Source organism: Haliotis asinina, chromosome 12 (assembly GCF_037392515.1).
Source record: "Haliotis asinina isolate JCU_RB_2024 chromosome 12, JCU_Hal_asi_v2, whole genome shotgun sequence".
Taxonomy (NCBI): Eukaryota; Metazoa; Mollusca; class Gastropoda; order Lepetellida; family Haliotidae; genus Haliotis; species Haliotis asinina.
In genome coordinates, this window is record NC_090291.1 from 56,670,218 (window position 1) to 56,814,396 (window position 144,179).

General features: G+C 41.6%; 3 protein-coding genes and 1 pseudogene across 4 annotated transcripts; 1 reads left to right on the forward strand and 3 right to left on the reverse strand.

The window, feature by feature from the left end:
• Positions 1–19,416: 19,416 nt before the first annotated feature.
• On the forward strand, positions 19,417–32,068 carry LOC137258851 (cytochrome P450 3A29-like). Its single transcript, XM_067796547.1, has 14 exons — positions 19,417–19,490; positions 19,773–19,869; positions 20,188–20,240; positions 22,259–22,355; positions 23,076–23,204; positions 26,881–26,969; positions 27,156–27,307; positions 28,369–28,496; positions 29,075–29,141; positions 29,492–29,649; positions 30,141–30,229; positions 30,602–30,739; positions 31,075–31,225; positions 31,917–32,068. Exons 1-14 carry the CDS (start codon positions 19,417–19,419, stop codon positions 32,022–32,024), a joined length of 1,530 nt encoding a protein of 509 aa, XP_067652648.1. The 3' UTR covers positions 32,025–32,068.
• A 2,299-nt stretch (positions 32,069–34,367) lies between these two features.
• On the reverse strand, positions 34,368–85,025 carry LOC137258144 (uncharacterized). 2 transcript variants are annotated; one of them, XM_067795711.1, is made up of 20 exons: positions 84,899–85,025; positions 84,746–84,804; positions 83,117–83,221; positions 82,418–82,529; positions 81,972–82,090; positions 79,955–80,128; positions 71,374–71,547; positions 68,577–68,750; positions 64,102–64,275; positions 60,679–60,852; positions 60,388–60,561; positions 56,685–56,945; positions 56,143–56,355; positions 55,784–55,972; positions 36,988–37,431; positions 36,674–36,835; positions 36,194–36,355; positions 35,813–36,017; positions 35,235–35,413; positions 34,368–34,626 (listed from the first exon to the last, which is right to left on the reverse strand). In XM_067795711.1, coding segments are annotated over exons 1-20 (3,432 nt in total). In that variant the 5' UTR covers positions 84,901–85,025; the 3' UTR covers positions 34,368–34,450. The 2 variants fall into 2 exon arrangements, with proteins under 2 accessions (XP_067651812.1, XP_067651811.1); XM_067795710.1 differs by having other exon boundaries at positions 84,746–84,826; positions 84,899–85,018.
• Positions 85,026–91,727: 6,702 nt separating this feature from the next.
• On the reverse strand, positions 91,728–105,973 carry LOC137257861 (sushi, von Willebrand factor type A, EGF and pentraxin domain-containing protein 1-like). The gene is made up of 21 exons (XM_067795348.1): positions 105,709–105,973; positions 105,164–105,282; positions 104,585–104,635; positions 104,223–104,370; positions 102,423–102,550; positions 101,641–101,829; positions 101,175–101,348; positions 100,310–100,489; positions 99,775–99,948; positions 99,205–99,384; positions 98,063–98,242; positions 97,540–97,794; positions 96,727–96,945; positions 95,983–96,177; positions 95,393–95,872; positions 94,923–95,084; positions 94,371–94,532; positions 93,864–94,068; positions 92,952–93,139; positions 92,505–92,675; positions 91,728–91,816 (listed from the first exon to the last, which is right to left on the reverse strand). The coding sequence occupies exons 2-21, from the start codon at positions 105,237–105,239 to the stop codon at positions 91,803–91,805; spliced, it is 3,531 nt and encodes a 1,176-aa protein (XP_067651449.1). The 5' UTR covers positions 105,240–105,282; positions 105,709–105,973; the 3' UTR covers positions 91,728–91,802.
• Positions 105,974–112,924: 6,951 nt separating this feature from the next.
• On the reverse strand, positions 112,925–120,826 carry LOC137257587 (sodium- and chloride-dependent glycine transporter 1-like; annotated as a pseudogene).
• Positions 120,827–144,179: the final 23,353 nt, after the last annotated feature.

A 144,179-nucleotide genomic window follows, 5' to 3' on the forward strand; every position in this document is an offset into this window, starting at 1 on the left:
CACATCGGCAATATTGCAGCCATATCGTGACGAGAGCATTTAATGAGTAATTAGGATAATACAAATGAATTAATAGCACTTACATTGTAAAACCCTGTCGACGAAGGACAGTAAAACTAACTAGAATATCACAGAGTAGAATGTAAAACTAGTGAATAGACCTAAAACAATGCATCTATAGAGGACAGTACAATATAAAAATGAGCTATAGGTTGCCAACAACTGAAGGTAGATCACCATACTAGGGACCATGGGGACTTACAGTACATTTGCTTCCTGCATGGACCCTAGTTGGATTTACATCATCCCCTCAGCTGTTAGCAATTGTAGACAAATCTAGCCATAAACTAAAAACACACTTATTCTACGATTAAAAAGATGGAAAACTGAAATTTACTTCAAATGTTTTTGGACTTATGTACCCTCTCAGGAGGACAATAATTTTACGGTACTTCAACCCCCTTTGAGGGTACAGCCACGAACGATTTGAGTTTCTAATTTAATCTTCCAATTTTAAAATATTTATCTATTTACAGTTCAATTAACAAATCTAATTCCTTTAAAAATGCAATAATTAAATGAGGGCTAATATTGCTAAAAAGATCTTTCATAGTTTGTGAATTAAAATACTGATCCCTTGTGATGGAATACTCAACACAGTCAAGCAAGATATGCTTGACTGTGATTTTTTCATCACAAGGGATGCAGAATGGAGGATCCTCACCTTTCAAAAGGTATTCATGAGTATATCTCGTATGGCCAATACGACATCGCCTCATAATGACCTCCTCAAATCTGGACTGACAACCCAAGTGGGTATAACCAATATAAGGTTTTATTGCATGTAATTTATTTACACCCATTTGGGTGTCCCATCTCTTTTGCATCAGATCTCGGATATACGATCTAATTGTAGCTTTATAATCAGTGTATGGAATAAGAAGTGGTGTCACAGATTTGTTGAGTGCTGCCTTGGCAGCAAGATCAGCCATTGTGTTCCCGGAAATGCCTACGTGGCTGGGTAACCAACAAAAGACGATGTCGTATTGGCCAGTGGCAAGATCATTATGCAATTCAATAATTTCAATTAAAAGTGGATGTTTACATGAGAGGTTTTTAATAGCCTGAAGGCAAGAAAGTGAGTCTGAATAGATTATATACTGTTTATGTTTAGGGTGTCTTTCAATATATTTAAGAGCCGTGAGTATCGCGTTAGCTTCTGCAGTAAAAATAGAGCTGTTATCTGGAATTCTAGAAGATATTGTTCTGTTTCCTATGACAGTGGCACTAGCTACTGCACCACCGTCCTTGGAACCATCTGTAAATAAAGGTTTGTAATTGCTATATTTAGTTTTTAATTGATTATATTCTTGTTTGTATTGTAATTCATTAGTTTCTGATTTTTTATATGAAGTTAATGTTAGGTCAACTTGTGGCCTAACCAACTTCCAAGGAGGAGAAGAAAGAAGACGCGAGGGAGCTATGTTTTCCAGCTCAATGCCGGCTAAAGAAAGAAAGGGTTTAATTCTGTGCCCTAGAGGTGGAATAAGAGAAGACTGTTTGTTATATAAATCCTCATAAAGAGGGTTAAAGACACAATCAAATGCCGGGTCAGATTTGTTAGAGTATAGTTTTGTAGCATATTGTAAAGATAATTTTAAACGTCGCTGAGTGAGAGATGGCTCATCTGCCTCGACATAGAGACTGTCAACGGGAGAAGTTCGAAAAGATCCAAGACATAATCTTAGACCTTGATGATGGATAGAATCTAACATTTTCAGGCTGCTTTTACAGGCTCCACCATATACAACGGAACCGTAGTCAAGTTTGGAGCGAATGAGTGATCTGTATAAGTGAAGTAGGGTGGTTTGATCGCCTCCTCATTTTGAGTTGGAAACAACTTTTAACAAGTCGAGTGCCTTCAAACATTTAACCTTGAGGGATTTAATGTGCGGCAAGAACGTCAAGTGGGAGTCAAATATAAGACCCAGAAACTTGGCCTCCTTTACAACTTTAATAGGTGAGCCGTTTAGATACAGTTCAGGGTCCTTATGTGGTTTATATTTACGGCAGAAATGTATACAGTTAGTTTTAGACTTAGAAAATTTAAAGCCGTTTTCCAAACACCATTTATTTATCTTGTTTAGACACAACTGCATTTGCCGTTCAATAGTATGCATGTTTTTACCTCGACATGAAATGTTAAAATCATCCACAAAAAGTGATCCATCAATTGAATCATTTAAAACCTTGGATAAACTGTTTATCTTGATACTAAAAAGTGTTACAGACAACATGCTGCCTTGTGGAACACCCTGATCCTGATTATAATGATCAGACAGGGTAGAACCCACTCGAACTTGAAACTGCCTGTCTTGTAAAAATTGAGATATAAAAAGGGGCAAACGACCCCTTAAACCGAAGTCATGTAAGTCCTTTAAAATGATATGCTTCCAAGTTGTATCGTATGCTTCCTCGAGATCAAAGAAGATCGATACTGCATGTTGTTTATTTACCAGAGCATTTTTAACAAAGGATTCTAATCGTAGCAGATGATCAATTGTACTACGATGTTTCCTGAAACCACACTGAATATTTGTTATAAGATTATTGGTTTCAAGATACCATGTTAATCTATTGTTTACCATTCGTTCCATGGTTTTACAGACACAAATTGTTAAGGAGATTGGTCTGTAGTTAGACGGATCAGTATGATCCCGGCCAGGCTTTGGAATAGGCACTACAATTGCATTACGCCAGGAAGGTGGGAAATTACCTGAAGTCCAAATTTGATCAAAAATTTCTAAAAGGATTTCCAAACACGGTTCAGGCAAATGCTTCAGGAGCTGATAATGTATGTTATCAGCCCCTGTTGCTGTATCATGAGCTTGCTCAAGGGCAGTATGGAGCTCATGTAACGAAAATAATTCGTTATAATCTTCACCGTTGTCTGAGTTAAAATTAATCCTTTTCTGCTCTTGTTGTTTCTGATACTTTTGAAACTCAGGAGCATAATTAGATGATGAAGAATGTTTGGCAAGTGTTTCGCCAATTTTATTGGCTATGTCATCTTTATTAGTTAATACATTATCACCATCCTTTAGATGCTGAACAGTCGATTTATATCCTTTACCTTTTATCCTTTGGATCATGTTCCACACCTTTGAAATTGGCGTGCGAGAATTTATTTGGGAAATATAGTTCCGCCAAGACTGACGCTTATTCTGTTTAAACGCACGTCTAGCCTTGGCATTGAAGATTTTAACTCTGTTTAAATTATGGACCGTCGGATGTTTGCGAAAATATTTTTCAGCTTTCTTCCTACTCTTTCTGGCCTGTTTACACTCGTTATTAAACCATGGTTTGCGAATGTGTGGAGTTGCAGAGGACTGTGGAATTGCTCTGTCAGCTATTTTATTTAGAAGATCTGAAAACGACAGTATGGGATCTTGACTGTTCCTGAAAAGATCATGCTTCAAGTGTTCAACACACAGTGTTTCATATAATGACCAGTCAGCCCTGGCGAAGTTCCTTCTAGATACAGGTGGATCATCACCAGGATTGTTTGTTTTCAGAAGGGTGGGGAAGTGATCACTCCCACGTAGGTCATCATGGACCATCCATTCAAATTCAGTATACAAGTTTGAATCGGTAAGTGACAGATCCAGGGAAGAATATGTTCCCGTAGCTGGATGTAGATACGTGGCGGAATCGTTGTTGAAAATGCACAAATTATTGTCGGAAATAAATTCCTCAAGGATTTTACCTTTAGTATTAGTGTCGGCACTTCCCCAAAGCGGACTGTGTCCGTTAAGGTCACCCATGATGATAAATGGCTTTGGGAGTTGATCATACAGGTTTTGAAGATCCGACTGTCTGATATTAGAAGACGGAGGGATATACAAGCTGCACAGAGTCAATGCAATATGCAGGGTCAGTCGAACAGCTACAGCCTGAAGATTGGTAGTAAGTGGAACAGGGCTGTGTATTATACCCTGTCGCACTAAGATAGAAGCACCTCCTGTTGCTCTATCTCCTGGGGGAGAAAAGGAATGGTAATCACTGTGTTGTCTTAAAGTGAAGTTATCTGTAGATTTTAAATATGTCTCTTGGAGACATATGGCTGACGGCTGTAAATCTTGTATCAGCAATTGTACCTCACTGAAGTTATTTTTTAGTCCTCTGCAATTCCATTGCATTAATGTAGACAACTGAGTCATGGCGCCTCAATTGGTGATCTCTCTCGTGAATGTGAGGAGGATAAGCTTCTCCGCCTATCTTGTGAGGATGGAGTTACCTCCATAGCCAGAGGTCCAAATGAGTTTTCAAGAGGAACCTCTGGAACTGTGGGGACAACAGGTAGTTTATCCCTATTAATCTTTTTTCCTTTCTTCTTTTTAGATTTATCGATGGCTGGTTGCAAAACAGTCTTTTGAGATGATGACTCGGATTCAGTTTCATCAGTCTGAGAACCAGATGTAGAATGAATAACAGTGGCAGTAGGTATAGTGGCTGAAACTGAAGAGATAGGTGTTGCCGTCTTGACCCAAGACAAGTCAGTCTGAGATGCAGTAGAGGACACTACCACAGAGCAGTTCACTGCCGTAGCGTAGGTAATGTTTGAAGGAGTAGAGGTTTGATTTAGCATTTTTTTGGCATCCATGTATGAGACATTTTTCTCGCATTTAAGTTTCATAATCTGAGACTCACGCTGGAACACAGGGCACGATTTTGAAGAAGCGGGATGTGCACCATTACAGTTTGCACACTTGTAATCTTTCTTGCAGTCAGACCCGTCATGACTATCGCCACAACGATAACATACGACAGAGTTCCGGCAAGAATTTGAGCCATGTCCAAAATGCTGACATTTGTAACATCGCAGTGGACTTGGGATATACACATCCACTCCGATATTGAAATAACCTGCTTTGATAGATGTTAGAAGTGAAGAGCGGGAAAAGGTCAAGAGATAGGTGTTAGTTTTTGTAACAATGCCGTCTTTCTTAAAGGTGAACCGTTTCACTGCTGAAACTCCCTGATCTTGTAGCTCTAAAGCAATGTCCTCTTCAGACATATCAGCAAGGCAACGTGCCCTGTCACGAATAATGCCACGGCATGAGTTTAATGTTTTATGTATAGAAACACGAACCTCTACATTTGCAAATGTTTTGATGGATAACAAATTTAGAGACTGTTGTTTCCGTAAACATTCCACCAAAAGTGAGCCACTACGGAGACGAGTAACATTTTTCACCTCACCACAAATACCAGATATAGCCTTTAAAACGGCAAAAGGGTTGAGTTTGAGAGGAAGAAAATCCGCAGCTTCTATCACAAGAAACCGAGCCCATGAATCTATATTTTTCTGAATTTGCTCTGTGGGGTGATCTATTTCGTCAAGACGTCTTTTCTTTTCATGACGAGATGAACCAGCTTGTTGTTGAGCCATGATGAAAAGAAAATAATTCAGCATCCTTGCTCCCCACCCACCATGGAGTGTCAACAAGGACGGTGTCAAATAGCATCGGATATCCTAGATGCCGACACCAGGGATACAGGGATGCTATACTCTAGTGAGTAGGACACAAATAGCAACATTTGTATACCATATTAAATGCCAGGGTGGTTCTGCCCGTGACAAGAAATTGGACACATGTTGAATCTGGAGGTCAACGTCACCAGATTGGCCCATGAGCCACCGCCTTCTGGCACGGGACTCTAGGCAATGTAATTATATTACAGAGTAGAACACACAAACGTAAAGTTATCAATAATTTAAACATTACAAAAAAAAATGTCCAAGACCCAAATGATAATGTACTGTGCAAATATAATCACCATGCACAGGGCTTGGCGTGACCAGCCGATTGGTCGAACCGGGCCCATTCGACCACCCGTCTAGGTGAAGTCAGGGCCAAAGTGGTGTGTTAGGCAATAGCAACACGGTTCCAGGCCCCTATTGCCCTCAACCACCAGGATCCCCTCCTCCACCGACACAGGGCCGCAACCCACGGCTAACGGGTTGGTGGACCAAATATACCCCCGGGTCCACAACGGGGGTGTTGGCGAGCTCTTGGCGTTACCCAGCACCCACCACGAGGAGGTGGCTCGCCACGGGTGCCTTTAAATGCCAGAAATATGGACATGGCGTGAATACTTGCACATTGTCTGTTGTGTGTGCTCACTGTGGTGAGAAAACACACACAACAGAAGATTGTGACAGTGATTTCAAAAAATGCACCAACTGTTCAGGCAACCATTCATCTTCTTCGAAACAGTGTCCTATTTGGAAAGAACAAATGGAGATAAACAGAATAAAGTTTACTCAAAATATCTCCTTTTCTGAGGCAAAAAAAAAAAACTAGTTAAAAGGTCTGAAAGTTACGCTACAGTAGCAAAAACATCATCGGAGTCTACCTCAAAAATAACAAAATCATCCACAGGATGCCAAACTACCTTGACTTGGATAAATTGCGATTCTCCACAGCTTTTATACCCTGCTATGTCATCTCAGACTGAGGAATCACTTCCTAGTACATCAAAGTCGTCTTCTGATCACAAATCATCATCATCTCAGTCACACTCGAAATCTCAATCGACAGCGGATAATCAACAAACTGTGAAAGGTAAACCGAAGTCTAAGCCTGATGCTTCAAAACAACAAAGTGGCAGAGCTCCTAAAGGGTCACAAAATAAAATTCAGTTGTTTAATAGATATGGGTCTCTTGAAGACATGGACGTTTCTGAAAACGTCCATTCTAGGGCACATAGCTTGTCGCCCTCCAAAAGAGTGCGGGGTAGATCCCCAATAAATCCCCCCAAAAGATAGTTTATTCCAATAATGTTGTACAGTGGAACTGCAGAGGACTGAGGACTAATTTACATGAATTACAGCTATTAGTCCAGGATTTTACACCTTCAGCGATATGTCTCCAAGAGACATATTTAAAACAAACAGATACATTTAACCTTCGTCATTTTAATGCATATCATTGTTTTTCACCTCCGGGTGATAGGGCCACTGGCGGATCATCCATTCTAGTCAAGCATAACGTTATTCAAAGCCCTGTTTCACTTAATACTAATATGCAGGCTGTTGCTGTGAGAATTACTTTACATGTAGCGTTTACGCTATGCTCTCTCTATATTTCACCATCTTCAGCTTTTGCCAAAACTGATCTGCAAGCTCTATATGATCAGCTCCCGAAGCCCTGTATTATAATGGGAGATTTAAATGGGCACAACCCACTCTGGGGTAGTGTAAATACAAACACTAGAGGTAAATTGTTGGAGGACTTTTGTTCTGACAATGACTTATGTATTTATAATGATGGCTCCAACACATACTTACACCCTGGTACAGGGACTTATTCTGTTCTCGACTTGTCATTGACAAATTCCGAACTATTAAATGAATTTGAATGGTCAGTCCACAATGACCTGTGTGGAAGTGACCATTTTCCTACTATATTAAAAGCTGTAACTCCATCCGATGTTCCTCCATCATCAAGACGAAATTTTAAAAAGGCTAACTGGGCTTTGTATGAAACACTGTGTGCTGAAAAACTTAAACCTGAACTTTTTATTGACGTTCCTGATGCTATTAAATGCTTTTCTGATGAACGGAAGTCCATAGCTGATGAGTGTATACCAAAGTCCTCTGTAGTTCCACATATAAGAAAACCATGGTTCAACGATGAGTGCAAACAAGCTAGGAAGGCGAGGAAAAAAGCAGAACATTATTTCCGTCGCCATCCTATGGTCCATAATTTCAATAAATTTAAGATTTTAAATGCTAAAGCAAGGCGTACTTTTAAACAGAACAAACGCCAATCTTCGCAACATTATGTATCCAAAATAAATTCTCGGACACCCATGTCCAAGGTGTGGAACATGGTCCAGAAAATAAAAGGTAAAGGTACTAAATCTTCGGTCCATCATCTTAAACACGGAGATCAATTACTTACTGATAAATCAGATATTGCGAATAAACTGGGCGAAACTCTTGCTAAACATTCTTCCTCTTCTAATTATATACCTTAATTTCAGCAATATCAAAAACAACAAGAAAAGAAAACTATTAATTTCAATTCTGATAATGGGGAAGATTATAATGAAACGTTTTCTATTCATGAACTCCATACTGCTCTTGATCAAGCTCATGATACTGCTACTGGAGCTGATAACATACATTATCAACTCCTGAAGCACTTACCAGAATCCTGTTTAGAGACGATCTTATCAATATTTGATGATATTTGGACTTCCGGGAAATTTCCTTCTTCATGGCGTGATGCCATAGTAGTACCAATACCTAAACCTGGACGTGATCATACGGATCCGTCCAATTATCGACCTATTTCACTAACTAGCTGTGTTTGCAAGACCATGGAACGCATGATAAATAATCGACTTGTTTGGTACTTGGAAACAAATAATCTTATCACAGATATACAATGTGGTTTCCGTAAAAACAGAAGTACTGTCGATCACTTAGTGCGACTGGAATCATTTGTGAAAAACGCACTAATTAATAAACAACATGCTGTGTCTATATTTTTTTATCTTGAGAAGGCATATGACACAACCTGGAAATATGGCATACTGAGAGATTTACATGATTTCGGTTTGCGAGGTCGTTTGCCTGAATTCATTGCTAAATTTTTAAATAACAGGCAATTTCAAGTCCGTGTGGGTTCTACCATGTCTGATCATTATAATCAGGATCAGGGTGTTCCACAAGGCAGTATTTTGTCTGTCACTCTTTTTAGCTTCAAGATCAACAGTTTATCTAAAGTTTTAAACGATTTAATCGATGGATATTTATTTGTGGATGATTTTAATATTTCTTGCCACGGTAAGAATATGCATACTATTGAACGGCAACTGCAGCTGTGTTTAAACAAAATTGATAAATGGTGTCTTGAAAACGGTTTTAAATTTTCTAAATCAAAAACCAATTGTATACACTTCTGTCGTAAATACAAACCCCATAAAGAACCAGAGTTATTTCTCAGTGGTACCCCCATCAAAGTCGTCAAGGAGGCCAAGTTCTTGGGACTTATTTTCGACTCACATTTGACCTTTTTGCCACATATTAAATCCCTTAAAGCCAAATGCCTGAAGGCACTCGATTTATTAAAGGTTGTTTCAAATTCAAAATGGGGAGGGGATCAATCTACCCTTCTTCACTTATATAGATCACTGATCCGATCTAAACTTGATTACGGCTCCATCGTATATGGTGGCGCTTGTCAAAGCAACCTAAAACTACTTGATCCTGTTCACCACCAAGGCCTAAGACTTTGTCTTGGTTCTTTTAGAACCTCTCCTATCGACAGTCTATACGTCGAAGCTGATGAGCCTTCTCTCAACTTACGTCTTATTAAACTATCTTTACAATACATTACAAAATTAGCTTCTAATGAGTCTAACCCCGCATTTAATTGTGTTTTTAATCCTCTCTATGAGGATTTGTACAACAAAAAGTCTTCCCTTGTTCCGCCTCTTGGGCTCAGAATTAAGCCATTTCTTGCTGCTTCCAGCATTGAGCTGAACCATATAGCTCCTTCCCGTCTTCTTTCTTCTCCTCCTTGGCAGTTGGTTAGGCCACATGTTGACCTAACATTAACATCACTTAAAAAATCAGAAACGAATGAATTACAGTATAAACAAGAATATAATCAACTGAAACATAAATATAGCAATTATAAATCCTTATTTACAGATGGGTCCAAGGACGGTGGCGCAGTCGCTTGTGCCACTGTCACTGGATCCAGAACAATATCTTCTAGGTTACCAGATAATAGTTCTATTTTTACAGCTGAAGCTAACGCCATATTAACAGCTCTAAAATATATTCAAAGACACCCTAAACGTAAACAATATATAATCTATTCTGATTCTCTTTCTTGCCTTCAAGCTATTAGAAATGTATCATGTAAACATCCACTTTTAATTGAAATAATTGAATTGTATAATAACCTTGCTACTGGTCAGTACGACATCGTCTTCTGTTGGTTACCAAGTCACGTAGGCATTTCTGGTAACGCAATGGCTGATCTTGCTGCCAAGGCAGCACTCAACAAATCTGTGACACCACTTCTTATTCCTTACAGTGATTACAAAGCCACCATTAGATCTTATATCCGTGGTCTGATGCAGAAGAAGTGGGACACCCAAGTAGGTATCAATAAATTACATGAAATAAAACCGTATATTGGTTACACCTACTTGGGTTGTCAGTCCAGATTTGAAGAGGTTATTTTAAGACGATGTCGTATTGGCCATACTAGATATACCCATTCATACCTGTTGAAAGGTGAGGATCCTCCGTTTTGCATCCCTTGTGATGAGAGAACCACAGTCAAGCAAATCCTGCTTGACTGTGTTGAATTCTCCATCACAAGGGATCAGTATTTTACAGTTAAAACAATAAGGGATCTTTTTACCAGCGTTAGGTCTCATTTAATTATTGATTTTTTAAAAGAAATTGATTTTTTGGTTGAATTTTGAAATTATGTTGTGTAAATAGATGTATTTTAATTATTGGAAGTTTGGATTTGTAACTTGAATTGTTGGTGGCTGTACCCTCAAAGGGGGTTGAAGTATTGTAAAATTATTGTCCTCCTGAGAGGGTACGTAAGTCCAAAAACATTCACAGTAAATTTAAACTTTCCACTGTTCTTAGTCGTAGTATATCTGTATTTTTAATTTTTGGCTAGATATGTCTAAATTGCTAACAGCTGAGGGGATGATGTAAATCCGACTAGGCTCCATGCAGGTAGCAAAGGCACTGTAAGTCCCCATGGTCCCTAGTATGGTGATCTACCTTCAGTTGCTGGCAACCTATAGCCTGATTTTATACTGTATTGTCCGAATAGTAATATTAGTTTTAAACTTTCCACACTAGTTTTAATCTCATTTGTGATATTCTAGTTGTTTTACTGTCCTTCGCTGACAGGTTTTTATACAATACATGTATTTCATTTCAGTATTAAATGTTCTCGTCACGATATGGCTGAGACATTGCCGATGTGACGTTAAATACTAACTCACTCACTCAGCTGGAAACACCTTTCACTTCGATAATATTTTACAAGTACAATATGTTGGATTGCTAGCCTTTTGGACCCCATGCCTACTAAAAAGTGACTGTTTCCAAACCTATTCGACCTATTTTCGTGAAATTGTACATGCATCTCGGCAGATGTTTAGGCTATAGCAAAATGGGATTTGGAACACCGTTGGTGACGTCATTAGATCAATTATGATTTAATAAAACGTTGGACATTTTCGCCTTTTCCCGACTGACCCCATGCTCACTTTTAAGTCCATATCTGAAAAACTATGTTAACCAAATGTTGCATGCTTATCTGTAGTATTTATCTTTTGTCAAAGGACCAGGAAGGGCCTCACCCAAAACCACTATTGTCTATACCACTTCTGGCAAAATATAAATGTACTTTGAAAGTTTTGGGACTTACGTAACCCCACAGAGAACAATAATTTTCAATACTTTCACCCCCTGTGAGTATACAGCTACTAACAATCTAAGTTTCTATTTTAAAGAACCAGTAATAAGACAAATCACATCAATCAAAATTTATCAAGTGATTATATTTCTTTTAACAATTACTACTATTACTACTACTACTACTACTATTAAATAACAACTGCCAGTGTTAAAAAGATCCTTCATTGTATTAGCACTGAAATGTTTGTCCCCTGTGATGGAACAATCTACCCAGTCAAGCAGGACATGTTTGACAGCGTTTCCCTCATCACTTTTAACAGGCATTCATGTGTATCGACAATGCATATGGTCAATGAGGCATCGTCTTTAAATAATTTCATCAAATATGGTCCGGCAACCCAAATAGGTGACTGAGTGAGTTACGATTTTAAGTCACATCGGCAATATTGCAGCAATATCGTGATTACGAACAAGTGTGAGATTATATTAAGTATAGGTTAGTTTTAAATAGGACAGTAAAATACGCACAACTAAAAGGTAGCAGTTATGAACATAAAACTTGTATATATATCTAAAACAGTTTCATTGCTGAAGACAATACGATGTAAAAGCAGGCTATTGATAACTGTACTATTGACCATGGGAACTTGCAGTACTTCAGCTTATTGCTGGGACTCTAGCTGGATTTACATCCTTTCAGCCACTAGTGATTGTAATAAACTTTAGCCAAAATGGAAATAACAGAAAAATCCTTAAGTCGTAATTATTTTTGAAAGTGTTGGGACTTACGTATCTTCACACGAGGACAATAGGTTTACAATACTTTAATACAGCCCTGAATAATCTAAGTTGATCTAACTACCAGTTATAAAAAGTCAACATTTATCTATCTACATGCCATATCAAACTGTATGCAGCAATTATACATGTTTAAAAATACACAATGTTGCAGTGATAATTAATATTGTGTAAAAAATCTCTTGCTGATTTTACTTTGAAATACTTATCCCTAGTGATAAAAAAATCAGTACGGTCAAGCAGGACGTACTTGACAGAGGGGCAGTAGGAGCCTGGAACCGTGTTCTTATTGCCCAAAGCCGACTTTGACTTCACCTAGACAGAGAGTAGAATTGACCGGATTTTATCAATCGGCTAGTCACGCCATCCTCGGAGCATGGAAATGTTCATGTTAACAAAGTTTTGCTAAACTGTATGATGACATTGCATATTGTACGTATTCTATTCTCAGTATAATGTTTGACTAGAGTTCTTCAGTGGTGATGCTTTACAGCAAAATTACAAAACTAATTAATGTTTTTAATAGAAAAAAGAATAAAATATATATATTGGGCTCTTCTAAATCTGATAGTTTAATGCAAAACTGGTCGTCACACAATACTCTGGGAATGATTCATGAGGTCACATATTAAATAGAATTAATATTTCACTTGTAAAATCTCCCATCAGATGAAAGTGTTTGTTGCTTTTGTTATACTCGATGATGAACGACGTGAGCTGTCATGACTGAAAGCAGTTTAGAAAGATCTGTATTTCATCCGTTTTTTAACCATTTCCAAGACTGCACCTACTGGTTCGTAAAGTATATGTTATATTTCGGGTTGGTGCGATGATGGATTGTGTTTTTAGCAGATAATACCTACGACCTCTGAGATGACATTTGCATGACATCTGGAGAGCGCAATGTCGGTCTCAACATAATCCAACATAATCCAACATAATCCAACATAATCCAACATAATCCAACATAATCCAACATAATCCAGGAGCAAGCACAAGCTCTTCCTGCCATGCTTGTAACGCTTTGAGTGAGTGAGTGGGAGAGTGAGTGAGTGAGTTAATATTTAATGTCACATCGGCAATATTGCAGCCATATCGTGACGTTATAAAAATACAAATGAATAAATAGCACATACATTGTAAACCCCTGCCAACGAAGGGCAGTGAAACTAACTAGAACATCACAGAGTAGAATTTAAAACTAGTGAATAGACCTAAAACAATGTATCTATAGAGGACAGTACAATATAGAAATGAGCTATGGGTTGCCAACAACTGAAGGTAGATCACCATACTAAGGACCATTGGGGAGTTACATTACATCTGCTACCTACATGGACCCCAGCTGGATTTACATCATCCCTTCAGCTGTTAGCAGTTTAGACAAATCTAGCCATAAATTAAAAACATACTTATTCTACGATTAAAAAGCTGGAAAACTGAAATTTCCTTTAAATGTTTTTGGACTTAAGTATCCTCTCAGGAGGACAATTATTTTACGGTACTTCAACCCCCTTTGAGGGTACAGCCACTAACGATTTGAGTTACTAATTTAATCTTCCAAGTTTAAAATATTTATCTATTTACAGTTCAGTTAATAAATCTAATTCCTTTAAAATGCAATAATTAAATGAGGGCTAATATTGCAAAAAAGGTCCTTCATAGTTTGTCAATTACAATACTGAGCCCTTGTGATGGAATACTCAACACAGTCAAGCAAGACTCACAAGGGATGCAGAATGGAGGATCCTCAACTTTCAAAGGGTATTCATGAGTATATCTCGTATGGCCAATACGATATCGCCGCAAAATGACCTCGTCAAATCTGGACTGACAAGTGGGTATAACCAATATAAGGTTTTATTGCATGTAATTTATTTACACCCACTTGGGTGTCCCACTTCTTTTGTATCAGATCATGGATATACGGTCTAAGTGTAGTTTTATAATCAGAGTATTGAATAAGAAGTGGAGTCACAGATTTGTTGAGTGCTGTCTTGGCAGCAAGATCGGTCATTGTGTTGTCAGAAATGCCTACATGGCTTGGTAACCAACATAAGACGATGTCGTATTGGCCGGTAGCAATATTATTATACAATTCAGTTATTTCTATTAAAAGTGGATGTTCACATGACAGGTTTTTAATTGCCTGGAGGCAAGAAAGAGAATCGGAATACATAAAATACTGTTTATGTTTAGGGTGTCTTTAAATATATTTAAGAGCTGTTAGTATGGCGTTAGCTTCTGCTGTAAAAATTGAACTACTTTCTGGTAATCTAGAGGATATTGTTCTGGATCCAATGACAGTGGCACAAGCCACAGCGCCACCGTCCTTGGACCCATCTGTAAATAAGGATTTATAATTGCTATTTTTATGTTTCAATTGATTATATTCTTGTTTATATTGTAATTCATTCGTTTCTGATTTTTTAAATGTAGTTAATGTTAGGTCGACTTGTGGCCTAACCATCTGCCAAGGAGGGGAAGATAGAAGACGGGAGGGAGCTATGTTTTCCAGCTAAATGCCAGCCGAAGAAAGAAATGGTATAATTCTGTGCCCGAGGGGTGGAACAAGAGAAGACTTTTTGTTATACAAGTCCTCGTAGAGAGGATTGAAAACACAGTTATATGCAGGGTTAGATTCGTTAAAGTATAGCTTTGTTATATATTGTAAAGATATTTTTACACGGCATTGTGTAAGAGATGGTTCATCGGCTTCACCATATAGACTGTCAACAGGAGAGGACAAAGTCTTAGACCTTGATGATGAACAGAATCTAATAGTTTTAGATTGCTTTTGCAGGCTCCACCATACACGATGGAGCCATAATCAAGTTTAGAACGGACAAGTGATCGATATAGATGGAGGAGGGTAGCTTGATCACCTCCCTATTTAGAATTTGATAACACTTTCAACAAATCAAGTGCTTTCAGGCATTTAGTTTTCAGAGATTTAATATGAGGCAGAAACGTTAGGTGTGAGTCAAAAAGTAATCCCAAGAACTTGGCCTCCTTGACAACTTTAATGGGAGTGCCATCTAGAGATAGTTTAGGGCCTTTATGTGGTTTGTATTTACGACAAAAACGTATGCAATTAGTTTTCGATTTAGAGAATTTAAAGCCGTTTTCAAGACACCATTTATTTATTTTGTTTAAACACAACTGCAACTGCCGCTCAATTGTATGCATATTTTTACCACGACAAGAAATATTAAAATCATCCACAAATAACGAACCATCAATTGAATCATTTAAAACTTTTGATAAACATTGTATCTTTATATGAAAGAATGTAACAGACAAGATACTGCCTTGTGGGACACTCTGATCCTGATTGTAATGATCACACAGGGTACAACCCACGCGGACCTGGAATTGTCTATCATTTAAAAGGTTGGCTATGAATTGCGGCAAACGACCTCGCAAACCGAAGTCATGTAAGTCTCTTAAAATGCCATATTTCCAGGTTGTGTCATATGCTTTTTCAAGATCACAAAAGATAGACACAGCGTGTTGTTTTTTTAATCAGCGCTTTTTTCACAAATGATTCTAAACGTACTAAGTGATCGACAGTACTGCTGTTTTTACGGAAACCACACTGTATATCTGTTATTGGGTTATTGGTTTCCAAGTACCAAGCAAGTCGATTATTTATCGACACAGCTAGTTAATGAAATTGGCCTATACTTGGACGGATCCGAATGATCACGTCCAGGTTTAGGTATGGGTACTACTATAGCGTCACGCCATGAGGGAGGAAAGTTACCCGATGTCCAAACATCATCAAAGATATTTAGAAGAGTTTCTAGACAGGAGTGCGGCAAGTGCTTTAGAAGCTGATACTGTATGTTATCAACTCCTGCAGCAGTACCGTGAGCTTGGTCAAGAGCAGTATGGAGTTCATGAATAGAAAAAGTTTCATTATAATCTTCCACATTATCTGAATTAAAATTAATAGTTTTCTTTTCTTGTTGTTTCTGATATTGTTGAAACTTAGGCACATAATTAGAGGAGGAAGAGTGTTAAGCGAGAGTTTCACCCAGCTTATTTGCAATATCTGATTTATTGGTAAGTAATTGATCTCCATGTTTAAGATGATGGACACTAGGTGGAGTACCTTCACCTTTAATTTTCTGAACCATGTTCTGTATCTTGGACATAGGTGTCCGAGAATTTATCTTGGACACATAACTTTGCCAAGATTGGCGTTTATTCTGTTTAAAGGTACGCCACGCTTTAGCATTTACAATTTTTGAATCTATTTAAATTATGCACCATTGGATGGCGACGGACATATCGTTCAACCTTTTTCAGTTCCTTCCTAGCTTGTTTGCATTTGTCATTGAACCATGGTTTGCGTATATGAGGAACAGCACAGGACTTAGGGATACATTCATCAGCTATTATATTTAATTCTTCAGAGAAACATTTTATGGGATCAGGACTGTCCATGAAAATTGCAGGTTTTAATTTGATAAGACACAGAGTTTCATATAAAAGCCAGTTAGCTTTTTTAAAATTCCATCGTGATGACAGGAGAACATCAGATGGTGACACAGGTTTCAGAATTGTAGGAAAGTGGTCACTTCAACAGAGGTCATCGTAAACTGACCATGTGAATTCACTCAACAAAGCTGAAACTGCAACAGACAGATCTAGGGATGAATATGTACCTGTACCAGGATGCAAGTATGTTACTGAATCATCATTAAAGATGCACAGGTCGTTGTCAGCTTTGAAATCCTCAACCATTCTGTCTTTCTGATTTATATTTGAACTTCCCCATAAAGGATTATGTCCATTGAGATCGCCCGTGATGATAAAGGGCTTTGGAAGCTGGACACACAAGTTTTGAAGGTCAGGCTTCTGAATATTGGAAGACGGAGGAAGGTACAAGGAACAGAGTGTGAAGGTAATGTGTAGTGTGAGACGGACTGCTACAGCTTGCAAGTTAGTGTTAAGAGGAACAGGACTGTGAATGACGTCCTGTCGCACAAGAACAGAAGCGCCACCGGTAGCTTTGTCGCCCGGTGGTGACAAAGAATGAAAAGGACTTTAGCGTCTTATATCACCCTTATCTGTATGTTTAAGGTATGTCTCTTGTAAACAAACTGCTGATGGATGTAGATCTTGTGCTAATAACTGGAGTTCATTGAAATTATGCCGAAGTCCTCTGCAGTTCCACTGAATGATATGATTTGAGCTACTCATGGCAGTGCAAATGGAGATCGAGATCGAGATGGAGTTCCACTCGCCAGGTTAGGCAATGTAGGAGTGGTTTCCATGTGAAGAAGTTCAAAGGTGTTATGAACCTCAGAAGTTTTGATGGACGGTGGAACCTCCAAGTGTTGGAGGGACCTGTGTTTCTTCTTTGATTGTTTTTTTTTTTATTTTTCCTGTATGCGCAGTGCACAGAACTGTATGATTGTCCTTTTGAAAATTGGATGACGAAGCTTGTGACTGATGGACTTCTGTCTGAGAGGCTGATGTTGATGTTTGGGAGTCACTGTGATTAAGAAGATCAGAGTCCTCAAGGGTAAGATGTCCTTTAACCCATGAAATGTCGGTTTGACATGATACAGAAACTTTAGCTGAAGTTGGGGTCGAGACTGCGGCTGAATATGTTCTGGTTGAACAGGGAGACTGTGATGACACTAGTTTTTGGCTTCATTATGGGACACATTGTTAGTGCACTTGTATTTAAGAATTTGGGCTTAATGTACGAAACAGGGACATGAATTTGAGGAAGCAAGATGGACACCACTGCCGTTAGTACACATCAGAGACTCATTCGTGCACACTGAACTTTCATGAGCTCCACTGCATAGAGAACATGTAACATATAGATGACAGTTCTTGGCTCCATGACCGAACTTTTGGCAGTTATAACATCTGAGTGGGTTTGGGACATATACGTCCACTCCGATATTGAAGTATCCAGCTTTAACACATGTAGGGAGAGAGAAAACGTAAAAAGATAAGTGTGGGTCTTAATGATAGAATCATTTTCTTTTCTAGTGAAACGTTTCAGGGCCGTGACACCTTGATGTTTCATTTCAGTGACAATCTCGTCTTCACTCATGTCAGAGAGACAACGAGCGCGATCACGGACGATTCCACGTGCAGTAACCACCACTGGAACATTGGCAAATTGTTTGATGGATAAAAGGTTCACAGATTGCTGCTTTCTAGAACATTCAACAAGCAAAGATCCAGAACGGAGGCGAGTAACATTGTTAACCTCACCGCAACATCCATTAATAGTCTTAGAAATGGCGAATGGGTTCAATTTTATTGGAGTATGGTCCGCAGCTTCAATTACAATGAATTGAGCCCATGAATCTACAGTAGAGCTATGATCATCATTTGAGGAACTTGCATCTGAGTGACGTCTCTTGGAACCAGTGCGTTTTTGAGACATAGTGAAAAGGATTAGTTTGGCGCCCCTGCCCCCCACCCGCCATGGAGCGTCAACAAGGACGGTGTCAATAAGCACCGGGTATCCAAGATGCTGACACCAGGGATACAGGGGTGTTATACTCCGGAGAATATGACTTGAATAGCTGTATTTTGTCAACCAATTTGATGCCAGACTGGTCCGGACCTTGACAAGAAATTGAAGACATACATTATTCAGAGGTCAACATCACAAGATTGGCCCATGAGCCACCGCCTTCTGGCAAAAGACTCTAGGCAGTATAATTTATGCAATAGACGTCAAAAGTGCCAATATCCAATAACAAATACAATACAAAAATAGTCACCATGCGCAGGGCTTGGCGTGACCAGCCGATTGATAGAACCGGGCACATTCTACCGCCCGTCTAGGTGAAGTCAGGGCCAAAGTGGTGTGTTAGGCAATAGGAAGGCATAAATTGCAGGAGTTGTGTTTGGTTTGGGTTCTTATTTTGACTGGCCCACTGTGCACAGGAAAGCTGTCATCAAAACAACCTCACGTTATAACCTCGTAACCGCTATCTGGGAAATGCAGTAATGTCTAGGCGTGGCGCTCCTTGGACCTGTCAGTGTACCAAGGATGCACACGTGACTGCGTCATCGTCTCAAGTCTATATATAGCAGTCGCTGTTGGATATGAACACATGCGCGTTGTCGGCGTGATGACAGACCTTGTTCCTAGTATGGACATCCTACAATGGTCGGGGATACATCCTGCAGTCTGGTATGGAGCGGGCGTATGTTTGCTGATTTACCTGTGAGTATGTTCGTAAGGTAATAAATTATATGCTTTCCGAAAATGGATATTTGGTTCCCTTTCTTATTCTTCATATACAGTTCGTCTATGTGTTTTACCAGATTATTATAAAATGGTATTGACTGTGTCAGCTTTGAAGTACATGCCTTGACATGAACAGTAACACCTCTCGGCGAATATCTTGTTCATTTGATCTAAACATATTGCTGTGTATACTATGTGTTTAATAGATTATGTGAACTTTAGCTGAACCTGACACCAGGCTTGTCCCCTTTTCTGCAGGTACGGCAAATGGCGACTTCGGGCGCTTTCAAACGCTGGGATACCGGGACCCCCTCCGACTATATTCCTAGGAAACTTGAAACAAATGGCCAAACATGTAAACGATAGCTTGCGTTAACGTTAACCATGATTCCAGGTTGGATAAACTGCAGGATCCACTGAGACATTTACTTCTCGGGTTATGAACGTCTTTGTCAGTAGGAATGATGATTTTATCTGACAGGATTACATCTGCAGCGTTCACGTAGATTGGAAATGGTTGGATCCATCCATCCGTCGACTTCCCATGACATATATTTCTTATAACAGTGTAAATGTGTCCATGTCTTTTTAATGAGCATGATCGTATATATACCATATCAGATATTATATTACAGAAAGGATCTCTATATTAGTCATGCATCTACTTTGGCAGGGAATTGTCAACCGTCATCGCCGACACTTGAAAACGTACGGGAAGGTGTATGGGTAAGTCCCGCCATCCTTGTAAGCTGCATGCGTAGACAGCCGCGAGGCGCACTTGACACATAGACACTGGTTATGACGTCACTTTCGTGCTTGATGCTCCTTGATGTATAGTGAGTGAGTGAGTGAGTTTAGTTTTACACCTCTTTTTAGCAATGTTCCAGCAATATTATGGCGGGGGACACCAGCAAATGGACTTAACACATTGTACCCATGTGGGGAATCGAACCCGAACCTTCGGCGTGACGAGCGAACGCAGTAACCACTAGGCTATCCCACCGCCCTAGTGGTGCCATGAAGGCTACATGCACGTAATATACATGTGAATATCTCAATCATATGGCGACTGGAACAAGTTGATGTCACAAAGAACATTAAAACATATGTAATATCGCAATTTCCGAAACTGAATACTTCCCACTTCAGTTATAACGCATTCGGTTGAGCTCGTGTTATTGACCAAAACTATACCACTGTACTAGGGCCTTTGGGGACATACGGCACGTCAGCCTCCAGCATGAAGAATGTGAGCACCCGTGTTTTCCGCTGTTTTTGACAATGCTTCATTTCACTTAAACTCAACAAACAATGACATGTTGCTTAAAGTACCCATTAAGCACACAGAAAGTTTACCTTAGCGTATAAATGACCTGATCGCGTTTAGGTTTATATGTGACTATCAAGTTTGGTCAAAAATAGCACCAGGAACATATTTATCTGCTTCGGAATCCACGGTCACTGTACAGGTGACAGGTAAAACCCAAGAGGAAGATATAGACACATATGACGTCATGTCACGTGCAACCAGCTACTGATCATTAACTGCAGCGTCTACGTATACAAAATGTTTAATTTCAATTATGGATGCTGCGTTGTAGAATGATTTTATTCCAGTGAAAAAAACAATTGCATTGGTAAGGATCAGGATGCCTGCATTAGTAGGATTCAGCTGCCAGCTACAGGGAAATATTATCATGATACTTCAACCCCAATTAATCGCAATGGTATAATCTTATTAACTCTATGAACAAAAGTTAAAATGCAAGTATTCAAAAACATTTATTAATTTTATTTCTTTTGAAAAACCTGGATTCAAATTACTCTGTAATTTTAGAAGTCTTGTATGTATCCATGTGAGAGAACATTCTATACTCTTAAGCAAGTGTGTTTGAGTTCGATTTTCTTATCACCATGCATGGAGAATGGATCCTAATGATCACCTTTCATGAGTGTAAAGATTGTGGCCAGCCGATACCACCGCAGACCGGTCAACGTATTAAAGTGTAGACTGATCAGCTTTATAACGAATGAATTTTCAAACTGTTTTAACACATTCAGACATAATATATTATCTAACCTCACACATGAATGTCGCTTTCTGATTGGCTAAGCGCTATTCTATTATTTTCAATGTACCCCGCTTACAGGCGACATATTATTTTCAATGTACACCGCTGGGAATTCCGAACTCTTCTGGTGCTTCATGATAGTACTATTTTACCTCGAATAACATTGAATCACGCATCAAGCACGGAAATTACCGATGTTTTGCGATTGAAAATCTATGGAAGGGAGATAGCTCTAAATCTGTTTACCTTGTATCTGCAAAATGGCGATTCGTCTCGCATTCAACAGACTTGCTTCAACAGTTCAAAATTAAACTTCAGGTGTTCTGAAGATAAATACGTTGTTCACTGGTCGTGAGGGGACATGGGCTCATGTACCCCCTCGCGACCAGTGAACAACTTATATTGCATACATCAAATCTCCAATATCTGCATTGATACAAGGTTTACCATCAGAGTGAAGAAACACAGTCTCGACAAGGGCAACCTTGATATTGCCCATTGTGGAAATTGGAAATTTATAGATGAGACTTAGAGCTTTTTGTCACAGTGGTACAAATTGAGATAATGCCTTGGAATCTGGTGGTGATTTTGTCTCCAGTTGTAAGGACATTTGAAATTTTGCCACCATGCTTAGCTCAATCAGATGCTTAATATCTTTCCCTTTTGTTTCAGTCAGTACCTGGGTGCGCTACCACACATATTTGTACATGATTTGGATATTGTGAAGGAAGTCTTTCTTAAGAACTTCCACAATTTCATAAACAGGATGGTAAGCTTTTAAGAACAGTGCATTTATTTTACACATCGCTCTAGTACTTGTGACATCGGCGGCGAACTACACCGGCATGTATTATACGCTCACGGAAAACACACAGTTACAATGACAGATACATAGCTATACTGGTACAAAGGGACAGTAACACTGACAGAATATATATATATATATATATATATATATATATATATATATATATATATATATATATATATATATATATATATATATATATATATGATATATGTAGATCCAGCAGAGAGAGACAGACACAGACACAGGGTCTGTTAAAGGCAGGTAGATCCTACTGACAATCAAGCACACGAGGTCTCATAAGGGTAGATCCTAGTGACAGACACAAGGTCTGTCACGAAAAGGTACATCCAACTGACAGACAGACACACGGGGCTGTGAGGGACAGGTAGATCCAACTGACAGACAGACACACAGGGTCTGTGAGGGACAGATAGATCCAACTGACAGACAGATACACAGGGTATGTTCAGGACAGATAGTTCCTACAAATTTCTTAGTGTCATAGTGCAGCTATATATACCCTCTTCATGATCCATTTACGCTTGACAACGGTACACGAATCTGTACGAAACGGCGGTCTCGCGAATAAAAGGAGTTTGTTATCCATAAATCTTGTTCTGTATTGTACTTCCCAACTTCTGAAATGTCACTCAGAGGAGTTATATGTCATTGTTTCAGTCCCTGTTCCAATCGTTGAACATGAACCCTTACCCTGTAGATATGGCACTCCTCTTCGTCAGGGATGGCACTTGGTCTCGACTTCGTAAGATGACCACTCCTGCCTTCACTGGAGCCAAACTGAAACATGTAAGTACATCCTTGTGTTAGAGACGGCGTGTCACACGCTGTTCCTGGACGGTCACACAGGCCATAAGGATCAGCATACTGTATTAGTTGAAGTGGTAATACAATACTCAACGTCACAGGAAATAGTAGTTGCATGAATGCTACACATGAGCTTAAATCAAGCCCCGCCCCCGTAATGAATACTAAAATTACATGTTGTCATGCATGTCAGACTTGGGGTTCTTTGGACCGAAACTCTAAACATTCCTTTGGACCGAGGTGGTGCATGATTGCATATGTTGTACAATTAATATAATTTCACGATTATGCAATAATGACAGTGATCCGAGGCACTGACTCCGATCCCACTGTGTTGCATCACTAACACTTATCTTAAACGTTGTCCTTTACTTACACCCCTGACACAATTCCCCATAACCATAACGTGTTTGGACAGCTTACCTTTATAGGATGTTAAAAGAGTTTGGTATCCTATTTATTACCCATGTCCTAAAAAGTGAAAATATCGTTAAAATAAAGCAATTTTTGCTTTCCTATATAGAACCATGTAACGCGAATTAATACACCATATTGGTGATTGGAATGTCAACCGTTTCACTCCAGCAAAACGTACGCTGCGTAGAGGCAATGCATTTCCTATACGGCGCCTAATCACAAGAAAATAAAGGACTTAAGACAGAAACAAGTCGTAATCAAAATTTAATTCTTTTCAGTTGAGGATTTGTTTTCTAAAGCAATAATGTAATTCATCAAAACACTAAACGATATTGAAAAGTTTAATAAAGATGTTTGATATGTGTATTTTAGAGCACAAAACCAAAAATATAATGTATCGTGGTGCAGAGGTCTAAATGTGATGGATTGCTTTTAAAGATGTTATTTTATGTCAATGTTTATTTTTTTAGATGTTGTATGGGACAATTTCATAACCGAAAAAATGTACTTTTGTAAAGATTTTGATGTGAGCAAAAGCATCACCCACCACAGTCTTTTTACTCTCTTCATATGTGGTGAGGAAAAATTGGGATGGGTCACTCTTTTGCTCATGCTTTTCTATCACTCTGAAAATCAGAAAATGTAGGTTTGTAGAAGATATTGTAAAATATGTTAACTTGGGGTCTTCAAAGAGGAAAACTAACGACACTAAAAATATAAAACTGCAATTGGAGGTAACTTCAGCAATAAATTTAGTCCTTTATATGCTAAAATTATCGTCTTGTAAAATTTTGATAATCATGACGTGTCGGACAAAAAGGGCCTCTATCATACCTTGTCCTTTCAAATTTATTGATATGCGGCCAATGTCTGATTCAATGGTGTGTCTTTCTTGTTTGGTTTGGAAAGCTTTCAAGTCGAATCTTATTTTGTCTTTTTATTTGATCTCCTTTGCTTTGTGGACGCACGACCCAGTACACATCTTGTATTCGTTACTGTACACCAAAAGTTCCACAATGAATAATATGAATAGATGGCATCAGTTGGCCTTTTCTCGTGGTCATAGCTGCATCGAAGTCTTCGGTATCTCCGAACCAGGTTTAGACTGCTGGGGTGGTTAACAATATTTACTACCACTAACTGATTCCTGACTGTATCATGAACACGTGTATGTGTTTCACCAGCAAGTAGTCACTAGTCGTCATTTAACACCTTGGCTGAACAACATCACAGTGATGTGATCACCAGCATGAACACCGATCTAGTGAGTTTAGTTTTACGCCGCACTCAGCAATATTACAGCTATATGGCGGCGGTCTGTAAATAATCGAGTCTGGACCAGACAATCCAGTGATCAACAACATGAGCATCGATCTGCGAAAGTGGGAACCGATGACATGTGTCAACCAAGTCAGCAAGCCTGACCACCCGATCCCGTTAGTCGCCTCTTACGACAAGCATAGTCGCCTTTTATGGCAAGCGTGGGTTGCTGAGGGCCTATTCTACCCCGGGACCTTCACAGGTCGAGCACCGATCTACATAATGCGATAACATGTATCATCCAAGGTACGAGCCTGGCTAATAGATCCCGTTAGTCGCATCGTAGCCTCAACGTGCACGGATTGCTGAAGACCCGTTCTAACCTGGATCTTTACGGGTCCTCAAAGTATTTGCCATTATATAATTTTCAAGTTGTGTTGATGCCTTGAGTGCTGTATGGAAAAATAACATACTGAGCAAATGAATGACGCTATTTGAATATGTGTACGAAGGGCTTGATCGATTCTACCATAAATACAAAAACAGGCAGGTGCTTGAAAAATGGTTTGACCTAAGCCTTCCTTCTTGTCAACTTCAGAGGAGTGTTTATTGAGAACAGAGTTAATCCAAATCTATATGGTAAAGGGAGGTGTCTGATACTGAACCACGATCTGACAGAACAAGCATCTCTGGACGGTTTCTCGGTTATTCCCGAAACGATGAGAGTAACATTAGGCCCCCCTAAGTAATTGAAGGAATCATCGGCACAACTTCGATGTTCAGGTGTAAACAATCTCCAGGGGCATGACTTGTGACACTGTTCTGCAGTGGCAATCTTTTCCTAAAAACATAAGCTATTGCCCCGACAACACCTCATACCTAAACGCATTCAACACGGGTTGTCAAAGATGGATAGGCATAAAATTGTAATAGTGGGAACGAAAAACACAACTCACCGAGACGGGTGTTTCTTCCAACGACGCCATGTTTTGCTGCGTGAGTTTCCGCTCGCGACCGAAAAAAATCTCCGAAGATGGCCGATCGTGTTTCCAGTATTACCGACATTGCTTCCGATAGGGCCGATGTGTTTCCATTATTACCACTAAACTACCGATATCGCTGCAATTGTTTCGCGAGTGGGCTGCGTTTGTATCCATTTGAGATGCAATTCCTTCAAATTTGCTGTAATTCCTTCAACTACTTAGGGGGCCTGAACCTTTACCTCCACCGAATAGTGCTATGGTTATAGATGAGAGCTAATAGTCATCTGTGTTATGGATACCAAAATCGGATACCTGTGAAGAAATGGTATTCAGCAATCTATGCTTGACGGGCGAGCGAGCGACAGGATCGAGGTGGTCAGGCTCGCTGGCTTGGCTGACGCATATAATTGTATCCCAGTTGCTAATGTGAGTGCTTATGTTGTTGATCACCTCATTGTTTGGTCCAGACTTGACTATATACAGGCGGCAGCCATGTAGCTCGAATGTTGCCGATTGTTGCGTTATACAATAAAAAAAAACTTTGGATGAAACCAATTGTTTCTGAATGCTTTAACCTTAGAATTTCATTGAATGTGAAAAAAAACACATATCAGTTACCAAGGTTTATTACTCTCCCGTACAATATGCTGCAGTGTAATATTTTTACGACAATATTGCACTAGTCTAATACCGCAAGACGTGTGATGATTCACAGCTGCGACATCACAATACTAATGTTGCTGTTGAAATGATACTAGACCCCGCTTGATTCGCGGAAAGCTGAAAGCCCTCACAGTAGGCAGAATACTCGCAGTTTCTATCCATTTGCGTTGGAGACTAATAAACACAATTCTAAATTCGCTTCCGCAAAACACCATTTTTATTAAACTCGTGACATATTTAATATCCAACTCACTTTCGTTCGTTTGATACCAAATCATTCACCAGTTTAATAAAAGTGGTATTACACGGAAGGTCGTTTAATATGTACATTACAGATGTGTGGCCACATCAACACAGCATCAGAGTCGTTGGCCAGCAACCTAGTGGAGGCTGCCGAGCACACAGACGCCACATGTGTGAAAGAGTAGGTCATACCTTGATGATAAAATACGGACCAGAGAACACACTAGTATCTCTATTTTCTTTGTGAAAGTAATGTCTTGGGCCAGGTAACGTAGGCCATTTCTGGTAAAATGTATCTATCAAGTGTATAATTTTCAAATCCATATCAGTTTTTCCTGTTATACATATAACATCTGCAATGTTCCAGGTATTTCATTGCATTCGCCCTAGATACGATTGCCAGAACAGCCTTCGGAATAGAGTTAGATTCTCAGAAAGATCTTTCCGACCCATTTGTTGTGAATTCCACCAAGTTGTTCTCCGATGGATTCGTCAACAGTAAATGTTTGATGTTGTCTGGTGAGCAAAGGGATTTCAAAGTTAATCCATAAAGTTAAGTCACAAACCATCCAATGTTGAAGATGTTGGTCACCGTCAAGACTTCTACATTGACCGTCAATATGACAGAGCAACTATCATCTCACTGACAACCTTGTGCTTTACACATACGTACTGTATTCTTAAGGTTGAGGAAAGCAACTAGACTCAGCCGTACACGGTGTAACAAAATGACAAACAGTGAGTCAGAGTGCCAAATAACCTCTGGTCCGCCATCCCGTGGCCAGTAAAACTCCAGTGGGCTATTAAATCCACACTTACTGTCCTAATTGGGAAGTGAATCTTTATGGGGTCTGTTTCTGATTACAAAGGGGGTGGGGGAGGCTAGTCCGACCGCCTAGCGAAATTCGGAGGCTATTTTGTACAGTTTGCATTTGGTGGTTTTAAAACAACCTGCCTGTGGGTTGTTGAAAATGATTCATATCCCCCAAACTCTTCACTGCATGTTCGAAGAGGACGTTTAAAGTGCCCAAAAAGTTTCATTTACCTAAGAGCATAAATAACCTCATCACGTTTACGTTTTAATATAACTATCAAATTTTAGAGTGTTCCCAACAATCAGTGGCCTCGTGCTTGTTTATTCCTCAACCTTGTTAAACATTTTCTTTTTACTGCCTTATGTATATGTGTGTGTCCCCCTGTTACTCCCTTAACATTCATCTCATGAAGGACCCATGAAGGTCCGGGATAGAATAGGCCTTCAGCAACCCATGCTTATCATAACAAAGGCTCGTGACTTGGTTGACACATGTCATTGGTTCACGGTTGTTATGCTCATACTGTTGATCACTGGATTGTCTGTCCTCACTGGATTATTTATAGACCACCGCCATATAGCTCGAACAGTACGGCGTGAAACTCACACTCATCTCATGAATGCGTAAGCATGCGCTCTGCAAGGTCGTGGTGTTCACATTGAAGGAGTTGACGTCCATAAATCTTGATATTCTTAACATTAGAGAGTTCAGTGGTGTGCCAAGCTGAACCAATTCCACTCATTTGTATAGTTCATCTTCTGCCAGCAATGTTCCCTTCGCTGAAACGCCTACTGAAGCTGTGTGGGGTCTACACCTTCTCCAGCAGCGTGGTCAACTTCTACCGGGAGACTGCAGAACGCATCGTCGTACAGCGGAGGCGGCGTCCTGAAGAAGTAGGTCATGTTACTTACTGTTTAGAGGCTCTATGCTACACTTCTCTAAAATGAAGTAATGCATATACTCATCTCAATAATACTAACTATCAGTCCTCGGGAAAGCTACCATATGATATATTTTTTTAAAGAAAACAATTTCGGATTTACATTACAATATTAAATGTTCGAAAGAATTAATGCAAATTTGCATTATTTCGACTCTCGCTCCCTCTACCGACCGAACATTATTTCAAGCGAACCCTACAGAGTTTTGTCCATTTACGAATATCCTGTAACTCCTTTGGGCACAGAAACCAGTTCGGCAAACACAGACAACACTGCATGCGAATGTTTTCCATGTTCAGAACATGCAGTTGTTAACATTCCATATATGGCAAGTCGTAAGAGATAATAAGTCTTTTTCTTTGACATCGCTAGGAAGTTGACGTGAATGAATGTGCCCCAATATTTACAATGCAGGCCAAAATATTGTCGAATATGTGTGCCATTGTGCCTTTAGAGTACGTGTGTATGTTATAACTTCCGTGAGATGCAAGTCCTACAACACTAGACTAAAGCAAACATTCCCATTACAGAGAAAGACCGATTTCCTGCAACTTTTGATTGACGCTGAAGACAGTACGGCGGATAAAGGAGCTAAGTGTGAGTACAGAGACTTGATACTGCTTGATGTGGTGACAACACTCCATGAATATATCAGACTTATTCAAGTACACTTGCAGGTGCCTGATTTTGGTTTCAGTTTTACTTGACGTGATCATGAACGATGACACGAGAATATATCAACATTACCATCAAGTATAGTTATGGCAAGTGATTTAAACATCTTGCATATCTCCATTCTTCTTAGCACGTACCTTCAACTGCATGTGAAACAAGTACACTCTGCACGCAACTTTTCAAATTACACCCATCCCAATGCCATTAAACCCTTGGAGTCCCCAATTCCATATCTATCCACATACATGTATAGTGTCTGGTCTGTACTGAAGGCTTGTCGCCGGAGGAAATCTATGCTCAGTGTGTGCTCTTCTTCGGTGCCGGCTTCGAGACTGTCTCCACATCCCTCCAGTTCATGTCCTATGTTCTAGCGACTCATCCCACTGTGCAGAAAAAGCTGATCGAGGCCATCGACTCACAGATTGGTGATGTATGACGAATGTTATTATATACAAACAGTCACAGAGTTCTTTAATCTGATTGGCTGGAAAATTATCGAATGGTATTCGATTTCAGGAAATCGCAAGACGTTTCACTGCGCATTGATACCTGTACATATCGTACATATCAAATCATATTCTGACGTAAAGTCGAAATGACGTCGCAAATGAGCAGTTCCAAACGTTTCCATTTGTGAGAGACAGTTTATATATTCATATCATGCAGATTAATTTATGTAACGGGGAGAATATTTTACAGGTTAACATCAATTTGAGCAACGTTTCCTCACAAAGACTGAAATTGTGTTATCCTTAATTATCAGCGCAGACACTGGTAACATGTTTCATCCCGCGTTTATATTTTTCAACATTTCAATGTTTGAGTTACTCTAGATTAACAATATCTATGAGTATGGGTATTGGATGAATTCTCCAGATATATTCATACCAACATACTAACTTACTCATACCTGTGTTACAGGAAGAGCCGACCTATGACAACATACAGAGGATTGAGTACCTGGAACACTTCATCCGGGAGACTCTCCGCCTGTACCCGCCAGTACCACTGTAAGTTCTGTTTGCATATATACGTTAAAGACCAATCGGTCTGCATTGTCAACCGAGAAGGGTCCCTCAGAGACACGGCACCGTAGGTTCATGTTTAAGAATGAAATGGGAGAGCTGACCCACACTGATACTGCTACAATGACGCAGTCGGTCAACAAACCACACAGTCAACAGAGTCAGTCAACAAACCACACAATCTATCCTTATTTGTATTTTGCGTCCTTCATATGCTGTTTGCGAGCAAAGATGATCCACAAGCACGTCCTCCCACGCTCGCGGTCAGCTCCAAGTATGTTCCATGTTTCGCTCAAACGTGTTTGTAAATGCTGTTTCTGGTTGGAAATGTTCTTGTATATGACGTAATTATTTCAGGGCTGCCAGGGAAACAGCTAGCACGGTGGAAATCAAGGGTTACACCTTCCCTAAAGGCTCCGTGGTTGTTGCCCCGACACTGGAGATACACAGAGACCCGGAATACTTCGACCAACCAGATTCATTTATTCCTGAACGGTGGGCATGTTTAAAGTTGTTGGTTGGAGATATGGTTCATTATACAATTAATCATCCCTAGACATGTTGTCTGCATATACGGTTAATTAGTCATCCCAAGTTGCACCCTAAATTCCATTCTGTATAAAACGTCGGGAGTAAGTTTGCGTGGTTGCAGTGGAGGTGGTGATACTGGCGCCAACATCGAGAATGGGCATCGTATTAATCGTAGTGTAGAAATCTAGCATAGTAATGACCCCAAAGTGTTTCATTTCGTGGATTTAAAGACATACTGCGTCGAGGGCAAGCGAAAAACGCCTTCAACGTTTTTACATCAGTAACTGTTATTACTTCAGATGGAAAGAGACAGTTAATCCCATTTCCTGGCTTCCATTTGGCTACGGTCCCCGCCAGTGTATCGCAATGAGACTAGCCATGGTTGAGATGAAGATTGGGCTGATCCATGTCCTCAGGAGGGTGGAGTTTGTCAGACTGCCTGACACCCCTGTAAGTACTTGGACGGTCCGCCTGAGAGTTGTTGTCTTCTGTATGTTGCATCACTCTGTACTGGCAAGGGTAGATGAATAGAACACTAGATTCTCTCCAGACGTTCGCAAACCCTTTGAGCAAGGGGTTGTTGGTGCACTCAGTCCATAGCCCCCCAAACAAAGAAAAAATACGTAACATGTTTGTTGCTGGGATGAGATATTCAACAGACGTTAACGCATATATCACTCTCACGGACAAGTTCGGTGCTTTCCTCATTGAAACAAACGATAATTATAGTAACGTGAAGCATTAATTGGTATTTTTAAATCGTTAATCCATTTCATGAGCACATGACCACCATCCACGCCATCCCTGTCTAATAATGATAATGAGTTGACAGGAGAAGACTTGCAAGTCCTTCGGAAATCTGTCTCAGCATAGTAACAACACTTGCATATGGCCACAACACCTGTTTTTAGAAAACAACAAATGAGAAAAACATACACGAACTTCAAGTACCTCTTTTCTTTCACTGACAGTTCATTTAAGCATCTCAAGGGCTCAGATGTATAATATGACTGTTGGTATCTACTCTACATCCAGTGTCAAAGCAGTAGGCTTCTGTTCTAATCTTTTACGTATGACGTTGATGATGTGGTTAGGAATACATGTCAGGGAGACTCAGCCATCTTTGTACCTATTATCACAGGAAGTGATGGAATTCGACCCACAAGCTTATGGTCGGCTGGCTCCTGAGGAACCCATCAAGCTTAAGTTTAAATTACGGAGAGATCGCCCAAACAAGACTACGGTCTGATGGATTGCAGTGCATAAGTCACGGAGGTGCATGGGGATGTGCGCGGTGTGAAGCAGTTTGAATATGATTCGACTCGACAGTGACGGGACAGTGAGTCGACTTACTCAGAAAAACTAAAACTTCCAATAAAAGAATGTACACACAAATGTTTTGCTTAGTCTTTATCAATAAATTAGGTTCCATAATTAAATACAAACAATGATGTTCCAGCACGTCTCAAACACCAGAAACTGAGTGTATCTGTCAATACAAATGTATGCCATGTAAGGTTTGTAATGTGTTGTGGAATAGCGACACTGGAACTGATCGACACGGCGAGACGGCGCATTCTGTAACATGCTCTAGCATTTAGCATAAACATTTTCTTTGTCTAACTTTCATTTTACCTAACTGTCGTTTTTCTTGTGACAGTATTTTCTTGACCCAGTTCTGAGTTTCCTCCAATCCTTAATGCAACATTAATAATTCCCGTTTTTCTCATCGGCCGAATAATCCTAAAAACTGAGAGTTATGTCCAATGTCATCAGACCGCCCCACATGTCCAGTGTCATCAGACCGCCCCACATGTCCAATGTCATCAGACCGCCCCACATGTCCAATGTCATCAGACCGCCCCACATGTCCAATGTCATCAGACCGCCCCACATGTCCAGTGTCATCAGACCGCCCCACATGTCCAATGTCATCAGACCGCCCCACATGTCCAGTGTCATCAGACCGCCCCACATGTCCAGTGTCATCAGACCGCCCCACATGTCCAATGTCATCAGACCGCCCCACATGTCCAGTGTCATCAGACCGCCCCACATGTCCAATGTCATCAGACCGCCCCACATGTCCAATGTCATCAGACCGCCCCACATGTCCAGTGTCATCAGACCGCCCCACATGTCCAGTGTCATTAGACCGCCCCACATGTCCAGTGTCATCAGACCGCCCCACATGTCCAATGTCATCAGACCGCCCCACATGCCCAGTGTCATCAGACCGCCCCACATGTCCAATGTCATCAGACCGCCCCACATGTCCAATGTCATCAGACCGCCCCACACTGTCTTCGCAGACGAGACACCAAACAATTGTTGTGGTGGTTTTGAGGTCCACAGATGGCGAAGAGAAATTGTAATAAGAATTACAACAAATGAGAATCAAGAACACTATTCACATGATTTTTTCTTTATTAAGTTTTGTTTTTCCCCACCGACCGATCCGTGCTATGGTACCTGCGTGAAACACACACAAAAATGATCCCCTTGAAACATGCGGCGGAATATGCAGCAAGTGATGGTCAAAGGCAACAAATATATGAGGCGCTCGTAAAATCTGCTTACAGTATCAACGTTTCTGAAAGGTTACATGCCTCTCTCACCTCAGATCAAAACCATATGTTGTTACCCTGGATAAACAGTGTAGGCCTTCTTGAAGCAACAACAGTAGTATCAATGATGACACTATTCTTAACTGCTGTAATATGTTGTCGTTGCTGGCAGTGTGATAGCAGTAAATACTACTACTTTACATTAGGCATTTGCTTTGAAATCAATTATATATTTGAAAAGTTAGTAAATGTTATTATATAATTAGTAGCTGCATAATATTTATGTTTGTTGATTTCACGCTGAATCCTATTGACGTGTAACCTCGAATAGGCTTTTACATCTGGAAACCTATGTCTTAGGGTGATACAGCTTGTTCGAGGCCCTGTACATTCATAGTTTGTCGTTACCTGCTGTCTTGCTGCTTGTTGTCTTTCGACGACTTGACGACCACTATTACAACATCCAAAACACTTAAACCTAACGGCGATCACGTGTTCGTTACCTTTATCTTCTAATTTCAGTTGCCTTTTCTCTCATTTCCGTTTGAGCGAGCGAGTGAGTTAGGTTTTATGCCGCTTTTTCATGAGACATCTGAAAGGGACTTCAAACATTGCATCATGAGTGGAATCGAACCCAGGTCGTCGGCGTGGCGAGCGAACGCCTTAACCACTGAGTTAGCTCACCGCCCGTACTTCACCCCACAGAAATATCATTTCTCCGCATAATGATGCCGGTGTATTGTAGTTGCCGTCCATTATCTGACTAGCAGCGGCTGAAGCAACAGTTTCATTCCATCGACACCATAGCGTGTTTTTGAATCACTAATGTGTGCTGATGGTAGAAGCTCGCAAACAGTTGGTAGTACTTGCCTTACTGCAGTCGGTCAAGTATGTATGCGATCCTGGAAAGGACGTCGTCGCGTAACAAAGCCCCTTCTAGGATTCCATAGCGCACATTTGTGATCCTGTTTCCGCTGCACCAAAGTCACAACATTGAAACAACAAAAAACAGTCCACGAAACAAACAGAGTTGTAGGTGTTTATTCAATCTGGCATCTTCGGGAGCTGTAAAGACTTCATGATCAGTGTCACCACAGTTATATGGTCGTCACTGACGTCTACAGACGCTTGGAAAGATGACGTCCGTGTTTGAGTTATCATGATCTATAGAGTCAAGATCTAACTCTCGCGGAGTCTCGTCAATGCTACATGATCTGGCTAGACCTGGTATCAGATCGTCACGAATCACATAGTCGTGGAGGAGAACCCTTGACACGCTGACGTCTGGAAATTGCAATATATAATAGGAGTATAAGGAGTCTTATGGTGCTTTTAATAGGTGTCCTATGAGTTGTAGCATTGTGATTAGGGATACGCGGGGCGTTCAGGCGTCCGTCGTTATAGGGACATCAAAATGTTGCGCCAGAAAGACACAAAACCAAACCTCTGGCTCGATGGATAAACCCTAACGAGGGGCCCCGTATACCCTGAATTATAATGTTACAGCGACGTTATCCTACCCAATGTATAAATCTCAAATTATGTCAGTTTAACATTAAAACGAGCTGAAATTCTAGTATATATTTTTGTAACAGGATAAGCTGTAATGGTAATGCGTGGTCAAGAAACAACAATCTTGAGTACGGATTAAGAAAGAACACTCACTAGTCGGATAATCTAGAGAACGGTTAAGAAACAACACTCATTACTCGCTAATCTAGAGTACGGCTTCCTAGCATTTACTCATTTTTAGCTCTGGCGTGATTACCTCTCACAAACTAACTTTAAGCTTATAGGGAAACTTGAGTCGACACCCAACTAGTTAACGGACTATCTCTATCACTATCCTTTGTCTACTCTGACTGATAGTCCCGCCTCTGGTGGAAGGCTACCTTCTGCATCAGCCGCAATACGGAGTCGTGAGATTTTCGGAATGGAAACGTTGGATGCTGTCACTGTTAGGACATCGTCGCCGTTGATGTAGACGTGTGCAGTGGTTCCTGTAGACACTGTGATGACACAATGATTCCACGTTGACCGGAGCGTGAGCCCCGTCTTGCTGTAGACGTTGCTGGGTATGAAAATGTAGCATCAGTCAGATAGAAAATCAGTTCCGGCATTGTACTGGCGGAGTATTGTCATGGGCTCATCTCATGGTTTGACCTTACCGTTTTCTCTACGGTTTCAAAATGAAGGGACGTCAATGGCGTCATACTATAGGCCAAGAAAATGTCAGTCACAGATTCTTGAAGCTGTAGTGTAGGGGTGGTAGCTGCAGGTGTTTGAATGATCACATTGCATTGGTATCATTAGTCATGGGTGCAGGTCATCCACACTAGATACCTGCACGTCTAAATTATACCTTTTTAGATAAGAGCTACTGACAATGCTAGTAGGCTGAATGCTACCTTAGCTGAACTGTTTTACAAACAATACAGAAACCTAATGATATAAGATGCATTTAACTTACCCGTTAGAATAGAAACTGATTGTGCCGTTTGTTATTGATAAGGCCACGACCTGTTGAACAGCATCTGTTGACCATTGTCCGAGCATGACATCCCCTCGCACTGAACCATGCAGCCTGAACCACAGGGAGTACGTCCACTGGGTCAGATCCCGAGTGTGTTGTCTGAACATTGCTTTCCCGTGGCTGTTAATTGTTACGTCATATGCTGGGATATAAAAGAAAATCTAATATATGTGTGTCTCCCTCTCTGCCTCCCTGTTTGTGTTTTCATCTCTCTCTCTCTCTCTCTCTCACTCTCTCTCTCTCTCTCTCTCTCCGTATGTAACAATAGCTTTACTTTCATAGCTGGCTGTATTATCCATGCGCGTGTCTAGTCCTGACCTTGACAGTCCTGTACAGACACAGCGCCATCCTGTGAGGTGATGGTTCCGGGAGGGCACCTACGACAGGACGTGGAGCTGTGGTCAGGTTGGAAGGTACTGAGCGGGCATTGGAGGCAGGGAGACAGGCCGTTGTCCGAGTACTGGCCAGGGAGACAGCGAGCTGCAAGCCCCACAGCATTATTCGTACTATACACACAGCGATAGACACAGAACTACCACTTAGAATATTCAATACTCGTTGAAGAATCAACACGTGTGTCGGGATGTGATAGAGCCATAATGGTGAAGTAACAACACTTGCTTGTCATGAGACCGTTGACCTTGCTACTGATAGTAAATATATAAATATATAAATATATAATACAAATACCACGACACTTGCTTCGGTCGTACATCCTAGATTGCATTCGCAGTGAAAGAGAAATGTATACGTAGGGCTTTAAACGGAGCCACGAGGTCACGTTGCCCCCACACCTACTAGCGCACTCCATGTACGATGTTGCTCCCCAGGTAGACGTGGTATGACGTAGAGGACATGGCTGACACCATTGGGCGCTGTCCTTGTCCTGAAAGTATCCCACGGGACATGGAACACAGGTCTTGCTCAACGGCCTGACAACATACCCTGGTCCACAGCCGGCTGAAACAGAGTCCACTATGCATGTCTAGAAAACAGAGTTTTCATTATCCCCACACATCTCATTCTCAACTATCACTGCCGCATGTTTAAACATTTCAGGTCATATTTTAAAGAGTTAACATTGTAATATGCAGTCTGAGTTCTGTACTTACAGCATGTACCGTTGACTGCCCTCTGGCCACGGCGACATCTAGGCGATGGGTTCCCAAATGAGGTGAGCTGACTGTCCAACAACAGGTGATCAGTTCCAATAGCCAGCAATTTGGTTGACCCATTGAGTCCTTTCACAAACATGTCCTTGAACTTCATCAGTCCGGTTGTATTGGTATCATTACCTAGGAGCTTGTAGAGAAAGGTGAACTTGACCATGAATCGAACTGCTTGGCCAATGTCTCTTTTCGTTAACCGTGAACCGCATGTGACCTTGACATTATCAGCCTGACACGCCCGTACATCTTTACACATTTCCAGCCCGAACATAGATGCTTTGAGAGCGAGTATGAAGTTACGTCTCACTTGCTGGAGGTGCGACTGGACACACTGACCACGGTAGTAGAAGTTGCTGGTCATGCTGATGGCGTAGAAGGTGCTGGTGGCTGCAGGGAAAACAGCAGGTTGTTTTAAATGTAATCCTACTTCTTTTAAATGTTCCATATTCAAGTATACACCCACGCAGAGTATATCGCCTTTCCTCTCCTTGTAGCGGGAACTCAACAAACACTCATATAATGTACCGTCACCATAATTACCAGGACAACGTATTAATAACTGCTGGCCAGGACCTGTTTCCTTTTCGATCTCATAAAAAATTATATTGAATTATGTGCATTGTTACGAGTTTTCTGTAATTTGCATTATTACTGATTAAGCGATAGTTATTATTGGGCCACGATGTTTAGAGTTTTGAGTGATAGTTATTATGGGTCACATTTCGTGTCGCGGTAATAGTATTTTAGCGTCACGCCTGTTAAGGTAGCGCTTTAGAGTTGCCTTCCTTGCAACACTGTTCCATATGTGAGTGTGTGTTTTGACTGTTGGTATGTTGTTCCATACTTCGCTGGAATGCTGAAGAATCAGTGACTGTGTATTTAAAGGATGGTTATTGTTTTGACGGGACACACACAGACATACACTCGGAGTTCTACTGGAGTTGTGTCATCATTTGGCCTACCTACATCTGTCTGCCTCTTCGTCAGCGCTTGACCTACATTCAAGACCGCTCGCTGTGAAAAATTTAGGAGAACTGTGTCTGACAGAAAACCAAAACTTTGGTGAGTTGATGTTACACTTTTGACCCATTACTTTAGATTTGACTCAGCTGCATTTTACTAGAAACCTCTATTGTGATTCATCGTATCTTGCTCTTGTCTGATCGATACATGTTATTGAATATGTTAGACTTGTCCATGTTATAATTTGCTGGTTCAATAGGGGATTTCTTATGTCTTTATCTCTTATGCGATTATTCACCGTAACTACATATATTGTGAAGCAGACGCTAGCATTTGTGTTGAAATTCAATTGAAGAAACTGACAACTTCTATTATGTTTGGAAAAGGATAAATGCTGTACGTTCCAAACAATGCATGTGGGATCCACAAACATTCAGTTTGTAATGTGCCCTCTCGGATTATGACATGATGTTGTTCACTGTACGTCTCGCTCAGCCCACACTACGTCATGTGTAAGACTTTCTCTCTTTGTGTTTCATGTGACGATGTAAAGAACACTAACCATAGCTTGTGATGATATTTTTGAATGTTCCAGCGACTGCTTTCATTATCTTCTATTGAAATCCAATGTCGGCAACACCCCAAAAACTCTTGATGTGTTGTCAACAAAATCAGCTGCGTCTGTGGCGACACCCATGTTGGTAACACTTCCCAACAACAAGTAGCACTTTACATCTAGCATCAGCCATCGGCCTTCACAGGCCATATCACCTACTGCATTGTACACCGCAAAACAAATGTCACTCCCTTTTTTGTATGTGATAATCAGTTTAATTTAAGCATATGTAACTAACCTACTAAACAGCGTAGCATCGTCAGTACATGGAGTGGGTGAGACGGTTGATGTCGGCCATAGGAACTTGCGCCCAGACTCGCTGTCTACACCTGAGAGAGTTCAGCTGCAGTTGTCACCCTTTGTCGCCAATATTTGAACCTCCTCTGAATCTCTTCCCAGAAATGTTCTATCAGGTTTAAGTCTGGATTGAGGGCAAGCCATTGAGGAGTTTGTATGCCGTGAGAAAGCCTCTAGCTGTTCTGGCACTATGGGCATGCACGTTGTCCCGCTGGAAGACGAGGTTTCCATAACGACCAAAATGTGGCACGACGAAGGGTCCCTAAATGTAGCGGGCAGATGTTACACCATTTTCTCTACCAGGACCAATATTCTGGAACACCATAGGACCTAATTTGTGATTGAGAGCAATTGTATCCCATTCCATTTTGCTTAGACCTCCCCACTAGTCTCTTTCCAGGACATAATCATTTGCAAATCGCTCCCCGCGTCGTCGCCGCAATCTTACTCTGTCATCAGCCGTCGGAGAAGACTACAGTTCGCCATTCCCGGTGTCGCCAATTCTGATGATGTGTGGCCCACTGGAGACGAGAACGACGATGTCAAACAGTCAAGGATCGGACCTCGTTAAGGTCTGCGACATCTGACGTTTCTCTTCCTCAAACGCTTCCACACATATGTCGGCGCTGATTGGTCTCTGACGATTGCCAAAGGTTGACCGTGCAGTTTCCATAGCCCTAACGAAACGATTTTGCAGGTGATGACCGACAATCTGCCGATTTGCCTCAACATTGTCACGCGTCGGTTGTGCTTCCAGTGGCTGGGGCACGTTGCTGCAGGTGGTATATTGTTTGAACATGAGCAGAAATATTATTTGCAACACATCTTGCAGTCTGGCCAGTATTCAGTCTTCCTAAAGCTTGGTTTCTCTGTTCTATTGATAATCGTGGCAGGTCGCTACTGTCGAACAGTGAATTATTGCACGGTGTTCGGCGGCTCATCATATATGGATGACACCTTAGGCTGCACGTGCATTGTCATTTTGATGAAATACACACAACGCCTCGTCTAGCTAACATATAAACAGTGTAATAATACCCTACCAAAAACTTTTCCAGATCTGGCAAAATTTTAAGTAGGGTGGCGTTTCTGTTGCGGTTCAGTATATAACACCAAATCGAACACTGTCCGCTTGTGTTGAGCCTGTTATTGTGACAAAGGTAGTAGTATAGGTAATGAGAGTTCTGGACCACTTTTCAAAAACCCCCTCTAAAAAGCCTCATTTACTAAATGAGGCTTTGGTGGGACCCTTAGCTCTTGATACTATTACCCCTACTACAAAGCCACGCCATCACGTTTACCGTGACTTGGCAGGCGGTAACACTGTGTCGTACGGTACGATCAATAATTCTTCTCTTACAAATCCCCTACCCGGCCCACCCCTCAAGTAGTACAAGTTAGGTTCGTCGGCTTTTATATCCACTTTATCTATGTTGTAAGTTTTGACTGACCATATAGGATCGGTGGCTCGCTTACGGCTATCACCCTCGTGTTCCCCCGGCTGGTATAGATACCTCACTAATGCCCTATCTGGTATCTGTTTCTCCTTCCCACGCAATGGAGCGGCCGACTCTGCAACTATTGATTTTAGTTTGATAGCGTCTGCCGGTTTCTTACCGGTGAGACGGGTGACTTCATGGTTGATTGCCGACACCACCTCGGGTAACCTCGTGACCCATTCGGTCGATCGTTTTCCAGGGGTGGCCATCTCCCTAGCATACTGATGGCCGAACAAGCGCTCAGCCAAAGTCCTATTAAATCTCTCAACTATAGCTTGGCTGCGATGGGCTCCGGCCGTGCCACGCCTGACCTTTGTATCGTGTTTGGCTAGCAGTTGTGACACGGCACCCATGAACTCCCGTCCGGGGTCAACTTGCAGCTCTGTTGGCCACGTCAGCGGGCTGCGTTTGTATATACGTTCAAATCCTCTGGCTACCTGGGCCGAATCTTTCGTGGTCAAGGGTTCGGCTTCCTTGTAACGACTGGCTACGTCCACTACGGTTAAGGCATACTTGTACCTCTTATCGTGAGGTAGGAACAGTAGGTCTGCCTGGTGAATGCTATTAGGTATGTTAATACCGAACCTCCTTCTAGGTACGTAGCGTGGTGCAGGCAAATAGATCTGCCACAGGGCTTGTTTTTCAAGCCACGCTTTGGCTTCCTCCGGGGGTACTCGCGCTAGTTTAGCTAGCTTATCTACTGCGCTAGCTCCTTTCCAGTACCCACGCGGGCTGTAGTAAATAGACTCAAATTTTTTCATGTCCATACGCGTATGTGTTTATCCCATCAATAGCTATCCAACGTTTCGTATCCATAGGCGATAGGGACGTCTTGTTTATAGTCAGTCCGTATATCTTGTGCCCATCACTTCTAAGTGTGTTCATTTTATGTCTAAAGGTACGGGTCTTGAACAGGGCTTCCTTGAATCTGGCGTGTTTGATGTGTTGTTTCACCACATACTTCTTAACCCCCTTTGCCTTCCGGATCTCGCTATTGTCGGCTTTCAGTATGGAGTACATCTTAGGCCTCAAACCTATGTACTCGGCTATGGGCGTGCCAGCACACTCGTCCTTCATCTTACCTAGGACCTTTTTATTTACCGTACTGTGCATGGCATGGGTCTTAGGGTAGTCGCTGGTGTTGTATAAATCGATGTGTTTTTTCATGTCCTCGTACACGTCCTCGGTTCGAATCTCCATCAGCAGGGAATCCGTGTCAGTGTACAGCACTTCGCACCTGTCGCCGTACTGTTTCTTGAGCTCGTTGTAGTAAAAGTCGTACATCAGGTGTTTGGATAAATCGAGGATGCTCATCCCCACGTAAACAGGTCGGTTGAATTTTATGTGGCTTTTCTTCATGTGTAGGGCAGCCAGGTCGTCTGTGAATATCTTGCTACGGTTGAATGCCGGACTGGCTATCAATTTCCTGAGCTTGTCTTCCTCACTAGATCTAACCAGCTTCACGGTCACGCGTTTCCTCAGGTTCTCCATAGTCTTACCAAACACCGAGTTGTTCATGAGCTTGTAGAGATTTTTCTCGAAATCACTGGTGGCTTTTTTTCGTAGGTCTGTGTTCATTCTGATGTAGGGCTCCATCCATGGGCTCTGGTCAAACATGAGCACCCTGTGTATTTTGGTCAGTCTCATACCCAACGACAGGTACAGCTGTAGGTTGCGATAGTGAACGATGTACTTGGTCTTATTCATTAAGTTAGGCACGAGTTTTTCAACGTCTGTCACACGCCCACCTGACAAGTTATGTTGGTACTCAGACATCCAGTCTGGGTTAACCCTCATACGTTCGGGTGCAAGGGGGTAGCTGTTGTGCGATGTGTGTAATTCCTTTGGATACTCTAAGTCAACTTCGAGGATATACCCTTTGTTCGAATCTGGTGCAACCTCCATAACATCAACGTGGGGTACCCATTCGAATCCCCCTGTAGGTAGATACTGGCTCATGGCCCAGCCGTACAGGTTGTTTGCGTCGAGGTATAGAATGTGATTGGTTGGTTTGTTAGGATCGTAACCTTTCACGTATTGATTATTTGCTTTAGCGTATCGTTTGGATGCCATGGAAATCCCACCTCGCAAGCCTTTCTCAATGAATAGGTGCATGTCGTAATCTGTGAGCAATTCCAAATTAACTCCGGTCTTTCTAAGCAAGGCGTCCCACGACAGACCTGGGCTGGTGTAATACCATGCGGGGTCGAGTTTATACTGCTTTAAACAGGTCCGCCTGAACGTTTCAAACACGTCGGCTAACAGCAGTACATCTGTCCTCAAGTACAGGTCGTGATAATCGCCCAGGTTCTTACAACCCAGTTTATTCCATACGTTAATCGCGTGCGAGTAATCATCTCGTGAGACGGACGCCTCATTCAGCTTGCTATAAAAGCAGTCGATAGGAGGTAGTCTGGTCTCGGTGAACTTGACCCAACTATCCATGTACTCATAGGGGTACACACCCTTCCTCATAAGCAGGGGTCTAGTCTCGGCGTCTGTGTATCGATCGGTGATAGGGAAGGTATTGTTGGCCTTGACCAGACTGTCGAGTGACGACAGGAGGAATTGAAACGAGTCAATGAACCTAAGTCCGTTTAAGCTGAAGGAGATGTATCTCTCCATGTTGTTGGGGATGCACGATATATTACCATCGATTTTCGCGATGGCCTGCATGATCAAGTGTGAGTCGTACCCTCTCAAGTTGTGAAAGACAACGGGGATGTTTATTGTCTTAGGGTTGATTTTAAGCTTGAGGTTGCACGCGTTGTGAGCGGCGCCTCTATACTTACCAGTTATGTGGCAGTGATCTCTCACCGAATCACCGTTAAGCGGTGAGTCACACACGTGACAGTTAGTGCTACTAGCGTGAGCTAGCCTGTCGGCTCGGGTCATACGCATGGGGGCGATTCTATACAATGTATTCCTAATAATTTTTTCTTCCTCCTGCAAGCACTTTAGAAACCTTTCAGCCGCGTCAGGGCCCCTATACACTACCGGAGCTTTCGTTTCCCCGTCACAACGGACGACGATGTATCCAAAACCGCAGGCTATATGCTCTTGTGTCTTGTGGGTGAAACTCCCACTGGGGGATGATTCCCCTACCACTAAGGCTTCAAAGTCGGCGTATATAATATAAGGTACAGACATTTGGTTCTTGTGGTTACTGAATTTTAGGATATTTTCACCTTCCTTAGGCATTTCGACTCGTATGGCCGTCTGCCCCACACCTTGGCAATCATCCCGGTGGGATTCTAATAAATCAGCTCGACTGAAACCGTGTAGACATCGTACACAAAAGTGTTTTTCCCCATTGTGTTTCGACTGGTCGTGCAACAACCGGCTGAGATGTTTTATCCACGTGTAGTGATACTTTTCACCTAGTTGGATCATGAATATATTGATAACTTGGCAATCCTTCACCGTGCTGACCCTGTGTACTATTATTGTATTACCTTCGTGCCCAAAGACATTTATAGCCAGATTATTCTGTTTTTCTACTTTAGTGATCTGGGATATGGGGGTGGGTTCATCTATACCATCCCAATTAAGCCCATCATCTTGGGGATAGCTAGAAAGCCTATCTGAATGAGTGGCAGCTGGAAATAAGGCTGACCTGATAGATAACCTCAGGCAATCGTTTCCTCTATTCTTAACGTTTACTATGGCATGTTTGTTCCTATAGTAGGGAGGCAAGGCTAGGTATGACCCGCCTCTGAACGGCACGTATTTAGCTATGTCTAGATAGACGTTATCGATTTTATCTACAGCCCACCCGGACCCCATGTGCGTGTAGCGTTCTAGGTATTCTCGTATCTGCTGAAAACTATTATCGATTGATGCGTCAATGGTCTCTGTATGGGTGACGACCTCTTGTTGGCCTCGGAAGTAAGGTTGAAAATACTCAGTGACCCCTGTGGTGCCCTCCTTATCGAGCGACATTTTCACCGTGATCTGAAACTTGATACTTCCTAGGTTATTTAGTTCCTGGTTGACCTTATCAGCTATCAGAGGCTTGATATCTGTAATGTCTATATTTCTATCAACGTCCATGCGCCAACTTCCCAAATAGTTACCTACAGCGTGCTTAGTGCGCACGAACTGTAGGTCAATAGCTCTATTCTGTCGTAATAATTCTAAAAGCTGTGGTTTTCTCATACGGGAATACCCGCCTAAACCCAAATCGTGTGCCTCGGCTTTCAGTTGTTTTACAGTGGGACGTGCTACGGGGGCATGTGATAACAATGCGGTTAACCCGGCTCTCCCCAGGTGTGAATAACCCGTGTGTCCAAGCTGTTTTGCTTGAGCTTTTAATTGTTTTACCGTAGGAGGGACTTCTAAACCTAGTAATCTCAACAATGCTGGCTTCCGCATTCTAGAATACCCGATCACACCTCTCTGCTTTGCGACCCGCTTGAGCTCGCGCACAGTAGACATCGTGTTTACACCTAAGAGAACTAATGTCTAATTGGTTCACAGTAAGGGGAGGTAACTCTTAAGTGGCTATCTTGAGCAGTCGCCTACGTTCTTTTATGTAGTCTTTTTTATTCTCGTATATGAGTTGATGTCTGACTACGTTCGCTCCGTGAGCTTTACATAAACAGTAGTGCCCTTTAACCCCGATACCACACACAGAACACGTGTAGTTAGGACTTCCCATATGGAAACAACAGAACCCCTGATTCCTGCATTTCCTACCACAGGCCTCGGTCTTCCCCATAAGTATGTATTCGCATCGGTATGGAGCGGGTCTCATGTTTACTTATATAGGTATTTTAGTTTAATTGCTTAGCAACCAACGCAGTAGCTGCTATACCCAACACTATGAAGCCCAGTTCACGATTCATTTGTCCCTTGGATGGTGTGTAGTACTGAGCGAGTGTGGGTTTATTGAGCGGTTCCAATTGTTTACCAGTTAGTAGATAGTATTCTTTCATTGCTTCATCGACATCGTTGAATGTTTGAACGGCATGGTTTTCACGCGTGAGTTGTTCGTTAATAAAATCGATCCTCTGGAGGCGTTTTTTAGCGTACTCAGCCTGTGCCCTTTGTAATTTCTCAGTAGCGAGATCGTGTCGCTTCCTTTCTTCCTGTATTTCAGCCGCGTGATCATCTCGTAGTTTCGAGAAGAGGTAATTACTCCCGGAAAATGCCAGGGCATTCACTAACGCCCCACCGACCATCATAGCTATCGTGGCCATCCCTATATTTATTTCATTATATTATCAGGTATTATTCCTTGTTTTACTAGGATGTCTTTTGTGGCCATCGCCATACCAAGGTTCATTATGAGCATACCCATATCCTGCAGGTTGAAATCTAGCTTGATAGTTGGTTGTTTAAGCACCATTTTAGTTAACCGAGCGTACCCTACTGCTAGACTAGCTACCACTGTGGCGTGGTATGCGTCGTTGACGAACGTTTTCCCCTCAGACATTATGTATATGATATAAAATATTAAAATTATAACATGATATGCGGATCAATAGTGGGGCCTGCCGGCGGCGTGGGGGTTACCTCACCGGCAGGGGGTGTGGGGGATACCCCCACACGTGTGTATAACCACGAGATAGCCAAGGCAGCAGTTACACCTACAGCCAACAACAGTCGGGTTGGGTTGGTCACTTTATGTTGGTTACACCACCGTTTTTTACCGGCAGCTACTCTCTTAGGATTCTTCTGTCTGGTTACTGTAGGGGGTGTGGGGGGTACCACCACTGAAGTGGTCTCCTCCATCACTGTTGGGGGTACCTCCACTGGGGTTTCCTGTGCAGCATCCATCTATACTATTATTATTATTCTTTCTCTCAAATTGGCAATGTTTTGCCGTGATAATCGCCGCCGTCACTGGAGCCAACAACATACCATATTTGTGGTACAGCCCGCAGCTGATAGAGCTCACGGCGTGTTCGATAAAAGGGTCTTTCTCGAGGTCCTCCCATAGGTAAAGTCGGCGCTCTGGTGGAATGGGAAGGAAGTGTGATACAATACCGGTGTATATCTGGGTCATAGCCGATCCTATTGTCTTTGTCATTTCTGCTCCGAGTCGGGACTCGTATCTAGCGTACAGCTTATCGATTTCTTCGGCTGACATTTTGTGAATTTTATCTGGAGTGTAGTCTCCAAAGTAATGTTTGGCTTTGCCGCCAACAGCCAACGCCACCAGTTTCTCTCGCTTGGGGGAATCCCCAGTTGGGGAACCCTCCACAGACAATTGTTCGAGCAATTCCTCACACTCCATCTTATAATATAACAAGTAAGATTTAGTTTTAACTATATAATACCCGATACAAACAAAACACAGAGAAATGAAGGTTAAGTTGCACACGACAAATACTTCAAATATCATAGCTATGCTTAGCATTTGCTTAGCTTTGCTTAGCTTTGCTTAGCTTTAGCTTAGCTTTGCTTAGCTTTAGTATACTATATATGCTACTGGTTGGTCGGTCTTTAGAACGAGCTTAGCGTGTTTAGTTTCAGCGAGCTGTTTCTTCACCCGTTCCCGTTCTAATTTACTCATCACATCGTTCTCTCTCAAACACTCCTCGAACGAATCCCTGTCCTTGCAGTGAAATAAGGCCACCCATCGCGTCTGCTCCCTGAGGTCTTTCAACACCGAGTTGAACTTCTGCGTTAGCACCCAGACGCTGTGATTTGCATGCCGGCCGGAGAAGGCCAGGTACGATAGCATGTCTCTCTTTTTTGTTATCTCACGATTAGCGCTGCAGTCGTCCAGTATAAACAGCGTCGGTTCCCCTTTAAATTTCTCGTGAAGAGCTTTCAACCAGTCCTGCAGGCGTGTTCCAGGGTCGATTTTGTGTACGTCCGGGTCCGTCATTACCCAAGGTCGCGCGTACGTTTTATTCATGCTCAGAGTAGGGCACATGATAACAATGTTATCGAACACATCCTTGTAGTAACCCTCCAACATATCCAACACGAAAACTGTCTTCCCACAGCCAGTCTGCCCGCATATGATAGCGCAGTGTGGGTCAGTGGGGAGGGGGAGACCCCCACACCCCCCGAGGGTACCCCCCCAATAAACTACCAACCTCTGGGGTGTGTGGGGGTCTCCCCCTCCCCACTGACCCACACTGCGCTATCATATGCGGGCAGACTGGCTGTGGGAAGACAGTTTTCGTGTTGGATATGTTGGAGGGTTACTACAAGGATGTGTTCGATAACATTGTTATCATGTGCCCTACTCTGAGCATGAATAAAACGTACGCGCGACCTTGGGTAATGACGGACCCGGACGTACACAAAATCGACCCTGGAACACGCCTGCAGGACTGGTTGAAAGCTCTTCACGAGAAATTTAAAGGGGAACCGACGCTGTTTATACTGGACGACTGCAGCGCTAATCGTGAGATAACAAAAAAGAGAGACATGCTATCGTACCTGGCCTTCTCCGGCCGGCATGCAAATCACAGCGTCTGGGTGCTAACGCAGAAGTTCAACTCGGTGTTGAAAGACCTCAGGGAGCAGACGCGATGGGTGGCCTTATTTCACTGCAAGGACAGGGATTCGTTCGAGGAGTGTTTGAGAGAGAACGATGTGATGAGTAAATTAGAACGGGAACGGGTGAAGAAACAGCTCGCTGAAACTAAACACGCTAAGCTCGTTCTAAAGACCGACCAACCAGTAGCATATATAGTATACTAAAGCTAAGCAAAGCTAAGCTAAAGCTAAGCAAAGCTAAGCAAAGCTAAGCAAATGCTAAGCATAGCTATGATATTTGAAGTATTTGTCGTGTGCAACTTAACCTTCATTTCTCTGTGTTTTGTTTGTATCGGGTATTATATAGTTAAAACTAAATCTTACTTGTTATATTATAAGATGGAGTGTGAGGAATTGCTCGAACAATTGTCTGTGGAGGGTTCCCCAACTGGGGATTCCCCCAAGCGAGAGAAACTGGTGGCGTTGGCTGTTGGCGGCAAAGCCAAACATTACTTTGGAGACTACACTCCAGATAAAATTCACAAAATGTCAACCGAAGAAATCGATAAGCTGTACGCTAGATACGAGTCCCGACTCGGAGCAGAAATGACAAAGACAATAGGATCGGCTATGACCCAGATATACACCGGTATTGTATCACACTTCCTTCCCATTCCACCAGAGCGCCGACTTTACCTATGGGAGGACCTCGAGAAAGACCCTTTTATCGAACACGCCGTGAGCTCTATCAGCTGCGGGCTGTACCACAAATATGGTATGTTGTTGGCTCCAGTGACGGCGGCGATTATCACGGCAAAACATTGCCAATTTGAGAGAAAGAATAATAATAATAGTATAGATGGATGCTGCACAGGAAACCCCAGTGGAGGTACCCCCAACAGTGATGGAGGAGACCACTTCAGTGGTGGTACCCCCCACACCCCCTACAGTAACCAGACAGAAGAATCCTAAGAGAGTAGCTGCCGGTAAAAAACGGTGGTGTAACCAACATAAAGTGACCAACCCAACCCGACTGTTGTTGGCTGTAGGTGTAACTGCTGCCTTGGCTATCTCGTGGTTATACACACGTGTGGGGGTATCCCCCACACCCCCTGCCGGTGAGGTAACCCCCACGCCGCCGGCAGGCCCCACTATTGATCCGCATATCATGTTATAATTTTAATATTTTATATCATATACATAATGTCTGAGGGGAAAACGTTCGTCAACGACGCATACCACGCCACAGTGGTAGCTAGTCTAGCAGTAGGGTACGCTCGGTTAACTAAAATGGTGCTTAAACAACCAACTATCAAGCTAGATTTCAACCTGCAGGATATGGGTATGCTCATAATGAACCTTGGTATGGCGATGGCCACAAAAGACATCCTAGTAAATTAAGGAATAATACCTGATAATATAATGAAATAAATATAGGGATGGCCACGATAGCTATGATGGTCGGTGGGGCGTTAGTGAATGCCCTGGCATTTTCCGGGAGTAATTACCTCTTCTCGAAACTACGAGATGATCACGCGGCTGAAATACAGGAAGAAAGGAAGCGACACGATCTCGCTACTGAGAAATTACAAAGGGCACAGGCTGAGTACGCTAAAAAACGCCTCCAGAGGATCGATTTTATTAACGAACAACTCACGCGTGAAAACCATGCCGTTCAAACATTCAACGATGTCGATGAAGCAATGAAAGAATACTATCTACTAACTGGTAAACAATTGGAACCGCTCAATAAACCCACACTCGCTCAGTACTACACACCATCCAAGGGACAAATGAATCGTGAACTGGGCTTCATAGTGTTGGGTATAGCAGCTACTGCGTTGGTTGCTAAGCAATTAAACTAAAATACCTATATAAGTAAACATGAGACCCGCTCCATACCGATGCGAATACATACTTATGGGGAAGACCGAGGCCTGTGGTAGGAAATGCAGGAATCAGGGGTTCTGTTGTTTCCATATGGGAAGTCCTAACTACACGTGTTCTGTGTGTGGTATCGGAGTTAAAGGGCACTACTGTTTATGTAAAGCTCACGGAGCGAACGTAGTCAGACATCAACTCATATACGAGAATAAAAAAGACTACATAAAAGAACGTAGGCGACTGCTCAAGATAGCCACTTAAGAGTTACCTCCCCTTACTGTGAACCAATTAGACATTAGTTCTCTTAGGTGTAAACACGATGTCTACTGTGCGCGAGCTCAAGCGGGTCGCAAAGCAGAGAGGTGTGATCGGGTATTCTAGAATGCGGAAGCCAGCATTGTTGAGATTACTAGGTTTAGAAGTCCCTCCTACGGTAAAACAATTAAAAGCTCAAGCAAAACAGCTTGGACACACGGGTTATTCACACCTGGGGAGAGCCGGGTTAACCGCATTGTTATCACATGCCCCCGTAGCACGTCCCACTGTAAAACAACTGAAAGCCGAGGCACACGATTTGGGTTTAGGCGGGTATTCCCGTATGAGAAAACCACAGCTTTTAGAATTATTACGACAGAATAGAGCTATTGACCTACAGTTCGTGCGCACTAAGCACGCTGTAGGTAACTATTTGGGAAGTTGGCGCATGGACGTTGATAGAAATATAGACATTACAGATATCAAGCCTCTGATAGCTGATAAGGTCAACCAGGAACTAAATAACCTAGGAAGTATCAAGTTTCAGATCACGGTGAAAATGTCGCTCGATAAGGAGGGCACCACAGGGGTCACTGAGTATTTTCAACCTTACTTCCGAGGCCAACAAGAGGTCGTCACCCATACAGAGACCATTGACGCATCAATCGATAATAGTTTTCAGCAGATACGAGAATACCTAGAACGCTACACGCACATGGGGTCCGGGTGGGCTGTAGATAAAATCGATAACGTCTATCTAGACATAGCTAAATACGTGCCGTTCAGAGGCGGGTCATACCTAGCCTTGCCTCCCTACTATAGGAACAAACATGCCATAGTAAACGTTAAGAATAGAGGAAACGATTGCCTGAGGTTATCTATCAGGTCAGCCTTATTTCCAGCTGCCACTCATTCAGATAGGCTTTCTAGCTATCCCCAAGATGATGGGCTTAATTGGGATGGTATAGATGAACCCACCCCCATATCCCAGATCACTAAAGTAGAAAAACAGAATAATCTGGCTATAAATGTCTTTGGGCACGAAGGTAATACAATAATAGTACACAGGGTCAGCACGGTGAAGGATTGCCAAGTTATCAATATATTCATGATCCAACTAGGTGAAAAGTATCACTACACGTGGATAAAACATCTCAGCCGGTTGTTGCACGACCAGTCGAAACACAATGGGGAAAAACACTTTTGTGTACGATGTCTACACGGTTTCAGTCGAGCTGATTTATTAGAATCCCACCGGGATGATTGCCAAGGTGTGGGGCAGACGGCCATACGAGTCGAAATGCCTAAGGAAGGTGAAAATATCCTAAAATTCAGTAACCACAAGAACCAAATGTCTGTACCTTATATTATATACGCCGACTTTGAAGCCTTAGTGGTAGGGGAATCATCCCCCAGTGGGAGTTTCACCCACAAGACACAAGAGCATATAGCCTGCGGTTTTGGATACATCGTCGTCCGTTGTGACGGGGAAACGAAAGCTCCGGTAGTGTATAGGGGCCCTGACGCGGCTGAAAGGTTTCTAAAGTGCTTGCAGGAGGAAGAAAAAATTATTAGGAATACATTGTATAGAATCGCCCCCATGCGTATGACCCGAGCCGACAGGCTAGCTCACGCTAGTAGCACTAACTGTCACGTGTGTGACTCACCGCTTAACGGTGATTCGGTGAGAGATCACTGCCACATAACTGGTAAGTATAGAGGCGCCGCTCACAACGCGTGCAACCTCAAGCTTAAAATCAACCCTAAGACAATAAACATCCCCGTTGTCTTTCACAACTTGAGAGGGTACGACTCACACTTGATCATGCAGGCCATCGCGAAAATCGATGGTAATATATCGTGCATCCCCAACAACATGGAGAGATACATCTCCTTCAGCTTAAACGGACTTAGGTTCATTGACTCGTTTCAATTCCTCCTGTCGTCACTCGACAGTCTGGTCAAGGCCAACAATACCTTCCCTATCACCGATCGATACACAGACGCCGAGACTAGACCCCTGCTTATGAGGAAGGGTGTGTACCCCTATGAGTACATGGATAGTTGGGTCAAGTTCACCGAGACCAGACTACCTCCTATCGACTGCTTTTATAGCAAGCTGAATGAGGCGTCCGTCTCACGAGATGATTACTCGCACGCGATTAACGTATGGAATAAACTGGGTTGTAAGAACCTGGGCGATTATCACGACCTGTACTTGAGGACAGATGTACTGCTGTTAGCCGACGTGTTTGAAACGTTCAGGCGGACCTGTTTAAAGCAGTATAAACTCGACCCCGCATGGTATTACACCAGCCCAGGTCTGTCGTGGGACGCCTTGCTTAGAAAGACCGGAGTTAATTTGGAATTGCTCACAGATTACGACATGCACCTATTCATTGAGAAAGGCTTGCGAGGTGGGATTTCCATGGCATCCAAACGATACGCTAAAGCAAATAATCAATACGTGAAAGGTTACGATCCTAACAAACCAACCAATCACATTCTATACCTCGACGCAAACAACCTGTACGGCTGGGCCATGAGCCAGTATCTACCTACAGGGGGATTCGAATGAGTACCCCACGTTGATGTTATGGAGGTTGCACCAGATTCGAACAAAGGGTATATCCTCGAAGTTGACTTAGAGTATCCAAAGGAATTACACACATCGCACAACAGCTACCCCCTTGCACCCGAACGTATGAGGGTTAACCCAGACTGGATGTCTGAGTACCAACATAACTTGTCAGGTGGGCGTGTGACAGACGTTGAAAAACTCGTGCCTAACTTAATGAATAAGACCAAGTACATCGTTCACTATCGCAACCTACAGCTGTACCTGTCGTTGGGTATGAGACTGACCAAAATACACAGGGTGCTCATGTTTGACCAGAGCCCATGGATGGAGCCCTACATCAGAATGAACACAGACCTACGAAAAAAAGCCACCAGTGATTTCGAGAAAAATCTCTACAAGCTCATGAACAACTCGGTGTTTGGTAAGACTATGGAGAACCTGAGGAAACGCGTGACCGTGAAGCTGGTTAGATCTAGTGAGGAAGACAAGCTCAGGAAATTGATAGCCAGTCCGGCATTCAACCGTAGCAAGATATTCACAGACGACCTGGCTGCCCTACACATGAAGAAAAGCCACATAAAATTCAACCGACCTGTTTACGTGGGGATGAGCATCCTCGATTTATCCAAACACCTGATGTACGACTTTTACTACAACGAGCTCAAGAAACAGTACGGCGACAGGTGCGAAGTGCTGTACACTGACACGGATTCCCTGCTGATGGAGATTCGAACCGAGGACGTGTACGAGGACATGAAAAAACACATCGATTTATACGACACCAGCGACTACCCTAAGACCCATGCCATGCACAGTACGGTAAATAAAAAGGTCCTAGGTAAGATGAAGGACGAGTGTGCTGGCACGCCCATAGCCGAGTACATAGGTTTGAGGCCTAAGATGTACTCCATACTGAAAGCCGACAATAGCGAGATCCGGAAGGCAAAGGGGGTTAAGAAGTATGTGGTGAAACAACACATCAAACACGCCAGATTCAAGGAAGCCCTGTTCAAGACCCGTACCTTTAGACATAAAATGAACACACTTAGAAGTGATGGGCACAAGATATACGGACTGACTATAAACAAGACGTCCCTATCGCCTATGGATACGAAACGTTGGATAGCTATTGATGGGATAAACACATACGCGTATGGACATGAAAAAATTTGAGTCTATTTACTACAGCCCGCGTGGGTACTGGAAAGGAGCTAGCGCAGTAGATAAGCTAGCTAAACTAGCGCGAGTACCCCCGGAGGAAGCCAAAGCGTGGCTTGAAAAACAAGCCCTGTGGCAGATCTATTTGCCTGCACCACGCTACGTACCTAGAAGGAGGTTCGGTATTAACATACCTAATAGCATTCACCAGGCAGACCTACTGTTCCTACCTCACGATAAGAGGTACAAGTATGCCTTAACCGTAGTGGACGTAGCCAGTCGTTACAAGGAAGCCGAACCCTTGACCACGAAAGATTCGGCCCAGGTAGCCAGAGGATTTGAACGTATATACAAACGCAGCCCGCTGACGTGGCCAACAGAGCTGCAAGTTGACCCCGGACGGGAGTTCATGGGTGCCGTGTCACAACTGCTAGCCAAACACGATACAAAGGTCAGGCGTGGCACGGCCGGAGCCCATCGCAGCCAAGCTATAGTTGAGAGATTTAATAGGACTTTGGCTGAGCGCTTGTTCGGCCATCAGTATGCTAGGGAGATGGCCACCCCTGGAAAACGATCGACCGAATGGGTCACGAGGTTACCCGAGGTGGTGTCGGCAATCAACCATGAAGTCACCCGTCTCACCGGTAAGAAACCGTCAGACGCTATCAAACTAAAATCAATAGTTGCAGAGTCGGCCGCTCCATTGCGTGGGAAGGAGAAACAGATACCAGATAGGGCATTAGTGAGGTATCTATACCAGCCGGGGGAACACGAGGGTGATAGCCGTAAGCGAGCCACCGATCCTATATGGTCAGTCAAAACTTACAACATAGATAAAGTGGATATAAAAGCCGACGAACCTAACTTGTACTACTTGAGGGGTGGGCCGGGTAGGGGATTTGTAAGAGAAGAATTATTGATCGTACCGTACGACACAGTGTTACCGCCTGCCAAGTCACGGTAAACGTGATGGCGTGGCTTTGTAGTAGGGGTAATAGTATCAAGAGCTAAGGGTCCCACCAAAGCCTCATTTAGTAAATGAGGCTTTTTAGAGGGGGTTTTTGAAAAGTGGTCCAGAACTCTCATTACCTATACTACTAAGGTATAACAATAAGATCCACTCAAACGGCACAAGCACACCAATCTTCATCAATTCACATCTAATCTCCCACTGCAAGCAAAGAGAGGAGTGATCACCACTCTAGCCAGAAGAACAAAGGACATCAGGGACAGGGCTTTTCGAAGCCGAGTCAGAAACATTCGTCATGTCTTCGTAAACATTAGTGAGGTACCAACCAAGTCAATAAAACCAACAAAGCCTCGCTCAACCCTAGAGAGACAGACCACCATCGGCGCAAGTCATGATGAGCTTACCATACATCGACACAACCAGGCGTCATATCTACTGACTACCGAAGATACAAACCAACACAGACGTTGTGTTCCAGAGAGGAAGATCAATTCAGCTACTTTACATGTCACCAGAAAAAAGCTTCAAGAAACAGAGATCCTCGAGGTGGCGACACATAAGTGGTTACACTGTATATCAACCTCGTTAACTGTATAAGCTTTAATATGTTCGTGCATATATTCTCCTTCTTCACACTATTGTGTATCACCTGTTCGACAACGGTGTCAGAATCTACACCGAAACATCGCATATAATGCAATCAAGAAGAGGTCTGTCTGTACACAATGTTCCTCTTCTTGATACATGTTGTTCTTCGTTCACAGCAGTTTGATGGCTTGGGCATCTATATAGGCGTTTTCAGTGGAAATGTGTTTCCACTCACACAAAGACGTGTGCTTGAATCTCACCTCCTGATGCCCATTGTTCGCCAGCACAGCATGATAGACCTGAACTACCGTCAAGATAAACATTGTACAGGTATTACCCATCCTTGTTTCCTGTCTGTCCAGCTGCGGGTAAGTTCATGGGCGGACCACTTAGACTAGTCATTCACTGACAACACAATATTCACACACTCAGTACTCACTGGGTTGACTGTGTGGCTCAATGTAAGAAATTAGTATATGCGTATTCACCTAGACAGTCAGGTACACTTGGCGGGAACCATGTCTTCTTGTCCTGGCGACATGTGAAGATGCCACTTCCAGCTGAAGCAGGGAAGCTGAAACCAGCGTGACACTGCATCTGACAAAGGGCGCCTGTGTCCCAGCCATCACAGGAGAGAGCGCCACCGTGGGGTGGTCGGAGGGCGGGACACGCCCGCACTACAAGCAGACATGATGGTGATGAGAAAGTACTCGGAACTAGCAAACAGCGATAATGTTTCTCCGTTTGCAAAATGTTTAATTTAGCCTTATCTCATTGCTGTTCTAGGTAAAGTTAGTCAAATGTTGATTTAATGAACATAAATATGGATATTATAAATTGAACCCACCTTGGCAGCCTGGTCGAATGCCGGACGTTGTGTTCCAGCGCCACTGCGCTGACGGGGGAAAGAAGTTGTCCTTCTCACAAACGATCTTACTTGTTCCTGCGAGGTCACCTTGGCGACAGCGTAGAACACACTCGCTTCCATGGATGCGATCAGCTGGACAAGAGTACTGGAGCAGATTTGTGTTGTCCAGACGGGGAACAGGGCAGCGGATAGCTAGATGTAATTACCCAGAAATTCAGACTAACTGTATTCAGCCATATTCCCAAAGCGCCTAACTTTAGCGTGTAGCTTGTCGATGGTGGGTATTGTTTTATTCTATACATACATTTGCACAAAAGATGTTCAACCTTTATAATTCCTTGCACATCCTCTATACATGTATATACCCGTATGTAATCATATACACGTACATAACCTTATATGCACGCGTAATTCCCATATATAGTGTTATTATATTCCTGTATAATCACATTCACATGGCGTTCAGCGTTACTCTCAGTGTGTACTCCATGTTTGCACTTAAACATTAAGTAACATATCACCTTTCACTGTCACGTTGAAGGAACAAGGATGCACAGCAACGTTCCCAGCGGCGTCTACAGCCGTGTACTCTACATAGTGACGTCCCTCATCCACCACTGATCCCGGTTGTGGTCCCCTGATCTGAACTACACGGGGTGTAATAGCAGTTGGTGGGTCAGTCGCTGTTACATTCTCCCATGTGACTGTCATGGACGTTCTTCCCCTATCGGCTATATACACCTTGGAGTATGGGCAGAGGTCTATCAGCGGGGGTTTCAGGTCTGTAATTCAGGCGTGTAGGGGATTTGATTATTTCTTCTTAGCATCACAAACACTTTCAAAATAAGATTTCAAAATATAATGATATTAATCGGCAATAGCTGTTGATTGTCAAAGTTTACAAGTACTAGTTCTATCACAGTGTGACCCGTGAAGGTCCCGGGGTAGAATAGGCCTTCAGCAACCCATGCTTGCCATAAAAGGTGACTATGCTTGTCGTAAGAGGCGACTAACGGGATCGGGTGGTCAGACTAGCTGACTTGGTTGACACATGTCATCGGTTCCCCATTGCGCAGATCGATGCTCATGTTATTGATCACTGGATTGTCTGGTCCAGACTCGATTATTTACAGACCGTCGCCATATAGCTGGAATATTGCTGAGTGCGACGTAAAACTAAACTCACTCACTCACTCTATCACAGTGTAGTATGTTCTCCCAGCGGTCAGTTTCTACTGGTAGATTGTCAGGCCCCCCTAAGTAATTGAAGGAATTACAGCAAATTTGAAGGAATTGCATCTCAAATGTAAACAAACGCAGCCCACTCACGAAACAATTGCAGCGATATCGGTAGTTTAGCGGTAATAACAGAAACACATCGGCCCTATCGGAAGCAATGTCGGTAATACTGGAAACACGATCGGCCATCTGCGGAGATTTTTCGGTCGCGAGCGGAAACTCACGCAGCAAAACATGGCGTCGTTGGAAGAAGCACCCGTCTCGGTGAGATTTGTTTTTAGTTCCTACTATTACATTTTCATACTTATCCATCTTTGACCACCCGTGTTGAATGCGTTTAGGTATGAGGTGTTGTCGGGACAATAGCTTATGTTTTTAGGAAAAGATTGTCACTGCAGAAGAGTGTCACAAGTCATGCCCCTGGAGATTGTTTACATCTGAACATCGAAGTCGTGCCGATGATTACGAACATCATGAACGTGCGCCATGAAGAAGTTTATGAGCCATACTTTTTCTTGCTACGAAGTGCAACTGACAAATTTAAACACATTTTACAAAAAAAAATGATGTTATATCTGGCGCACGTTCGTAATCATCGGCACGACTTCGATGTTCAGATGTAAACAATCTCCAGGGGCATGACTTGTGACGCTCTCCTAGAGTGACTATCTTTTCCTAAAATCATAAGCTATTGTCCCGACAACACCTCATACCTAAACGCATTCAACACGGGTGGTCAAAGATGGATAAGTATGAAAATGTGATAGTAGGAACTAAAAACAAATCTCACCGAGACGGGTGCTTCTTCCAACGACGCCATGTTTTGCTGCGTGAGTTTCCGCTCGCGACCGAAAAATCTCCGAAGATGGCCGATCGTGTTTCCAGTATTACCGACATTGCTTCCGATAGGGCCGATGTGTTTCTGTTATTACCGCTAAACTACCGATATCGCTGCAATTGTTTCGCGAGTGGGCTGCGTTTGTTTACATTTGAGATGCAATTCCTTCAAATTTGCTGTAATTCCTTCAATTACTTAGGGGGGCCTGATTGTCGTTACATGACAACGATAGGTACTAATTCACAGCTTCTTTAACATTTACAACACGGCGTTTCTGGGATTCTTGTTGCCATCTCTACCGTCGTGTTGTAAATGTTAAAGTTGTAAATCCATACCATTCGTTGTCATGTTACCTGAAACATACTATATGCCAGTCAGTCATCAGATTGATGTGCTTAGATGTAATATGTCTTAATAATGGCTTAGATATTGGCTTGGGAAAAGGTATGTGATATATTGGAAACTTGTTAAGGTATTGATAATAACATCCTTTTGAGTTTGAAGCAACATCATTTCTCATCTTTTGAATAAACAAGTATTTGTTCCACCTGTGAAGCTAGGAAACTGATTGCAGTACCCGTATATTTCCTTTCATGTTCTCAATACACTTAAATGCCCATATATAATCAGATGTACACATACATTATATTTCTCTATGTGTATCTTTATATATACTCATGGATATTTACATAGCCATATAAAGATCGTTAGCTTTTACCAACCAAGGGTTTTCCAGTCGTTTTTCGCTTTCATTTTCCAAGATCAAGCAATTATAAATAAGTTGTGGAAGTCTACAAACTCCATTTATGCCGAAAGACCGAACGTCCCATAGAACATGATCTGGGGGAAGAATTCCTTAGTCCTATAATAGGTCACAGAAATTTTCGATGGATTTCTTCGTGATATTCCACATTTCTGAGCCATAAATTAGGATAGATAATATCGTTAAATCAAAGGCAAAAAAATGAAACCTGTCAAATGGCAAGTCAACAGTTCGTGCTGTTTCACACAGACTCAGTACAGCTCTAGTGGCCTATTCAACGCCGGGACCTTCACGGGTCACTGTCTCCTGTAAACCTGTGGGTGATTTATGTAATAGCTCGGCATCATCTGCTTATTGTAAGTGAGTGGGTGAATGAGTAACTTAATAGTTAACGTCACATTGGCAATGCTTGAGCCATATCGTGACGAGAACATGTTTGATATTGAAATGAAATGAGCATGCACTATAAAAACCTGTTGTCAAAGGACAGTAAAACACCTAGAATATCACAGTTACAATTTAAAACTAGTGTGGAAAGTTAAAACTAATATCACAATTTGGACAATACAATATAAAATGCGAGCTATATATTACCAACAACTGATGGTAGATCAGCATACTAGGAACTAAGGGGACTTACAGTACATTTGCTTCCTGCATGGTCCCTAGCTGGATTTACATCGCCCCTTCAGCTGTTCTCAGTTTAGGAAATCTAATCATACTTTAAAAAGACACATATTCTACGATTAAAAATGTGGACAGTTTTAATTGTGTTAGAATGTTTGTGGACTTACGTACTCTGCTTACAGTAAAAGCAAACGCTGTATGAAGAATACATTTATCTTCAACGTAATCTTGTCTAACACCATTTTAGAAAGAAGTAAGTAGGTGTAATTCAGTATCATAAACAAAGATTGAACATAGCAAAGGCGATAGATTTTCTCCCTGCCTCACGTTACTTTTCCATCCCAGTTTTATATCCATCTCTGTGACTGTCCATCTTGGCAGGTTTCATTCTTCAAAATGTTTTCTTCACAATATGGCTGAGATACTGGCGATGTGACGTTACACATTAACTCACTCACTCACCCTCCCTGTCTTGCGTCATTATCGTGCGTGAAGAAGGCCAATGAATTGTTATTTTGTTGCTTGGTGTTATAGATATTACTAAGAGAACCTACTGTATGAACCTCTATCTGTATTAAGAGTGTTATAGATAATACCCAGACAGATTCTTCTATGGACCTCAATCTGTATTACGAATGTTATATATATTACCAAGAAAGTCTCTTGTCTGAATCTGTGTCTGTATTAAGGGTGTTATTAATATTGATATTACCAATACAGACGCATGTATAAACCTCTATCTGTATTAAGATATTACCAAGACAGCCTCTTGTAGGAGTCCACTGTCTGTCCGCCTGGCACGTGATGGACCTGGCCGTCTTGTCCGCCGTGTAGTCCACATCACAGATCAACTGACACGTACTTCCATAGGTGGTTCCGCTGCAAGTGAAGTTTCCATTGTTGATCGGCGTTGGAGGTCCACACGGTACAGCTATATGAGGATATTCATATCACGATTAAGGTACAGTACTTGAACTTATTCCGGTAAACATTTTTTTTCAAAACGTACATAAACATGTGTGTGTGTGGTTTTTTTTGTTATGCTTACGTTTGCAAGTTGGAGCACTGCTTGACATCCGTCCATTGAAGCCGCACTTGCTGCTGGCTGTCCCCACCATCTCGTAGCCCTTACTGCAGGAGTATGTACATGTGTCCCCGTACACAGGCTTGTCACACTGGATGGCGCCGTGGGCGGGGGGAGAGGGGCGAGAACATGGAACAGCTGATGTACCAGACCAGATTATAGACAGTGTTAGTATCAGCACTATTCAATCGTTAAGTGTTGGATACTATGAGGCTCACAGCCCTCAAACAGTCTCTATATTTGGTGAATATGACAATATACGGCTATATTGCACAGCAGACTTCAACATGTACCACGCTCACCGGTATGCCTACACGAGACTAACTGTTCCACTATTATTATTATTATTATAGGATATTTATATAGTGTACATATTCATGCAACTATTGCTTTCTCAAGGCGTTGGTATTTGGATCATTGGATGTCCGTCTCAGCGTCACATGGTATTATCGGGCTCAACTTCCTGGGGAGTGTGCAACTCTTGCTGCCACTAGGCAAACTAAGTCTATCGTGGCTCTCTCATCCTAACGAGGTACCCAGTTCACAGCTGGGTGGACTGGGACATATAGTCACAGTACTCTGCCCAAGTTTACTGCACGTTGCTGTACCCGTAACTGGGTCTATGCACGTATTCATGTGGCCAACGGATTTGTGGGTTCTCTTAAGTGCATAGGGTTGTGTACTGCTCACTAGGGGTTGTGACAGCACGGAAAGAGTCTGCACAGTTGACTCTAAGGTTTTTACACCTGGTCTCAGGTGAACTCGATCCCGACGTCTCACCAGCGCTGGATCACTAGCCTGGCGCTTTAGCCAACTCGTCCACCCCACCCACTACACGAGACTAAATGTCTGCCTACAAGAGATTTTATAATATTACAAGACATATTATAATATTACTTATTCAGGCGGAAATTACTAGGGATTTAAGAAAATCCTAGAAAATCACCACATATTTTACACATATTTCCTGAAATGAATATAGCGTATTGTGAGTGTTTGTTTGTCCATACTGCTTGTCAATACTGCATTTGTAATAAGTAAAGACAAAAACAGCGCCATCAGAGCCAGTGAACGCAGGAAAGGGTGTCACCTTGATGCCATTGCGATGACTGGAGTTTTCCTGTAACCAGACGATCTTCAAGCCCATGGTCCAGACCGTTGTTTTCTGTTCAGCTGACCAGGCAGTAAACATATCCTTCAAATCGCAGTTTGCACGCTCTTGAGACTAAGGATGACGAGGCATACCATAGATAACGGTTAAATCTTGGCTGTGAACTTGATCCATTGTCATTTTGTAGCTGGTGAGCCAATGAACAGAAAAAAGATATAACAACCGATAAGCGTATTCTGTTGTTCGCTTTGACGTCAGAGGTCCTGTTAGTGGGATGGTCCTGATTATGCATGATCCATTTGAATTGACATTGAGTCATGGATTACATATTGATCAGGTCAAACTGTGCACGAGAAGGTCTTCGACAAAACTGACTTTACAACAACCCCTTTCGTCCAACCAAGTTCGTCATGCTCCTCTTTCCCTTATGCTGAGAAGAACAAAGGATTAGTCCTGATGACCCACATATACTGTGTCGCAACAAGTGTAGTCATGTGACCAATTTGAAAACCATCGTGAGTATTATTTACTTCCATATATCGTTTATCTTTGGTCATGGCATACATATGCGATATTTCCAAGCAGTACTGTCAAAACAAACACTAAGAATGTTATATATTCATATCAGGGATTGTGTTAAATCCCCAGGAATTCCAGGGAAAACCACTGAGTGAATCAGAAATTTCAGTTATTCTACAAAATCACTGATGTGACGTATTCACTGTAAGCTATACACACATGAAACTTAATCAAGGAGCCCCTAACATATATTAGTTACTGGCGTACCTAATTGTAACACAATTACTATTATTTGAACTATATACACTTCCAATGTTGTGTATGGGTTTACCTACGACAATCGTCAATACACCTCCCAATTTCCAGTTAAAACGCACTTCCCACGATTCTCTCCAGAACCACTATTAACCGAATGCCGCTAACCGTATACACCGTCCAAACTGTTTAATGATTTTTCCAGTATCTGTTACAATAGCACGAAACCGACCACAAGAAGCAAGAATATGGCAAGCAACTGGAATGCACACATTCATTCATGGCTGTCCGGCGACAGCTTGACATTCACCACATCGTCATAAGTCGACGTGTTCAAAAACACCGTCAAGTCAACAACGGTTAAGGACTGACTAAGTTCAGGGCAACCACCAAAGACCTTTTGATTTGAGGATCGGGGCTGAGCCTTGTGAGATTCGCCTGAAGCTCGCCAACAGACGCCTGTGCAACGGGACTGTAAGAAACCGCATAAATGCATATCGATGAGGGCATGAAGGATGGTCAAGGATGACCAGTTTTCACAAGAGAGCGCATTTGATGTGGTGTTTACCCCGACGTCAAAGGAATTTGACGTTATGGTGGAAGGTGCATTGGTCGGATGAGTTTCACTTTTTATTTCACGTCACAGACGGGCGCCATCGAGTCTGGAGGACCAAGAACAGTGCCTGTGAGCCTACGAGCATCAGTTCCTCACGATGGCAGATCTGTCATGGCCTGGGGTTGTCTCTCCCATGATTGTAAACTGGACTTGGGTACTGTTCGCGGATCTGAATCCACTGGATCCTGCCTGGTGCGTTCCTGGACGTAGAATGCAAGCACTGGATCCGCCTGTACAAGGCATGTTTGGAGCCAGCTTTGCGCCGGGAGTAGCAGCAGCTGCCCCTGGGGTGAATCCAGAGACTCACGAGAACCATGAGGAGGAAGGTCAAAACAGTCGTCCGTGCACAAGGTGGATATGCACGCTGATAACATTTTTCATATGATGTGTTGTCTAGAGATGGCAATAACCTCTGCCTGACCGCTTGCTGTGTAACAGTCTGTATAACTGTTCTCACTCTCACACCAAGACTTCGGTGAGTTGACATTATATTTGAGACTCATTACTTTCGGACTGACTCAGTAGTATTGTACATGAAGCCTCTCTTGTGAAACCTTTGTATCTTGCCTTTGTTTTTGCTGAATACAAACATATTGAACATCATGGACTTGTTAGTGTTATATCGTTCTGAGGGGATTTGTTACACCTATCTCACGACAAATTTTAACCGTAACACATGTGAATATATACGATGTGCGTGCGTGTGTATGTCATCGTGTCCGTGCACGTGTATGTCTTCGAGTGCGTGCACGTGTATGTCTTCGTGTGCGTGCACGTGTATGTCTTCGAGTGCGTGCACGTGTATGTCTTCGAGTGCGTGCACGTGAATGTCTTCGAGTGCGTGCATGAGAGCGTGCGAGTTTGCTGTTTGTTTAACGACACTTACGTTTGCAAGTTGGAGCACTGCTTGACATCCGTCCATTGAAGCCGCATTTGCTGCTGGCTGCCCCAACCATCTCGTAGCCCTTACTGCAGGAGTATGTACATGTGTCCCCGTACACCGGCTTGTCACACTGGATGGCGCCGTGGGCGGGGGGAGCCGGGCGAGAACATGGAATCGCTGATTGACCAGAATATAAATAATGTTAGATAAGTATTCTGGAACCTTTCACAGACATGTACTCGACCCCTAGTTTTGTGATGAACTAATCCGCTATATGCCCGTGCCACCGTCAAAATACATAAGAACCCTGTAAAGACTAGAATCCTTGTGTGCTCTAGAGGATCCGTCTACTACAACACGGCCCAACATCTATCCCGCATCCTAGCCCCACTGGGAAAAACTGGCAGCTCCTTTGTGAAAGATTCGGCATCCCTCGTACAGCAACTGAGAAACACCAGTGACACAAAAAAGTTAACTACGACGTGGTAGACCTATTTACCAATATACCCATCAAAGAAACCATTCACATCCTATCTACTAGACTGGAAATATCTCTACCAGACCTAGACACCAAACTCACAGCCCAAAGCATCGTCGATCTCGTAAGTAAATGCTTTGAGACTTCATATTTCAACTGGAATGGCCAGCTCTACCAACAGATCCATGGATTGCCAATGGGATCCCCTCTATCACCACTACTGACAGAAACATACATGATTGCCTTTGACGAAACTGCCCTGAAAACTGCACCATTCACCCCAAAGCATTGGTTCCGCAAAGCAGATGATGTCCTAGCCCTCCTGGACGACAACCAAGATCCAGAGGCCCTGCTGCAACACTTGAATTCCCAACACCCAAGAATTCAGTTTACAATGGAAGAAGAGACACACCAACAGCTTCCCTTCCTGGACATTCTTCTCCATCGACGCCAACAATCCATAGCCACCAGTGTTTACCGTACACCAACATATACAGATCAGTACATTCATCAACAGTCCAACCATCATCCCCAGATCAAGAAAGGCATAGTAGCTACCCTGGCACGAAGAGCAAAAACAGTCTGCAGTCCTGACAGCCTCCACAGCGAATTAAAACACCTGAAATCAACCTTCCAAGACCTTAACGAGTACCCACCCCATCTAGTCAGCAACACCATCACCAAGACCCTGAAAGAAACTCCCAAGTCAACTAAACCAGAACCTTCCCCCATCAGAATTAACATACCATACCATGGCCAGATAAGTCATCGCATCAGCCGTCTCATCAAGAAAACAACAGGAATAGAAGTCACCTTCCGTAGCGACACCAACCTGAAAACGCTACTATCATCTAATGGACGCGGGCCAACAACACCTAAATGCAACAATCCAGCAGGTTGCATCTACCAGATCCAATGTAGTTGCAAAGAGACATATATTGGTGAAACTGGTCGACCACTGACTATCAGGTTAAAAGAACACAAAACATCAGTTCAAAATTTTGATCGGAAGTCTGCTGTATGTGAACACATCATGCACAACCCCAATCACAAGATTGTTTGGGACAACACCAGGACATTAGTTAGGAACGCCAGTGACTTCAAAAAACGGAAGCTCCTAGAAGCCATTGCAATCAAGCGGAACAATCCCTCAATCAACAAAGACGGAGGTGTTTACTTACCCAATGCACGGAACCACCTTATCCTCTGTGACTAATCTTTATCCAAGCATCTTTACCTGTAACCCGTTAACCTAATCAACACAAGCCTGCACACCAATCAGTTGAAGCCTGTACATAAGTTGAAGCCTGTACATCAATCAATCGAAGCCTGTACATCAATTAATAGAAACCTGTATATCTTGTTACCCTTTGTTATTGGTCTACTGTTATGTGTATATATACTACAACCCCTTAGTTTCATCCTCACCTCACCTGAAGAAGAGACTAGAATCTGTCTCGAAACGTTGTGACCTTGTATAATAAAGAACCATAATGCACTTTTAGTTTGATTCTTCCAACTTCTAAATGCCTTTGAAACAACTTAAAACTCAACAAAGCAACACAGTCTGTTGTGTAGGGGCGAACTCTTATTCACTGACATGTGAAATGTTTAACATTGACATAACAACCTGAAATTCTTCTAAAATTGCGTTCTTTTTCTTTCATTTCTTCGGGCCATATTTTTAATAAACAAAATAGGATGATAGGAGACCAAAAACATAAATGGGCCATTTTTATTCATTTTGGCTTAAATTTTACAAATGTTTCGTTGAATACTACTCAAACTGGATCGACATAAGTTCATTAATCTGATTGCCAAAACATCTCGCGAATAAATACCCTGACATGACTTTGTCTAGGTCTTAATTCGTAACTTAGCTGTGTAATATTTTTTATCTATTTACAGTATTAATATGGAAAGTACTAAGACGTAATGGCGTTACGTGATTTTTGTCACAAGTAATAGTAAAAAAATATGACTTTGATTTGGCAAAGAAAATGCTATTAAATATGTTGTCGTTTCCACAGACGAACACATTACTGAATTATATCCAAAGGTCAAATGCCAATGGCCACAAGATATACATGTGTCACATCTGAACCTTTTCTGTCCTGTTTTTACGAAGATATCACACAAAAGAATTTGCATTAGCAGGTAAATTTTAACTCCGAAAAATGTTATCCACAGGTATCTCATTCAAATTGGTGGAGTTAGCTACCCTGCTTGACACGTGACATGTGTTTTATTTGGAATCATCATAGAAGAGACCAGACAGACAGCATCTTGTGTATTAGAAAGTGTGTTCTGTAAAAATATAACACTATATAAATAACCCATGTCATGATATGATGGATGCATATGACACATGTTACAAATAGTCAACTATAGTTTTAGTGAGGCCTTAATTTTTGTAATAAAAAGTCTTCAGACTGCAAGTGAAAACGACATGGTTGTTCCAGTTAGTAATACATGGTGATTTCCCAGTTAGTAATACATGGTGATTTCCCAGTTAGTAATACATGGTGATTTCCCAGGTTGTTGCGCGAGGATGTACTGAAATAGAGAGTGAGTGAGTGAGTTTAGTTCTACGCCGCACTCAGCAATATTCCAGCTATATGGCGGCGGTCTGTAAATAATCGAGTCAGGACCAGATAATCCAGTGATCAACAACATGAGCATCAATCTACACAACTGGGAACCGATGACATGTGTCAACCAAGTCAGCGAGCCTGACCACTCGAACCCGTTAGTCGCCTCTCCCGACAAGCATAGTCGCCTTTATATGGCAAGCATGGGTTACTGAAGGCCTATTCTACCCCGGGACCTTCACGGGTCCTCAAATAGAGAACACAATACGCTGCTATAACATGAATTATACAGACGAAAATTGGTGCAGATCATAAAACTGATTAGGTACGCAGTACTGCCTCTTAAAAGATTGAAACGGTTCTTTGGAATTTCAGAGGGCTACATAACCGAGCGTTAAAGGCCACATGCAACGTCAAACACAACTTTGCAGATTCTTTGCAGATTTGATTGATGTGACAGAAAACCGGTTGATCTTGGTGATAAAGTAACAGTTTGCATGATGTGATACGATAAAGGGTATATTCGTAGATGATATGCGTTTGTTGGTAATATTCCGTTACATAAATCCGTGTGTGTGAAGTCGTATGTCATGTTTAATGCTGTCACGGGTGCACTAACGAACACACTGGAATTGTGACCGCAGTCAAAGTTATTTGCGTGGGTTTAGTAATTACAGGTGTTAAAGGTACGCTCGTAGGTAGCTCGTTTACGCAGAATTTCCAAACTTTTCGATGTTTTACCAAACCATTTAATTTGACATATATAAACATTTATGAAAAACACGAAAATGAGAAATTTGTTACCTACAAGTACCTTTTTTATCTTACAGCCACAATTTAGTTCTGGATGCATTTTCAGATTTGTTTGTATTTACCAAAAGTTCCACCCGTTATCTCACTGATGTATAAGACACATATGTAACAATGATATGTTTTTGAAAAGAACACGAAGTATTTTCATAAACTTTGAGGTTATAAAAATGAAAGAAGCCATGATTTTGCTCCATTTCATCAACATATTGTGAATGTAGAACAACAGTGAATATGAATGCTATGCTACATACAGTCCATCTACGAGTAGTAGTAGGATATGCAAGGTCCGACGTTGGTATTTGTAGGTAATTCAGAAAATGATCAACCAACTTGTCACTTCTAGAGATTAGTGAAGGCAACTGATATTCATAAGACGCAAATATGCTGAATTTACATTGGTAACACGAATTACAAGACGCAAGCAATTCTATTTTGGACAGTTTTACTTATGTGCGTGTTTACAGTGAATCTTATCTTGCCTATCGCTGTCTAGACACGTACGTGTATATGTGCGCATACGTGTGTGTTCGCGTGTGTTCGCGTGTGTGTGCCTGCGTTTGGTTTGGAGTAGTTCGAATATTTTTTACGATGCTTACGTTTGCAAGTTGGAGCACTGCTTGACATCCGTCCATTGAAGCCGCATTTGCTACTTGCAGTCCCCACCATCTCGTAGCCGTTACTGCAGGAGTATCTGCACGTGTCCCCGTACTCCAGTCCGTCACACTGGATGGCGCCGTGGGCGGGGGGAGCCGGGCGAGAACATGGAATCGCTGATGGAACAGACCAGACCATAGATAGTATTAGGTAAGTAATCCGGAACATTTTCAGAGACATGCATTCTGTCCAGCAACATACAAGCGAAGGTACAAAATGTGGCAACCACCCTTTCTTTACTAGCTTATCATTTGCGGGAACACTTGATGTCACCACCAATAACATCACGTTTATAGGTCCAATGACATACTCTGACGTTAGTCTTTGGTGGAATCTGTTTGGATATACAGTGACGTGGACGTCTTGCTTAACAACTTTGCTATCATCAACCCTCACACCGGTCCTTATATTTGGTTAATGTGGCAAGTTTACATTTACCACGCTAGACTGCTAGACTGAATGTCCCATCAATCATGTATGTGATACAAGACTATACGAACACGAACATCCATTTGAGACGTCGATGCCCTGCCTATGGCTGATAATCATTTGTGCGGTACTTGTGGGCGGCAGCACGGGGACATTATTAGGGCTTCTTGCCACAAGGCAGAGGACCTGCTGTTAGTCATCGTGTTTTTATTATTTATTATTCCGCCGTATTTTGTACCACACGTACAAAAGCACCTTTGGGCAGAATCTGTCAAAACTCATGTGGAGTTGTAGCAATATGATATTTCTGCAAAAACCTAAAAGCTCTAGGCCCCATAGCAAAGGGCCGACAATTAAAACTTAATTCTAAAATTTCAATTTCCAAAGCAATTATCTCCGAAGCTACACGTCCAGTGACTGCCACATTTCTGGGGAAGCTCTGGAAATACGCTTCAACACCAACAGCTCTTACACGTGTGTATGCTCGTATGCTGCCACCACCCATTATATCTATGAATTGTAGAAACATAGTACAACGGTAGGATAATTTAAGTTCCATTTCGCTCACTAAAGTTGCTGTCTTCATTAGTTCTTTCCGGTGGGCAATGAAAGTTGATAATATTTATCTCAAACGGTAATCATTTTTATGTTAAGGCGCATGTTAAAACTATCACCGTTTGTTGATGAGATACATATCTTTTTGTGACTGTTGGTTGCAGTTGAGATATGCTAGCTGAACTAAAACATCTTTCACTAACTCCAAGTCCCAATCCCACAGTCACGGCTGATATTGTAGACCACACTTTTAGGCTGCTGTTGTTTTGCAGTGAGCTCACTGCCGTTTGCCTTAATGATAGAGTTAAGAGGTGTGTCTGTGGAGAGGTTGGTGTCTATGACTGTTTACTGTCCAAGCGAGCGACTGGTGTAATTTTGCCGATGCTGCGTTGAGGACAGAGTTAATCACACGGCCAAGAAGTGTAGTGAGATCGATATTAAGTTGGGTGAAGACATGCCGGGGGTGTTTAAAAAGAAACACAAATAGTTAAATTACCTAAAAGCGAAGAATCCCTCATCGTTGCTCTCGACAATATTTTGATTTATCATCACAGTACGGTCAGTAGGTGTAATTGTAGAAATAGAATCTGAGTGGCTTCACGAGGCTACCCCTGGCTAACCACGAGGCGAATTACTTGACAGTTACTGCATGACTAGGTGACACTATATAATGAATGAATGAATGTCTATATTTCCTCCAGATGGGTCCGACGATTATCAAAACACCATGGTTGTGTAAGTACATACTTGACAACAGAATACCCAATACACTCGAGCGCATATATGTATATTATACATACAAAGATTGAAACAAAACCTCTGGACCATGGACTTAAAACAGTATTACATGCAAACTTGATCTGGTCACTATATGGCTGGAATAATGCCGATTTGAAGTAAAGCTCAACACCATTCGACCCTAATCTCTATTTTAACGGGGTTCGTGTCAAATCAGTGAATAATCAGAAACATTTGGAATTAACTTTTACAAAAGATTGCAAATGGCCTAACCATAAAAGTAACTGTAATCTTCGTACGTCTGATGACCTGTTAGTGAAAGCTCTATTTGAGTGTGGATTATATACTGTGTAGAGAACTGCCACGATGACTTACTTACGCAGTGTTACTGATATGAATATAAGCTATGAGTTGCTATTACAAGTTGCATAACATCTACCCAATCCTTTTCTCTTGAATGTTCAAAACAAACAACAATTAGAGTTCAGAGGAATGCATTGCTCTCTCTCTCTCTCTCTCTCTCTCTCTCTCTCTCTCTCTCTCTCTCTCTGTGACAGTAGGTAAGTTCACAGTATAGGATAACATGGTGAAAGTAATCATTACCAAATGTATGACAGTTTTACATGTTTTTGATATTTTGCAATCACATACATGTCGGCAGAACTTGGATAAGTTAACAGGAATGCAACTGTTGGCAGACGAACCCACAGACAGTTCTCTCCATTTAGAGTGAGCGTTCTGCAGTAGATCAGTGCCACCAGAACATTTTGTGCAGGTACTTACACCACCACACATGTAGTCTACAGAATTTCAGATCTCAGAGACATTCATTATTGCTTGTTTTCAACCAGTGTTCCTGTACCGTAAGGACGTATACAGCGACGACAGATATGGCGGTGAAACAGAGTTGGCTTTGTGGGTTTGGTGGCAAACACCACGCACATTCCATTCAGGTCAGCACACTTTGCGCAGACATCACAGACAGCAGAGTACATCAGATTTTGTTACAATACTTACGTTTGCAAGTTGGAGCACTGCTTGACATCCGTCCATTGAAGCCGCACTTGCTGCTTGCAGTCCCCACGATTTCGTAGCCCTTACTACAGGAGTATCTGCACGTGTCCCCGTACTCCAGTCCGTCACACTGGATGACGCCATGGGCAGGGGGCGAGGGGCGAGAACATGGAATCGCTGATGGAACACACCAGACCATAGACAGTGTTACATACGTAGTCTGGAACGTTTCTACAAGCATGCATTCTGTCAGACCACCAACATACAAGCAAAGTTATTGATGATGGCTGTCGATCCCCTTCTGACGAACTAACTATTTGAGGAAACAACTGATGTCTCCACAATAACATTATGTTTACAGGTCCATTCATATACTCTGGCGTTTCCACCTAGTAGAATCTTAATGCTTGATTTTCAGAGACCATGGCGTCTTACATTCAACAACATTGCTACCCACAACCCTCACAGCAGCCCCTATATTTGGTGAGTGTTACAAGTTAAAGCTATATTGAAGAGCAGACTTTCAACATTGAACAAAACTAACTGTCAGATTAAATGTCCCACCTACCATGTATATGATGCCTGAATATACGAACACAAAACACCCATTTAAGACTTGGAAGCCACTTGCATGATCAATTAATTTTTGACAAACTGAAAATGAAGATAAGAACTAAAACAAATGAGTATTCAAGATAATAACTGTCGAAGAGATTAAAAAGTGCTGGAGTTTGAAATGAATGAAATGGAACGAATAGTTCACAAAACTGTCTATTCTAGAACTGAAAATCTCGGAGGGTGGATATTTTACCCCTCACCCCACCCACCAAGATGAAATTGGTCCACATCCTGTCCACTCAAAGTCAAGTTTAGAACTGATTCAGATTGTTACATATTGAAAGAAATTGTTTAAAAGATCCTCGTTTGCTTTTTGGTTTTGAATTCCTCAAGTGTCTTGCTGGCATCAAAGGTTGAAACAGATGGGCCTTCAACATTTATCATAATCGACTCTCTCAGTGCCTTCTAACTCATTCTGTTTCGCTGTTATGTTTTCATTATAATATTCGGACTTGAGAAACCACGTTCCCAAATTGATGTCTCGAATGGCACTGCTAAGGCAAAAAAGGCAAGTCTAAGTAGGTTTGGGAAAAGGTCCCTGTGACAGCCATCAGTGATTCTCAATAACTTGTGGAAATTGTCTCTTTCATACGTCTGTTGAATCAGGAGGCGGTCTGACAACAAATTCTTGTTTAGTTGCGGGGATGTCACTCTTAAGGCTGCCATTTTGAGAGATCAACTCATCCAGTCTCTCCTAATCATGACTCTGAAGATTATATTTTAGGAACAAGTCATCGAATGCCAACACACCAAACGATGCAGTCACTTTCAGGGGAAAATCTTACGTTAAGTTTCCCAATAAATGTTGCCATGGTTGATTTTACAAGTGCCTCCTGTTATTTCTTGTGTGCCATTCCATTCCCATAGAGGTGAGTGTTGTTGTCAACAGAGACTGGACATCTTGGGTGTAATGCCTATCATTTTCTTTCAGATACTGAAGTTTCTAAACTCTACTGGCAACCACTGACTTCGGTGATGCAACATCCAAACTGTCCTTGGCATCACTATTTTAATCTCAGTTACCACTGTTATTACACGCACAAGACTTCAGGTTAGAGTAACAAACCTGAAGTTAGTGACTGACTTCAAAAGACCTGTACCTTTTGGGTCCATGGATATATAAGTTGACTAAAAGTATACAATACAAACTGTTCCATGAGATAACCTCCTACACATTATAGAAGCTGATCCATCTTAGAACATGCATTTCTCTTACTTTGATGTGTGGCTTGCTGCAACTGCTAACCCCTTCTGATGACCACTTGATATAAAGCACAGTTTTGCGAGAGTAGTTTTGTAATGTTGCATGACGTCAATTTTGGAAGCAGTTTGGCTTGTGCATTATGCAAGTCTGTGGGCTGGATTATAGGATCTGCACACTTCTCGACAAAATGTTCCGGGAAGTGGGATCTCACTTTAAAATCATTGTCAACATATTTGACAAGAACAATGAGCATTCCTGTCACTGAAATGTCTCTGCTTCATCTTTCAAAATCACCACAATAAGCATCCGTTAAAATTCTTATTATTTTAGTCATGATTGCATTTGCAATTGCTTCCTGAATGTCTTCAGCAAGAGACTTTGATCCGTATGTGGCATTACCCCCAACATTAGGGTTGTGAACATGGGTGCACCTTTCCTTCTTCAACAGTTCTCACATATTCTATGTATATATACTGTGTCAATAGCAGACTGAACATCCAATTCCCCGTTGGATGCACAATTATACACAGATGTCTCTTTTGGTTTGCGACATCGCCACATCTACTAGGGAAAGCTGGTGGTCACTAGCTTCCGTATGTCTAGGAGATAGTATGGATGTGGGAAAGCTGGTGGTCACTAGCTTCCGTATGTCTAGGAGATAGTATGGATGTGGGAAAGCTGGTGGTCACTAGCTTCCGTATGTCTAGGAGATAGTATGGATGTGGGAAAGCTGGTGGTCACTAGCTTCCGTATGTCTAGGAGATAGTATGGATGTGGGAAAGCTGGTGGTCACTAGCTTCCGTATGTCTAGGAGATAGTATGGATGTGGGAAAGCTGGTGGTCACTAGCTTCCGTATGTCTAGGAGATAGTATGGATGTATGAAAGTTATTGAAACCATCACCAATAAAACTATTGCTCATTTCATTTTTGCTACTGTAGCGGCCACAAACTTTTCCGAGTCCCGGGCTGGGAGTTGAACGACGGACCTTCTGATACGAAGACAGACGCCTTGTCCACATGACCAAAGAGGTTAACCCCGTCAGCAAGCTGACAAGGTAAGGATGTCATCTGTGGGATGACTCCACGTCCTGCTACATGCTCCCCCGTCAACAGAAAGTACATCCCGGGCCGCACAATTGGGTACTGGGGCTTATTTTGCTCAAATCTTATTTGAACGTTCTCAGTTTGTACATGTAGACTGTACCAGCACAAACCGATATTAAACCTGCAGGAACATTCCAGTGACGATGAAGAAACATCCAGTGAAATCATGTTCAACTTGTCAGTAATTTTAAACGTTCTTACAGTTTTGCTTAACTAAGAATAATGTAATAATTCCGAATGCGGGAATAAGTGGACCCAAGTACAACCGCAACATCTCTTCGTGCAATATTTGTTTGAAAGCCTGTTTACATTTAGGAGATAAACATCATGTGTTGGCCAATTTCCGGGTGTTATTGAGTATTTGAAGCACGGGAATGCATTTGGAATACGGACACAGCAGTGAAGTGTCATCAGCTGGCCGTTTCAGCTGGTTCTCATGGTAGCATCTGGAGTTGCTCATTTGTGACGTCATTCTAACTTTACGTCACAATATGATTTGAATGACGTCACCACTGTTGATGACACAACAAAACAATTGTTTACGTGTCAATACGCGGTGAATAGTCTTTCAGTTTCCGGGAATCTAATACCATTTAATCATGTTTTTCAACCAATCAGATTACAGAACACAGCAACTTTTGGTTTACAATCGTTATTGAACCACTGTTTACGAATGTGAGGAACTGCAGAGAACTTAGAAACAGACTGGTCGGCAATTTCATTTAACTAAGCAGAAAACAACTCTATCGGGTCTAATATATTGATAAAATTTTCCGGTATTATTTTTTCCGTACACAATTTTTCATACAAAGACCAATTTGCCAATTTAAAATTCCACCGTGATGAAGGTGGGTCATCGCCCGGTTTGATAGCTTTTAGGACAGTTGGGAAGTGGTCACTTCCTCAGAGGTCATGAACAGACCAGTTAAATTCGTTGCAGACATTCGAATCATCGAGGGACAGATCAAGTGCAGAATAGATCCTATACCAGGATGTAAATAGGTGTTTGATTCGTCATTAAAACACATAAGCTATTATCAGATATAAAATTCTCAATAACCTTGCCTTTATTGTTTGTACTTGTACTTCCCTATGGAGGGTTGGGCGCGTTCAAATCGCTCTTGATAATACAGGGCTTTGGTAACTGATCATATAGATTCTGAAGATCAGTTTCTCGAAGAGCAGACGAGGGTGGAATGTACAAAGAGCATAGAGTGATCGTAATGTGCAAGCTGAGGCGAATAGCTAAGGCTTGGAGACTTGTATTCAGGTGAACAGCGCTACGAATGATATCCTGTCTAACTAATACAGTTGAACCTCCAGTCGCTTTATCCCCTGGAGGAGAAAATGAATGTTAAGAACAATACTGCCTTAAATCAAATGCATCGGTATGTTTGAGATATGTCTCTTGGAGACATAGTGCTGATGGTTCAAAGTCTTGAACCAACAACTGTACTTCATTTAAGTTATTTTTAAGTCCTCTGCAATTCCATTGTAATAGATTAGGTGAATAACCCATGGTGGTTTAAACATCTAAGGATATTTTTCGTATTTTCGGTGCGTGACCACTTGAATGGCCATCAGCGCTCAGAAGAGTGGAAACTTCAGTCTCCATATCTTCAAACAGTCCATATTTATTGTGAAGTAGCACAGTGTCTTTTAGTGCCTTCGGCAATCTATCTGACTGAATAGCTACTTTGGTACACTTTGACAATTTGATTTGATAGGATTCTGTTTGTGTAGAAAATGTTGTTCCTGTTAGTTTTAATGATGGCTGTTTCAGAAAGGGATGTGATCGCCTTTGCAATGTAAGCACTTCATGGTGTTCGTGCACATCTTCTCATCATGATCAGATTCTCCACATCTGAAACATGTCAATTTATTGTAACAAGAATTTTGCCCATGACCAAACTTCTGGCAATTGAAACAGCGAGTAGGGCTTGGGATAAAAAGATCCACAGGCATAGAAACAAATCCAACCTTAATAGAACTCGTCAGTACTGGCGTGTCAAAAGTCAAAAGGTATGTATTTTTGACGGAAAAAACACGGCCATCATTTCCATAAGTAAACCGCTTGGCATCAATGAGTCTTTGACTTCTAAGCTCTGATACGACTCCTTCAATAGATTCATCGGCGAGGCTTCAGTCTCTATCACGGATGAGACCCTTAGAGAAACTAAGGGTTTTATGTGCAGAACAGGTGATTGGAATGTCTGCTAATTTGGCTGAAGTCATAAGATTAATGACCTGTGATTTCCTGGCACATTCAACCAAAAGACCTCCAGAGCGTAATTTTGTAACGTCTTTCAAGACACCGGCTTTACCTTGTAGACCCTTTTTCCAAAAGAAATGGTGAATAGGAAGAAAGGGCACGCCCACCCTTTGCTTCCAGCACAAGAAAGCGTGACCAAGTATCCCACTGTGGAATACAACAATTTGGTAATGATTTCATCTTCATCAGAATCAAGTTCATAATTAGATTCTGAAAGTTGACGTTTTGTTTCGTTTTGTTTTGTTTTTAGGGTTTTGTTTTTTGTTTGTTTGTGTTTCTTTTTGTTGTTTTTTTGTTGTTTTTTTTGTTTGTTTTTTTTGGGGGGGAGGGGGTTTGGGGGGTAGTTGTTTTTGTTTTGTTGTTTGTTTTGTTTTGTTTTGTTTTGGTGTAGGTGTTTTTGTGTGTTTTTGTATTGTGTTTACCCACGTTGAAATGTATATTGGTTCAGCAAACCCGTTCCCTGTCATACGTAAGCGGACTTCCTGCAAACTGACACCAGAGGGTTACAGGAATGGTATACTCCAGTTAATCCAGAGGAATAACTACATTGGCCCATGAACCACCGCCTTCTGGGCATAAAATTCTAGGCAGTGTTCATGTAAACAAAATTCAAGTCAAATTATATGTTGTGAACCAAGTTCGCCAAGACCAAATCCAAACAATTCCAAATCAAATTTTGTGCATTTGCATAAAATCCATGCACAGGGCTTAAGCTTGACATGACCAGCCGATTGGTTGAACCGGACCCATTCAACCACCCGTCTAGGTGAAGTCAGGGCCAAAGTGGTGTGTTGACCAATAGGAACACTAGTCCTACTAGTCTCAACCACCAGGATCCCCTCCTCCACCGACACAGGGCCGCACCCCATGGCAAACGGGTTGGTGGACCAAATATGCCCCGGATCCACACGGGGGGTTAGCGAGCACTTAGCGTTACCCAGCACCCACCACGAGGAGGTGGCTCGCCACGGGCTCCTGCCAGTCTTAAGGACACAGTGGACAGTACATCGGTGCATCGGTCACAGGTGATTCTGTTAAGAACACCACATTAGTCTACCTCTCCACCAACCCTTGTGTGACTTTGTATGTCCTCTTAAGACCTTTGTTTGAAATATAACTCCCTAATAAGACACGCACCGGTCAGCCTGGTGGCAGTGGACAGTACGTCAGTCATTTTGGATTAGCTGTCTAGGCCAGGACTGGGAAGGAAACGTCCACGGAAATACGGTGAGTGGCTCGGAATGATGTGAGGGAGACAGCACTTAGGACATTCAGTGGTTGGAACCACAATTCTAGGTACTGTTGAGGACTGTGGGGACAATGACTCTAGACAAAAAGACCCTTGCGACTGACCCATAGAGTCAGAAACCTGAAGTGGTCTGAGCATAAGCCGTTATCAGGACGTCAGATCTTGAGAGGAGGTGAGAAGGTCTAAGAGGCATTGAAACTCTCTTAACCTGATATAGGGTCGACAACGGGCATTCTCCTCCTCACCGGACCTGTCAGTTAGAGAGTGAAACCAGAATGAGGAAAAGTACACACCACAAACTTCTTCTCCACAGTCGCTGCAAAGTCCACTGATCTCCTATGAGGGGGTAGTCTAAAACCCGCTGAAGTGGCTCCAGTTGGAGTTAATCTGCAATGACCAGGATTCTGGTGATTGAACATGGTGAGGAGACGCCACATCCTCATTACCAGAAACAACAATGAGAGAGATTGGTGGCTCTTTCATATAAGACACGTTGCAGTGTCCAGGTGCTTCTGAAAATCCACAAACAGTCTATTCAACATGGCCTCGCTTTTGTCAAGTCTCCCAAAGTCTGGATGACCACGGCTGGTGACCAGGGAAGTGTCGAAAGGTGGCAGGTGACGACTGGCCCTGGACGAACGGTGTCTGTAGCTAGGTAAACTCCTGGTGTCAAATGGAGACCCTGAAGAGCAGTGTCTAGTACTGGACAATGGTGCCTGGCACCTAAGAATTTCAATCTGGCATCTGACCCACATGCTGACGCTATTCAGGTAGCTGGCACCGATCAGAAGACCTTGCGCTGGTCTTTTCCCTTAAAGGATGGCGCCTATCCGAAGACTGGCGCTGATCCGAAGGCGTGCATCTGGACTGCTGTTACTGACGATGCGGACCACCCTGAGAGAAGCTGCAAACTCCTGGTCCGTGAGGTAATTGTACTCATGGCAATTATTCTCCTTGGTGCGTCCTGTCAGAACAGTCGGGACGGCAGTCATGGTAATCCTTTCCACTTTGGGGGAGATGACAGCTGTCACACTCTGAAGGCTCAACAAAACAGGTCCGCCATCCTTGACCATGCGACCATAAAGCAAAACAAAATCACTATATAGTAATTGTTGTGTGACAATCCAAAACTGAAACTCAGCTTCAGTGAAACACAAAGTGGGCCTGATGAGAGAGTAAACACTAAAATAATATCAGAGAAAATCGTGAATACGACCTCTCAAGAAAAAACTTAAATGGAAAGAGTTGTCTAGCCTGCGCCGGGCACACAGATGACATACACTACTTGTGACAACACTTGTTATTCGGTGAAACAAAGTAGGCTTCTGGTGAACTAGTTGTGGTGCAAAGTAAATTAAAAGAAGAAGTAATTTCATGATAATTAAATAATTAATTAAGATAGGTATCACTGATCACAATGTAGAGTGGACTCTGCACAATCCGAGACTCATCGGGACCAGGAAAAAATGTCGGATACTGTATGTACCATTTGCAGTAATGAAACACAATGTTTCTAACTTCGTCGAGTGGTACCGATGCAAAGCCAGCTGTAATCTAAATGTAAATATTGAACATTTTCTGCTGGGAGACCCTGGAGACCTTTCTATCGTCACCAAGAAATACATTAAAAAACAGCATATGACCTTAGTGATTTAAATATGAACCAGCTTATATATTCTACAAAATATCATTTCAAACTAGAGAAATATAATTTTGGCGAAAATGGTGTAAAATTCCCATATGAAATAACCCTATCTGTTCCCTTCATATAATTTTATCTTTATAAAGAGAACATTTTATTTTTTAGTGCGTAAATCCTTTCGTCTATCCCGCTATCATTCTCTTTTCGGTTTCTTTTTCTGCACGCTTATTTTTAATATCACGTGACTTAAAACTTATATGCTACCTCAATAAAACAAATTAGGCCGCGATTGTGTTGGAGACCTTATGTCGACTGACGTGTGTATTTTCACTTTTTACCATTAAAATTACATGAAATAATTGCTCTTTATCTGACACAATATACAACTGTGTCTGTTCGTGTGTGCGCGCGTGTGTGTGTGTGAGAGAGAGAGAGCACGTGAGAGCGTGCGTCCGTTTGGTTTGGAGTAGTTCGGATATTTTTACAATGCTTACGTTTGCAAGTTGGAGCACTGCTTGACATCCGTCCGTTGAGGCCGCACTTGCTGCTGGCTGTCCCCACCATCTCGTAGCCCTTACTGCAGGAGTATCTGCATGTGTCCCCGTACACCAGCCCTTCACACTTCATGGCGACATTGGCAGGAGGAAGCGGGCGAGGGCATCGAACAACTGATGAACCAGTCAAGAAAACAGACAGTGTCAGATAAACACTCTAGAAGGATGTTGAAGACATCCAGTCTGTCTGTTCACTAACATGCAAGCGAAGTTATTGAATGGTGGCAGTCGACCACTTCTTTTGTGACGAATTATCCGTTAACATCACGTTTATAGCTCCATTCATATACTCTGACGTTTACCTCTGTAATCGGTTGTGATGTTTGGATGTTTCAGTGACGTTGACAATTTGTACTCAGAACGTTGCTACCCACAGGCGTTACTCTGTATTTGGTGAATGTGACAGGTTACGGCTCTTTTCCACAACAGGCTTCTAACATTGCCTGCACGAGACTTACAGTACGAATACACGATACCAACTCTATGCCTGAACGTAACTAACTGTAGACCTACACGGGACTAACTGTATGACTAGGTGATACAAACGTTCCCATACAAGACAATATCTGTATGTCTGCACGTGACTAACTGTATGATTTCATGAGACTGTATGCCTACACGAGACTAACGCTATACCTACAAGAGACTAACTGTATGTCTGTACAACAATAACTGTATGACTTCGCAAGACTAGCTGTATACCGTAAGAGACTAAGAGTATGACTTCAAGAGACTGTATGCCTACAGGAGACTACCTGTATGCCTACACTAAAAATATATGACTCAACTAGGCTAAGTGTATGCCTGCTCTAGAATAACTGTATGACTTCACGGAACTAACTGTATGTCTGCACGACACCGGCCGTATAACTAGGCGAACTACCTTTTCACCTAGAAGAGACTAAGTGTATGGCTACCCGACAGTAACTGTTTGCCTTTAGCAGATTAACTGTATGCTTGCACGAGAATAACTGTATGACTTAACGGGTTTTAATGCATGCCAGAAAGAGGCCAGCTATATACCTAGACGATACTAACTGTATGCCCACACGAGATTAACTGTATGCCTACACGAAAATAACTATATGACTGCACGAGAATAATTATTCTACTTGACGGGACTAACTTTATAACCGCACGAATCCGGATGTATGACTAGGCAATACTAACGTTTTGCCCGGAAAAAAACTACCTGGGGGATACTATCTGTATGTCTACACGAGAATAAGTGTATGCCAGCTGCATGCGTTCACGATACTAACAGAATGAGTAGTCGATACTAACTGTATGTTTACACAAGACGTACTGAATGCCTGCATGAGAATAACTGTATGACTTAACAGGACTAACTGTGTATTCCTTGCTGAGACTCTCTGTATGCCTAGGCTACACCAAATGTATGCCTACGCGAGGCAAAATGGAGAGAATAACTGTCTGACTCTACACTTGGTCTACTTGATACCAAATCTAAGACTAAGCGATACGAACTTTAGGTCAACACGAGACTAAGTGTATGCTTGGAAAAAAACAGCTACGAGATGCTAACTTTATGTCTAAACGAGAATAACTGTGTGACTTCACGCGACTATCTGTATGACTTCATGCTACCACCTGCATGACCAGGGGATACTAACTGTATGCCTACAAGAGACTAACTGTATAACGTGGCGATACTAACTGTATTAATTCACGAAACTAACTGTATGTCTAAGCGATATTTACTGTATGACTCGGTGATACTAACTGTATGTCTAAGCGATATTTACCGTATGACTCTGTGATACTAACTTTATCAATTCACGAAACTAACTGCCTAAGTGAAACTAATTCTATGACTGCGGAAGACCAAGTGTATGACTTCAAGGGCCAACTGTAGGTCTACACACATTAACTCTATGGCGAGGCGATACTAACTGTGGGACTCCACACAGTAACTCTGGCGTTACAAGAGACTTACCACTAACATGAATCTTCACGGTGCAGCTGCTTGAAAGAGTGCCTTCTGTGACAGTATATTTGACTGATGTCTCCCCCTCCGACAACACACTGCCTGGAGCGGGACCACTTCTACTGGCCCTGTACAAACGTCACCAGTTAATATAACTGGGAGCATTTTCGCATTATTTCAAATATTTTCTTGTTATTTCATCTTGTGTTCTCGTTGCTCCGAGCATTTCCTCTTTACATGGAGTTTCTGTCAAAAACATGAAATTACGATTTTTTCTCTCGATGTTTCAAATATTTTCTCGTTGCTTCAAGGTTCATAAAACGCACACACAACAAATTTCCAGGTTTTGAAGGCAAGTTTATCTGACGAAAATGAATATCGAAGCAATGAGCAATTACATGGAATTGTGTATGTGTTCAGCAGAAGCGTTTACATCAGGTATGGAGGATACTTACCCGGCAGGTTCCTGCCACGTGACCTTAGCACTGGTAGCTCTGGGCGGGGCAATGGTCGTCGGGACGATGGGGCACGTGATGCTGGGAGGGTTTTGTACATGAGGATCAGGGCCTTCAGATACGTGAGGAAAATGTTTGGAATATGTTTCATCCTTAATATTTACAAATGTATCAACGTGAAAATACGACTTTAACATTCAGTTTGTACATCGCAGCACATGCCAATGTATGGAGATAATCTGACTCTTTAAATCACAGTGCAACGGTGTCTCCAAACCAAAAAACCACGACTGATTCAGATTGGAGAAGCTGTTTCGCTCATGAGAGCTACATTTATAGAGTCCACGCCGGAGAATAAGCGTAACAATCAAAGTTGTGGTGGATATCTTAAGGCTGGATCTTCGGGATGGTACTGGCTATGGTAAACATATCTAGCTCTACCTGTTGTAGCCGCAACTCGCACATCTGTCGTGATAATGACAGGTGGTACAGTGGATGCAAGCAGACACTACCACAATACTGGACAGTATCAGATACAACTTTCTACCCGTCTGAATGATCGCCATTGAGATCCGTTACGGTAAATAAATTGCATTGTTGCACACTTCGCTGTACCTCCAGAATGCGATTCTGTGTTCCTCTGTCAGACATCTGCTGCAATTGTTGAGACAACCGTAGTCTGAAATCTTATATACTCACATGAGCCCACATAACACTTGACTTCATGCGCAACGTGGTCAACCGCATGCTCAACTTCATGTGCAATGTGTTCAATGGCATGTCCTATAAATCGCCGGGAGGGAGCTGCAAATATGCCAAGGACTTCTCAGACAGATAGCATTCTTATACGACACCCAGGACATAGCGTGACCCACAGGGATTCGAATTATTGTTCGGACTAATATATAAAAATAAGAATGTAGACTTTGCAATTGTATAGTGGTTTTATGTGTTATGATTAATAGAATTGTATTTGAAATTTGAACGAAATCTGTATAAAATTTATCGGTGTTTTCAGAACATCCATTACATAAAATACATGATGGTGACACTCGCAATGCTAAAACCCTGATCGTGAGGTTCAATCAAACATCAGTTTTTTCACCAAATATTGTGTTGAACATTTGTTTACCTTTTCGCTGAACGTATGCAGTGTGTTTAATTCCACTTCATATTTGACCAATGACCCTAGCATTACCACTACTCTCTGGTTTGAAAAAAACAATCACACGTGCTTGAACCGCACGTTAAAACAGTTGGCTGTCCGTTTTTCGATCAGGTTCTTTGCGTCGACAGTGTCACCCCTTGAGAGTGAAGCTGTGGATGTTCCAAAAAACAGTTCCTACGCCGAGTTCGTTCAGATTGAATCCTAACGTATAAAGCTAATATACTATTGCAAAGATCTCGATATTTTTGTGATTCGAGCACCTGTTGCGTGCCCGAATATAGAGACGAGATGCGTCAATGGGGACTAAAGATTGAAAGCCGTGTTTTACAGTGTTTCACTATAGTTTGCGGCATATCTACTTGTTATTTGAGAATAGCCGAAGTGTTAAACCTTCACCACTATGTTGAAACCAAAGAACATGAGTACTTTATCCTATTATGATACACCCACACACAATATAAGAGCGAATTTAAGATTCCAACCCACGATAATTTGCTCCCACTCGACTACCTTCTGCACATGTAGCTGTTGCCGCTATTTGCTCAACATTAAGTACTTATACTTCACGATGTATCCACAGAGAAGACAGCCGTGTTTCACTGAGTTGGCAGTACCCGGAGAACACGACCTCATCAGATAAGCGGACCAGTAGAAAAACCATTATACAAGTTGACCAATTGACACATCAACATATAATTTCACCAGTAGAGACGCCATTACACTTTCAAAGATGACGACCATATTTTACTGTCACCGAAAGATATTCTCACATCGTGGTTTACTGTCATGGCAAGATATTCTCACATCGTGGTTTACTGTCATGGCACGATATTCTTACATCGTGGTTTACTGTCATGGCAAGATATTCTCACATCGTGGTTTACTGTCATGGCACGATATTCTTACATCGTGGTTTACTGTCATGGCACGATATTCTTACATCGTGGTTTACTGTCCTGGCAAGATATTCTCACATCGTAGAGAGGCGTGATTTGCTGTCACGGTAGTATTTGCTCAAAGATAAGAGGGAAATGCTAACACACATGAGAGCCAGACTTGACATCCACTTAGTTTAATAGCCTGGTCATTGTTTTCATTTGCAGTTTCTGTGATGGACGTAATGTAGTCTGCAATGGTTCCAAACAGCTCTAAATACTTACCGTGTTCCTCCTGGCATGTTGTCAGAGGCAGGATGTAGACGAGGCACAGGACCTTCAACCTGAAACAAGCAACTACAACAGCTACAACACAGACACGTGTAACTGTGAGTAGGTTTACAATTACGTTCCCATTTTGTCAACAAGTTGTCTTACATTTCAATCGCCTACGTGTGTTGGAGCTGGCATGAACTAACATCACGGGTTGGTCAAAGGTATAAATTCAGAACGTCTTTGTTTGCAAGAAGGTCAGACATCCAACATGTTTCCCACACTAAAAGATAAGAGGCTACAAGAAAGCATAGTAACGGTTTTGTCCAGATGGGCTCGGCCACGACGTATTCAGCAACGTTTAACATTCCCGCAGTAGACGTCACTCATATCACTGTTCTACCTCATTTCAGGATATGCGCTATGATGGCCCCCGTTGTACCCAATGGCCGGGTTCGGAGCCACACATGGGACAAAGTCAAAAGATCACTGTCGGTCTGTCCTGATATAATTTGGACACAGCAATATTCCTTTGTTCGTGTGATCTTGAAAGAAACATTTATTAGTACATGCATTTAATATTTAAAAACTCTGACAGCACGTTCAGATCAAGGTCGAGTATTTTAATCAAACTGGTAATGAGAGATCTTGACCTTTATAATTTTGCCGGTGTCGGAAGCATGTCAGTCCTGTCAAATCTGAGTTGTGCCATTTGCACCAACCTGAGGTTCCCTAGTTAATATGTTTCATAGTGCCTCCACTTGTGTAATGGCGTCCCAAATGGTCCCAAGTGTAGCGTAGGACTGTGCCATGGCGTTTGAACAAGTCAGTTTGTCAATAGTGCCTCTGCTGGTTAAATTGTATAAATCTATCTTTACTGCCCAACATGTACAATGGTTTTTTCCCTAGCGAATGTGTACAATGACATGTCTTTCAGGCACTTTTGTTATTGTGTTTGTTTCCTCAAGACCCCATAATTGTCTTCAGCGACTCCTACCTGTCCTAAGTGGCGCTTACCGGACGCACGACCAGGATCGCTGATTTGTTCGTACACTCCATCCTTTCACAATTGCGTAAAGTCACGCTGTGTTCTTAGTACGACATTCAACAGTAAACACACCTTCTTCGTGATCTATTTCTGTTTCAAACTGAATCAGAATCTCAGATCACATTGTCATAAACAACACGAGACAAAATCGCAAAAAAGCTAAACGAAAGCGTCGAGTTCATGGATTATCTTAAATAATTCTTTAAAAGTCAAATAGGAAAGTCTGACATGAAAAGGATATTCGTCTTCGAAGACATAGTATGTTGGGTTGTACTGTCTAGTTGTTGTACCTTCTAGTTATCTTCTAGCTGTTGTACCTTCTAATTACCTTCTAGTTGTTGTACCTTCTAGTTACCTTCAAGTTGTTGTACCTTCTAGTTACATTCTAGTTGTTGTACCTTCTAGTTATCTTCTAGTTGTTGTACCTTCTAGTTACCTTCTAGTTGTTGTACCTTCTAGTTACCTTCAAGTTGTTGTACCTTCTAGTTACCTTCAAGTTGTTGTACCTTCTAGTTACCTTCTAGTTGTTGTACCTTCTAGTTATCTTCTAGTTGTTGTACCTTCTAGTTATCTTCTAGTTGTTGTACCTTCTAGTTACCTTCTAGTTGTTGTACCTTCTAGTTACCTTCAAGTTGTTGTACCTTCTAGTAACCTTCTAGTTGTTGTACCTTCTAGTTACCTTCTAGTTGTTGTATCTTCTAGTTGTTGTACCTTCAAGTTGTTGTACCTTCTAGTTGTTGTACCTTCTAGTTGTACCTTCTAGTTGTTGTACCTTCTAGTTACCTTCTAGTTGTTGTACCTTCTAGTTGTTGTACCTTCTAGTTGTTGTACCTTCTAGTTGTACCTTCTAGTTGTACCTTCTAGTTGTTGTACCTTCTAGTTACCTTCTAGTTGTTGTACCTTCTAGTTACCTTCTAGTTGTTGTACCTTCTAGTTGTTGTTCCCGTGTGGACCCGGGACAGAATGTGTCCACAGCACCCCATTGCTTGTCGTAAGAGGCGACTAAATTGGGCAACCTGTTTGCCGTGGGTTGCGTCCCGTGTCGGTGGAGGACGGGATCCTGGTGGTTGAGGGCAGTAGGAGACTGAACCATTTTGCTCCTATTGCTCAAAACACCACTTCGGCCCTTACTTCACCTAGACGGGTGGTAGAATCGGCCCGATTCTATCAATCGGCTGGTCACGCCATGCCCTGTGCATAGAAAGTATTTTTGCACATTTGATTTATTGGGCATTGGTCATTTTTGATGTCTAGTGTTTAATACCTTTTTCCTATACCTACTTGCCTAGAGTCCTATGCCAGAAGGCGGTGGCTCATGGGCCAATCTGGTGATGTCGACCTCTGTGTTCTATATGTCTCCAATTTCTTGTTAGTAGCCGAACCAGCCTAGCATTTGAATTGGTAGACAAATGTAGTTACTCATGTCGTATTTACTGGAGTATACCACTCCTGTATCCTTAGTGTTTGCAGGCTGGAGTTCCACTGCATTACAACACTGTCCTCGTTGACACTCGGTGGCGGATGGGGAGCGGGAGTGCTGAATCTATTATCATCACCATGTCAATCACCCTTTCTGGTTCCACGAGAAACGGAAAAAAAGACGTTTAGCGGCTGATCATCTTTCTTGTAATGAAGATGTTTCAGGTCCAACACACCAAGAACCTTGGCCAAAATTCATTGTTATTGAATCTACCAACGGTGAACCACTCAAGATCAATCCATTTCTAGTATCAAAGACAATACAAGCTATTTGTGGAGAGGTTAAGAACGTTTCACGTCTCAGAGGAGGTACACTTCTTGTTGAGTGTGCGCGACGACAGCAATCCATAAATTTATTGCAACAACATCATTTTGCCAACATCAATGTTGCTGTCTCAGCTCATAGAACTCTGAACTCAAGTAGAGGCATTGTTAGGGATAGAGCCCATTGTCTGGCGGACATGTCCGAGGATGAAATAGTGGCTGAACTTAAGGATCAGAATGTAACTTCCGTGAAGCGCTTTCCTTTTAAGAAGCAGGATGGTAGCATTGTACCTGGCCACACTTACATGTTTACCTTTTCATCGTGCACTCTGCCAAAATCAATCAAAGCCGGCTATTTCAATATCGGAGTGGAGGTGTATATCCCCACTCCACTCCGCTGCTATTCCTGTCAGAAGTTTGGACACGGGTCTAAGTCATGCCGAAACACTCCTCGTTGTCATCGTTGTAGTGAACATCATCAGGACTGCAGCAATGATATTAAATGTGCCAATTGTGGAAGCAGTCATCTTTCATCTTCTAAATGTTGTCCTGAATGGCAAATGCAATCTAAGATACTTAAATTAAAGTAAGAAACAAATATTTCCTTCATGGAGGCTAAAAACAAAGTCCTTAGCCAGAATAAACATAATCCCTCTCCCACTGTGACATACTCTGCTGCTGTCTGAAGACGACCAGAAACAACCTCTTCTTCGTGTCAAACGGATTTGACCTGGATGGCTTCTGAGAAACCTGTTCATGTGAATAGTACTTCTGGCAGTCAGGGCTTTTTTACAGCGTCTGCCTCTCAGACTATTAGTCACGTATCAGGTGAAGTTGTTCAAACAGCTATAGATGTTGAAACGTCAAAAGGTGAAATGTCAAAATCGCAAAGAAAACGTCTAAATCGTAGATTAAAGAAATCTCCTGCTGATACTCCTGTAGAGGTTCACAATTTGTTTGAGCCTTTGGAGATGGATGATACGCCATCTTCACAAAACCGAAATAACGGTACACCCTCCTCTCGTACACGTGAGAGGTCTCCAATAGAACCGCCATGAGTAACGCTACAAATGTAGTACAGTGGAATTGCAGAGGGCTTAGGAATAATTTTCGCGAAGTCCAATTATTAGCTCAAGATTTAAACCCATCATCATTTAGTCTACAGGAAACATTTCTTAAACCTGATGATAAGTTTGAAATGCGTCAGTACAACTCGTATCACTGTTTTTCACCTCCGGGGGATAAAGCAACCGGGGGCGCTTCGATTTTGGTGAGACATGGGATCATTCACAGCCCTGTTCCTCTTAAAACTAAACTTCAGCCTGTTGCTGTCCGACTAACTTTACACGTCACGATCACACTCTGTTCCTTGTACATACCACCATCCTCGACTCTTCAGCTATCAGAACTTCAGGATTTATATTCCCAATTGCCTGGACCCTGTGTTATAGATCTCAACGAACATAATCCTCTGTGGGGAAGCAACGATACGAACAATAAAGGTAAAATTCTTGAAGATTTTGTTTCTAATAATGACTTGTGCATATTTAACGACGGTTCGAACACATATCTACATCCAGCATCGGGTACATATTCAATACTAGATTTGTCAATCACAGATCCAACCATACTTAATGAATTTTCATGGTCAGTCCACGGTGACCTGTGTGGTAGTGACCATTTTCCGACAGTAATCACTGCTATAAATCCAACTGATGATCTGTCGACGTCAAGATGGAATTTTTCAAAAGCTAATTGGCCTTTATTTCAGACTAGTTGTACTAAAAACGTAAAACCAGAATTTTTCATGGACGCTCATGGTGCAATCCAGTCATTTTCGGAGACACTGAAACAAATTGCTGATGATACTATTCCTAAGTCCTCTATAAGTCCACACATTCGTAAGCCATGGTTTGATAACGAATGTAAACAGGCCAGGAAAAGTAGGAAGAAAGCAGAAGACTATTTTCGCCGACACCCTACTGTTCACAATTTAGATAAAGTTAAAATTTTAAATGCCAAGGCTCGACCCACATTTAAGCAGAATAAACGTCAGTCTTGGAGAAAATATGTTTCCAAGATCAATTCACGCACACCTATTTCAAAGGTGTGGAATATGATACAAAGAATAAAGGGCAAAGGTTCCAAATCTACCGTTCAACATTTAATTAAAGGATGGTGATAATCTATTAACGGATAAGGCTGACATTGCCAATAAGCTCGGTGAAACTCTCGCCAGGCACTCATCTTCATCCAATTATGTCCCTGAGTTTCAAAAACACCAGAAACAACAGGAGACGAAAACAATCAATTTTACCTCGGAAAATGGTGAAGATTATAATGAATTATTTTCACTGCATGAGCTCTATACCGCCCTTGAACAGGCTCATGATACAGCTACAGGAGCTGATGGTATCCAGATGTCGTATTGGCCATACACGATATACTCATGAATACCTTTTGAAAGGTGAGGATCCTCCGTTCTGCATCCCTTGTGAGGAAAGAATCACAGTCAAGCATATCCTGTGTGACTGTGTAGAGTATTCCATCACAAGGGATCAGTATTTCAATTCACGAAGTATGAAGGATCTTTTTACTCATACCAGCTCTCATTTAATTATTGCATTTTTAAAAGAATTAGATTTGTTATCAGAATTGTAAATAGATAAATATTTTATTATTGGTAGTCTAGATTAATAACTGAGATTGCTAGTGGCTGTGCCCTTGAGGGGGGTTGAAGTATTGTAAAATTATTGTCCTACTGAGAGGGTACGTAAGTCCAAACCATTCTATGTAAATTTAGTACGACCAAACTTTTAATCGTAGTATGCTTTTTAATAATGGCTAACTTTGAGTATAATCGCCAACGGCTGAGGGGATGGTGTAAATCCATCCGGGGTCCACGCAGGTAGCAAAGGTACTGTAAGTCCCCATGGTCCCTAGTATGGTGATCTACCTTCAGTTGTTGGCGATCTACAGCCCGTATTTTATGTTGTACTGTCCGAATAGTGGTATTTGTTTTAACTCTCCACACTAGTTTTAATTGTAAATGTGATGCTCTAGTGGTTTTACTGTCCTTTGACGACAGGTTTTTATAATGTATACATATTTCATTTCAGTATCAAAATGTTCTCGTCACGATATGGCTGAAATATTGCCGATGTGACGTTAAATATTAACTCACTCACTCACTCATTCAAGTTGTTGTCCCTTCTAGTTACCTTCTAGTTGTACCTTCTAGTCGTTGTACCTTCTAGTTGTTGTACCTTCTAGTTGTTGTACCTTCTAGTTACCTTCTATTTGTTGCATCGTCTAGTTGTTATACCGTCTAGTTCTTATACCTTCTAGTTGTTGTGCCGTGTAGTCGTTTTACCTTCTATTTGTTGCATCGTCTAGTTGTTGCTGTATCGTCTAGTTGTTATACCTTCTAGTTGTGCCGTGTAGTCGTTTTACATTCTATTTGTTGCATCGTCTAGTTGTTGTACCGTCTAGTTCTCATACCTTCTAGTTGTGCCGTGTAGTCTTTTTACCTTCTATTTGTTGTACCATCTAGTTGTTGTACCGTCTAGTTGTTATACTTTCTAGTTTTTGTGCCGTGTTGTCGTTTTACCTTCTGTTTGTTGTACCGTCTACTTGTTATACCTTCTAGTTGTTATACCTTCTAGTTGTTGTGCCTTGTAGTCGCTTTACCTTCCATGTGTTGCGTCGTCAATTGTTGTACAGTCTACTTGTTATACCTTCTAGTTGTTATACCTTTTAGTTGTTGTGCCGTGTAGTCGTTTTACCTTCCATTGTCATACCGTCTAGTTGTTATACCTTCTAATTGTTGTGCCTTGTAGTCGTTTTACCTTCTAATTGGTGCATCGTCTAGTTGTTGTACCGTCTAGATGTTATACTTTTTAGTTGTTGTGCCGTGTAGTCGTTTTACCTTATATTTGTTTTACCGTCTACTTGTTATACCTTCTAGTTGTCGTGGCGTGTAGTCGTTTTACCCTCTATTTTTTGCATCGTCTAGTTGTTGTACCGTCTAGTTGTTGTACCTTCTAGTTGGGAAATGTAGTCTGCAAAATGCTTGAACTGCTGAAATATTGAACGAGACAAGGGAAAAGATGACCATTTGTTTGTGGATGCCATTCCTCTCGTTAATTAGTATTGTGTTGTTGTGTGTTGTTTGTGAGGAAACATACCTCATGAACAACATAATGCTGTCTTTACACTTTTTATTGCGCTTGCAATTACAGGCGAAGAAGACTGCACTCCATCTCTGTGTGTTACTGCTTACTGGAGAAATTCTGTCAAAACGAAACACCAAAACGTACGTTATAAATATACCAGCTGTATATAATTATTCCTGGATAACACCTACCACAAAGCAGCAAGCGCCACGTTTTCCTTTGCAGAAATACTCGAAATTTACTAATACCAAACAATTGCCAACACAACTTTCGGATCAATGCGTCTCACCAGTCCTGCTTTACAGTTCGGAAGTGGTGTTGTAAAACTTCAATCATTTTGGAAAGAACACAATAAGTAAGTAAGTGCATGTACATTCTGAAAGCAAAACAGGCTTTTCCACATTTTATGGCATATGGTGAATTTGGCAGATATCGATGTTCAAATAAAAGTCAAAATCTAACAACTACTGGTTATAAATGAAACTCGTAAATTTATCTCACTTATGAGATCGGATCATACCCCACTCTAAAGCTGTTCCTAGTCTTCTTTTCTAAACCAATATTTCCACCTAATGTTGTTGCATTAGAAATGATTGTATGTTCTCTATGTCATTTTGCAATGTCTTATAAGAAGCTCTGTTCAGTTGCATGACAAGTGTTTTCATAGGCCTATTGTATTTAGGCATGGGTCAACATTAGGTCGATTTTTTCCACTTCGTGACAAAGATATGCTGAATTTTCTAATAAGAACATACAATATGTTACATGCATCACTCAATGGTTTATAGTGAGTAAAATCGTTCACCTCCACAGACGCTAGGGATCACATGGTTGACGCCATCGGAGAGGTCGGTGAGATCTGTCTGATCAACGATGTAATTTGTGTCGTGTGTGGAGCAGGAAGCAGCAAAGTGGGCGATGGTTGAGGCCGAGATCACCGTGTCGTAAACCATCACGTGGGACAGCACAGCAGGTACTAAGTGAGTGAGTGAGTGAGTGAGTAAGCAGCAAGGCTTGGACTATACACTTGACGAGACGGCTTTGCTTGAACATGCGGCTTCATCTCCGCCATATCAGACGTCCTTGCAACCTACTATCTTAACCATGACAACCCATTTACGTACATCCCCGTGCTTTCATTGCAATGTTATCTGACCAACGGTCATTCGAGAGATTCCATTTTGGTTTCAATCACTTCTTGAATAGCGGAGCATCCGACTTATCAGCCAGTCAGTAATATAGTAAGACCCACCGTTATTGCTGGTCCTGATGGTGAGGCTGTGTCCAGCAGGAATGAAGGCTCCTTGCAGTTTCATGTTTTGTGTGGCTGCCAGCTTTCCATTGACGTACAAGTTAACAAGTCCTGACTGGCTGTCTGCCTGCAATGCCACGTGTGTCCACTGTCTGGCCTGCAGCCCGATATCGGTACCTGCCGACGACCTGGGCGAGATATGGGATAACATTGTGATATTGTTAGTTCAGACGTACTTATCTGGATAACATTGAAATGTCACCGCTGACGGGACCTTGGGCAGCATCCCACCTCTATATACGCCTCTCATTGAGTCTTGAATGTTTCCTGCAGCAACTGGCTACAATGAATGCTACCCTTGAAATGTATAGACTCACTTAAAACACTCACTATTTGTTATGTATGTATAAATGATTACAACATAATATGAATTTCTCCACTAACTTGGGAAAACAACTGCAATGCAGGACAACCTAATGCAGATTATTTGCTTGGGGATCATACATCAAATTGTTTACACGCATGTTCCAGTATTGTGCAATGGAACAGCTGTGTTTTAGTATAAAGTTTTGATAGGATATTGCGCTTTTTCACCGAGTCTCATCATCTATTGAACGCATGACAATAATCTTACGACTTTGTTTTACAATACATCTGTCCATGTGTAAACAGTGCCTTTAAACAGTGTTGGTGGCTGAAGTAAACAGCTACATTTACACTTCTGATGGGTAGTAAATTAACATGTAGGTCGCCTCCCTGAGCCTAACTGGTACCGTAATGAATGATCACCTGGATGCCAGCCATCAACAAACCCGTGCTAAAAGTACTGTTCTGAAAGGGAGTGAAAGCGTGAGTACAAGGCGAGCCACACAGCACAAATACATTCTCCCCTGGGCCGGTTATTCTACTTACCTTCCAGCAATAAGTTCAAGAGAGTTCTTCAGAACGAGCGCGAAAGATGTTTTCATTGTGAGAGGATCTTGCCAGGTGGCGATGTCGAAGGACTCTGTGACGGTGTCGTACAGATATAACCACATGGCAAACGTCAGCTGACTGAGAGGCTGGGGTTGTGCCTTGAATATCGCCACACCGTTGGCTTGCAGGGACAGGTCAAAATCTTAGGAGAGAAATAGGTAACGTGCACACCACTATCATTGTATGACATCAAATCAACTCCTACAATATGACTGTCTAAACCAGCTGCTGTCACACATGTGCTATATTGGTTCACATTTCACCGACAGTAATACCAAAGCGCATGTTCTGCGAATCCACTATCAGTAAAATATTTCCAAACATCACATCTCATTATACCGTCAGCGAGGTCTATACAGGAGTGTGTGCCAACAAAACCACCCCCGACAGATGATATGATAATTGTACCGTGAAGGGATGATAATGTTGCACAACAAACAGTACCTGTGCAGTCTTCGTTAGCAGTTGCCGCGGTTGACCGAGTTATCTGTCCTTTTGGACAAGCAGTACAGTGTTGATTTCTTGGCATGCCTTGGAACGTACCCATTGGGCAGGGATTGCATGGTTCAAGGCCATCAGGGGAGATAAAGCCCGGTTGGCAGATACCTATGAGAATAGTAAGGCCAATAATCGTTTTTATTCAAAGCATACTGTTTCTGAAAATGCATCTATGTGGATTTATGAGAAGTGGACTTTACTCCTTGTTCACGTGATGGTATTCAGAACACGGCAATGGCAAATGAACGCTCCAGTCACTTTATGTGAACGATTATGTTTACAGGTTTCTGAACCTGATGTTTTGTCGTGCCCAATTCCCGGAATATCTCATTCCCTGACTTGGGGCAAGAGTGTTACCCAAATCCCCTTGAATGGCTGGTGGCTTGCTCTATCTCACTAACTGGCCAGTTATTCCCCAAATTGTATATTAATACCAAAGTCCTCCCATAATCATCAAAATTTCCACATTTGAGAAATAAGACTGAAAATAACGTGTGCCTTTGCAGTCTGACATGTTCTTAGAACCAGAAATGGCCGTGGACATCCCATCAGGGCAAGTGAGACAGGTGACGCTACTGTCTTGGTCCTGATAGCTGCCGACCGGGCAGTCCACGCAACTTTTCGTACTTGAGTCGAGACGTGAGCCTTTCGGACATCCAACTGCAGTGAAATAGAAACAGTATCAAAATCGTTCATGTAGTTAGTGACTGAATGTTGAGCAACGTCCCAAGCTACTGTATTCCTGAAATATCACGGTGGTCAAGATCATGTTTCAGTTTTGACTAGACAAACCAGAGGTTGAAAGTATAAGGAATGATTCAAACCAACGGGCAAGTTGACTTAACTGACAAACCCATGACGTCGGCTTTTAGGACCAAGGGCGGCATGGCTTTAATTGTCTGGAATAGAAGATTGCCGTTATGTTCTACTGGATATGTTTGTAAAGAATTAGTAACATGACGACACACCACATATTCCTTTAGACATGTCCGGCATCTTCCCCCTGGGACAATCTAGAGTGGCTGTCTGTGGCTCCACACTAGCTTTATCAAGCTTAAGTCCAAACTTGTCCAGTCCAAGAGTGTTAGTCTGAGCCACAGTCTGCAGTTTGGCAGCCACCGTGTGAAGCCTCTGATCGTTGAAGCCCAGTGCACTGGGTCCTGAACCCTTGCTGTCATCGTAGGCAACAACTACATCAAATTTGATAGTGAGAGAGTCCTTGGATCCTGGTCCGCTGAGGTCTCGCGTGACTTTACCGCAGATTACCTGGACGTTGTCTGGTTGGCAAGCTTTAACATCTTTGCAGGACGCAATGCCGAACTTGATCGAGCTGCTCAGAGCCTTGATGAAGTTCTGCTTGATCTGGTTCTGTACTGCAGGGTTTCCCGGACACGAACCGTTGTAGTAGAAGTACGCTGGCATCCTCATCGTGGAAAACCCGGAGTATGCTGAAAACAGACCATTGTATCATTACTGTGACCAACGGTAACATTTCAGTGTATATACAAGAGAATGTTTACAGGTTATGTCAGTGTTTGTTCCAAAGGAATATGCTTACCAACACAGTCGGGCACGTCCTCTGTGGGCATCCACTGGCCATTCGCTGAGCCACACACGAACATGCCGTCATGGGGAGCTGAGCGTGGAAAGCTGTAGTTGGCATTGCACTGCATCTGGCACATGCTCCCGTGCATCCACTTGTCACAAACCATGGCACCATTGTCTGGGGCTGTCAGATTCGAGCAATTTCTCTCTGGTATAAGAAAATGAGATAAACGGTGCCATGATGTGGGTAATATCTGAGCTTCAAAACAGTTTGGATTGGAAGTTTTAATCACAGAGGAACTCTCAGGCGAACGTTTTTGTCTAGCCTGACTTTGTTGTTTTCAGCATGCTCCACAACTGACTGGATGGAGACGCGTGCAAACACATGCGAATGCTAATTTACTTTCTTTTAATATTGGCTTAAAATGTTCTTACTTCCTTACATTTTATAATCGTTTCTTGATAGGGATAACCACTAGGATATGAAACCCCCACCCCCAACCCCAATCCCCTCCAGCTACACGCCCTTCCAAGCTGCGACAGTATATGTCCCTATCCTCCACAAGATACCACCTCCAGATGCCAGATGCCCCCTCCCTGCATCAAAGACCCTCAAAGACGCTCCTTCCCATCCCCATACGCAAGTCCACGCCAGCCAGCCAGTCGAAGACCCTCCGACCCACAGATATCCCTCCCCAAATTTCGGGTTTTTCGCCCTTAGAGCAGATCTCCCAATTTCCATCCATCCCCAGCCTACCCATGCAGTAGGGTGTGAGACCACTCGTCTTGTTCCAGGTCCATGCAGCTACTGGAGGGAAAGAAGCATCTCTCTCGCAGACGATGTGGTCGGGGCCGCCAAGAGGGTAACCAGACTTACAGGAGACAGGGCACACCGTCCCGTACTTGTAGTCGCTACAGTTATACAACATCAGGTCCTTTCCACCCGGGTGGAGGTTAGGGTGGGGACACCTAATAGCTGAACAATAGACACAGTATAAAGAGGAGGGAGGCTCATGTGATTAAAGTATTCGAGTTAGCAAGTACTTACATCATAAATGTTCGAACACTACAGAGATGAAGCACATCAGGAAAGAATAAATTACATTCAGTGACAATTCGGTCCACTGTTAATGTCAAAGAGGGCTTTCACTATTCGTTGCTCAATATTTGTAGCTATTCTGTTCCGTGAACACCATCCCTTCTTAATCTAACCATGAAAGCCTCACGATCAAGTAAATGTATCCACAGTCAGTTCCTGACATGCAGCGGTAGCAGTATCTACATCAGTAAACACAACCTACGCAACCACTAGTCACTTATGCAAACACGGTAGTGGTTGAGTGTATTTCTACATAACTCGACTGTCACCGTCAAGGGTTTACATACTCTCTGCAGTGACTGTAAAAGTATCTAAATGCTCTTTTCTGTTACTGTGAAGATCTCCACATACGCACTACTGTCACCGTGAAGGTCTACATACTCTCTACTATCATACCGAAGGTGTAGAAACTCTCTACTGTCACTGTGAAGACGTACATGCTTTCTACTGTCATTGTAAAGGAGTACATACTTTCTACTGTCACCGTGAAGGAACATGGTTTCTCGGACCTCCTTCCCAGGTTGTCATAAGCATGGTATGTGACCTGATGCACACCCTCGTCGAAGAATGTACCACGAGACTTTGATGTTGCCAAGACGACCCGGGCGGTCTTATTGGTGGAAGGGTAAATGGCAGTTACATTTGGCCACGTGACATTGGTGTGACTGACTCCTCGGTCGGAGAAGAAGGTGAGGTTGAGAGGGCAGTTCCTAAAAACAGGTTCATCTGGACAAAGAAAAAGGGTATTAACGACCATGATGCATGTCATTTAACGGTAAATAATGAAGATAATGTCACCACTTCCAGTCAGAAAGCAGCATAACATTTTTAATAATCATAACTAACTCTCCTTTACCAAAGAACTCACGATCGCCTTCAATCTGGATGTCTTTACCAAAGAACAAACCTAGCTGATCACATACATTCCGCATTTCCACAGAAATGACCTAGTCTGTCAACCGCAATCTGGACATGCCTTTGGTAAGCGACTCACCGATACATAGAGCAGACGCTGTCCATGTTCTATTTGCCTGACACGTGATGTGCTGGTTGCCATTCCCAGGCCTAGATCCACTTGCACACTTCAAATAGCAGGCGTCCTTGAACTCGTACTTTGTGCTGGGGCAGATGTATGTACCGCCAGTGATGTTCGCAGGAGCTGCGCATTGTACAGCTGCAAAACGACAGGACAGCAACTTTAGGAAACATACGTGCATTTAAAACAACACCACCAACTGGTGGACAAAGAAAATTGCATGAACCTGCCCAGAGATTGGGACTTATTGCTTTGATCATTGTTAATTATTGTCTCTACTTATTGTTTTGTCAATGGTGGTTGTAATCACGTTGCTCTCGCGTCTATGCGTTTGTTCTCGCCTTAAGTTTGTCTATCACTACTGCATTTGTCTATTAGTGCTATTACTCGTCCTTTGGCCATTCACTTATCAATACTATTTCACGGTTAGTATTGATCTTCACATAGCGCTAATTAAATGTTAATGCTGGCGTCCTTCAAGTAGTTTTTAAATGTTGAAGTCCTTTTGTCCTTAGCCAATCACTTCAACACCAACTGACCATTGTCATTGTCGCATTATTGCTGCTGTAGTATTACATTTGTTCTTCTTACATGAACATATACATATGTATACGCTCTTCAATCATCTGATGACGAGGCAATGAAAGGAAACTCCGAAAGGCTGTTTTCATTATAACAAAGGTGACATCCATGAAAACACTTTCTCTTAAAATCTGTTACTTCACTTTGTGCATGTTTGTCCGCATTTTGTACTGCATAAGAAATGTTCATGGGTCTTTTTAATAAAGTACGCATCTTAACACCTTAACAGCTCAAATATAAATGTTCTTGCACAAAAAAATAGAAAAAGAAGAAGACATCGAGCCAATCACTTCCAAACTAGGCGTCTTTACCCGAGAACACACCTAGTCTAACATCACCAATCTGGATGTCTTTATCAAAGACCACACCGAGCTGATCACCACCAAGCTATTTCAAGGAATTACACCTAGATCACCTCCGACACATCTAGTTGATTATCTCCGTTCTGATTGACTCTACCAAAGAATACACCTGGCCAGTCACCAACAATCTGGCCATGGCCTTGGCATTCCTCTCACCAACACATGAAGCCGACTTTGTCCATGTTCTATCTGCCTGACACGTGATGTCTAGGTTGCCAATCCCTGGCCTGTAGCCAGTCGCACACTTCAAGTCGCAGGTGTCCTTGAACTCATACTTTGTGCTGGAGCAGGTGTAATTGCCGCCAGCAATGGTATTAGGAGTTGGGCATTGTACAGCTGCAAAGCAACAGAACAAATACGTAAAGAAACTTACATGCATTTTGATATACGATATTTTTATCACAATTTTTTACCGTTATAGGAACTTTAATGGATGTCTTTACCAACAAACACACCTAGATGATCACAGTCAATCTGATCGTCTTTCTCCAAGGCCACACTCAGTCGATCACCTCCAATCTGGATGTTTTCACCAAAGAATACACCTTGTATATCACCCTCAATATGAATGTCTTTACCCTAGACACAACTAACTGATCAGCTCCCATCTAACCCTTTCCACCGAATATTACATCCCAGTCTATTACCTCCAAATGAATGTCTTTACTTAATAATACATCCGTACGATCACTTCCAAACTGGCCATGACTTTGATGTGCTTCTCACCTACACATGTGGCCGACTTTGTCCACGTTCTATCTGCCTGACACGTGATGTACAGGTTGCCCCTCCCAGGCTTGTAGCCAGTCGCACACTTCAGGTAGCAGTCATCCTTATACTTTGTGCTGGGGCAGGTGTACATACCGGTAGTCATGTTCTTGGGAGCTGGGCACTGCACAGCTGTAAAACAACAGGGCAAATACAAAAGCAGAAGCATTTTAAGATGTGTTCCTTCACTTTGTGTGTATTATCAGCATTTACTGTTGTAGGAACTTGTTGTGGATGTCTTTACCAACGAGCACACCTAGCTGATCACAGCCAATCTGAACGTTTTTACCAAACCACGCACCTATTCGATCACAACAAATCTGGATGTCTTTGCTACATAACCTAAGCTGATCACCTCTAATATGGATGTCCTTACCTAAATGTCCTTACTCAGGATTAAGCTTGGGTGATCACCTCCAGCTAGGTGCCTTTACCGAAGAATACACCTTGGCCATAACCAACAATCTGGCCATGACTTTGATGTGCTTCTCACCTTCACATGAAGCCGACTTTGTCCATGTTCTATCTGCCTGACACGTGATGTGCTGGCTTCCAGTCCCAGGTCTGTAGCCAGTCGCACACTTCAAGTCGCAGGTGTCCTTGAACTCATATTTTGTTCTGGGGCACGTGTAATTACCGCCAGCAATGGCATTAGGAGTTGGGCATTGTACAGCTACAACACGACAGGATAAATACAAAAGGAAACATACATGCGTTTTGATATATGTTGTGTTGCTGCACTTTGTGCATGTTTATCATCATGTTTGTATTGTTATAGGAACTGTTAATGGATATCTTTACCAAAGAACACATTTAGCTTTTCACAGTCAACCTGATCGTCTTTCTCCAAGAACAAACCCAGTCGATTACCTCCAATCTGGATGAGTTTACCAAAGAATGCACCTGTTCAATCACAGCCAACCTTGATGTCTTTACTGTAAGTCACATCAGCCTACCACAGTCAATCTGAACTTCTTTGCTCAAGCACACCATTTCTGTACTGTTATAAGAACTGTTCATGGCTGTCTTTAATAAAGAACACATCTAGTTGATCACCACTTATCTTGTCGATCACCACCAGTCTAGATGTTCTTTGCTAAGAACACACCTACCTTAACACCTCCAATCTAGATGTCTTTATAAAAGAACACACCTAGCTCATCACCACCAATCTAGATGTCTTTACCAAAGAACCAGGTAGTAGATCACCTCCAATCAAAATGTGTTTACAAAAGAAGAAAAACCTTGTCCAGACCCTATCATCCAGATACTTTTACCAAAGTCCATCAACACTTGATAACCCATCTGTCTCCTCCAGTCTTGAGGTCTTCAACAAACAATGCACCTGGGCTCCTCACCTTCACATGTGGCCGACTTTGTCCACGTTCTATCTGCCTGACACGTGATGTACAGGTTGCCCCTCCCAGGCTTGTAGCCAGTCGCACACTTCAGGTAGCAGTCATCCTTATACTTTGTGCTGGGGCAGGTGTACATACCGGTAGTCATGTTCTTGGGAGCTGGGCACTGCACAGCTGTAAAACGAAAAATGCGAGAAAAACATATATGTATTTCGATATATGGTATTGAATTGTCTTTACCCCAAAACACCAATGATCACCTACAATCAGGGTGTCTTATTACAATACACAAGATCGATCACCTCCAGTCTGGATGTTTTTACCAAGAGATGCACTTGGTCGAACGCCTACAGTCCGGCTTTGGTATGCTGGTAACAAAGATATACATGCACTCACTTTGTGCCCTATCATGTGTAACAACATTTTCTGTTGTAGTAACTGTGCACATCACCTAGTCGCAACTTACGTTCACAGATCGGAGGGTCGGAATGGAAAGTGCCATTCTTGTTACATGTGAGCCTTGAGTTACCACCAGTCAACGTGTAGCCATTCTTACAGCTGTACGAACAGGTGTCTCCGCGAACAATGAGCCCGGAAGTTTTGCTGCAGGATTTGATGCCGTTGGGGATTGGAGAGGGTTCACTACACCGTGCCACTGGTAGAAATATTGAACGTGAGAAGTGAGTCAAGCACATGGATACGATACATATTATTTATCACACGAATATGTACACGATAACAGTGTTTGTACGAGACGAATGCTGGTTTGATAATAACTTAATGACGCCGTTTGAGACTTAAAGACGACTGTGTTCAGAACGTGCGAATCAGATTTGTCATCAACCCGTGCGTGACTAATTGGAACATGTGGGCAGGTTCGCTGACTTGATTGCCACGTCATCGTTTCACACGACATACGTAAGTCGTTGTTCATTGAATTGTCCGATCAAGATTTGATCAATTTCAGACTGCAGTCATACAGCAGGAATACCTAAGTACAGAATAATTACAATAACGACGTAAGTTGTCTGAATGAGGCGCTGTATTCAGAAAACAATAGAGTCGGTCGGAGCAGTACAAACAGCATTACCTATGGGATTGATAATATCATATTAATGTGGTCTGAAAGGGCAGAGGATCTCTTGTACATGTGCATGAAACCGAACGGAAAATGGCCGTGCCTAGGCAAATGGAAGTGGAAGGTCAATGTTGGTCAGTATATACATGCTCATGTACTATGGTACCTACCCTTGATCACAACTGTGATAGAGCACGTGTTTTCAACACCTCGGCTGTCTGTGACCTTGTAGTAGATGATGTGGGTGCCTTCAGTGAACGTGGAGCCTGACCCGCTAGTTGTCCCAACCAGCCTTGGACTGCATTGATATTTATTTATTTATTTATTTATTTATTTATTTATTTATTTATTTATTTATTTATTTATTTATTTATTGATTGATTTATTGATTTATTGATTTATTTATTTATTTATCACTAGTATTTTACAAGATTATAAACTTCTAAGAAACAATGCTTATCAAAGGACTGCAAACATGTCTACCAGGTCTATCATTTGCTCATAACAGACTCATCCCGAAATGCTTTTGTCTGTGTCACGGGCTTCCAGTTTTAGGAATGTCTATCTTCTGTCATTCGCTTTGTGTATACAACAGGCTTTTCTCCACATTCCATACCAAGGCAAGAATAGTCATCAAATCAGTCAGAAAAACTCCTCAGAAAAACTGTCAGTGTTGATGTGACCTTTTATTCTGATAAGACATTGAAAAACATCCTTAGAGCAAATGGAAGAGGTGACAGTGATCAAACCAACCCCAACCCCAGAGGCTGCATCTACAAGATTAACTGTGATTGTGGCAGCAGCTACATAGGTGAAACCTGCAGACCATTCAACATCAGACTCAAAGAGCATATAACTTCAGGAAGAAAATTAGATCTGAAATCGGCCCTCTCTGAACATATCGTCAACTATCCAAACCACTCCGTCAACTGGAAAAACACCGAGATCCTGGCTTCCAACATCAGTGATTGGCGGAGAAAGAAGCTTTGCGAAGCAATCAACATCAGAAGATTAGAACCTCAGATCAATAGAGATTAAGGCGTGTACCTACCCTCTGTCTGGTGTGTCAACAAGGACTCATAGACTCCCAATCTATCAGCTGTGTAATCAACCATGTACTGTTAAAACACTCCTCCTTTTCATCTCTCCTCTGTGATTGTACATACCTAAGTACATTTATGTGCTTGTATATACATCTTACCTCCCTGGCTTCATGTATACCTATATATATTCTACAATGTTACCTATGCTCATTATCCCCCTCACGAATGGGCAAGAATTAGCCGTGAAACGTCGTGTTAAAAGAATTCAAGAAGTTGTCATCCATAATAGTGTCTTGTATTACCTCACCAACTTCTAAATGCCTTTGAAGAATTTTATTCCATTGTTGTTGTTGTTGGTGGTGGTGGTCCCTTTTATGTATTCCCTGATGCTGTCCTACTCAACCCCTCTTATATGTGTGTGTCAATCTTTACTGTAACACTTTGCTCTTGCTTGACAACGATATAAGTAGCTGTACCGAAACGTCGCGTCATAAGAAATAAAGAAGTTGTCATACATACACTTTTCTTAGAATACCTACTTCCCATCCATACTCGCTATCTAACTTATAAAGTGTAAACTGACATGCATACTCTGTAGCATCTCTCCTTATCATGATGGTATCATACAAGATCACAATACTTTTGTATGATCCCAGGGAGTTGACATTGACAAGACAATGTGCCGTTGTGATGGACATCCAATGATCATGGGAAAAACAAAGTGTCCTTGAGCAGTTGAACTGGGGAACTGGATATCGGCGCTATGCAAATGTCTAATATAATAATATGAGGGAATGACTTATCCTTACTTAGTACTCAAACTTGTAAGTCACTCCGGTCAAGCAATTTCTTATGTATGTGTAGTTGTTATGCTGAAAAAACGTCATGGACCACCTTACGGGTACCCGTAATAATTTGTATACGCACGTCAGGGAACCATCTTCCTCGTCATGCGCAGACGGTAGGGGCCATGTAGCCACGGCAGTCAGTGCCTTCGGAGGAGCAAGGAACACTTTAGATTCTGTATCACAGTAGATTTGGGGAGCGTTGTTGTTGATTACTACTTCATGGTCGCCTTAAACGGAGTGTGCGGTGTCATTTTAGATTAATCAGAGAATCATGTCTGTTTGAGTCCACTAAGATCTCTTTCTGGTTTGGTATTCATATCAACAAAATACATTTCTTTAAATTTAGCTTAGCAAAGCTTCACCATTTATAACACCACAACTACATACTGTCATATCATCTGCCAAACATCTGCGTCTGCCTGCCATATAGTGTATACTTACAGTGACTAAGTCCAACTTTACATCCCAGATCATGGATTACATCCAGAACATCTGTGGAAAGAAACTTAAATGTTAATAAGTGTATGTTATCCTATTCACGAGTGAGTGAGTGAATGTATTCAGACTGACAGTATTTCAGATATATCACTAAGTAATACACTAAATTGTATCAAGCAACGTACATTCTGTCTTGCCATGTCCAGGCACCGACTAGTTGACTATTAATTCTCAGGCATAGCCAGGACAAGTAAGGACAAAAATTTCCTTTTCAAAGTGTGGGGTCCTCTTCTCGAATTCGCTCCTTTGCACATTTACAGTTTTATCTTGACACCATGGCAGAACAGTCCACCACAGATATATTTCAGGACTAAAACCTGGCAGATGGAGTTCAAATGGGTACAAATGGGGACAAATGGGGACAAATGGGTATTACTTGGTACAAACGTCATGTCTGGTGTGTAACTGCCGGCTGCTAACAGTGTATATGGAAAATGTTTCAGATATTTCTTTAGCGTTCTCAATTCAGCATTCATGGAAATGTTGCCAAATATAGTAAGAACAATATGGATAATACAAAACCTGCTTGGACGCTGTCAATCCAAGTGGAGTGCACCACCATGAGTACCAGGAAAGCCAGTGTTAACATCCTGTACATCAACAGTAGCAGCGGCAGTAGCAGCAGGTCAAAACGAGACGTCCTGAAACATTCGCAGCACTCGCTGTGTTCAAACATCACCTCACCCTTTGTTCAATTTACTGCCGAGGATGATCAACACCATGTCACACAATATCTCTCAGTACCAACAGAGAGCTCAAAGTTGCAAACAATCTCACAACCCGTGTTCGCAGGATAGCTGCCATGAAATTACCTACCTAGTGCATAACTCGCTGTCAGAGCCCCTGGTCGTTGCCCCCACTTTCTGACGTTTTTCGGTTCCACTAGCCGCATTATTTACCTAACTTGTTATATCGAAACACGTATCCCCTGGACAACATATGACGGCATCAGAAATAAACGATTTTGATAATAAAGTACTTTCATACACATGCACACGTACTGAGAACAATCGTACGTATTTTTCGTTTGAAGTCATACCGTTTAATAACTTTCAGCCGTGGCTTACCTTACACCGAGATTTTAAAGTAGTTTACGTCCGACTTCCACGGAATTCCTTCATATGAACATGGAGTCAGGACCAGCTGCTAGTTGGCAGGAAGATAGTAGTATGTTAGTCACATGCGACACTGGCACAGCAGGTTTTTTTCAGAGGTTCTAGTTACAAGGTAAAGTCGGTTAAAAGGAATTTTAATAAATACACCCATAAATCGGAAATACTGTTTATAACCTAATTACACACGGTTGACCCTGCATTGGGGCTGTCTATATCTAAAGCTGTCAGACAAGTCATCTGAAACAGGTTTTAGTGGATGTAAAAACAAACTGAAACGGAATGAGAGGAGAGAGGATTTCTTGAAAGATCTTGTATTGGATGACCATGTAAAATAATTCACAAGAACTGATGGCAGTTGAGCGACAGTGACAGTTTGGTACTCTCTATCAATCCCGTGCCTGTCCACGTGACAACAGTGATGCCTGGCCAAATGTATTCAGTGCACACAAACACGTCACCAGTATACCAAACTGTGCTCTCTGTCGTGGCTGACTCTGCAGGGAAACTCAGTGAATGAAGCTATGACTAATGGGGATGCCCTAGCTACGGCTACTGTAATGCGACAGTAATCATAATATGAGCCAAACCAACACACAGACACGAGATCATTGGCGGTGCATTATTTGAATATTTTACAAACCCGTGCAAACCTTCTATAAGAAGGAAGTTCTAGTCCTTCCTGACCAGATACATAAAGGTGTCGGATAAAAGGACTATTGCGACACAGACGTATTTAAGGTGACAGATGTAGGTGAAGGCGCGTCTCTCCTAAACTTGGTTCTTATCTTTAATATTCTGTTATTTGAGTGATCAGTCAACACAAGTCAAGGACAAGGTGGAACAGACCTTTTATCGGAATTATTGTAGTTACTGTTCCAGAATCAAGCTGATTTGTTATCAGCAAATACTGACGTCATCCTGGGTAATGTTTCAACTGACCATTGTTATTACCAAAAACATCCCAAGAACACGTGAGCAGATGGAAGTAAATGTCCCTCGAGAATATCTTTGTACATATCGCTATTGATATTCCCTTCACATACACACAGGGGCTTTGCCCATAACACAGCTATGCCACCCCACATGTTAAATGTTCGGATTGTACTTTGGGCGCTGATGAAAAAGGTTTTTCAGATTGTTTGGTCCAGAATTTCAGTGTATTAGGAAACAGTCACACAGAACTTTCATCTGAGAAAATTGCATTGTACCATTTTAATTTCTATGCTATAACACCAGTTCAACCTTTCAGTCCTTTTGTGCGGGTTTCATGATCGGTGATGGCATTCCTTGACATTTCTGCCAACTCACTGCATGCAGCCCAGTTATAATTGTCTCCTCACAGACAGCCACAGTCCCTGTCGCAATCACACCCATCCTGAAGTCTAATATGAACTCATTTATTTGTTTAAGAAACGAGAATACCATGCCGCCTTCTGTCACCGACAGTCAATTTTCTGGGCCTACCTGCGCCTCCGTGGTGCCCAGTGCCATATCCATTTGCAATGTTTTTCAAAGACGTTAAACAGCGGACAAATGGAAGCCTGTTCAACTTGAAATCACTTTAGCTGAACTGATGTCCTTGGTATAATACTCGAAAATCACGTCCACTTTTCCAAATCATCTATACTGTGGTCACTTAAAGTGTGGTCTGCTAGCAAGTAAACAAAGCAGGATAACTCTTCCTGACTAATGAAAAAGGATTAACTGAGTTGTCTCTCTTGAAAGAAACCAAGCACTTGACAGCTGGCCTAGGTTGTTTATACTGGAAATCCAGTTCAATATATTTCTAAAATTCTCAATAATTTCTGGTCATACTATAACCTGCCACACGTGATGGCTTTCAACACAACAAATTGTGTGTCCCCCTGAAACTATTTCGTTATTTCTTCATTTTGATTATTCCGGCGGGGCTAATTTATCCAAAGAACAAAACGTTTGAATGAAGTTTGGTGAAGGATAGGTTCCTTTGATTAATAGTAACATTGTTATGTTATTAAAATGTGGGTTGTTGCGATGTATCATTCTTTGCATAAACTGACAACAAGGAAACATAATCAGGGAAAACCCATAGTGTTCCACCCAGCTGTTGTCGAAAGCCTATCTGCCCAACATGAGAGGTGAGTAGTTGTTCCCATCGATAAAGTCTGAAATAGCATAGCCACTGCATGTTAAAAATCACTGCAGTATTAGTTTGATCAAACAGTGTGTAACATATATAAATGCTACATATAACGTCAATATGTTAACTGATGAAAAAAAATGCCCAAGCCATTCATCAGTTCAATGAACATTGGACTGACTCGCAAGCCTTTAATACATGTCCGTCCCTCGTTTGTCCTTGATGCCAAAGCGCCATTAAAATCCATATCACGGAACTCCATTGTACCACCAAAACAGATTGTCAGGGTTTAACGACAGTGTTTTATACAGTCGTGGTCACAGAAAGTATGGAACTTGGATCACGTGGAATCGAGAATTGTCCTGGCGGGTGCCAGCAGTGGGTCAGGATATGCTAAACGTTTCGCTGACATCTGGTAACATCGCTAATGGATGTTCTGATTTGTGATTCATAAACAGGTAATAACGGTTCAATCGGATGCCTTCAGTTGACTCTCCTTTAGCGGAGATTGTGTATGGACCCTTGTTTGTCATCATGTGGAAGGGACGTGTGGCTTATATTGCCGCTTCATTGTTCACCCTGCTATTGAGGATTTAGTTGAGAATGTTCAGGTTCATACTGGTATGTTTAAGATGGACATGGTTGTTCACTACAGCTAGTCATGTGTTTGTACTTGTGTACAGTTGAAGCATTTAGACTGATAGAAATGTGTCTCAAACTACTGACTGGCAGCCACAAAAATATCATTTGAAGCATACCAAGTTCGTAACTGAAATTGCGATTCTTTCCTGTTGTGTCGAGTATTTTGTGAATTTCAAAGACAATTGTTGCTTTCAAAATGTCATGTCAGAGCACATGTACTAAATTCTACAGTGTGTGCCTTACATTATGAATGGTAATGAGTTGCCTCTAGATCATGGTATCTCGCGCGGTTTCAGTCCTTCATCGGCCCTAACGCGATGACGTTATCTTAAGATGCATATAGTCAGGTTACTCCGAGCCATAGGGTAAAATGCAGTAAGGGAAAATGACTTTACCCGCCTTTCGTCCATCCTGTGGTTGCGGATTCAATGGTTTCCCGTGAATATGACCAGGTAGACCGTCAGCATTTCTACTTTTCCTCTTGACTTGTGTTAGATCCCTTTACACATTACTGTTGATTTTGACATACAACCCATGGAGATCTAGGTTAGGCGGGACTTCAGCAATCCATGGTGGTCGTAAGAGGCAACTCATGCTTATGATGCTGATCACTGGATTGTCTGGTCCAGATTCGATTATTGCTGAGTGTGGCATATTACTCGCTCTGACATACACGAGTCTATTCCGGACTTCTCATCTAGATTCTACGAAACTGGTCAAGAAATAAAGATCTGTGAAAATTCTGAATCACATCTTTAACAGATGTTGCTTTCCTCGGTACAGCATTCTTGTCATAATGTTTTGTTGTAAATGCCTGAGAGCTCTACTAAATATTGCTCTATTTTCCTACAAAGAGGAAGACACTAAAACCTCATCTTCAACTTGTGTGGGTGTTTGTCCTCAGGTGGAGGTTTTATCGTACCAAGTGTAGATGATGAATGTTGGCCTGTGTCAGCTTTGGGTGAGATGAAAAATGTAATCTGATATCCACTTTACGTCACCTCTCTGTTCAGCTTAGGATTTAGATTAATGTTTGTAAATCCAAAAAAGCAACAACAAAAACAAACAAAAAACCCAAGAAACTAAACAAAACAAACAAAACATATTACTCATCTTTCAAGTATTTTTCTTTCTAACTATTGTTATTATTCAGTATTCGATATCTTCGGATAGAGTGTATTTTATAGTTTACGGTTTTGCAAGATGTATCCTTCTAATCATTTTTGAATCATGGTTTGCATATAGGGATCGGGGGTAATTTAAAGATGCTTTCAAATTTGCATTGATTCAATCCGAAAATGGTTTTCTGATGTCAGGAACATTCATGCAATTCACGTCTTTCAGTACATAGTCACTGGAACAAAGAACTATTGGTATTTTGTAAAGTGTCATCTTTTCAAGTTTCACTTCTAATATATTTTTCTCACTGATACATACAAAACCTACCCAGCGTGCGCCCGACAGTAACAAAGTGCGAATAGAAACAGACTAGAACTGTACTTTATTCTGAAGGTGGATTTTACTGCGGACGTCTTATTACATACATGTAATCCGTAGTGGTTTGCTGAACTGATGAACACTGCTGACACTTTCATCATGTACACAGGTGTTCGCCCTGAAAAACCATGGCGTAAAATTAGATTTTCCTGAAAACATGTATTTCCTTACAGAGGTATGAATACATGACCACTAAATGCTGGTTCTTACAAAGAGAAAAATGTTTTGCCAGTGCAGTGAGTGTCTGTATTGCACACTCTAGTAACTTTAGCTACAGATTAACCTATGATACATTATAATCTCAATTATCACATGCATATCTGATTTATTTCTAAAATAACTAATGCTAATAGATATCGAATAAATTAAATTAACTAACTAAAGTAGCTCTTTGTACGTTTCCAGCTTACCACTAATATTGCTGAAATTGCCCTTGCAACAAACGGACTACGGTGCAAACACCACTGTCCAGTGATTATTCTGAGTTATGTGAATGGCACAACCGTGCACATCTCATTTTCCGAAATTATCCATAAAGAATTTCTTTAGCTATTGCACGAGGTATTTCCCTTCTCCTTACTTTAATTATGACCGTCAAATTCCGGGTGATAAGGGAACAATGCGGTCCAAGCACTTCACCAAAACTTAAGAGCTGCAGGTCAAGTCATTTTATTGTATGTAGACCACAGGCTCGTATACAACATATTTACAAATTGACATACATTTACGCCTATATACAATTAGAAAGTCTGAGCTAACAAGATACACTTATAATGATGCGATGTATGGAGGAATCATAGAAACAAAAATGTATCTTGATGAATTGACACGTATTTTTTATTCTCTCAGTTAGTGTGCATGGTATAAATATGTACATACTTTCTTAGAAGTGTTTCATTATTAGTAATTTAGTGATTAGTATATTAGTATATTAGTGATTTTAATTTCTGACAACCAGGTTTTTTACAATATACAGACGGTATATATTTTGCTCTGAGAGCATCATAAACAGTACAAACAAATAGAAAGTGGTACTCATCTTTCACTCCTAGATTGCATAATGAACAGTTGCGTTCCGTTACAGAAATAGTTTGCCATCTACCTTCATTGTACTTTAATCTTAGCAATCCACATCTAAATTTAATCATTTTTTTCGACAATATATGATAAACATTTCTCATATTTCAATATTTTACACAAGGCATAAATGAAAAGAGGGTACCTTCCACACGCTCCGTAGACAATAGCTTTGGAGGTTTGTGACGTGACATTTAAAAATCCTTTACAGGCTATCAAATGTACCTTTTCTAATTGACCAAAGTTATGCACCCCCCCCCCCCCCCCCTCCCATACTTCAGCCCCATAAAATAATATTGGTTGAATCTGTGTATCAAACATTTGAAAAAACACACTGGGATATAGAATTCCAATTTTACTGAAGTTAGTAAATACCTTCATTAGAGCCCCTTTACCTTAGAGCTAAATCACTATGACAATTTCTCATTTTTGAAGAAAAATATTACACCCAAATATTTATAAGTATTAACTGGTGTTATTGGCTCATCATTCAAAAAACATTTTTCGTTTCTCGCCTGGCAACCTCCCCTCCTGAAAACAACATTAGTCTTATCTAAATTAATTTTTAAACCCGCTTGTTCAGAGAAATTATGCAAAATATTAAGTTTCTTTTGTAAACCAGGAATTGTGTCAGACACAAGAAAAACGTCATCTGCAAACATAAGTAATAAAATTTCTAATAGGTCGGGGAATAACTGTATACCATAATTTTCATATTTTTATAATGCATCTGATAAATCATTTTTGAATAGAGACAACAATAGCGGGCTGAGAACACACCATTGCATTAGACCGACCGGACAGTCAAAGAAGTCAGTAAATCCATTATCATTTCTAACGCAAGCTTTTACAGAGCTATAAATTCTCACAATAGCATTTTCCCGTATAGGCCCGATCTAAATAAACAGCGCCATAGCTTGGAACGGTCAACCGAATCAAAGGATTTTCTGAAGTCAATAAAAGCAACATATACATGTTTTTCGTTTCTTCAGGAAACATTTTTCAATATTAATGATACCATGTAAAGTAGAAATATGATCTGTTGTGGAATATCCTTGTCTAAAACCAGCCTGTGTCACAGGTATATTATTTAAATATATTTGCCCATTTCGTGATACGACCATGTAAAATGAAAGTACATAGTTTGCTTAAAATGCACATTAAGGGGATTCCTCTGTAATTATGAGGAATTATTTCCTGCATTCATTTATTTCTTAATTCGCAGAACTACGCCTACTTAAAACTGATTTAGTATTTCTGAAGCGTGCCTGACGTGCACGCTTGTCCTCTCGTTTAGCATACTGACCGATCTGAACCCATTGTTTGCCGACGGCTACGGCTTCTTTTGTATGATTTCAGATAGTTTCAAGACAGAAACGTTGGAAAATAAAAGCGAGTTGTTCATTGCATTCTGTTAAAAACCATACCATTTAAACCATCGTGGCCAGATAATGTCCGGATATTTAGTTATCCGATTCATAATTTTGTCAATATTATGTGGGGGTGGAGTGATGGTTGAAGTGTTTTCATAAAGGTTGCTTATTTAAGTTTTCTGATTTTGTGAGGTGTTCGTGTTTGTCCAATTGGATATGTGCCCGTGGTGTATGTCCTTTTTGAGAAATTGTAGCTTCTTTTGAATGGTATGTGAATGTAAGTGTATATATGTTATGTCAAATTAAAGATGTTTTGCAGTACACGTTTCTGCTTTCAGTACACCATGAACTTTGAATAAAGAATTCCATGAATGCACCATCACCAAGGACAATGGTCAAATGTAACATTCTCTGTAACGCACAGAATCTTGTACATTTGTTGGGATTAGTATCGACACTCTCAGAAATCCAGTTTCTGTCTTGGTTTGAAGATATAAGTGAACGTTTCTGCAAATGTCCGCTTGGTGTGATTAGCTCTGTGCTTGGTTGTGGTGGAGGCATTTGCTGGGCACCACATCCTGTCAGGCAGGACCAGCGACATCAATCTCTGCAACATCAAACACGATACTAAAAAAATGAACGCTCTGCATGATTACATAAAAGGTAACCCAAACTATCAATTTAGTTCGTTTATATACCGTCAGTTGTTAAAAATAAACCAATGACTCGGGATATACTATTGACAGATGCGCCAACCGAGGAAGGTATTTATATTTCTAAGCTTTGTCCTGTTCTACGTCAAAATGACATGTGCACTATATGTCAATAATGAATGAATACTGGCACTATGTGTTTGTGTAAATGTGTTTACATTGACCCAGTTGCTGACCTGCTTCAGTGATCCTTCTTGTCTGTGTAATGAGGTGATCATCATGACTGGGACGGGGAGGAGAGGCAGCAGTGCCATAATCCACCCAATCACCACTGCCGAGACGGAGCAGGTGTACTTCCCATATGATGGGGACTTGTAGTTGACCAGAGTGATGAAGAACACAATCTGGGTAGCAAGGAAATGTTTCTGATAATCAGCATACCAACTGCGTGTAGCCTACCCAAGAAGAGGCTCACAAAAGCGTATGACAACTATCATTGAACTGGCATATGGTAGGAACAAACGAATGGTGACTCATCGTAGAACAGTTCAAAATATGCCAAGCCAGATGTTCTAATCGAATTCTTACAACTGTATGACGTGCGAACATTCACACAACTGGGGTACATTCGCACGTTATTACAAAAGCATTGCAGTTCAAATTATTGGTCAGAATAGTCTAAGCATTACATATTTAGTTGCGATAGTGATTACTGACGGTAACCAAGGTATTAATACACAGTGGGGTTGGACAAAACCAATACCCTATTTCTTCAAAATAAATACATCAGGTTATTAATTATTCGCAATAAATCATGTAAATATGTACATGACTACATGGTGTACTTTCATGGTGTACTTTCATGGTGGACACGAAAGCAGGATATTCCAGCCACGAAGGATAGCACTGTAACACATAGTCATTGTAAAGTTTCCCCATATTCCCCAACAGAGAATGTGTGCCAGCACACAAAGTATGTGTGTCAGTACTTTCACTTTAAAGTATGTATTTTATCAGGTATTAATCTTAACTGGGATCTACACCGGTGCTGCTTCAGTCACCCGGTATCGCAGACCACCAAATGTTGGCGCATGTCAGAATGGAGATTATTACCCAGTTGTAATGCTGTGTAGTTGGTGTTGTTGCACCTATAAGCACTGTGTACTGTGTATGCAGTGTTGTTTAAGTACATGCAAGGTGTATGCCATGTTACGTATAATCATAATGATCACGTCAGCGTGTTTGATGCAATAAAACGCATAAACTGTACCAAAAGTATTCCAGGCATGACGACTCCCCACAGTACTTTCACCAGGACAGGTATCGGGCGTCCAGACATCAGCTGGATGTCGTCACTCAGCTGCTGGATTCCTGTACAATGCACACAATCATTCAATTATATATAGTCCAGCTATACATCATTGCAACAGGTCCCTGTATGTGTATGTCTATGTGGGTGTTTTATCTGTATTTTGATGCACGTACCATTGTATACAAACTAAAAACATTATCGCAATGATTCACGTATCGCTGTTGTCTAAACTCCCAAGATGTACCCTCTATCAGTATTCCTGTAACTCACGTATTCGTGATTCATGCCCTAAACCCGATACATGTGGTGAACAGAAGGTACACAAGACGTTGGGAGGTTATCAGTGATCTCACCGTAGAACCACACGGTGGCCACACACTCCAGGGTACAGAACAGGAACAGAGACAGAGACATCAGATACCAGTCCAGGAGCTGCATGATGTAGATACCACCCTGGAAGTGAGACAATACCAAGGTCATCTCGATATCAGCTAAACACAAATGGAACACAGTCAATGTAGTCAGTGTCTCTATATAACGTCTTTGTAGATGAGGCAACGTCTCATTATTTGAAAGAACATTTCACTTGTATTTATCAACATGAGATGGATTACTGAAACTAGGTTTCTCTCTGATGCAAATTACCAATGATAGGTAGGAATTACTTGTGTGCATATAAAGATACCCAGCAGAAAGCCAACGCTACACAAAGCCGCTGTCACCAACCATCTCCGTTCCCCAAGTGTCCTTGGAAACTGGTCAAAGACAGTAGTGGACACGATCTCCGCGAACAGAAACTGAAACACAGTGTGTTGCTTGCGATGACAAATTGGTACTGGTTAAGTGCTACTCTTCAATACATATGGTTTCCTTTTTGCTCAAATGTTCATGTGTAATGCCCAGATGATAATATCTTCAGAACCCATTTTTTGTCTCACCTGAGAGTCTAATCCAATGGTCAGCAGCATCAAGAAAAACACAAACGACCACAACTGAGGAAGCGTAAGTTGTGACAGGGCTTCTGGGTAAGCAACAAAACCCAATCCTGGACCTGTTTGTAGAGACATCTAGTTGTAAGATCTTCATGAAACATACTGATATCTTAAACCTGACACTGCGCTGGGCTTCTATTACAGATGTCATAATGAACAATGCTAATTCAGGTATAGTGTCTAATTCCCGACAGCCATCGTCAAAACATTTCTAAAATCCAAACCCTATGTAAGACATATGTGACTTATTTGTTATTATTTAATCTGCATTCTTAACCTTCCTTACAACCACAGTGTACATTGTCAACCACCCTGGACATCTTTGTCACTTTCATTAATTACTATATATGTGGAATTTATGACCTTTGTTTGCCCTCTTGGCTGTGTCTGTCATCACATCAACTGTACAAGGAAGTGCTATGGTTTCTCTATCTGTCCATCTTTTAGCCTTTGCCTGTCCGTTGTCAAAAAATGTATATTTATGCTCACATCTGTATTTCTATTGCATGTCATGTACCCAACTGAAGAAGTCTGAATTCATCTGTGCCTCCGTGTTCATCACATATCTATTTTTCTTCGTCAACGCACACTTTATCTTGATTGCAAGCTTTCTACCCACACGCACCATAGACCACGTGTAGACAATTTTCTACACCCTCTGTATCCCAGATTGTCTCACTTGATGACACTACTTCAGTGACTGACACACCGACTCTCTCGGCCATCACTCCCAATACAGAGAAGGTCACAAAGCCAGCAAATATGCTCGTGCCTTCCGATGCAATACACAGGATAATGCTGTCTCTGAAAGAATAAAACACAAGGAACGTTGAGTGTTATTCTCGAGAGTTTATTTAATTAATGGAATCCAAATACATTTCACAAACGTATGTAGACAGATGTACCACCTGAAGTATCTCTTACCTTAAGGTAGGTGCAGTGAACTTGTTGTAGCTGGATGTCGTCACTGTGATGCCCCATCCAGGACCCAGACTGTAAAACACCTGAAGACAAGCTTCTGTCCACACCTGATCTATACGGAACACGTACATTGCCTTGCAACTTCTAAATTGAAACGTTGGGGTAACACAGAAACTTATTCTTTTTGCAAGGTTGACGTTCTTATACTGCATGCTTATTGTTATCAGTTGAACCAAACCCCTGCCCTGACACCAGATCATCAGTTGAACCAAACCCCTGCCCTGACACCAGATCATCAGTTGAACCAAACCCCTGCCCTGACACCAGATCATCAGTTGAACCAAACCCCTGCCCTGACACCAGATCATCAGTTGAACCAAACCCCTGCCCTGACACCAGATCTGCTTTGGCCAGATCTGCTTTGGCCAGTGTTGTTAAGTGTAGTTTAAACATATTTATTCACAATGTGAAAAGGATTGGGGACAAGTTCTTTCAACTTATATAACCCCTCTCCAAAGATGTTTACAATCATTAATTACACCACAAGAATTTATTAGGAACAGAGAAAGATTGAGGCATAATAGAGTGAAATGTTATACTACAAAAGGTGTAAGAGAAGACTACTGGAATCGTTTAGATTTGCATATGTATTGATGCGATTTCAATACATATGCATATTTAGTCATTGTTCATTTAAAATAGCGTTTACACCCAAGACGAACTTCAGAAGTGAGTTTGGAAAGCCATTTATGACAACTGGATTTTGTCAAGTAAACCCCAACACGTGAATCCTAAGTCTGTAAGAAATCATACGTAGAGTCAAAAGTAACAGGCAATATCAAGAGCATGTGTATGAGAATCACTTTCGAACTGCGGCGAAAAGATGATCGCGCCCTTCCAGTGATGAAAAGCAGGAACAAAATGAACATTTGCCACGCTTGAAGTAAGGTACCTGGATGTCGAGCAGTCTGCTGAAATCGGGTTTCACGCAATATGCAATGCCATCTGTAGAGCCGTGCATCTAATCAGGATCGTAGTCAGGAGAATGTAGGGCAGCATGGCAGTCACGTACACTATCTGGAACACAGAACATCGCTCATTACATTCAATCTGTAATCACATCCTGGAGTCCTGTCATTGCCATTTCATTTGATATCCACAGGTGATTTTGCACTATTCAGAACAGTAAATACTCCAATACATTCTTAGAATTTTGTAAACGTTATTAGAGTGGTGGTCCCTTCTTTCCTTACTTCCTCCCTGCCTCCAGTTAAACAAACTCACCTTCCCAGTAGCTTTCACTCCACGAAACAGGCACAGGAAGATAATGACGTAAGAAGCAAAGAGACATCCCACCAAGTGCCACTGAACGGAGCTAACTTCATGTATTCCATTTGAAATACGGAGAACATTGTACCTAAAAGAAATGCCATAAAATGATATGTTCATACTTATTCAGCGATGATATTAGAAGCAGGCGGCTATGTGAAAAACATTTCATGTGCTTTCAGATGGAATAATCTACTCTCATCAATTCGGCTATTGCTGAAAGATGTGACACATTATGTGGTACCACCATTTCGAGAAGCAGGGATGTATATATACAACGATATTTGGAATGAATACAAAGAAAAGAGAGGTACACTGGAAGTCACACTTTAACTGACTGGTAGAACTCCTCCACAGCCGTGTGGGCTAAGGTCGTATTCCTCCACAGTGCGGCAGCGTTGGTGTCGGTGCCATTGACGGCAGGCAGGGACGTCATCATGTCAGAGGAGGTCGTGGACATGTTTCTGAGAAGGGAGATGTCCTCTACACATAGGTCCGTGTTCCACCAGTTACCACACCTTGTCCAGGGCAGGACGGTGGTGCAGGATCTCACCAGGTAGTAGATGGTCCAGGCCAGCAGGATGTTGTAGTAGGACAGTAGTATGCAGCCAATACCAACACCTAGGAAGGAAGACAGATTCGGGATTCACGTATGGCTACATCTAGGAAGAAAGAGAGAGTCAAGATTCACGTATGGCAATACCTAGGAAGGAAGGCAGGGTCAGTATTCGCCTGTGAAGAAAAGGAGGGTCAAGATTCACGTATAACAACATCTTGAAAAGAAGAAAGAGTCAAGATTCGTGTTTGACAACACGTGTGGAGGAAGATAGGGTCATGTATGACAGCACTTAAGGAGGACGACCGAGTCACGTTGATGACATTACAGAAGAAGAACAATCCCTGCTTAAAGTGATGCCGGTTGTACCATTCCGAATATATCATAAGCACGTGCAGGATTGTTTATTTGTTTAAACTTGCGCTGAGCACTATTACAGCTGTTAGGTGGTAGTCTGTAAATAATCGAGTCTGAACCACACAATTCAGTGACAGATATCATGAGATACGGCAATAGAGCATGTATTTATGACCCATTAGCAAATAGTGACGATACCAGGCGGTCGCTAAGTGGTTTCCAAACCTCAGTTTTATTGTCACTTTAAATCATAAAAAAGCTCAAAGTGAGCCATATCAGACGGTGTAATTCATATATCGATACACCTACAGCTTCGGATCGCGTCTAAGCGGCGGTCAGAGGACACACTTCTTTCATTTTGGACCAAAAGTCCTGAACTACGGATGATATCAAGTATACTAGTGCTTTCGTCCTAAGGAACACGACAGATATCTTGATACAGGTTACTGTGAGGGAAAATGGTAAAAATATTTTGCATCATAACTTGGCGATATCAAGCTGGGACGTCTGAGACTTCTAAGGCATATTAATACAATTGTTGGCACGTGCAGCAGCCACAGTGTCCAGCTTGGAGCATGCCAATTGCTCTTTCACGCTCAATATTTGTCCGACGTGGCATGAGAATGGTTTACCTCTCAGAGGTCGTTGACGTCTTGTTGTTAACCAACGGCATATTCTGCACACAGGCACCAGACTTGAAACTGGCCTTATTCGTCAGGTCAGACCGGTCCATAATAGTATTCGTCCTTCTTAACTATTGTTCAGTATATACTGTTTCCGATATGCTAATGACTGTAGCAACTGTTTGAGACCCTTGCTGAGTAAAGAAACGTTCCCACCTTTGAGGAGAGGACAGAAGTTCCACACTTGGACCGCTCCTTTCCCTGAGAACTGTCCCAGAGCTACCTCCAGGTAGAACATAGGGAAACCCGTGATGATGAGGAATGTTATGAATGGAATCAGGAGAGCACCTGTTTAGAGGATATGGAGATCTTTAAGGATTTCAACGGACACTCGCACAATGAGTTCAGTACATAATGTTAACTGATGCAGTGGTATTCTGATTCAACATTACAACATACTGGGAACAGCGTATTTACACAGACACACATCTGGTACATCGGAACACACATTCTTACTCACACACATCTGGTACATCGGAACACACATTCTCACACACACACACATCTCGTACATCGGAACACACACACATCTGGTACATCGGAACACACATTCTCACTCACACACATCTGGATTAGGGAATATTCGTATTGACACAAACATGGTATGCCGGTACACATAATTTTCTAAACACACATACGGTAAATACTGTGCTATTTCCACGGTGAAACTGTTGCGGTATTTCAAGATCTCTGCGTGGCAGTGTTTGGAGTAAATTTAGGAAAATGCGATGACATTAACGTTCGTAAAGCGTGGCTTTCAACGATCAAGTATGGAAGCTTAGAAGGTACATCGTCAACTGTGACTTTTGGATTACAGAACATGCGCATGTCTGATTTCAGACATTAAGTTGTGACAACTACTAGACATCTGTGAGAGCAATAGGTTATATGACAGAGCCTAATACATCTACAATAAGAAGCCTTTTAACCACATATTGGACCTGTATTTTGATGAGTACTGTTTATTTCATACTTTGGCTTATGGGGAGGTTAAAATAAAGTAAGAAGTATCAAACCAAGTGCACTCGCTTTTATAATTATAGCCCCTATCTTTGTCTTCTTGAATCCTGTCAAAACCTCGAATTAATTTTTTTTTTCAGTGAGAGAGTGGGATACCGAATACAACATGTGTTACAGTTGACCACTTTGTAAATAGGATTGTGTATTCATAGTCATATGTCACAGATAATTTCCAACAGCTTCCAAACATCCATGTTGTGAAATGTTTGCAGGATGCGTCCCCTATTGATACATCTGGCCTGGTGAGGAGATATGACACTTTCTGCAAGATATCATGTCTGTTTGAACAAAATAGAGATGTACTTACCGCCGCCATTCCGGTTGCAGATGTATGGAAACCTCCACAAATTCCCAAAGGCAACACAGTATCCTATCATTGACATGATATAGTCCAGGCGACTTGACCACTGCCCTCTGACGGATTTAGGGTCAGCTTGAGGCCCATCCTCTGCTCTACGTCCATCCAGACTGCCTACAACGTCCAGACTGATACCGCCGGTCAGCTGCTGGTGTTGCTGACGAACATTCTCGGCAGCCATCGTCATCGCCCGTTATCTTTGGTTGTCAAAAAAAACAATGTTTCACTCATTGCACTGGATTAATTATCTAAAATTATATATTTGATCACACGTTATTTTACCTGCAGCTAGATGCCTCCTGAAGTATGTAAAACAAAATTCTTGTATTCATATCGACATTTCGGCGTTAAAAGCATATCTACATGCATGTGCAAGCGTTAGTAATTTATCATTTTACCAGTAACGACATGCGGTAGATCCAGAACAACTGGCGGTAGGTAGCCCTGTGTTTAAGGCTCCTCCTAGAATATTTTTACAGATTATTTTAGTACATCAAAGAACTGTTATAAAAATGTTTTGAGCGTCATATACTAGTACCCTGACCGCACCCAGAAACCCACGCCTTGCAAATGATGCAAAGGTTGTGAACAGCCCATCATAGATGGCAAGTAGGAGAATGTTACACCTGGTTATTACAGCAACCATTCACGAATAACAAATAATCCAGGGCAATGAATACCTGGAACCTTATAAACTGGAGGCACATCGTGGAATACCTAATGATAATTAACGAATAAAATTAAAGACTTGGTTAAAAGGGGATTCCATTCAACTCCAAAAGAAAGGATAGACAAAGTAAAGATTAACACACAAAACACACGCAAACACTGATTGGTGAAAAACTACATAAACAGTAATATATGACGTCAGTGAAGCTGTCGATGTGGCCCATCATTGCCCAAAGCATGATCATCTACCTTCAGTTGTTGGCAAAAATTTTATACTGTATTGTCCTCTGTTGTTGAAGTGTTTTAAAATTAATTAATAGTTTTAAATGGATATATGTGATATACTGGAGGTTTTACTGTGTTTCGTCAACGGGGTTTACTTACTTTCTAACTTACTGTTTAGAGTTTTGAGTGATTGTTATTACTGGTCACACTTGGTATCATAAATGTTCAATGTTGTTAGTATTTTAGCTACAGACCTTTAAGGAAGTGCTCTAGAGTTGCCTCCCCGGAATAGTTATGTTTACTTCCGGGAGACTACGAGAAGGTTCTAAATTAATGGCGATGCTAATGGAATCTTCATGAATCAGTGACTTTGTATATAAAGGCAGGTTATTGAGTTGACCACACACATACAGATTAACTGGAGTACATTAACCTGCCTGCTTCTCCGCCAATGCTTATATTCAATATAACTGTTTCTCACTTTCAAACCGAGACTTTTGTGTTTTGATATTATATTTGTGGCCCATTACTTTAGATTTGACTCAGTTGCTTTGTACATGGAACCTATATTGTGAATCTTTGTACCTTGCTCTTTGGTCAATATAAGGGTAACGCTATTTTTCAGGCCATTATCATTTGCAGAAGCCCGAGGTCTTTCATTGAATCATTAACTGCCCGACGAAGGAGGGCACTTGAAAAGACCAAGGGCTTCTGCAAATGATAATGCCCTGAAAAATAGCGTTACCGTTATTATAGTTAAAATGAATCGAATTTTTAATACAATAAGAATAAAAACAGCGGCATCGGTTTAGAAACATTTACTGTCAACAACAAAGCGACGAAGGTCACTGACACACAGTTTGCAAATATAGAAACGTCATAGAACAACACAAATGACGTCACTATTGAGAGTGACGACATTCGATCTTGACCTTTGCTCATACTACCAGCCGCCATTGTTTCCAGTCATCAACAACGTTAGACTTCAAGTTCTATCCATTTTAGCTTTAATACATATTACTGCAACTTGTCAGTATTATATTTTGCTGGTTCTGAGGGAATTTCTGGTTCTGAGGGGATTTCTTATACCTTTTTATCACGTCAAATTATTCACCGTAACAACTTAGTGCTTATAACTGATCGATTTTCAAATTTCCAAAAGATGATTATCGAGTCACTGGTAAAACCACAGAGGGGCAATAAGCCATTTTCCAGTTTCACGACAAAAGTTCATTCAGATTAATGTCCCTTTTCAAAGACGCGTGACCGCGGGCAAACTGTCAAAACAAACGGCTAACAAATTTTGTAACTTGTTCGACCGTGCACCGATCGACCACTGACGTGTACCACCGAGAGAAGTTGAAGATGCCTTACCGCCACTGTTGCTATGGCTTGTGCAAGTCTGGTAACAGGTACAAGGATCGCCATGAAATAGAAAATGTATTTTTTATTCCTTTTCCAAAGCCGAAGAGTGAACCGGAGAAATGTTTGAGGTGGACGAGGGCCTGTGGTCGAGAGGGAGTTGATGTGAAAAGCATCACGAGGCACACCTACATTTGTTCCAAACACATCGTAGGTGGGTTTTCTATGAATATGCTACAGTACTCTGTTTGTTTGCGTCAGATGAAAGTGAAAATTATGAATGTATCGTCAATGCAAATGATTAATTCCTCGCAAAATGAAAACAAACAAACCCGAGTCACAGATCTATAAATGGTTACACGTTGTAAAATTATGCACGTATGCATATGTTTAAACTGCTGTTTTGGTGCTTGTGTGAACTACAGCTGATTTATAAATGTCCTGGCAAGTGGCCGTGGACCAACTGTCGATTTCCCCGACCCAATCTCGGTAACCTCCACGCCCTCGACGCCCAGACAACCACCTCGTCAAAGACAGGCTGACCCAGTGACTTCAGACACTCCATGCAAAAAGAGAGTTGCAGGGGATGATGTCTTTCCTACCAAATGTATGTATGTTTGAAAAAAAAATAACTTTAGTATGTTGCCTTACAATTAATGCCTTCTCTTGTTTTGGATTGAATTTTCTCTTTATTGGATAATTTTACATACTTGTATATGCTCTATGTTATTGTTTCTTTCGGTCTAAGTATGTTCATATTATTTAACAGGTAAAGTTCAAACTGGCATAAACATTGTTGGTCCAATGATAGCTCTTGGTGATCACGTCACTGTTAAATCTACAGCTGATGCCTCTACACAAACAAACCTGTGTTTTGATGACATCAGCTCATACACAGATGATATGCTGAAGAACCCCAAGATGCTGACACAAAAATTAACAATGGATAACATCACTAAAAATCAACAAAACCAGCAAGTTTTACACTGGTAAATATATTACATGTTGTTGTGTATCAACATATGTACATACATAATACCTGCATAGTTACATGAAATAACTTAAGTATTACTCTGATACATCCATTGGGGTTTGCACTGTAAGCAAAATATAAGATTCATGTTCAATTTATTATTCAATTTCACACAGTCAATGAAGATAGATGATCAGTTTTACACATTTACAACAGGGCTCAGCATTGTCATGCTCATGTTGGTGTTCAACTGGCTGAAAGACAAGGCTGCCAGGATGACCTACTGGAGAGGACAAAGCAGGATGGGGTGTGTTTGTCATTAGTGCTCATGTCAGAACATATCAAAGGATATTACATACTATACACACCATTCCATACTGGTTAACTTTTCAGAAATATTCAGTTTATTATTGTCAGAACATAAAGACATATTATTGGTAATAAAAAAAGTTTCTAATTAATACAACTCTGAATTGTAGCTGGTAACCAGTGCATTATTTCCTGTATAGTTTCTGACATCAGTGCAGAATGTAAATGGTACAGCACAGTAAATGGTACATCACAGTAGATGGTACAGCACAGTAAATGGTACAGCACAGTAAATGGTACAGCACAGTAAATGTTAACAATTCCTGCTTTTGTATTGCAGCAAAAGTCCAGCAGAGGCCGCTCAAGACTGCTGTCTCTGTATGAGGAATTCATCATCAACCTGATGCTTCTACATCAATCTGATGTGCAAAGAATTATGTTGTTTTATCAAATGTCCTTCCACAAGACAGGTGAAACATAAATGTAAATATTTTCCAAATACAAAGTTTCTACTTCAAAAACCAAGTATTTCTTCCAGCCAGATAGTAACATGGTCATCTTATAAACATAGAAATAAATTAAAGTGTTTGGTTGATTGCTCTCCAAAAGGTTCATTTACTATTGTTTCAAAATTATGGTCAGACTGAATTTCAGATAGTTCAACAATCTCGTATCTTAGACTTACTCGCTGAACATGATAACATCATGGCTGATAGAGGCTTTTTAATAGGAGATCTGTTAGCCTGTAAACAGGGAACTCTCAACTTACCACCATTTTCTCATGGGAGACATCTCGGTTCTGTTACCAAAACTAGGAGAATAGCAAATGCTAGAATACATGTTGAGAGAGCTATTAATAGACTGAAAGAACATAAACTATTACATTGTTCTTGCTAAATAGATTTCTGGTTCACTCAAATGAAATACATGTACCTCATACACTAAACAGAGCTGACAAATATCTTCCTCTATTTTACTTGTTTAAAGTCTGCAAGAATGAAGGAAACAATTGTTTTACCTCAATAGATATGATCCATGAAAATGTTAAGTATTCATATAAATGGTTTTCGAAAAGGTGAAATCAGTGAATGTCTATCTGTAAAACAATGCACTTAATATATACATCCTTTCCTGGGATAACACTTCAAACTTGGAATCATGACAGAAAAGGACAGTATTCAGTGCCAGATGTAATCCAAACTAACGGTATTATGTATGTATGTTATATGAATATTTTTATGACCGTTAGCGTAGATATTAACACAATCTGAAGCTGTCCAGTGTTTTGTATCCATTGGTGATAGAGACGTCTACGAAGTGTGTTCATCTGGTGTTTGTACGTTTTTTTCTCGAATAGGGCCTGTTTGTAGAGGTTATGCTTGATATGTCATTTTACCACGTTCTTTTTCACACCTTAAGCCTTTCTTAATTCAGCGTCGTCTGCTTTCTTAATAGAATACATCTTAATTCTCAATCCCACATATTCAGTTATTGGTGTTCCAGCACATTCGTCCTTTTTGTTTACTTGACTGTGCATGGGGTGGTCTCTCGGGTAATCGCTGGTATCGTACAGGTGCATATTGGTGTTCATATCCTCGTGCACATCATCAGTTTGCATCTCCATAAGCAGTGAATCCGCATCCGTGCACAACATGTCACCGTACTGCTCCTTGAGCTCATTGTAGTAAAAGTTTTACATCAGGTGTTTGGACAGGTCTAGAATGTTATTGCAGACATAAACCGGTCGATTAAGTTTAATGTGACTCTTTTTCATATGTATCGAAGCCAAATCATCATCGAAAATAGTACTTTTGTTGTACGCCGGGCTTGCTATCATTTTCCTGAGCGTCTCTTCCTCACTTGATCGGACTAGCTTCACGTTAACTCGTTTTCGTAAATTCTCCATCGTTTTGCAGAATACAGAGTTGTTAGTTTTAGTACAGGTTTTTCTCGAAGTTGTTGAGTGCCAGCTTTCTTAGGTCCGTGTTCATCAAGATGTAAGGTTCCATCCAGGGGCTTTGATTGAACTTTAGTATTCTATGTACTTTAATCAGCTTCATACCCACCGATAGATCAAGCTGTAAATTATGATAGTGAACGATATACTTTGTGTTGTTCATGAAATTAGGTACCAGTTTTTGTAACGTTTGCTAGTGGCCCATCCAGCATTATGTTGATACTTGACATGCAGTCTTAGTGAACCCTCAACCATTCAGGTGCCAGGGGGTAGCTGTTGTGAGATCAATACAATTCCTCTGGATACACTAAGTCCACTTCGAGTATATAACCCTTGTTCAAATCCAGTGCAATGCTCATGACGCCCACTGGCTGGTCAGGCAACCATTTGAATCCACCCATGGGCAGATATTGGTTCATAGTCCAGCTGTACAGATTGTTGACAGATTGGTGGTTCGAAGGTTTCTCAGGAGCGCAGTCTTTGACATACTTGTTGTTAGCTTTAACATAACGTTTTGATATCCTAGAAATACCACCATGTAACCCTTTCCCTGCAAACAGATGGATATTGTAACCGGTGAATAATTCTAATTCCACACCGGTGTTCTTCAGTAGGGCATCCCATGAGAGTCCAGGACTTGAGTAATACCATGCAGGCTCCAACCTATATTGCCTCGAACAGGTTTTTCAGAAAATCTCGAAAAACATCAGCCAACAGTAACACATCCGTTTTCAAATATAAATCGTGGTAATCACCCAGATTCTTACAACCAATTTTTTCCCATTTGTTTTTCACGTGTTTGTAATCGTCTTGTATGAGCATCGCGTCAGTCAGCTTGCTATAGAAGCGGTAAATGGGAGGTAATTGTGTCTCATTAAACTTAGACCAGTCATCCGTATATTCATACGGGTAGATACCTTTACGTAGCAGCAAAGCTCTAGTTTCCTCCCTTGTGTACTGATTAGTTATAACTAAGTCGTTAGGGTTATTAACCTTCACCAAACTGTCTAGTGTCAATAGTGAGTGAGTTAATATTTATCGTCACATCGGCAATATCGCAGCCATATCGTGACAAGAACAATAAAAAAAACATGATATATATCAATAATACTTGAAACAATGTAAACACTGTTGACAAAAAACAGCAAAACCACTAGTATATCACAGACATTCATTTAAAACTAGTAATGATATCTAAAACAGTTTTAATTACTGAGGACACTACAATATAAAGACAAGTTATAGATTGCCAGCAACTGAAGGTAGATCACCATACTATGAACCATGGTGACTTAGGGTACTTTTGCTAGCTGCATGGACCCTAGCTTGATTTACATCATCCCTTCAGCCATTAGCAATTTCGTCATATCTAGCCATATATTAAAACTACGATTAAAACAGTGGAGAGGTTTAATTTACTGTCAAGGTTATGGGTCTTACGTACCCTCTCGTGAGAACAATAATTTTACTGTACTTTAACCCCCCTTGAGAATACTGCTACTAACAATCTCAGTTACTAATTGACACATCCATTCGTAAAATATTTATCTATTTACAGCTCAGACAACAAATCTAACTCTTTTAAAAAAGCAATAATTAATTGAGAACTATGATTAATGCTAAGATTCTTCAAAGTTCGTGATGTAAAATATTTATCCCTTGTGATGGAATATTCTACACAGTCAAGCAAGAAATGCTTGACTGTGATTCCTTCATTACAAGGGATACAAAATGGAGGATCTTCACCTTTAAGCAAATATCCATGCGTATATCGTGTGTGGCCAATACTACATCGTTGCATGATGACCTCTTCCAGTCTGGACTGACAACCCAAGTAGGTGTAACCAATGTAGGGTTTAATTTCATGTAATTTGTTCATACCTACTTGAGTGTCCCACTTCCTCTGCATCAGATCACGGATGTAAGACCTAATGGTAGCTGTATAATCAGAGTATGGAATAAGAAGTGGTGTCACAGGTTTGTTCAGTGCTGCTTTAGCAGCAAGGTCAGCCAGTGTGTTCCCATATATGCCCACGTGGCTGGGTAACCAGCAAAAGACGACTGGCCAGTAGCAAGATCATTATACAGTTCAATAATGTCTATTAAAAGTGGATGTTTACAAGAAATATTTTTAATGGCCTGAAGGCACAAAAGAGAGTCTGAATAGGTTATATATTGTTTGTGTCTTTGAATATATTTAAGAGCTGTTAATATGGCATTTGCTTCTGCAGTAAAAATGGAGATGTTATCTGGAATTGTACAAGATATTGTTCTGGATCCAATGACAGTGGCACAAGCTACTGCAACACTGTCCTAAGAACCATCTGTAAATAAGGGTTTGTAATTGCAATATTTATTTTTTGATTGATTATATTCTTGTTTATATTGTAATTCATTAGTTCCTGATTTTTTAAAGGTCGGCTTCTGGTCTAACCAACTGCCAAGGAGGAGAAGAAAGAAGACGAGAAGGAGCTATGGTTTCCAGCTCAATGCCGGTCGAGGAAAGAAAGGGTTAAATGTTGTGCCCGAGAGGTGGAAGGAGAGAAGACTTCTTGTCGTACAAATCCTCGTAAGGTGGATTGAACACTGGCAGTTGCAGGCTCCACCATAGACGAGCCATAATCAAGTTTAGAACGGACAAGTGATCGATATAGATGGAGGAGGGTAGCTTGATCACCTCCCCATTTAGAATTTGATAACACTTTCATCAAATCAAGTGCTTTCGGGCATTTAAATTTCAGAGATTTAATATGAGGCAGAAACGTTAGGTGTGAGTCAAAAATTAATCCTAAGAACTTGGCCTCCTTGACAACTTTAATGGGAGTGGCATCTAGAGATAGTTCAGGGTCTTTATGTGGTTTGCATTTACGACAAAAATGTATGCAACTAGTTTCTGATTTAGAAAATTTAAAGCCGTTTTCAAGACACCATTTATCTATTTTGTTTAAACATAACTGCTGTTGGCGTTCAATGGTATGCATATTTTTCCAACAACAGGGAATATTAAAATCATCCACAAAAAGTGATCCATCAATTGAATCATATAAAACCTTTGATAAACTGTTGATTTTAATAGTAAATAATGTCACAGACAAAATACTACCTTGTGGGACACCCTGATGTTGATTGTAGTGATCAGACAGGGTAGAACCCACTCGAACTTGAAATTTCCTGTCATTTAAAAAGTTGGATACAAGAGTAGTTAAACGGCCTCGTAATCCAAAGTCATGAAAATCTTTCAAAATCCCATGTTCCCATGGGTCATACGCTTTTTCTAAATAAAAAAAGATCGACACTGAATGTTGCTTATTAATTATGGCATTCTTAACAAAAGATTCCAAACGCACTAGATGATCGATAGTAATTCTGTTTTTACGGAAACCACATTGTATACCTGTTATGAGGTTATTGGTTTCCAAGTACAAAACAATTCGATTATTTATCATGCGTTCCATGGTCTTGCAAAGGCAACTAGTTAGTGAAATAGGCCTATAATTGGAAGGATCAGTATGATCTGGTCCAGGTTTGGGGATGGGAACAACTTCAGCATCACGCCATGATGAAGGAAAAGTTCCAGTTGTTCAAATGTCATCAAAAATATGTAAGAGTGTCTCCAAACATGATTCCGGTAAGTGTTTCAGGAGTTGATAATGGATGTTATCAGCTCCAGAAGCAATGTCTTGAGCCTGATCAAGAGCAGTATGAGAGCTCATCAATAGAAAATATCTCATTGTAATCTTCCCCATTATCTGAAGTGAAATTAATAGATTTCTTTCCTTGCTGTTTTTTGGTACTTTTGGAATTTAGGGCCATAATTAGAGAAAGAAGAATGCTTTGCTAAAGTTTCACCAAGTTTATTTGCAATTTCGGTTCTTCTAGTTAACAACTGGTTTCCGTCTTTAAGATGGTGAATGCTACATTTGGAACCCTTCCATTTGATCTTTTGGATCATATTCCAGACCTTAGATATTGGTGTACGCGAATTAATGTTTGATACATAATTTTGCCAAGGTTGGCGTTTACTTTGGTTAAAAATATGCCATGCTTTAGCATTTGAAATTTTAAAATTTATTCAAATTATGCACTATGGGGTGTCTATGGAAATATCGCTCTGCCCTTTTCCGTTCTTTTCTAGCTTGTTTGCATTTATTGTTAAACCATGGGTTTCAAATATGTGGAATTGAAGAGGACCTTGGTATACATACACTCGTCAGCAATGAGAGTTACTTCATCAGAGAAACTTTTTGTGGCATCAGGAACATTATGGAAAGTTTCCAGTTTAAGTTTGTCAACACACAGCATTTCGTATAAAGACCAGTTTGCCTTTTTGAAATTCCATCTCGATGATGGAGAAACATCAGATGGGGTTACAGGTGTTAGCAGTGTTGGGAAATGGTCACTACCACAGAGGTCATCATGGACTGACCATTGAAATGCGTTTAGTATGTGTGAATCAGTAGTTGACATGTCAATGGCTGAATATGTTCCGGTGCCAGGATGTAAGTATTTATTGGAACCATCATTAAAAATGCATAATCGTTATTTGAAATAAAATCCACCAGTAATTTATCTTTGGTGTTTGTAGTTGAACCACCCCAGAGTGGGCAGTGGGCATTTAGATCACCCATAATAATACTGGGTTTAGGAAGTTCATCGTAAAGGGCTTGGATATCAGCTATTTGAAGAGTGGAAGACAGTGGGATATATAGAGAGCATATTGTAAAGGCAACATGCAATGTAAGTCGCAGTGCAACAGCCTGGAGATTAGTTTTGAGCATAACATTCTGTTTAACAAGGATGGAAGGTCCTCCTTTTTCTCTCACTCCTGGTGGTGAAAACGTGTAATATGCATTGAATTGACGAAAGTCAAAAGTACCAGTTTCTTTTAGATAAGTCTCCTGTAAACATATAGCTGACGGTGTAAACTCTTGCACTAATAGCAGTAAATCACTAAAATTGCTCCTTAGTCCCCTGCAATTCCACTGTATTAAGGCTGTATTAGTCATTTAAGGGGCAGTAACTGGTGACGGTGCTCTTTGTTTCTTTTTGGGCGAGTGACCACTGGCATTGTCATTAATGTTCACATGGTGGGATACCTCTGTATCCATATCCTCGAGCAACCCATACTTGTTGTACTGTTGCACGGGATTTTTCAGTGCCTTTGACACTCGATCAGTTTGATTTTTCTTTTTAGAAGTTTCATTTTTATGTTATTCGATGACTTTCGCCGAGGTTTCAGATGTTGAGGTAGATACTGATCTTGATTTTGGAACCGGAACTGTGTTTTCTGGATTAGAAACTGGTTTTTGGTGTTTCACCATTTGTCCATGTAAGATCCATTTGACACTCTACAGATGTCGTGTTGACAGTTCTTATGGTTTTAGTGACGGACGCATGTGATTGCCCTGCTGTGTCGGCTGAAGTAACTGATTTTGCCTGTTTCATTGCATCCAAGTAACTGACTTTCTGCTCACATTTAATTTTTTGTACAAGGGACTGATATTTGAATTCAGTACAGTCAGTTGAGGAGGACATATGGTTTCCATCACAGTTACAGCATTTTAAAGGACGAGTACAAGTATTTCCGTCATGATCTATTTCACCACATCTGACACAAGTGATTCTGCCTTTGCATGAATTCTGACCATGTCCAAATTTCTGACACTTAAAACAACGAGTACTTCGAGGGATGTAGAGGTCTACAGGCATAGAAAAGCAGCCAACTTTGATAGAATTGGGTAGAGCCGTGGTATCAAAAGTCAAGAGATATGTCTTGGATGGATACACACGTCCATCTTTGCACTATGTAAATCGCGTGGCGTCAATCACACCTTAACTTCGGAGTTCTGACACAATTTCCTCAATGGATTCATCAGCAAGACTACGATCACGGTCTCTTATGATACCTTTGCTGAAGTTAAGTGTCTTGTGTTACGGGGATATCTGCTAACTTTACTGATGTCATCAAATTTATACCTTGGGCTTTTCGTACACATTCTATAAGAAGAGCTCCAGAATGCAATTTCTTAACATTTGTTAACTCACAAGCCTTCCCTTTAAGTCCTTTTTCTAAAAGAAATGGTAAATATGAAGCTAAAGCACGTTCGCCTTTAGCTTCCATGACAAGGTATGGAGGCCCAGTATCTCTTTCCGAGTAGAAATGTTTCGTGACAATTTCGTCGTCAGAAGAATCCAATATCAGAATCAGAGTTGCCATTTTGGTTTTTTTGGATCTTGTTTCCCAATATTGAAATGTTATATGTTCAGCAAACCTGCTCCCCGCCAACCACGGAGCGCCAACAAGGGCGATGTCATTCGTAAGCGGAAATCCAGCAAACTTACACCAAAGGGATACAGGTTTGTTATACTCCAGCAGAAATTATATCAACCAGATTGACCCATGAGCCACCGCCTTCTGGGTATATGCTCTTGGTAAGTATGTCATATATTATCTGAAACTTTGTCAACAGAGATCGTTCCACAAGTAAAGTAATGAGCATAAAAAGTCAAACACAGGGCTTGACGTGACCAGCCAGTTGATTGAACATTGAACCACCCATCTAGGTGAAGTAAGGGCCAAAGTGGTGTGTTGAGCAAAGCAACGCTGTTCCAAGCTCCAAGTGCCCTCAACCACCAGGATCCCGTCCTCCGCCGACACAGGACTGCAACCCACGGCAAACAGATTGGTGGACCAAATATGTCCCCCGGTCCACAACGGGGGCTTGGCGAGCTCTTCGCATTACCCAGCACCCACCACGAGGAGGTGGCTCGCCACGGATGCCATATTTAGCAGTAATGTGACAGCAATCTTGCACTAATTTCAAATTCGGAAGTTTACAGCATACATGTCAATGCATACATTGGTTGTGAGTTTTCCGATCTGCTTGCGTCACACGAATTGGTGTTTTGTTGTATGAGTTTTTCGTTATGTTTTTCTCTATGTTTTGTAAACATTTCAGAAATTCTTCAGCTGCACCTGGGCCTCTATAAATAACGTCAGGGTTAGTTTGTCAATCGTAACGAACGAGCACATACCTGAATCCACATGCCTCATGTTTCAGTACTCTTTGTGGGAAACTCTGATCAGGGGATTGAGATACTGTATCGATTGCTTTAATGATAGCTTCGAAATTGGCATAGATAATGTATGGTACTGGCATTTTATTTTTCTGGTTGGTAAATTCCAAGATATTGTTGTTCTTTCGGCATATGTATTCTTACGGCTGTCTCCCCTACACCTAAGCAATATCATCCTTATGCGAATCGAGTAGATCTGACCTAGAAAACCCGTGAAGGCACCTTTCACGAAAGTGTTTCTTTCCCCCATGTTTCGATTGATTACACAAAAGTCTGCTAAAATTCTTTATCCATGTATAGTGATATTTCTCACCTTGTAGTACCATAAATATATTAATTATTTTACGATCATCCTTATACATTAAAGGACTTATCCTGTGTACTACTACATATTTACCTTCATGTCCGAATACATTTATAGTTAAGTCTGGATTTTGTTTTTCTATTTTATTGATCTGCGAGATGGGGATGGATTCATCTATACCTTCCCAATTGATCCCATCATCTTCTGGATAACAGGAAAGTATATCAGAATGTTTTTGTCAGCTGGAAATTTGGCAGATCTTATTGCTATCCTCATACTGATATTCCCACGGTTTTTAACGTTAACCATAGCTTGTTCTTAAAATACTCAGGCAGGGGTAAGTACATTCCACCTCTCAACAGTACATAGTTTGCTATATCCAGATAAATCATGTTAATCTTATCAACAACCCAACCACACCCCCTATTAGTGTTGTTATAAGTGTGTATTTTCTGTATATTTTGTTATTAATTCAGTAATAATTATTATTGGGTCACAACATTTAGTGTTTTGAATATTAAATATGATGGGTCACATTTCGTTTTAATAGCTGGTCAACACTTTTAGCATTCTGGTTTTCCAGAATTTATCTGCTCCTAGTTTTCTATGTGTCTACTTCTGGGAGACTTATTCTAGGGCATTCTGCAGTGTTGACGATGTTCGTTTGTGCCCGAACTTTCGGGAATGACTTAGTAAATATATATAAAGGCTGGTTGCCGTGTGGAGAGCGACACTCACATTCATTCATATTTGCTGGAGCTACATCTCTGCCATGCTTGAACATCAAAACGCACCAACGCCTGAATCTACAGTATCCATTGTCACACCAATTGCTGTGTTGACATTCTGCCATAGCTGATTCTCTCTCACACCAAGACTTTGGTGAGTTTGCTATATTGTATTTTGTGACCCACTGCCTTAGATTTTGTCTAAATCTGTATTGTTATATTGACTTGTGACTTTGTATACCTTGCTCTCGTTGGATAATAGTAATATCTGAATATTTTAAACTTGTCTTTGTTCTGTTTTGCTGGTTCACAAGGGGATTTTTTACATTGTTGTCACCGTAAATCATTAACCGTAATAGTGTAACATTCTAGTGTTTCTCGAAGTTTTTCAAATGATCTGTCTATAGAAGAGTTGATAGTGTCAGATTCGGTTGTAACTTCTTGATTACCACTGAAATAAACATTGGTGTATTCACTTTCTTCATTTGTTACGAGTGTGTATTTTCTGTATATTTTGTTATAAATTCAGCAATAATTATTATTGGGTCACAACATTTAGTGTGTTTTGAATAATAATTATGATGGGTCACATTTCCTTTAATAGATGGTCAGCACATTTAGCATTCTGGTTCTCCTGAATTTATCTGCTCTTAGTTTTCTATGTGTTTACAGTACAGTGTACAGTGGAGACTGTTTCGAGGGCATTCTACAGTGTTGGCGATGGCAGTAAGTGCTCGTACTTTTGTAAAATGACTGATAGTATGTATAAAGGCTAGTTGCCGTGTTGTGATACACAGACGGACAGATCACTGGAGTTACATCATCGTCATCATCAGCACATGTCAACGCCTTATCTACATCATCCGCTGTCAGACCGATCGCTGTGTTTGCATTCTGCATAGTTGATTCTCTCTCACACTAAGACTTTGGTGAGTTTGCTATATTGTATTTTGTGACCCATTGCCATAGATCTTGTCTCTCTTGAATTGTACTTGAATTGTGAAATTGACATGTGACCTTGTATACCTTGCTCTCGTTGCATAATAATACTTAATTTGAACGTTTATGACTTGTCTTTGTTCTGTTTTGCAGGTTTACAAGGGGATTTCTTACATCTTTTGTCATGGTAAGATCTTAACCATAACACATTTGTCTGTTGTTTCTCTAGTGCCATCTTTAATGTGAGTTGAAATTTAAAACCTTTTAAATCTTTCATTTCTGTGTTTACTTTATCAAATACCAATTGCTTTATATCTTCAACGTCTATGTTTCTTTGAACTTCCATCTTCCAACCTCTCAAATATTTACCTACAGTATGCTCAGTAGGCGTGAATTGTAATTCTATAGGTTTTTGTTCTTGTAGTAATTCAATAAGCTCAGATTTCCTCATACGAGAATACCCTTGTATTCCACACTCTCGAGCTTGTTTTATAAGCTCGCACAGTAGGTGTTTTCTGATACATTAAACTAACAAAATAACTAATAAGGCCACGTGCACATGCTTGTTTCTTCAATTTATTCACTGTAAGCATACTGCACAGTGATTATACTGTACGTGAAACAATTCTCTAAATGATTGATTGTGTAATCTGACACTGTACCTGTTAAATTAAACTTACAGTTCTCGGTGCATGATTGTTAAGGACAGTTCAGCTGTGCATTGTTTGTAACATAGAAATTCACATTTAGACTTTTATGTTTTAATTAGTATATCATGACAACATATGTGGACGATTTTGTTACTGCTTGTGAAAAAGCAATTGAAAATAATAATTTACCTAACTTGTGTAAAGGTCATATGCAACCAAAAATCAAACATAATTAAAACACATTTATCACTTATTCATGACATATAATATACATTGCTGCTTTAAAAAAACAAACAAATAAACAAAATTATAAGCGTACACTCGCGATTCAAAAGTGCAATAGTTTGCACTTGGGCTTACTTCCGAACCCAGTCATAGCAGGTGGATATGCACTCAAGTGTAACGACGGCTTCTGATTGGCTGTTTCATTTGCTGATATGCTGAGGGTTCATTGTGTGTACAGAAAGATGATCTGTTTGATGGTCATTTTAGAAGTATAGCCAGTCACAAGAAAGTAAGATTCTTTATGGATAACAACTTCTTTTTGTGTACTTGATATATTGTTGTCAAACAAAATCATATACACTAAAAGAAGTCGTTATCCATGAAGAATGTATATAGAGATGTTGGGTTTGGAAAATACATGTTGTCTGAATTTGCGCTCGATCCAATTAAAAATCATGTCAGTAGAGATGGTAAACTACTGCGTGGCTGGAATCTGTCATTCGCCCAAGTACAAAGCAGGGATTGAAACTGACAAGAGTTGGCACCAGTTTCCGTCAGATCCAGTCATTCGAAAAAAATGAATGTAGACAACCCAACCCACAGACATAAAAACATGTCATGTGTATCACACGTGCCTAATTACATAATGTGGCAGAGACGGGACTCGGGTGCACGAGTCATAAATCAACTTATTTTCTTTATGTCGTATACATGTAGTCTGATAGGTGTTAAGTTCAAATTGCACGTGGTCAATGATTGAAGCTGTGTATTGCATGTTGTCTTTAGCAGACAGGCAGACAGACATATAGGTGTGAATAAACCAGACACTGAGCATTCTCTGTGGCAGAGACTGCTTACTAAAATTAACAAGTTTTTTTTATGTAACAAGTAGATTATTTACTTGTTTGTGTACACAACCAAGATTAGACTACTGCTCACGACCTCAGACGCTGGCCATGCACACTCTTTCAAGCTCCGCGAACCTATTCACTGCGCATGTGTTATGGGCGCAGCGCAGCACAGCTGTTAAAACCAATCCCCCCCCCCAAGCGTGGGGGGAATTTAGTGAAACGTTTGAACTCCGATTTCGGGGGCGATTGTCATAGCGTTTTTTTCAACTTTATGGGTTGAATTGGAATTTTTTATGATTTGTTTCGGTAAGTGCATACCGAAAGGTATCAGAATCTGCAAAGTTGTGTTTTACGTTGCATGTGTGACCTTTAATGTTTGATTGGGACAGGAAATGACACAAGTTATGTAAAAATATGTTTTAAAAAGAAACTGCTTTGACTCAGGTTCAAAAGTGAAATTCAAGCGAACAGAATTTTACCTAAAAATAACAGGCCTTATGGTTTGACTATTTCAATAACAAAACCCGCACAATACCAGATTCAGATGAAAATCCACGGGAGTCTTCATTATTTAGAGCTAGTTCATATCTTTCTAGGGCAGTCAAAAAACAAATTACAAAAATGTGATAGATAAAGCTTTATATTTTCCACACAAAGAAAAAGATACTGTTTTATGACAGAATGGAATAAATATTTATAATGGTCAACTTTTCACACAAAGTCAAACAACTGTTAACAATGTAAAAGATGACACCCTCTTATGCTAAAAATTAAAATACATGAAATACCTAATTCTTCTCAATTTGCTGACTGGGTAAAATTATACGATAAAAATAGGCCAATTGTTATAAATGGGAAAATATCTGGTTATTATCCATTAATGGAATATGGGAGAGACACTGATCAGAATAATGTTCATAGACTTCTTGTTAAAGGATAAAAATATTCAGGGGCTGTTGATGTTAGTTCTTTATTCTTAGTAGTATTGTTACTTCACTTGGTGTTAAATTACAAACTGCAATTGTAGAAAAGGTTGAAGATAAACATAAAGCTACTTTAGATGAATTACTAAATGATGAAACAGAAGAGAAGGACACTGAAGTCAATGTTTCAAGTTGGAACTAGTCCCGTACCCCAAACAGTCTTCCTCTCACTAGGAAGACTGTTGGGTACTTTTTTACAGGGGGGATAAAAAGTGGGATTTATAAATTAAGATGAATGAGGGAAATATAGGTTATTGTATCATGGGTTATAGGGGTGATCATAGTGCATTTTTATCACTAATCGAAAACTTTACATGGGAGATGAAAAGTGGTCGTTCTGTGTGGTTTATAAATTAAGATGAGTAAGGGAAGGATAGGTTTTTATATCATGGGTATAGGGGCAGGTCCCGTACCACCGTTGTTTATACTACTCACTCTCTCTCTCTCTCTCTCTCTCTCTCTCTCTCTCTCTCTCTCTCTCACACACACACACACACACACACACACACACACACCAGCAAGTCAAATGTTCCATGAGAGGATATATATCAGCTCAAATAAGTTCTTTTCCAAATAACAAATCTTACCTGATTAAGAAGTACAGTTCGCTCTACCACCATGTATAGTGTAATAAAGCACACTTTCGCCCTGAACTATTATAGTTAAGCGAGCGTCCTCGTTTCTTTTCAAAGATGCCGTATTCCATAACTTCTAAGCCTAATTTCGATTAATCTATGGCAGAAAACAAACGACGGTGTCTGTGACCTAAGAATATGTCCTGCGTGTAACATGCATTATGACCTGGACATATCGTGCTCAATTCACCAACATAATGGTTGTAGTTCAAGATGTATTTAAATGCAAGTAGACAATGGGATGTCCAGGGTTTTATTTCTCTGAGTTATTGTAATATGCATGTCACCGCCAGTGACAGTGGACGTTTTCTGCGGTCTGCTGTGTGCAATAGACCATAAACGTCTGCTAACATGCTTTGCAACGGGCTCGGAAAATTACAGGGCACCTCATAACTCGGCCTACGTCATCCCAGGGAGGTACCGCCAGCCCGACAAAAAGTTAAACTGCTTATTTCAGCCCCCTAAAACATCGACATGGTACCACACTTCACTTGTGCCAATTTAAAAATGATTAGCAAAACAATTGCGAGGGGACAAAGGGACAAATTTGAAAAAAATATTTACGGCTGGCCATATGATCCTACATTCGTTCATTTATTCATACATTTCATCAATCACAAACACAGTAGTATAGGGAATGGGGGTTCTGGCTCACTTTCAAGAAATGCCTCTACAACGCCTTATTTACTAAATAAGGCTTTGGTTGGACCATTAGATCTTGCTACTATTACCCCTACTATAAAAAAGTTGGCGGTAATTACTGTGCCTTGGTAGGAGGTAACACTGTGCCGTACGGTACGATCAATAATTCTTCTCTTACAAATCCCCTACCCGGCCCATCCCTCAAGTAGTACAAGTTAGGTTCGTCGGCTTTCATATCCACTTTATCTATGTTGTAAGTTTTGACTGACCATATAGGATCGGTGGCTCGCTTACGGCTATCGCCCTCGTGTTCCCCCGGCTGGTATAGATACCTCACTAGGGCCCTATCTGGTATCTGTTTCTCCTTCCCACGCAATGGAGCGGCCGACTCTGCAACTATTGATTTTAGTTTGATAGCGTCTGCCGGTTTCTTACCGGTGAGACGGGTGACTTCATGGTTGATTGCCGACACCACCTTGGGTAACCTCGTGACCCATTCAGTCGATCGTTTTCCAGGGGTGGTCATCTCCCTAGCATACTGATAGCCGAACAAGCGCTCAGCCAAAGTCCTATTAAATCTCTCAACTATGGCTTGGCTGCGATGGGCTCCGGCCGTGCCACGCCTGACCTTTGTATCGTGTTTGGCTAGCAGTTGTGACACGGCACCCATGAACTCCCGTCCGGGGTCAACTTGCAGCTCTGTTGGCCACGTCAGCGGACTGCGTTTGTATATGCGTTCGAATCCTCTGGCTACCTGGGCCGAATCTTTCGTGGTCAAGGGTTCGGCTTCCTTGTAACGACTGGCTACGTCCACTACGGTTAAGGCATACTTGTACCTCTTGTCGTGGGGTAGGAACAGTAGGTCTGCCTGGTGAACGCTATTAGGTATGTTAATACCGAACCTCCTTCTAGGCACGTAGCGTGGTGCCGGCAAATAGATCTGCCACAGGGCTTGTTTTTCAAGCCACGCTTTGGCTTCCTCCGGGGGTACTCGCGCTAGTTTAGCTAGCTTATCTACTGCGCTAGCTCCTTTCCAGTACCCACGCGGGCTGTAGTAAATAGCCTCAAATTTTTTCATGTCCATACGCGTATGTGTTTATACCATCAATAGCTATCCAACGTTTCGTGTCCATAGGCGACAGGGACGTCTTGTTTATAGTCAGTCCGTATATCTTATGTCCATCACTTCTAAGTGTGTTCATTTTATGTCTAAAGGTACGGGTCTTGAACAGGGCTTCCTTGAATCTGGCGTGTTTGATGTGTTGTTTCACCACATACTTCTTAACCCCCTTAGCCTTCCGGATCTCACTATTGTCGGCTTTCAGTATGGAGTACATCTTAGGTCTCAAACCTATGTACTCGGCTATGGGCGTGCCAGCACACTCGTCCTTCATCTTACCTAGGACCTTTTTATTTACCGTACTGTGTAGGGTATGGGTCTTAGGGTAGTCGCTGGTGTCGTATAAATCGAGGTGTTTCTTCATGTCCTCGTACACGTCCTCGGTTCGAATCTCCATCAGCAGGGAATCCGTGTCAGTGTACAGCACTTCACACCTGTCGCCGTACTGTTTCTTGAGCTCGTCGTACATCAGGTGTTTGGATAAATCGAGGATGCTCATCCCCACGTAAACAGGCCGGTTGAATTTTATGTGGCTTTTCTTCATGTGTAGGGCAACCAGGTTGTCTGTGAATATCTTACTACGGTTGAATGCCGGATTGGCTATCAATTTCCTGAGCTTGTCTTCCTCACTAGATCTAACCAGCTTCACGGTCACGCGTTTCCTCAGGTTCTCCATAGTCTTACCAAACACCGAGTTGTTCATGAGCTTGTAGAGATTTTTCTCAAAATCACTGGTGGCTTTTTTTCGTAGGTCTGTGTTCATTCTGATGTAGGGCTCCATCCATGGGCTCTGGTCGAACATGAGCACCCTGTGTATTTTGGTCAGCCTCATACCCAACGACAGGTACAGCTGTAGGTTGCGATAGTGAACGATGTACTTGGTCTTATTCATTAAGTTAGGCACGAGTTTTTCAACGTCTGTCACACGACCACCTGACAAGTTATGTTGGTACTCAGACATCCAGTCTGTGTTAACCCTCATACGTTCGGGTGCAAGGGGATAGCTGTTGTGCGATGTGTGTAATTCCTTGGGATACTCTAAGTCAACTTCGAGGATATACCCTTTGTTCGAATCTGGTGCAACCCCCATAACATCAACGTGGGGTACCCATTCGAATCCCCCTGTAGGTAGATACTGACTCATGGCCCAGCCGTACAGGTTGTTTGCGTCGAGGTATAGAATGTGATTGGTTGGTTTGTTAGGATCGTAACCTTTCACGTATTGATTATTTGCTTTCGCGTATCGTTTGGATGCCATGGAAATCCCACCTCGCAAGCCTTTCTCAATGAATAGGTGCATGTCGTAATCTGTGAGCAATTCCAAATTAACTCCGGTCTTTTTAAGCAAGGCGTCCCACGACAGACCTGGGCTGGTGTAATACCATGCGGGGTCGAGTTTATACTGCTTTAAACAGGTCCGTCGAAACGTTTCAAACACGTCAGCTAACAGCAGTACATCTGTCCTCAAGTACAGGTCGTGATAATCACCCAGGTTCTTACAACCCAGTTTATTCCATACGTTAGTCGCGTGCGAGTAATCATCTCGTGAGACGGACGCCTCATTCAGCTTGCTATAAAAGCAGTCAATAGGGGGTAGTCTGGTCTCGGTGAACTTGGCCCAACTATCTATGTACTCATAGGGGTACACACCCTTCCTCATAAGCAGGGGTCTAGTCTCGGCGTCTGTGTATCGATCGGTGATAGGGAAGGTATTGTTGGCCTTGACCAGACTGTCGAGTGACGACAGGAGGAACTGAAACGAGTCAATGAACCTAAGTCCGTTTAAGCTGAAGGAGATGTATCTCTCCATGTTGTTGGGGATGCACGTTATATTACCATCGATTTTCGCGATGGCCTGCATGATCAAGTGTGAGTCGTACCCTCTCAAGTTGTGAAAGACAACGGGGATGTTTATTGTCTTAGGGTTGATTTTAAGCTTGAGGTTGCACGCGTTGTGAGCGGCGCCTCTATACTTACCAGTTATGTGACAGTGATCTCTCACCGAATCACCGTTAAGTGGTGATTCACACACGTGACAGTTAGTGCTACTAGCGTGAGCTAGCCTGTCGGCTCGGGTCATACGCATGGGAGCGATTCTATACAATGTATTCCTAATAATTTTTTCTTCCTCCTGCAAACACTTTAGAAACCTTTCAGCCGCGTCAGGCCCCCTATACACTACCGGGGCTTTCGTTTCCCTGTCACAACGGACGACAATGTATCCAAACGAACAGGCTTTATGCTCTTGTGTCTTGTGGGTGAAGCTACCCCCACTAGGGGGTGTGGGGGAATCCCCACCCACAATTAAGGCTTCGAAGTCGGCGTATATAATATAAGGTACAGACATTTGGTTCTTGTGGTTACTGAATTTTAGGATATTTTCACCTTCCTTAGGCATGTCGACTCGTATGGCCGTCTGCCCCACACCTTGACAATCATCCCGGTGGGATTCTAATAAATCAGCTCGACTGAAACCGTGTAGGCATCGTTCACAGAAGTGGGTCTTTTCTCTGTGTGCCGATTGGTCGTGCAACAACCGGCTGAGATGTTTTATCCATGTGTAGTGATACTTTTCACCTCGCTGGATCATGAATATATTGATAACTTGACGATCCTTCACCGGGCTGACCCTGTGTACTATTGTTGTGTTGCCTTCGTGCCCAAAGACATTTATAGCCAGATTGTTCTGTTTTTCTACTTTAGTGATCTGGGATATTGGGGTGGGTTCATCTATACCATCCCAATTAAGCCCATCATCTTGGGGATAGCTAGAAAGCCTATCTGAATTCTTGCCAGCTGGAAATAAGGCTGACCTGATAGCTAACCTAAGGCAATCGTTTCCTCTATTCTTAACGTTTACTATGGCATGTTTGTTCCTATAGTAGGGAGGCAAGGCTAGGTATGACCCGCCTCTGAACGGCACGTAGTTAGCTATGTCTAGATAGACATTATCGATTTTATCTACAGCCCACCCGGATCCCAAGTGTGTGTAGCGTTCTAGGTATTCTCGTATCTGCTGAAAACTTGTATCGATTGATGCGTCAATGGTCTCTGCATGTGTGACGACCTCTTGTTGACCTCGGAAGTAAGGCTGAACATATTCAGTGGTACTCCCAACCTGCTTATCGAGTGACATTTTCACTGTGATCTGAAACTTGATACTTCCTAGGTTATTTAGTTCCTGGTTGACCTTATCAGCTATCAGAGGCTTGATATCTGTAATGTCTATGTTTCTATCAACGTGCATGCGCCAACCTCTCAAATAGTTACCTACAGCGCGCTCAGTGCGCACGAACTGTAGGTCAATAGCTCTATTCTGTCGTAATAATTCTACAAGCTGTGGTTTTCTCATACGGGAATACCCGCCTAAACCCAAATCGTGTGCCTCGGCTTTCAGTTGTTTTACAGTGGGAGGTTTTGCTACGGGGGCATGTGATAACAATGCGGTTAACCCGGCTCTCCCCAGGTTTGAATAACCCGTGTGCCCAAGCTGTTTCGCTTGAGCTTTTAATTGTTTTACCGTAGGAGGGGCTTCTAAACCTAGTAATCTCAACAATGCTGACTTCCGCATTCTAGAATACCCGATAACACCTCTCTGTTTTGCGACCCTCTTGAGCTCGCTTACAGTAGACATCGTGTTTACACCTAAGAGAACTAATGTCTAATTGGTTCACAGTAACCTTATTAAAAAATATTTCAATCCAGAAGAGGCCAAACTCGGGCAGCCGGGTCCAATTCTAGTAATTCTGTCAAATCGTCCCACGTACCTGGTAAAATATATAGTGTGGCTGTTTCAATCCAGCACTCGCCTTGGTTATAGTATTCACTTAGACTTGAAAAACGTTCTATATGGTATTGAGTCGCGATATCCCGCTCCCATTCGAA

Coding starts and splice junctions, on each gene's coding strand:
- LOC137258851 (XM_067796547.1), top strand. CDS start 19,417: ATGGACATCCTACAATGGTCGGGGATACATCCTGCAGTCTGGTATGGA. Junction 22,356..23,075: donor ACAATTTCATAAACAGGATG/GTAAGCTTTTAA, acceptor TCATTGTTTCAG/TCCCTGTTCCAATCGTTGAA. Junction 23,205..26,880: donor CTGGAGCCAAACTGAAACAT/GTAAGTACATCC, acceptor TGTACATTACAG/ATGTGTGGCCACATCAACAC.
- LOC137258144 (XM_067795710.1), bottom strand. CDS start 84,941: ATGTTAGTTCATGCCAGCTCCAACACACGTAGGCGATTGAAAT. Junction 55,973..56,142: donor CATTCGACCAGGCTGCCAAG/GTGGGTTCAATT, acceptor GTCTGCTTGTAG/TGCGGGCGTGTCCCGCCCTC. Junction 37,432..55,783: donor AAGTGTACCTGACTGTCTAG/GTGAATACGCAT, acceptor TTTTCCCTGCAG/CCACCAGCACCTTCTACGCC.
- LOC137257861 (XM_067795348.1), bottom strand. CDS start 105,239: ATGTACAGGATGTTAACACTGGCTTTCCTGGTACTCATGGTGGTGCAC. Junction 101,349..101,640: donor CGACCCTCCGATCTGTGAAC/GTAAGTTGCGAC, acceptor TTCGTTTTACAG/CTGTGCAGTGCCCAGCTCCC. Junction 98,243..99,204: donor AAAGTCGGCTTCATGTGTTG/GTGAGAGGAATG, acceptor GTCGTTTTGCAG/CTGTACAATGCGCAGCTCCT.